The sequence below is a fragment of the Helianthus annuus genome, chromosome 17 (assembly GCF_002127325.2).
Source record: "Helianthus annuus cultivar XRQ/B chromosome 17, HanXRQr2.0-SUNRISE, whole genome shotgun sequence".
Lineage (NCBI taxonomy): Eukaryota > Viridiplantae > Streptophyta > Magnoliopsida > Asterales > Asteraceae > Helianthus > Helianthus annuus.
Window position 1 is genome coordinate 9723634 of NC_035449.2, and position 144179 is coordinate 9867812.

The 144179-nt window shown below is 36.3% G+C and overlaps 10 protein-coding genes and 1 long non-coding RNA gene across 16 annotated transcripts in view; 3 read left to right on the forward strand and 8 right to left on the reverse strand.

Annotated features, from left to right (window-relative positions):
- Positions 1 to 8620: 8620 nt before the first annotated feature.
- LOC110922754 lies at positions 8621 to 9968 on the forward strand. Its single transcript, XR_002583456.2, has 2 exons — positions 8621 to 8996; positions 9349 to 9968. It is a non-coding gene; the product is annotated as an uncharacterized LOC110922754 (long non-coding RNA).
- Positions 9969 to 10963: 995 nt separating this feature from the next.
- On the reverse strand, positions 10964 to 11935 carry LOC110923908 (PRA1 family protein E). Its single transcript, XM_022167962.2, has one exon. The coding sequence runs from the start codon at positions 11903 to 11905 to the stop codon at positions 11198 to 11200; it is 708 nt and encodes a 235-aa protein (XP_022023654.1). The 5' UTR covers positions 11906 to 11935; the 3' UTR covers positions 10964 to 11197.
- Positions 11936 to 12043: 108 nt separating this feature from the next.
- LOC110923907 (beta-amylase 8) lies at positions 12044 to 24524 on the reverse strand. 4 transcript variants are annotated; one of them, XM_022167959.2, is made up of 9 exons: positions 24051 to 24524; positions 22853 to 23056; positions 22687 to 22767; positions 21757 to 21960; positions 21483 to 21677; positions 14689 to 14853; positions 14070 to 14330; positions 12792 to 13224; positions 12044 to 12279 (listed from the first exon to the last, which is right to left on the reverse strand). In XM_022167959.2, the coding sequence occupies exons 1-9, from the start codon at positions 24405 to 24407 to the stop codon at positions 12254 to 12256; spliced, it is 1926 nt and encodes a 641-aa protein (XP_022023651.1). In that variant the 5' UTR covers positions 24408 to 24524; the 3' UTR covers positions 12044 to 12253. The 4 variants fall into 4 exon arrangements, with proteins under 4 accessions (XP_022023651.1, XP_022023652.1, XP_035842552.1 ...); XM_022167960.2 differs by having other exon boundaries at positions 12044 to 12311; positions 24051 to 24478; XM_022167961.2 differs by having other exon boundaries at positions 12110 to 12296; positions 24051 to 24478.
- A 17372-nt stretch (positions 24525 to 41896) lies between these two features.
- Positions 41897 to 48688, forward strand: LOC110921214 (pentatricopeptide repeat-containing protein At5g40400). 2 transcript variants are annotated; one of them, XR_004886127.1, is made up of 3 exons: positions 41897 to 44147; positions 45939 to 46788; positions 48401 to 48688. XR_004886127.1 is itself a non-coding variant. In XM_022165503.2 (2 exons), exon 1 carries the CDS (start codon positions 42314 to 42316, stop codon positions 44138 to 44140), a length of 1827 nt encoding a protein of 608 aa, XP_022021195.1. In that variant the 5' UTR covers positions 41897 to 42313; the 3' UTR covers positions 44141 to 44147; positions 45939 to 46988. The 2 variants fall into 2 exon arrangements, 1 of the variants encoding a protein (XP_022021195.1); XM_022165503.2 differs by lacking the exon at positions 48401 to 48688 and having other exon boundaries at positions 45939 to 46988.
- A 710-nt stretch (positions 48689 to 49398) lies between these two features.
- On the reverse strand, positions 49399 to 52638 carry LOC110921879 (probable serine/threonine-protein kinase PBL15). The gene is made up of 5 exons (XM_022166202.2): positions 51983 to 52638; positions 51741 to 51876; positions 51496 to 51632; positions 51274 to 51397; positions 49399 to 50009 (listed from the first exon to the last, which is right to left on the reverse strand). The coding sequence occupies exons 1-5, from the start codon at positions 52385 to 52387 to the stop codon at positions 49552 to 49554; spliced, it is 1260 nt and encodes a 419-aa protein (XP_022021894.1). The 5' UTR covers positions 52388 to 52638; the 3' UTR covers positions 49399 to 49551.
- An 18783-nt stretch (positions 52639 to 71421) lies between these two features.
- Positions 71422 to 73326, forward strand: LOC110921087 (MOB kinase activator-like 1A). The gene is made up of 7 exons (XM_022165357.2): positions 71422 to 71581; positions 72021 to 72069; positions 72205 to 72313; positions 72406 to 72499; positions 72590 to 72723; positions 72820 to 72983; positions 73078 to 73326. The coding sequence occupies exons 1-7, from the start codon at positions 71559 to 71561 to the stop codon at positions 73147 to 73149; spliced, it is 645 nt and encodes a 214-aa protein (XP_022021049.1). The 5' UTR covers positions 71422 to 71558; the 3' UTR covers positions 73150 to 73326.
- A 1149-nt stretch (positions 73327 to 74475) lies between these two features.
- LOC110920928 (transmembrane protein 45B) lies at positions 74476 to 77736 on the reverse strand. 2 transcript variants are annotated; one of them, XM_022165166.2, is made up of 3 exons: positions 77411 to 77736; positions 76497 to 77037; positions 74476 to 75143 (listed from the first exon to the last, which is right to left on the reverse strand). In XM_022165166.2, the coding sequence occupies exons 2-3, from the start codon at positions 76841 to 76843 to the stop codon at positions 74648 to 74650; spliced, it is 843 nt and encodes a 280-aa protein (XP_022020858.1). In that variant the 5' UTR covers positions 76844 to 77037; positions 77411 to 77736; the 3' UTR covers positions 74476 to 74647. The 2 variants fall into 2 exon arrangements, with proteins under 2 accessions (XP_022020858.1, XP_035842553.1); XM_035986660.1 differs by having other exon boundaries at positions 76497 to 76888; positions 77411 to 77621.
- Positions 77737 to 87415: 9679 nt separating this feature from the next.
- LOC110923565 (UDP-glucosyl transferase 73B2) lies at positions 87416 to 89449 on the reverse strand. The gene has a single exon (XM_022167641.2). It carries the CDS (start codon positions 89418 to 89420, stop codon positions 87552 to 87554), a length of 1869 nt encoding a protein of 622 aa, XP_022023333.2. The 5' UTR covers positions 89421 to 89449; the 3' UTR covers positions 87416 to 87551.
- Positions 89450 to 94005: 4556 nt separating this feature from the next.
- On the reverse strand, positions 94006 to 94773 carry LOC110923678. Its single transcript, XM_022167741.1, has one exon. The coding sequence runs from the start codon at positions 94771 to 94773 to the stop codon at positions 94006 to 94008; it is 768 nt and encodes a 255-aa protein (XP_022023433.1).
- A 35372-nt stretch (positions 94774 to 130145) lies between these two features.
- LOC110923677 lies at positions 130146 to 137054 on the reverse strand. Its single transcript, XM_035986136.1, has 10 exons — positions 136961 to 137054; positions 136577 to 136867; positions 136264 to 136497; positions 135738 to 136004; positions 135177 to 135615; positions 134242 to 135056; positions 133436 to 133489; positions 132057 to 133274; positions 130681 to 131813; positions 130146 to 130544 (listed from the first exon to the last, which is right to left on the reverse strand). Exons 1-10 carry the CDS (start codon positions 137052 to 137054, stop codon positions 130146 to 130148), a joined length of 4944 nt encoding a protein of 1647 aa, XP_035842029.1.
- Positions 137055 to 137941: 887 nt separating this feature from the next.
- The window catches only part of LOC110923695 (replication protein A 70 kDa DNA-binding subunit A-like), a 10653-nt gene continuing 4415 nt past the window's right edge, over positions 137942 to 144179 (reverse strand). Inside the window, exons 2-13 of the mRNA XM_022167755.1 lie at positions 140514 to 140671; positions 140154 to 140421; positions 139944 to 140046; positions 139660 to 139790; positions 139484 to 139568; positions 139240 to 139366; positions 138953 to 139161; positions 138744 to 138867; positions 138578 to 138649; positions 138471 to 138533; positions 138298 to 138366; positions 137942 to 138199 (exon numbers count right to left, since the gene is read on the reverse strand). Of these exons, the coding sequence (XP_022023447.1) occupies positions 137942 to 138199; positions 138298 to 138366; positions 138471 to 138533; positions 138578 to 138649; positions 138744 to 138867; positions 138953 to 139161; positions 139240 to 139366; positions 139484 to 139568; positions 139660 to 139790; positions 139944 to 140046; positions 140154 to 140421; positions 140514 to 140671 (1667 nt within the window). The remainder of the gene's footprint in view (positions 138200 to 138297; positions 138367 to 138470; positions 138534 to 138577; positions 138650 to 138743; positions 138868 to 138952; positions 139162 to 139239; positions 139367 to 139483; positions 139569 to 139659; positions 139791 to 139943; positions 140047 to 140153; positions 140422 to 140513; positions 140672 to 144179) is intronic.

Here is a 144179-nt window from a genome sequence, read left to right on the forward strand (position 1 = left end):
AAAAAAAGATTTTCTCTTTAAACATTTGGGAAATTGTAGTACATGAACCGTGTACAAATTCAAACGCAAATAAATATGAACTACAACATATTTAATAAAACAATCGATTCAAACCAATATCTTCAAAAGATAAAGTCTTCAACTTGATCTTTAACCGCCTCTACTTGTATGGTTCGTTGTGTTTTCAGTCCGTTGTGTAGGCTTCAACGAGGTCTTGAACCACGTCTTCTTGTACAATAATTTTCTACAAAAATAACAAACAAATGTTGACGGTTGTGGTTGAGGCACGTGTTCAACACGCTTCCCTTAAAACAGATTTCGCGCCTCTACTAAAGACGACGCGTCTGTCTCCCAGGGTACAACAACCAAAACAGTTTGTACTGCCGGAGAAGGCCACGCGCCCGAGGTTTCACCGGATAAAAACATAGTGTTAGACCTTTTGGAAATTAAGAATAGAAATGTAGTTGAATCATGTAGAGAAACTTATCTCTATATGTTCCCAACATATGGGTCATCAAGTACTTCTTCTTCAAGGACTCTTCATACAAATCTTTATGTCACCTTCTTCTATTCTTACTCTTGTAGTTTTATATATATATATATATATATATATATATATATATAGTGGTGGGTTCAAATGAGAATAATTTTTTGTAAGAATAAAAAAGAACAAACTTCAACCAATAAGAATGTTTTATTTTACTTTATTTAATTTTTGTATTTAATATGGGTGTAAGGGTATATTGGTAAAATTGGATAGATCATTAATTGTTAGTCTTCCTTTTTAATAGCTAACTAAATTAAATTTGTAACTTATTTTTAAAAAATATATATATATCTTTTCAAAGAAGAAAAAAATTAATTTAAGGTGTAGGATAAATTATGAGGTGTGTAGGATGAATTACGAGTTGTATAGGATAAATTTCAATATGTGTCGGATAAATTTAAAAAACGTGTAGGATAAATTTTGATGTGTCTAGGCAAAATTTTTAGTGTGGAGGATAATAATCTTTATGACTAATTAATTAGTCAAAAAGAATAATAAATGAGATGAGAGAAAACCATTTAATGTTTTACAATTGTACCCTTTGTTCTTTTTCTTCTCAATTTAATTTTCTTCTCAAATGAACCTCCCCCTATATATATATATATATATATATATATATATATATATATAGGTAAAGGATCCTGTAAAAAGGTCCAAAGTGTGAGAAAGGTAAGAAAGAATCTCAACCATTAGATATTTTGATCTAATAGTTGAGATCAATAGGGACCAAATTGCAAATATTTTTGTTAATTTGGACTGAATTGAAATTTATAGGGGCAATTGTGTCTTTTTATCTTCATTTGTAAATCAAATCCCTGCAATTTCTTTCTCTCTCTCATACACACGATCACAATTTCTCTCTCTCTTTTCTTCTTCCATGTTCAATCAATCGGAAGATTATATGTTTTATTTGTATGTCTGGTCTGTCTCCGGTCAATCAAGTGGTAGCGGTGGTGGTCTGTCTCCGGTCAATCAAGCGGCAACGGCGGTGGTCTGTATCCGGTTAATCAAGCGGCAGCGGTGGTGGTCTGTCCGGCGATGATTATCTGTTATATTTGTATGTCTGGTCTGTCTCCGGTGTTGATTATGAAGACAACCGGAGATGGAGGTTGACGGTGAATGTGATGAACGCCGGCCGGAGAATGTCGGAGATGATGGATGGCAGTGGTGGTGGTCGTGCGATCTCTCTCTCTCTACATCGAACGGTGCCGGAAGTGGAGAAGATGATACAGAGGTGTTATATTTCTTTCAGTCATGGTGTTTATTTTCTTTTCTGAATGGTGTTATTTTCTTTTCTGAATTGTGTTATTTTGTTTCTGAATGGTGTTATTTTGTTTCTGAATGGTGTTATTTTCTTTTTCTGAATGGTGTTATATTTATTTACTGAATAGTGTTATATTCTTGTACTGAATGGTGTTATATTGTTTATTGAATGATGTTATTTTTTGTTTACTGGATGTTTTTTTTTTGTTTCTGAATGGTGTTATTTTGTTTTTGAATGGTGTTATTTTGTTTCTGTATGGTGTTATTTTTTGTTTACTGAATGGTGTTATATCTTGTACTGAATGGTGTTATTTTGTGTACTGAATGGTGTTATATTTTTGTTTACTGAATGGTGTTATATTATTTTCGTAAAAACACCATGAATTGAATTATGATTTTTTTTTAAAACACCATGTCATGAACATGGCTCTGATTCTGTGAATGATGCAAAAAAAATTAAAATGAATGATGTTATGGACGGTTATATTCCTTAAATCAAGGATTTTCTCTCTCCAAATCCTTAAATCAAGGATTACCATATTTGAATTTGTTAATGCATTTACAATCTTACCGTTTTCAATTAATTTAGATCTAATGGTTGAGATTCTTTCTTACCTTTCTCACACTTTTGGTCTTTTTTACAATAACTCCAAACCCTATATATATATATATATATATATATATATATATATATATATATAGAGTAGGAGTTGGGTGGAAAGTCTATTTTTCCTAGAAAGTCTAGGAAGGAATAAGATTTGGACATGTGTCATTGAGGGATTTTAAGTAGAAGGGCTATCATGTAATTTCACATTTTAATTTTATTTTTGGAATGTATCTTCATTAACTAAAATTCCATGATTTTCGGAATTTTTATTGTTTTCGAATTCAAATCTGCAAGTCAATGTGTTTATCTGAAACTATCAGCATGTTCTTGGTGATGTGTTTTACCAGTCAGAGAGGTTGAAGTCAGTGTGTTTTAACAATCTGAAGTCAATATATAATCAGGTTGTGTTTAACAGTTATTTTGCATTTTAACACTCTGAATGTGTTTTATGTTGTTGTCTATGTCACATTACATCACATTGTGTTTTTTGATGATTACATTACATCATAATGTGTTTTACAACAGTTTGTTTTTATACTGGAGTTTAACAAATCTGATTGTGTTTTAAGTCAGCAGATTTGCTGGAGGATTCTTGATATTGTGTTTTAACAGCAAGCAGATTCTTGACATTGTGTTTTAACAGCAAGCAGGCCATTTGTGTTTTAACAGCAAGCAGATTCTTGATGCTGTGTTTTAACAGCAAGCAGATTCTTGACGCTGTGTTTTAAGTTTTAACAGCAAGCAGATTCTTGACGCTGTGTTTTAACAGCAAGCAGATTCTTGACGCTGTGTTTTAACAGCAAGCAGATTCTTGACGCTGTGTTTTACATGCCTGCAGATTCTTGACGCTGTGTTTTACATGCCTCACTACAATCATCAATTAAAACAGAAAAAACACAACCAAGTTACAAGCAGATTAAGACCGAAAATGTATATGCACTTCAAGAACTTTAATCACAACACAAGATATGAATACCTAGTGAAGAAAAGGGGTATCAACAAGCCTTCGAACCGAAATCTGAATGCTTTTGGGGTCCTGTTTTGCGTCGCCAACAGCAAGGGGGAGTAGAGATCGCAGGTTTTATTATGTTTAGGGTTGGATTGGAGAGAGAAAGAGAGAAAATCAAATCAATAATGGAGAGAGAGAGGGAAAATCCCATGAAAGTAGGGATTGCAGTTATCTAATTGATTTAAAAAAACGGCCATTTGACAAAACTGCCCATATTCATTTAAAACAATCAGTTAATTAAACTCAAATATTACAAGATTGCCATTGATTTAATCTCAACCCTTAAACACACCAATCGGATGGACCAGATCGCTTCCTAGACTTTCTAGGAAAAAGACACTTTTCGTGCGAACCCTACTCTATATATATATTCATCAAGTTAGGCACATAGCCTACTTTTAATACAAAAGACATGGGTAGATACAAGTCTCACTTAATTAGAGATTTATTAGAGACATAAACTCTAATAAAAACTAATAAGTTGACATAAAAACTCTACTTAAGAGTTTTATGTTACATATGAAGAGTCTAGTACTTAATTAGAGATTTATTAGAGACATAAACTTTAATAAACACTAATAAATTGACATAAAAACTCTACTTAAGAGTTTATGTTCCATATGAATAGTTTAGTAAATAATTATAATTTCGTTAAATTATAATCTCGCTAAATTAATGTCCATTCATAATATCTAAATTTCCAACAATCACCTGTGGGTGCAAAAAGGTTTCATCATTGCCATTTTAGTCCACTGGGTTAACCTCATCCATTATTTCTGTTAACGAGAAGGGCAATTCGGTCATTTTATTTTGTTGAATTGTCCTTCTAGCTAACAGAATTACTTATAAAATGATCGAATTGCCCTTCTTGTTAACACAAAAAATGGATGAAGTTAACCTAGTTGACTAAAATGGCAATGATGAAACCTTTGAACCCACAGATAAAAAATGAAACCTTTGAACTAAACTTACAAAATGACCCAAACCATAAAGACGAAAATGACATTTAACTGTATATCTAATCTAATAGAAAGTATATAATATTAGTTTTAAAAAAAGCATGGATGATGCTTTTGTATTGATTGATGTCCTATTTTACTATTTTGCAAAAAGAAAAAGTTATCTCCCCTTTTATTTGTACCGTCTTTTTCAACTTATAAATATCTAATGCGGGTGGGAAATCTTCATTACTCATTTTTTACCCAAAACATATTTTCTGTGTTTCAAGCTCCATATTGTATTAACACTGAAATTCCTCACCAAAACATAAGATAGTTTCGTATTATATTTTAATTAGTTGTGTGTATGTATGTATATTTGTATATTTTAATTAGTTGTGTGTATGTATATTTGTGTATATCTTAATCATTTATGATGGCATCTAGTAATTGGACTTGAAATGATTCGGATCGAAACTAGTATGGGTCGAAACGGTACGGGTTGAAACGGTGCGGGTCGAAACGGTGATGGCATCTAGTAATTGGACTTGAAATGATTCAAATGAATTTACTTTAATTACTTCACATATAGGAAGGATTTTGAATTCCTTTTGTTAAAGTAATTTGAAAGAATTCATGCCTAATTCTAATTCCAACTCCATCAAATTCTGTGAACCAAACATCTTAAGAGATGGAATTCAAATTCCAATTCTCTTAAATTCTATTGAATTCTTGCGAACCAAACGTCCCCTAAAAATTTGGCCTACTCTATATATTCAAGTGCACGTGCAGCCTCCTTAATTGAATTAAGTGCATCTACAGTTTGAAAATGATCAATGGAGGTCAAATTCTTACAAGTTAAAATCGTTCTAAAGAATATCTAGAATTGAGATTATTATTAGTCAACAACTTAGAATTATTAAAATTCAATAACCCTTTTAAATATTATATATAATCATAAGATACAACTTTCCCTCATCAATATCTTATTAAAGTTAGTTGATTACGAATTTATGATACGATGCCTAAAGTTATTCAATTTGTTTAGAACCACACAATGTATTTTATTTTTGTTATGGCAAAACAATACGAGAATAATTTAGATTCTGCCCATGGTTTATAGTCTAGTGGCATCTTGGTGGTGGGTTAAGGCTTTGGGACTAATAGGTTTTGGGTTCGATTTCTACAAGGGGGTTTTCCCATGTTTATTGAGTTTTCTCCTGAATTAGTGTGGCATTATGCCTAGTGGAGATGGATATGATCAGGTGGTTCCTCTGGTGGCACGATGTTACTCCAGTGGTCCGTCAGTGATTCAAATTTGCCGTTCAAAAAAAAATTAGATTCCCTTTTTAATTTACTTTTAAATTTTTAATGAATCTGTTTTATAAGTTTAATTTACTTTTAAATTTTTAATGAAATGTTTTATAAGTTTATTATGTTACTAACAAATATATTAAAATTTATGATCAAGAGCAGAAAATATCTATATGTCTAACTCGAACTTTTAATCCTTTTAAATTCAAAATCATTTCCTCAAAAAGAAAAATCATGAATATAAAAGTGGATTTGCCGTCAAAAAGGGCGATCTTGTCTGTCTTTTTCTCGATTTATAGGGCCAAAATGTCAAAAGGTACCATCATCACAATGGCTCATTAAACGTTAAATGTTAACCAAAGAAATTTGCTCGTGCATGATGTGAATTCGGTCGATATTATTTTGGTTTATTAGATTAATAGGTATCATATTAGCATTTAGTATAACAACTGAAAGTGAAAATACAAAATTAAAGTCGTAATATGTTCAATGATATTGACACTTGTTTTATATCGATTAAAAACCATAAAATAGATATTAGTTTCGGTTCTGATAAATAATATTGTTATCAGTATTGTTTGGTCGAAACCGATTTGGTTCACCAAGGTACTCTCACTCGTATAACTTATGATACAAAAAATAACTATTTTATGAATACAACTTTGTTTTCAAAGTAAACTCTATTGGTATGTTGAGTAATAAAAACTAGGAATATTGGATTTTAATAGTGCCAACTATTCGTCGTTGGCCGCTAATAGTTCCAATTCAAAAATAACTAGTGACAGTCCCAACTATTAACATATAGGCCTCCAATGGACCCTGACTAATAGAACTCTAATGTCGTCAGTCTCTGGTCGCTATTTTTTGCTAGAAAAATGTTCCTAATAATTATCTATAGCTACAAACACAAGATGGGGAATACTACCAGGTAGTTGCATGGTACTCCCCCATTAATCCAACTAATTTACGATTTTATTTTCGTTTTAAAATTATAATTTTGCCATCAGTTCAAAATTACGTTTTTGCCCCCAGCTAAAATTTACAATTTTACCCTCGGTTTAAAATTACGATTTTGACTCGTTTAAATTTACAGTTTTGCCACTAGTTTTGTTTTTTCCCCGGCTAAATTACGATTTTGCCCTCAATTTAAATTTACATTTTTCCATCGTTTTTGTTTGTTTTCCCAGGCAAATTACGATTTTGCCCCCAATGTAAAATTACAGTCATGCCATCGTTTTAGTTTTTTTTGACAAAATTGTGGTAGTGTTTTGTTTTAATTGGTTGGCTCGGTGTATTTTTATTCGTGTCAGGCGGCTGCTGCCTGGCACACGCTCATTTGTCATGAAAAATTACAATTTTGCCCCAATTTAAAATTATAGTTTTTCCATCGTTTTTGTTTTTTTTTTAAGCAAAAGTATGATAATGTTTTATTTTAATTGGTGGACTTGATGTACATTTTTTAAGAACGTGTTATGAATAGTATGTACAAGTAACCGAAACACAGACGTATAGGTATATGTTATATGAGAGAAATATTCAGCTTAAATCTAGTTAAGGGGATACGGAGTGGGCGGCAAAGGGGATCGGCAAAGGCAGTTTGCTGCGGGGAACATCGTCGCCTACCCCCCTTTGCTGTGCGGTGAAGTTCTCGATTGGTGACAGGTTGCCGAACGGTGAAGGGAGGGAAGGTGTGTGTGGTGGGGTCCATGTCATCTCAACCAATCATACATTTAAAAAAGAAATAGTTTACCAATTCATGAAGTGTTTAACCATTGCCAACACTTTTGAGCATAGTTTAAATACTTTTCATTGAATGACATGACACACTCTCATTGGTTGATTTTGAAGTTTACCACTCTCAAATGACTAACTAATATATACATACACTAGATTATTACCCCGTGTATTACACGGGTTAAAAAAAATATTATTTTACATACCAAATAATAAAACAATATATCTTTAAAAACCTCATTTATTACACGGGTTGAATAAATGTAATTTTATATATTAAATAATAAAAAATATTATATTTTTAAGAACCTCGCGTATTGTAATTTATATACCAAATAATAAAAAAGTTAAATCTTTAAAAACTCTATGTATTACACGAGTTGAATAAATGTAATTTTAGATTAATAGTATATTAAATAAATATAATTTTGGATTAATTGGGTATTAAATAAATATAATTTTGGATAAAGTCTTATATATAAATTTTAAGTAATCAATATATTTGATAAATAATAAAAATACTAATAATAGTAAAAAATCTAATTTATATACTAAATAATAAATATAAAAGAAAGGCGGAAAACCCCCAAAATAGGTGCCTCCAATGAATGACACGTGTCAAATATTGGTTTCTTTAACTATATAGTACAGATATAGATATAGATGTTCACATCATCGGTTGTTTCAATCGATAACATAATTTGTTTTCATATCATGGATCCATAACCAACGCTACAAATGTGACAAACAACACTACAAAAATGGAGGTGGATATGAAATACCGAGTATAAAGTTAACCGAATAAAGTATAAAGAAATTGAACTAAAGTAGAGTATATGGTCTAAATATGGAGTAAAGTGAAACAACAAAGTAAAGTGTGCATGGTCTAAATATGGAAGAGTGAAATAAGTCGTTTTATACTTAAGATTTATGAATATATAAAACTCACTGAAATTAAACTAATAATATTTATCTATAAGATATTAAACTAATAATATTTAATTGAAGGGTTATCTATAACATAATATATTAAACTAAATAATATTTAGTAGGATTATTATCTATAGTTAATTTTAAAAGATTAAACTAAAATAATAATTATCTGTAAGAGATAACCTAATATAATGACAAGTGTCCTAAATCGTTTCTTTTATTATATATAGATATAGATATAGTGTATGGATTCTGCAATCTCAATCTGCGGCAGCTATTGACTTTGATTCCAGGGTCAAACTCTCGGCTACCCTTTCTCACCTCTTTTTACTCTTTCACCCTCCCCATGTGTATCAACACCGCCTTGAATCAGGGCCATTCCCGTCAATTCACCAAACCAGAATCCCGTTCTCCCACCTTTCTTACCCCTAACCCTCAACCACCAGTTGCCGCATCATAAATTCGCCACCGGACCTCCACGTGTCACCCTACCATTGGTTTGTTCACCCTCTAAATAACCTCACAACTCTTCACTGAAAGATAGGCTTCTTCTTCTTCAATTCATCATTCATCAATCATCATCTCTCTCCATCTAGTTCATTTAACTTGCAGATCTGTTGATTTTACAGTTTACACAGATTTTTCTTGCAGGTTTGAGGTGACGGATATCTGTGTTTTGTTACTGCTGTTTCTGATTCGCTTGGTGCAGGTCGGGAACGGTATCGCGGACGTGATCCGTGTAGAGATATCAGGTCCCGCCTTGCATCAAGTGAATCGGAAACCGCTGTGAATGTTTGTGGATGGTGGAGATCTTCAGATTCTTTTGATGTTTTGTATTATTATTGCATATGATGGATGTTTAATTTTGATTTAAAGTTGGTTATTTGTGTTTTATTATGCTAATTTGAATTTGGTTTCGTGATATGATATGTGTTTGTGGATCTTTTTTTACATAATATTTTATTTACTAAATTAATTACGAGAAATTACATAACAATGGCAGATAAACGGGCTAGTGCCGCAGTCCCTTTGAATAGCAAATCCAATTCTACGGCGTCGAGAAATTGTTGTGCACGACCTTCTGCACTCTATCTAGGAAACCGACAACTTCAGGGGCAAGACACACGAAAGTATCGAAGGCAAAGGGAATGAAAACATGTTGATTCTCAGTACAGGTTTTCTCATGCTTAGCGACCCTCCTTGATTCTGATTCTGCCTTCAACACAGCCTGATCAACCACGAAATGGTTTTCCCTGAGTCCAACAAGAGGGACACCTCGGTAAGATCCACACGGCAAACTCACACGCACCTTTATATCCACTTATAGATATTTTACTAATGTCTAGCAGCGGACTAAGGTAGCACCTTACGACACTCCTTATTATCACCGGCCTACAAGCCCTTTGGAACATGTGTTGTAGATACTTGTTGATTTTTTAATTTTAGTAGAAATAGAATTGATGGTGTTTTATGTTGTGAATTGATAAAAAAGGAATTGTGTGCACTATTGATTGCTTGAAATGACAGCAAATGTAACGAAATGTTCCTAAAAGTTATCTTCTTTTAGAAACCAGTATCAGATTGTGCACCTTACCTATTATGTAATAAATGTTTTTATCCCTCTTGAAATTTGTATGCTTTTAATCTGGTTTGAAAGTGATTTGAACTTTGATATTATTAGTATAATAAGTGCTTAAAAGATGGTCTCTTTGACACTCATTTAGATCTCTGAAACATTGGTATGTTAATTGTTTCTCAAACTATAATGTGCTTGCTTGTGTATACATCCTTAGATTCATATGGTAGTCAGTCAGTCATATGATTATTTGTTCATTCATGTTGTTATGACACATATCTGTTGATGGTTTACGGGCTCAGTGGCTCCAGTATAATCCTTGATATTGCAGTGCTGTCAGGTGCTAGTGTTTGAGTCATGTCGGAATTGCCCCTTGTACAATTTCTTGTGTCAAGCTACCATACTTTTTTTTAATAATCGTAAGAATATGTTAAAAGAAAATGTGACACACCGCGCCAGTACCTACTAACTAGTGGGGCCAGGTAAAGTGTAACTTACATTGACAGGTGATCTTCAATGAACTAAGACATAAAACCAGTGGAGGTTGAAATGTTGAATTTTAAAGGGATATTGGATTTAAATAACCCCAACTTTCATCAATTGGCCGATAACACTCCCAACTTTCGATTTGTACACCAGCACTCCCAGCTTTCAACTTATTGTCCAATAACACTCCCTAAGTAACATAACCCTAACACAGTCAGCTGCCACGTCATAAAAAATGCCATGCCAGCTACCACATCAACTGCCACGTCAGCCAATTGGCCACATCAGATGTCACATCAGCAAAAACTAACTGAGTTAGGGTTTAGTTAGTCAGGGAGTGTTATCGGCCAATAAGTTGAAAGTTGGAAGTGCTGGTGTACAAATCAAAAGTTGAAAGTGTTATCAACCTAGCCTATTGGTAAAAGTTTGGATAATTTAAATTCAATATCCCAATTTTAAAATGGAACCACATCTCAAAGGTTACAAGTACCATACTTAAAATTAAGAGCAATTAGACTTGAAATTCAAGCATATAAAATTAAGAGCAATTAGACTTGAAATTCAAGCTTCAAGTTTCAATAAATTTTGCAAATAGACCCAATAATAGCAAAAATATCAAATAAACCAAATGAGAAAAAGGGATCCTCACCAACTATACAGCAAAACTGCAGCCTACAAGATCAATGGAAATTGATTTCAACCTTATGAAAAAACAACACTAATGTCCCTTGTGATCTTCCCACAATTTGCTTTGATTTGATAAATTTAAACCGTCGCTCGTTTATATAAACTACTTGTCACCAACAACCGAAACCAAACCCCCATCGGTAACCTCCGGTTCCTCGAGAAACAAGTCATCCGTGCTCCTGATTCCCGCGTGTATCACCACAACACCCGCCCCAAGGCCTATAGCCACTAGTAGAATCACTCCCACATCGGTGCAAGCCAAGGCAAACACCGTCAACAAACTCAGCGCCATGAGCACAACACGGTCATCAAACACGTAGCCGAGAATCACAACCGGACTACGTGGATCACGGAAGAAGTAAAGGAAAAACCAACCAACGAACACGACCAAAAACGTAATCATCGAAATCGGTTGATAAATAAGACTCAGAAAGAGTATGAGAAGCGTCACCATCGCGTAATTCACCCGAAAGTAGTTAAGATTCTGTTTGATTCGACGTGTAGCGTCGCTGTAGCTTTGCGGCCAAGTAACCGCCTTGTAATCGAAAAGCTCCCGCCATGGTCGACGCCTGGATATAAAGTCCTCCGTGTGGTGCCTGGCGCGTGCAATCAACGCGTTCGGTGTTGACGGTGGCAGTATGTCACCGGTGGCGGTGCTGGTGGGGAGCGTTCCGTAACCGGCGGCTGGATTGCTGGTGGGGAGCGTTCCGTAACCGGCGGGTGGATTGCTGGTGGGGAGCGTTCCATAACCGGCGGGTGGATTGCTGGTGGGGAGCGTTCCATAACCAGCGGCGGTTGAATTCTTCGACATTGTAAGATATGTAACAAAGAAGTGATTTCACACCCTACTTTGGATCTAGATTAACATGTAATCATTGCAAAAGGATCAAGTTTCACCATCAAATTTAGTAAATTCTTACACTTGTTGAAGTAAATTTGGAAATAACCATTGGATCAGTCAATTTTTCCTACAGGAAAGTAGGTGTGATCATTATACAACAAACAAATGTGAGGCTGAGTTTTAAATCAATTCAATTATAACAAAATATAATTTATTTAAAGTTAATACAAAATTTAATTTATATGATCGAATATTTTATACGTTTAAAACGGCTACAAGTTCAGTACTCAGTAGCGTCTTCTCCAACAAAACCGCGCCTCACATTTCTGTCCCCGCTTTTTCTCCTGAAAGAATTAAGTAACTGCATAACGATCGACTACACATCGTAAAAACAAGATTAATATATGTGAAAAAAAAAAGAGTTAAATGCCATTTTAGTCCCTGTGGTTTGGGTCATTTTGCCAGTTTAGTCCAAAGGTTTCATTTTTCACCTGTGGGTCCAAAAAGGTTTCACCATTGCCATTTTAGTCCACTGGGTTAACTTCATCTATTTTTTCTGTTAACGAGAAGACAAATTCGGTCATTTTATATGGCCGAATTGCCCTTCTAGTTAACAGAATTACATATAAAATGACCGAATTGGTCTTCTCATTAACAGAAAAAATGGATGAAGTTAATCCAGTGGACTAAAATGGCAACGGTGAAACCTTTTTGGACCCACAGGTGAAAAATTAAACCTTGGACTAAACTGGCAAAATGACCCAAACCACAGGGACTAAAATAGCATTTAACTCAAAAAAAAAAAAAAAAAAAAAAAAGAATTGAGCATGGGTTAGGGAACACGATAGTACGATACCATGCATGCATCCGATGAAGTGGTTGAGTTCCGAGAAACATGAAGTATTTTCGACCAGAGGTAATGGCGGTTGAAAAGTGAAAAACGCAAAGTGATGATGATCTGGATCATTGATTGGCTTAGCAGTCTCGGCTAACCTCATGAATACTTCTTTATCATAGTAAATTAATGCATTTTGACCAGCTAAAGTCAACCCTTTATCCCAAGCTGAATTCAATACCTGCCAAGTCAACCCTTTCGGGTCAGCAAGTGCGTCATGGTTTCCGTCACTGGAAAGATGCAGCCCCTCGCAGATAAATTTAACGATAACCGAATATTTTTTCAAAATCTCGAAGAGTGCGGAGTAACCGTCTTGATTAGCCGAGTTGTAATATCCAGCTGTCAGCTCGGCTGCATGACTTGTAGATTTATACCACCAATAAACAGATGGAATCTGCCTAGAGAAAATTTTAAATTGTTCACCATATTATTATAAAAAAAAAAAAAAAATTACACCGTTGGTCCTTGTGGTTTTTGCCAAATTTCAATGTAGGGTACTAATAGTTTTTTGTTGCAAAATCAGGTATTAACTTTCTAATTTGTCACAATGTTGAGTACTAAGGTCAAACCTTGTTAACTTTTTTTGTTAAGTCTTAATAAAATGACTAAAATGCCCTTTAATAAATAGAGAGTCTAATTTTAATTAATTATATTTGACTAAAATATTTAAAGTTTTATTTATATTTATATTTTTTATATTTTTCTGTTTTATTTATATTTTTTTATAAAATTATATGGATTTGAAGTTTATTATTTATAAACTTTGAGTTTATATATAATATTATTTAGATTAAGTTAAAAAGTTTATTTTACTAGCATATTATTATATATAAGTTTATAAATAATAAACCTCAAATCCATTTAATTTTATAAAAAATATAAATAAAACAGAAAAATATAAAAATATAAATAAAACTTTACATTATTTTAGTCAAATATAATTAATTAAAAAATAGACTCTCTAGATATTAAAGGGCATTTTAGTAAGACTTAACAAAAAAAGTTAACAAGGTTAGGCCTTAGTACTCAACATTGTGACAAGATTTGGCCTTAGTACTCAACATTGTAACAAATTAGAACATTAATACCTCATTTTGCAACAAAAAACTATTAGTACCCAACATTGAAATTTAGCAGAAACCACAAGGACCAACGGTGTAATTTTTTCATTATAAAAAAATAATAATAATAATCTCAAACAAGCTTTTAATAAACAGAAAATTTAATGAAAATTATTACCTTAACAACTATTGGTATTTCCTCAAATGCTAGGGTTGCAAGAGAGAGGATAACATCGGCATGATCAATTAAAAACCGAGCATACCAATTAAGAAAAAAACGGCCGTAATAGCTGTCGTAATCACCTTGTTCACAAAAGAAACCGGTTTCATGTGGTCTGGAATTATAATTACCAGCATTTTCAGGTCCTTGCGCCCAAAAACTGTAACCGCGTAGATTTGAAGTTTTATGAAGATTCTGTTGCATATATTTATCATAACACTGCAAAAGAAAATGCATCTTTTTAGATAAATGTTAAGTTGAGATTGAAGACATTAATTAGAGTAAATTATGAATTTGGCCCCTGTAGTTATATCACTTTTACCCTTTTAGCCCAAAAAGGAATCTTTTAACATCTGAGCCCCCAACGTCTTTTTTTCCAACCATTTTGGCCCCTAACACTAACCCCATCCATTTACTTTTAGGGGCCAATAGGGTTAGAAAAAAAGACGTTGGGGGCTCAGATGTTAAAAGATTTCTTTTTGGGCTAAAAGGGTAAAAGTGATATAACCACAGGGGGCCAAAATCGTAATTTACTCAATTAATTATTAATATGTATAATAATTAAAATTCATAATACCTGGAACTCACCAATACCCGGATAAATCCACCCCGTTTTTTCTGAAAAAGACGGATATTTCAGCTCCCCCGAGGGTCCTAACCCTATTTCAACACCAGTAATAAGACCTTCGATAAACATATCATCAAATTCTGTTCTAAAGCTTCTCATAACATCATAATATACCTGCCAAAAGAAGATATTAAGATAAGAGTTAACTGCCATTTTCATCCCTGTGGTTTATCCAATTATGCCGGTCCAGGCCAAATTTCAAATTTGTACCATTTATGTCCCTGACATTCTTGAAACATGCCAATTCCGTCCAAAAACTTAACGTCTGCTAAAACCTACTGATTAATGAAGGGTAAAACCGTCATTTTCCTATTTTTATTAATCCTCTTTTTTTAGGAATCTTGGATTTTAATAATCCTAACTATTCGTCGTTGGCCGCCAACAGTCCCAACTTTAAAAATAACCACTGGCAGTCCTAACTTTTAACATATTGGCCTCCAATGGACCCTGACTAACAGAACACTAACGCCGTTAGTCTCCGGTCTCCAGAAAAACGTTTTTTGGCCGGAAAACTCATTTTTGACCGGAAAGTTCAACATTTTTATCCCGAACCTCTTTGTAACCTTATTATGGACCTTTGGGAACCTTTTTCTAGTAATTCTAGTAAAAACCCCAATTATAAAGTCGCTGGAAAACTCCTTTTTCGCCGGAAAACTTCTTTTTTTCGCCGGAAAACTCAACATTTTCGTCCCAAACCTCTTTGTAACCTTAGATCGGACCTTTAGAAACCTTTTTCTGGACATAAACGGTTTTCCGGCGACCGAAGACTAATCGGCGTTAGGGTTCTGATAGTCAGGGTCCATTTGTTGCCAATATGTCAATAGTTGGGACTGCCAGTGGTTTTTTTTTTTTTAAGTTGGGACTGTTGACGGCTGTTAGACTATGTTCTTATTATATTAGACAAACTTATTATTGTAGAGGGTATCTAATTGTAATTAGCAACTCTATATATAGGGCTTTGTTTTCTCTATATTTGAGACATAATAACAGATATCCTTTTCACGTAGTTTGATTTGGTATCAGAGTAAATCAAACCTGCGGCCAAAAAAAAAAAAAAAAAAAAAACCCTACTGCCGCCAAATCAAACCTGCGGCCAAAAACCCTACTACCGCCAAATCAACTCCAGGCAATCAACCCTCTCTGATTACTCATGGCAGCCATTCTCACCTTCAGCAATCAAGAAAAGACTACCCACAACTCTCATAAATTTGCCTTTACCCTAAAGGCAAAAGATCAAATACAAATAATCTTAACATACTAAACATACAAATTGAAGGAAAACCCAAAAAGACAAGGTGGCATTTTTGTAATTACCACCAACTATCAAAGTTACAAACAAAAATACCTAAAAAAACACAATTTTTTTTTTAACATTTTTTATTAAAAAATCGCTACATTTCGTTAGCAAAAAAAAAAAAAAAAAAAATTTTTTTTTTTTTTTTTTTGCTGCTACTAAAAGTAGCGATTTTTTAATAAAAAATGTTAAAAAAAATAAAATAATTTGTGTGTTTTTTTTTATTTTTTTAGATTTTTTAGGTTTTTTGGGGGTTTAGTTTTTAGCATTTTAGCTTGGGTGGGGGGGGGGGGGGGGGGGGTTAGGTTTTTTTTAGGTTTTTGGGGGTGGGGGTTAGGTTTTTTTAGGTTTTTGGGGGTGGGGGGGGGGGGGGTTAGTTTTTTTTTTTAGGTTTTTTGGGGGGTTTAGTTTTTAGCATTTTAGCTTGGGTGGGTGGGGGGGGGGGTTAGGTTTTTTTTAGGTTTTTGGGGGTGGGGGGTTAGGTTTTTTTTTTAGGTTTTTGGGGGGTGGGGGGGGGGTTAGGTTTTTTTTTTAGGTTTTTGGGGGTGGGGGGTTTAGGTTTTTTTTGGGGGTGGGGGGAGTGGTTAGGTTTTTTTAGAGGTATTTGTAGAGTAACTTTGATAGTTATTGATAATTACAAAAATGCCACCTTGTCTTTTTGAGTTTTCCTTCAATTTGTATGTTTAGTATGTTAAGATTATTTGTACAAGAACTTTACCCTATATAACCTACAAATTATGGTTACTGGAGATCAATGATTGAGTCTTTCCTCACTTCTCACAACTTATTTGGCTATGTAGATGGCACTATTCCCTGTCCAGAACAGAAGGTCACCAACGAATCTGCCACAACCGACAACCCAAGTTATCTTCCATGGGTTTCTAATGATGCCCATATTCGTATGCTTCTTATTTCTACTGTTTCTGAGGATTCGTTTCAGCACATCCAGGGCAAAACGTCACGTGAAGTTTGGCTATCCTTAGAACGGGCATATGCCCCTGTCACATCTTCCCATGAATTCACCCTTAAAAATCAGTTACTTCGGATCACCATGAAGGGTGATGAAAAACCCGCTGACTACCTCAGCCGAGCACAGGAGTATGCAACCGCCCTGGCTAATATAGGTGAACCAATGAAAGATAAAGACCTTGTTATGCTCACTCTCGCAGGACTTAGAGAGGAATATAATGGCCTTAAAGCTAACCTTCTCGCTCGTTCTCCTCCAGTTAACTTTAACGAGCTTCACGGACTGTTGAGTGATCATGATTACATGATCACAAGACTCTTGGCCTCGAACCCGCAGGTTCCACAGGCTCTTTTAGCCACGTCTGCACCAGGCCAGCAGCCCCACCCTTATCACAGTTGGGTTATCAACAGCCCAATGTGGACTCGATTCAACAGCAGCTTAATAATCTTCAGTTAATGGCATCTCAGTTGGGTTATCAACTTAGTCCTGCAGCCTCTCCCCAACCACAGGCTTACTTTGCCCCTCGGTCATCCAACAACAGCCGAGGTAATCGTGGTGCGCGTGGTTCATCTCGTGGCAATTCTCGGGCAGCTTCAAATTCTCGCAATCGGGACTCTACAAGCAGCCGTCAATTTGCTTGGGCCTCCACTCAAAACACAGTATATGGTCATTGCAACCGTTGTGGGATAGGTCATCTACCCTCCCAATGTCCTAATCAACCTCGTGCCACAACTCAGGCCAATTATGCAAGTTACTCAGATGCTACCTCTCGATCCAGTTCATGGAAACCCGACACTGGTGCCAATAGTCATGCCACTCCAGATCTATCTAGCATGGACAACTCGGAGGCCTACTTTGGTAAGGATTCTTTACTTGTTGGTAACGGTGACTCTTTACCTATCTTTCACATTGGATCCACCTCTTTTGCCTCCCCTCACAAAACCTTTAAATTATCAAATATCCTCCATGTTCCTAAACTTAAACAAAACCTTTTATCCGTCCAAAAATTTTGTCAAGATAATGATGTTTATTTTGAATTTCACTCCTCTTATTTTGTTGTGAAGGACGAGTCTACACGCACTACCCTCCTAACGGGCCCCAGTGAACAGGGATTGTACTCCATCCGTCTTCCTCAACTCAAGACCTTACCCAAAGTTGCATTCACTGCTGTCAAAGCGTCTTCCAACACTTGGCATCAACGACTGGGACATCCACATGCTCAAGTTTTTCATTCTATTATTTCAAATTGTTCTTTACCTGTTTCGGACAAGTTTTCCAACAATTTATGTTCTTCATGTCAATTAGGCAAATCTTCTAAATTATCATTGTCAGACTCTACGTTTCGTAGTAAAAATGTTTTGGATCTTGTTTATTGCGATGTTTGGGGTCCTTCCCCTACGCCTTCTTGTGACGGTTATCGTTTTTTTTTGTTATGTGTTGATCATCATACGCGATACATGTGGTTTTATCCTTTAGTTCATAAGTTTGATGTTTACACAGTGCTAACAAATTTCATCAAGATGGCTGAACGCCAATTTAACACAAAGTTGAAGTCCATTCAATCCGATTGGGGGGGAGAATTTCGCCCGCTTACTTCTTTTTGCCAAAATCTTGGTATCATTCATCGACGCTCATGCCCACACACAAGCGAACAAAACGGCTTCGTTGAGCGTCGTCATCGTCATGTTGTGGAAACTGGTCTTACCCTCTTGGCCCAGTCCAATCTTCCTCAACGCTTCTGGCACTTTGCATTTGAAACAGCTGTTTACTTAATTAATCGTTTACCTTCTCGTGTCTCCTCCAACAAATCTCCCTTTGAACACATATTTAAACGCAAACCTGATTACTCGTTCCTTCGTGTCTTTGGATGTCAATGTTTTCCCTATCTTCGTCCTCACAATCGACACAAGATTGATTTTCGATCTACCCCGTGTGTCTTCCTTGGATATAGCCCTGTTCACCATGGTTACCGCTGCTTTGACCCATCCACCGAAAGAACATACATTGCTCGCCATGTTCGTTTCAACGAGCATGTTTTTCCATACCATAAACCTACACCTACCCCAACCCCACTACCTTCCGACTCCCCGTATGTATCTATTTTCCCTCAACCTCCACCCGGTTTCACAACCGAGCCTACTCAACCACCACCCCAACCCCCTCAACCAACCCAACCATCTACACCACCGCCATCCGATCCACCATCACCAAACCCCACCATCCCATCCGAGCCTACTCAAACGACACCCCAACCTCCTCAACCAACCCAACCATCTACATCATCGCCATACGATCCACCATCACCAAACCCCACCATCCCACCTCCGGCACCCAGGACTCGTCCTCCTAATCTTCGTCCTAATCCCAAACAACCTGCCCGTTATGATCCCGCTGCTTACACTGCCACCACCCACCCTGCTATACCTACTACACCCACATCCTTTACCGTTGCTAACAAGTCTTTAGAATGGCGCCATGCTATGGCCGACGAATTGGCTGCGCTACATAGAAATGGGACGTGGACACTAGTGCCTCCTGTACCCAATACTAACGTTGTTGATTGTAAGTGGGTTTACAGGTTAAAAACAGATCAGGATGGCAATCTTAGCAGGTACAAGGCCCGTCTTGTTGCAAAGGGCTTTCATCAACAACATGGTGTTGATTATAACGAGACCTTCAGCCCAGTTATCAAACCTGCTACTATTAGAACTGTCTTATCTTTGGCAGTCACAAACAAATGGTCTTTGAGACAACTGGATATTCAAACCGCTTTCTTACATGGTGATCTTAAGGAAACAGTTTACATGCGCCAACCCCCTGATTTTGTTGACCCTACCAGGCCTGATTATGTGTGTTTATTGAACAAATCTTTGTATGGGCTCAAACAAGCCCCCCGTGCATGGTTTACTAAGCTATCTACTGCTCTTCGTCAACTGGGCTTTTATGGGTCCAAAACTGACCCATCGCTGTTTATTCTCAACTCATCGGGCACGCTTGTTTATCTGCTTGTGTATGTTGATGACATTATAATCACTGGCAATAATCAGGGCGCTATCACCAGCATTGTTGAGCGTCTTAACTCTCTCTTTGCTCTTACGAATATGGGTCAGCTACATTATTTTTTGGGAATTGAGGTTATTCATCACCGTGCGGATCTGGTCCTTTCTCAACGGACATATGTGCTTGACATTCTTCAGCGTGCTGGTCTTGCAGATTGTAAACCCGTTTCCTCTCCTATGGCTACTTCTCAAGTGTTGTTACCTGATGATAGTCCTCTGCTTGATGATCCTTCCCGATACAGACAGACTGTCGGGGCTCTTCAATATGCCACTTTGTCTCGTCCCGATATAGCCTTTGCCGTTAACAAAGTTTGTCAGTTTATGCATGCTCCTACCGAGAATCATTGGGCTGCTGTGAAACGAATTTTACGTTATCTAAAAGGCACGGTCAACTATGGTTTATTGTTTCGTCACAACACGGGTTATCAGCTGCAAGCTTTCTCTGACGCTAATTGGACTTCTACTCTTACTGCTTTTTCGGATTCTGACTGGGCTGGTTGCCCAATCGATCGTCGATCCACGGGGGGATATGCTATCTACTTGGGATCCAATCTCATCTCTTGGTCTGCAAAAAAACAACGAACTGTCTCTCGATCTTCAACAGAATCCGAATACAAGGCAATAGCTGATACTGTTGCAGAACTGATTTGGTTAAAGTCTCTCCTTCGTGAACTCGGTTTGGATAGCAAGGCACCCACACTCTGGTGTGACAATCTTGGTGCAACCTACCTTTCTGCCAATCCGGTTTTTCATGCCCGTACGAAGCACGTTGAAGTTGATTATCATTTTGTTCGTGAACAAGTTACTCAAGGAGAGCTAGATATCAAATTCATCTCAACTGATGACCAAATCGCTGATATCTTTACGAAGCCCTTGTCATCACAAAGACTTGAGTTTCTACGGTCCAAGTTGCAAGTCGTTCCCCGCCCTCAACTTGCGGGGGAATGTTAGACTATGTTCTTATTATATTAGACAAACTTATTATTGTAGAGGGTATCTAATTGTAATTAGCAACTCTATATATAGGGCTTTGTTTTCTCTATATTTGAGACATAATAACAGATATCCTTTTCACGTAGTTTGATTACGGCCAACGACGAATAGTTGGGATTATTAAAATCCAATATTCCCTTTTTTTAAACCCTATAATATTCCCTTTTTTTAAACCCTATTAATAGGGTTTAAGAAAAAAGAAAATGACGTTTTTACCCTTCGTTAAATGGCAGGTTTTAACAAACGTTAAGTTTTTGGACGGAACTAGCATGTTTCAAGAATACCAATACCATGGACGGAAATGGTACAAATTTGAAATTTGGCCTGGACCAGCAAAATTGGATAAACCTCGGGGACGAAAATGACACTTAACTCAAAAATTAAGAAAAGGTGGGAAATAACTAAATAAGTGAAAGCGTAATAATCATACCTCAACACCGGTTCTTCCTTTAAGTACTCGTTCTTTATCAATGCCCCATGATAAGCACTCGGTGTTTCTTCTTCCTTCACGGTCAGTAAAGAAAATATCATTATTCTCTTTACCGATATCAAGAACCCATTGGGGGAGGGGAATTGGTATCCCCCCGGAAGCATTCCCTCCGTACTCGTGAAACGCCAGGCCAACCTTTATAATCAAGAAAATAAAACTAATGTTATAAATGTTTAAAATTTAAATCGTATTTGAGTTATTAATACTTTGATACCTGTAGTTTCAGCTCCAATTCGTTGATGATGTTGAATAACTCCCGGTATCCAGACCAACAATATCGTTGCGGACCTTGCGATTCGACGATACCCCACCAACAGTCTACGAATACACCGTCTACGTGTAATGATTTCAGAAGGCGTAGCTCTTTTCTAACAGCTTCACGGTCAATCAACTGGCAGAATTTGTTGATCGACCCAGTCTGCGTCGTTAAATCAGGTATTTCAATAAATTACATCATAAATGTAGCACCGATTATTTGTTTTAGAGTAAAATGCCATTTTCGTCCATGACGTTTGGCTAGTTTTGCAACTTTCGTCCAAAGGTTTGTTTTTTCAGCATGTGGATCCAAAAGGTTTGAAATTTTGCCATTTTCATCCAGCTCGTTAACTCAATCCAATGGATCAATCCAACCAACTGGGGTAGCCCAGTTGGCCACCGACACCCACCTCTTCCCAGAAGTACCGGGTTCGAGTCTTGGGAGTGGCATATGTCGCCCAGGGTAAGAACTCGGCATGGGGAAGTCACCCCGGAGCTAGCTTGGTTGGGTAGTGGCTCCCAGAGTGAGATCACTCCGGCGGTTGGGAGGACCGTGCACTATCACCCCCCCCCCCCCCCCCCGCGGTTAACTCTCCGTTTAGTCGGGGGTATTTTCATCTTTTTTGTTAATTTAAAGGGAAATTCGGTCTTGTGAATACTTGTACATTATGCTAAAGGCTTGTACATAAAGTAAAAAAGACCAAATCGCCTTTAGAAAAATGGATGGAGTTAACGAGCCGGATGAAAATGGCAAGATTTTAAACCTTTTGGATCCACATGCGGAAAAACAAACATTTGGACAGAAGTCGCAAAACTGGCCAAACCTCGGGGACGAAAATGGCATTTTACTCTTTTTTTACGTCAGAAATTGAGACAACGAATCACTTACTCCAAGCATGACATAAACAGGTACATACGCAGTCCCTATGAAGCTAAACTCATGATCAATACTATGCCCTTCTTGCATAAGCTGCCATATGATCAAGTGTCGTGAACCGTAATGTTTCATTAGCTGTTTTTAGAATCAAATGCTCGATGAATTCAACAACACGAACCTGATCGGTCTCTAAACAATCGTGTGAATCGATAGAACCGACACTATATTTCTCTGGGACTACAACAGAGTCGAGAGAAGCAGGTGATGAGCTGTCATCGATTATGAGAACTGACGATGGAAAATCAAGTGATGGTTTCATTGAGTAACTTTTTAATGAATTACTAGACAGTGGACTTTCTACTGATCTTCCGGGATAAACACCCTGTTGATTAATCATATATAAGATGGAACTATAGAAATGGCATAAATGTAATAATGCTTAATTTGAAACAACTAAGTATTGGAATATATATCAGATTAAGGGTTTTTAGTATTGATATATATTTAAATTCATTAAGGAATTGAACTTGTTCACAAACACAAACGAACTGATATCATTTAATTTATTTTTTTTAAAACAACATTCTTAAACCCAAACATTAGCCAAAATCACTTTGTTAAGTACTTGATATAATAATCATAAACATTATTATCCCAAAACAAAATCACAAGTTAGGGGTTGTTTGGCAACTTCTTAATGGTTAAGTGCTAAACAAGTAAGAGGTCTGAACCATTAGGTGTTGAACCAGTAAGAGGTTTGAACCATTAAGAGCCAGTATAATGCTTAACCGTTCAGAGCCAAATGTCTGACCAATTCAGATTAGAGGTCTTAACCATTCAGATTTCAGACTCAATATAATGCTTAACCATTCAGAGGCAAATGTCTTAACCATTCAGACATCTGCTCACGAAACAAACAGTCTGAACCATTAAGAGCCTCATTAAGAGCTAAACAAACAACTCCTTAGACATGATAAGCATAAACATAATTATCCCAAATTAATGTTTCAAAGATCTAAGTTTCTACTAACGACCGGACATTCTAATACACGACCTTTGTTCGTGTGTTCGTTCATTTAATTAATCGACGAAATTCCTTTTTCATGTTTGATAATTTATAAAACGAATAAACTTCCTGCCGAACAGTTCGCTGAACGTTGAGTTCGTTTACAGCCCTAATCATGCCCCACAGGCATGCCAATCGCGTTTAGTTTCTTCTTCTATTTTCATGTTTCCCGTTCGAATAAAGCTTCGATTTTTATTCAAGATTCCAGTTCCTTAATTTAAGTCTAATGGTCCCGTATGCTCAATACTAAAAACCCTAATCTGAGAACCATCAAATGAACATGAATTGAAAGATGAAAAAATGATCTGACCAATTTAGAAGAGGGTTGAGATTGTCGGAAAGTGGTGCCATCAGCCTCAACGATCCAGCCGGCGTCACGAGCAAGGGCGGCGAGTACGTCGTTCATGTCGGCGCGTGCAGGTAACGGGAAGTTGCCGTACTGGCGGAGACCGGCGAGCATACGGCTGGTGATGGCTCGACGGTGGCGTTCACGAAGTTTGGTTCGTTCTTTTTCTTTTTCTCTCTCCTTTCTAGTGGTTCTTGGATTGGTGGTGGTGGTCGGTGTGGTTACGGTGGTGTTTGATATCGCCGCCGCAGCGAAGCCGCGTGGGCGGCGCTGCTGCTGCGGTGGTTGTGAGTGGCTGCCGTCGTGATTGGTGGTGTTCATTTCTACTTCATTTTGTCAACACTGTGGATGCAGAGGCAGTTACATTTAAACCCCAAGAATAGCCATAGATACACCCAGAACATGATTACGTCATTTTACAAACAAATAATTGAAGAGAAAGTTAAAAGGAAAACAAATAATATATTTTATTTATTGGTCTATGAATTTGACGTTCAAAAAAATAAATAAATAAATATTGAAGTGATAGGTGTGGGGTTTTTGCGGGTTCGTGCAAAACCCATATCTAGGGCTGCAAATGAACCAAACGTTTGCCAAATAGTTCGTGAACCGTTCGGCGAGAAGTTCGTTTGTGTTCATTTGTTTAATAAATGAACAAACACGAACAAGAAATTTCGTTCGTTTAGTTAAACAAACAAACATGAACAAATGCCGCGTTTGTTCATTTATGTTCGTGAACGTTCGGTAACGTGTTCGTTTATGTTTGTTTATGTCTGTTTGGGTTCGTTTGTTTGTTGGTTTATTAAGGATATTAAGAATTAATTTTTACTTAACACATCAAAATTAGCACTGATATATTATTTAATAAATAAACTATTTAATATAAATGATAATGTATAAGTCAATTATATCAAACGTGAAACCCTATTAAAATAATTGTCGTTCTCCCGCTCTCATTCCAGTCCCATTAGGGTCTTTACGTCATCATTCTTTGTGCAATATAGGTAAAAATAACTTATTTTCTTTGAAATTCCTACTCCGTTTTGCAACGATCTTCCGATTCCATGTTTAAAGTTGAAAATTCGAGTATGATGCTACTTAGTTTTATCATTCGACTTTAAAGTTTCAGTAAATATTTTAAATAATGTATTTTTAGATGTCATTAACCTCCCCAATCATAAAAAAAATGAGAATTTTTATGCCACATCGATTGCTTTAATCTGGTAGTTTTAGTATTTGTATGTTCCGTGATATTGCAAATTGCAGTCTAAATTGGTTGTACCTAAGAGGTCTCTTGTTTGTTGGTTACTTATTTTTAGGGTTGTAGTACAGTTGGTATATGATTTGCTTTTGCAGAGGTTGTATGTGTTGCAGATAGCGAATTCCAAATATAGTTTACCCGTGTTAGTTTCAAATATAGTTTAGACCGTAGGGTATGGTGGGGCTGGGTTGGGGGCATGGTGCGACACGTGGACTATGGGGCACCCAAGACCAAAAGCCAATTTCAAAGGAGTATGGTGGAGCGTGGGTGGGGTGGCATGGAAAAAAAACAATTTCAAAGGGCTAGTGCTCTTGGCCAATGAGGTTCTGCCATGTCATGTGGGTAACCCCGCCCAGCGCCCGGGCTGAAACCCCCGCCTAAACCCAAGCCCACACGGAGTTGTGACGTGGGCGTTTGTATTCGTTTACGTTCATTAGTGTTCATGAACGTTTGTTTGTGTTCGATTGCGTTCATGAACGTTCGTTTGTGTTCGTTTGCATTCGCATTTGTCTAACACCTAAAATTCACAAACAAACACGAACACGTTCATTTCCTTGACAAACAAACACAAACAAAAAAGCTCGTTGGGTAAGTGTTCGTGAACAGTTCATGAACACCTATTTTCCTTAACAAACAAACACGAACAAGGCCTTGTTCGTGTTTGTTTGGTTCGTTTGCAACCCTACCCATATCTAACCCAATAAACAACTGAATGTACTTGATACTGTATGCAAGTACAAATTGAAATCGACGTGTAGCCAATGACAGTTCGTGAATCGTTGTATAAGGTGATCTCAACTAGCGGTTATGGCAAAGGAGAGAGGAGTTACAGGTGATAACATCTGTCCAATCACATGCCACATATTCATATCCTCCTAAGTCTCAACTAACGGATGACATAGAAGAGACAACAAAGACATCCTGAAAGTGACATGTGGCCAATCAGGGCCCGTGGATGTACTCCCACCTCTATGGACACAAATTGTCAGTACAAAAGGGACTAAACGGATATTCCTAATAACGACGTCTCATCCAATCCCCTCCCATCCTTCTGGCTATAAATACCATACTTCATCAAGGTGAAATCATTCCATTCTCTCGACTATTACTCTTACTTACTCTTTCTTTGTCTAAAGCAATACTTATGCTCACGCTGGAGGGTGGTTACGAGAAGACCCCTCACCTCTCCTTCTCGTAAAGAGTCTCACGATGTTGTTTAGTTTTGCAGATTATTCAAGGTTTAGAGCTTGTGAAGGTCAGATTAACCCATCCCTGGTTGAGCATTTGTCTAATCTAACCGGATTAGATTGATGTTGCTTCATTGGTGCCATCCGTATTTTCACCTAGAACAATCTCGCTTTCTTTCTTTTTTCGATTGTTATCAGTTTTATATCTCCTTTGATCTCTCCTTTCACCTCTGTTTTAACGTCGGCAGGCGTCAAAACCACACCAGGTTGCTCCGACCTCTTCGATGTTAAGTACGAGAGAGTGGATCAAAACCAAGCTAGCACTAACGCCAAAGTCACTAAACCTTCCAATGCCTCCCATATCTCAAACAATATTTTAACTAACATAAGTGTTAGTGAGACAGAGATAGAAAATGCAAATGAAAAGAAGTACTAACATAAGTATTAGTGGTCTGAGAATTTGGTTCAACGGTTAATTGGCCTGTCCTCCCCAGTGAAGACGCATGTTTGATTCTTATTTGGGCCATTTTTTATGGACATCTGGGTGAAGAGATGAATAGGAGCTTTAATTTCGGGTTTGAACCTGACGAGGGGTGAGGTTTTACGGATTCCGCGCATCAGGGGGACGGTCTCATGACAGTCAAGAAGTCTACCTTATACCATGCGTACTCGTTCCTTTTGGGGCATTTTGATACCCGAAAACGCCCAAACAATGCCCGGAAACGGCCCCCAGGGCGTGTTTTTTGAATTTTTTGAGTTTGGCGTTGTTTTTACAACGCTCTTGCCTGTTTGCCTTGTGATTTGTTCGAGATTTTTGACCGTTTGACAACGGTAAATTCATTTAATATTTTTTTTTCAACTTTAAACCCTATATATATCCCACTTTTCCTTCAATTTTTTATAAAACTTTCACCTCTGCTCTCCAATTTTTTTTACAAAGTATCGAGGAAGGAAACGTCGAAAACAAAAAGTTTGTCGCGAAACAAGAATCGAGACAAATGGAGAAAGATATGGAATTTTTGTCTAAACCCATCGACCATCTCACAGGCGACACGTTGATCTTAGCCCCAATGCGTCGAGAGCAAATTCGTCAAAAATACGGACTCTAGCTTTGTTTCATTTTTTTAATTTATTTGTTTTGTTTTTTTTTTAATTCCGACTTTTTTAGAATGTAATGTTTTTTAATTAATGAAATTTAATTAGTCTTAATTAAAAAATTTAATATTGTGTAATGATAATCGGGGTATTATTTGGCGTTGTCACCACTACACCTCTTTGTGAATAACGCCCCTTTGATGACTTGGATTACACGTGGCGCAAAACACCCTAGGGTGGGGCATTATTCATCCCAACGACTACGCATGGTCTTAGATATACCCTAGGTCTTAGGGGTTGTTTGACAACTTCTGAATGGTTAAGTGTTGAACCAGTAAGAGGTCTGAACCATTAAGAGCCAATATAATGCTTAACCATTCAGAGCCAAATGTCTGATTAATTCAGATTAGAGGTCTTAACCATTTAGACTCAATATAATGCTTAACCATTCAGACACAAACGCCTTAGCCATTCAGACATCTGCTCACGAAACAAACCGTCTGAACCATTAAGTGCTGAACTAGTAAGAGGTCTGAACCATTAAGAGCCTCATTTAAGAGGTCTGAACCATTAAGCATAAACATAATTATCGCAAATTAATATTTCAAATATCTAAGTTTCTACGAACCACCGAACATTCTAGTACGCGACCTTTGTTTGTGTGTTCGTTCATTTAATTAATCGAACGAAATTCCTTTTTCATGTTAAATCATTTATTAAACGAACAAACTTTTTGCCGAACGGATTGCTGAACGTTGAGTTCGTTTACAGGCCTATTCACGCCCCAAGGGCATGCCAATCCCCCAAGGACATGCCAATCCCATTTAGTTTCTTCTTCTATTTTCATGTTTCCCATTCGAATAAAGCTTCAATTTTTATTCAAGATTCCAGTTCCTTAACTTAAGGGCATGTTTGGCTAAGTTTTTTGAAACAACTTATTGACTTATTGGCTTTTTGAAAAAGTCAGGATGGAGTGACTTAGGCCATCCGTAGTCATAAAGCCCCTTGTGGGGCGTTATGCGACACGTGTCATGCCACGTCACACGGGGGCTTTATGGGGCGTTATATCACTAGAGCCCGTAGTCATAAAGCCCCTACCCATCATTACCTAATTATTAATTTTCAATTTTATTAATTGATTATAAAAACCCTTAATAATTTTTAATTGGTCAACACTTGAAAAGCAAATCCCATGGCGCCATTACAGAGGTCGCGCCACACCTCAATTTCTCATTCATACCGCCTCTTGTGGCGGTGTTCTTGGGCGTTATGCCCCTTTATACCGCCTCACTACGGAGGCTCTTATTGACTTATTAGGGTGCACGTGGCGTTCTTCGGGGAGTGCTTCGGTGAGCCTAGTCACCGATCGGGAACACCGCCGCCATCCAAGCGGGGACCCGAATAGGTGATAGGTTTCGGCGTGGAGTCACCGCTTGAGTTTGGCACGATTGTCGAAAAAGGACCGTTGTCAAACGGTCAAAATTAAAAAAAATCAATTTTCTTTAATAATATAAATATAAGCCAACCTAAATCAAATTTTTTACCACACTCACCACTCTCAAACTCACACCACCACTCTCAAACTCACAAATCTTTCAAATACAACACAAAATGGATTCCAAATTTTCGTTTCTTTCTACCCTACCCGACTTTCCCGACGATGGAGATGCATCGTCAAGCGATACTAGCTTAATTTTCTTCCAAAATCTCATCCAACAAGCGGAGCTACTAGACACGGCATCGTCTAGTAAAAAAAAGTTGTCCGTCGAGATCGTGAGGGAGGCCATGTCACAACCCCCGATCCCTAATTCCCGGGAACGGGCGGCCGCGAGCCAGTTTCGGTGGTATCACGTTATTGACTTATTATGTTGGCAGCGGAAATTTCATCAGGACCGTAGTTAGGAAATATTTTATCAGAGTAAAACCACCATATTTTATTTTTATAATCATATGGGTAAAACCCAAGATTCTTATTACAACATGTTTATGGGGATAACCCTTATTTTATTGAATTTAAAACATCGTCTTTTTAGGTAACTTTTATAGCCACATTTTTCCAAGCCGTCAGTGCTCTCGAGCTGGCTTTATTCTAATTGGCTTTCACATTGTGTTACCTGAAACGCGTTTTAAAAACATTTTGGCAGCAAGAAATACTGGTGAGTGAATCCCAGTTTAATCAAGAAACATTAGTTCGATTTAAACAGTATTGAGGGCGATTACAATGTTTATATCTACCAAATTACTCATTCAGTACTGTCAATCCTGACTAGTGGGTCATATTACGCATTGGCTAACTCTTCGTCCAATGGTAACGTTACTCACATTTTGTATACAAAACCCCAACATACTGGCAGTAATTGTAGAATTACAAAGACTCAATCACTGCTAAATTGCATTGTAAAAAGGTTAAGGTTTTGTAAAAACTGTTAACAAAAAGGAGATTACTCACAAAAAAAGTTTCCACAAAAAGAGGATTACTCACATTGTTATTTTAGATATTTCCTTTGTGGCTTCCTGGTTATAATCTAGTTGAATAAACAATGCACACGCGTTAGTATAATAACCCATTTTAACATTAGTAATACCCTCCCCGAGACGGCATTCCAACGACTACGTCGGGCAAAACCACGACAGCCGTTACGGAATCCTAGATCAATCGGGCAGAGTATCTAATACGTATCAAGGGGTTATAATACTTACAACGAGGCAGAGCTTCGCTAATTAGGGGGGTATTATACCCGTGTATAATGCCTACACTTTAGAATTGAGATAAAGAAAACGATTGTGAACGAATTTGAATGAAGATCCGATGGCCTGCTTATATAGTGCTTCTTCTGGGTTTTCTCGCGGCCCGCGTAAGGGTAGACCAAAGTCTACGCGGCCCGCGTCAACGCTGGTCAACAGCGTAGGTGATCCGGGTCACTATCTAGCTTTGACATGTGTTGGGCCACGTGGCGGCCCACAGCTGCGCCACCTTTTGGAACTCTCGCGGCCCGCATAAACTTAAACGGGATCATACGCGGCCCGCATGAACTAAAGAATTCAGCGGAGTCCGGTTACATCCTCACACGGCCCGCGTTAAGTTGAGGTGAGGTCCTACGCGTCCCGCCTCAACTTATTATTTCTTGTTTTTTATTTATTTTTAATACTATATTATATTTCGGGCTCGGTTTTCACATACGGGGTGTATTTTAGGAAGTGTAGGGTGTCAGAAAAATATTCGAGAGGGTTGTTATATTTTGGGTATCACTTCTGGGTTATTTAATAAAATATATAGTGCACCCACATCAAGTATAGTAACCCAATTCCACTTTATTCCTACTTCACGAGACAGAACCCCAACGAATTTAGGCAGAGCCTTGACATACGTTACGGGGCCCTACGTCAGTCGGATAGGGTATTGGTGGTCAAAGGTTAAAATACTTAAAACGGGGCATGGCTTTATTATTATGGGGTGAAAAATAAAAATTATAGAATTAAGAGGGAGAGGGGACGAAAGTGTGAGACATGAGCAAATTGAAAGTTCACTATCTATCTCCTCTTTATACTAACTAGATTGTACAACCTGCGCGCGTTGCGGCGCGCTAAATTGTGTTATATAATATAATAACGGTGCATTAAGCGAAAAAAGGAAAACTACAAACCCATTCGGCTCATATTAAAAGTTATTATCATTGTTATCACAAAGTGAAATAGGCTCAGAATGATACATCATCATCGCCGGTAACAACAAAATACGGCTCAGTGCCGCTACGGCTGCAACCGGAGTTACCATGCCAAGTAGCAAGCTAACATCATCGCCGGAAAACACTTTAAATCCACAATAAATCGACATACAGAGTCTATGATTTTCACCACCAACATAAAAAAGCATCGCATGTCATAACTACTGTCAATACTCAATACCACAATCACTAAGATAAAAAGCTACTTTTTCATCAAATATCCTCTTCTCGGATTTTTTCCAACCGTGCTTCACAGCGGGTTTAATCGGCCTTTAATAAAAAGGCAACAACCACCACGAACGTGATATCATGCTTTGAACCGTCAAACTCAATCCAAAAAGATGTACATTAAGCGAAAAAAAAGGAAAACTAAGCACCCATTTAGCACATATTAAAAGTTATTATCATTGTTGTCACAAAGTGAAATAGGCTTAGAGTGATACATCATCATCGCCGGTAACAACAAAATACGGCTCAGTGCCGCTACGGCTGCAATCGGAATTACCACGCCAAGTAGCAAGCTAACATCATCGCCGGAAAACACTTCAAATCCACAATAAATCAACATACACAGTCTATTTTTTTTAGCACCAACATAAAAAAACATGACATTTCATAACTATTGTCAATACCACAATCACTAAGATAAAAAAACTGCATTTTCATCAAACCTTCACAAAAGCCAATACACCATTGGAACTTCAAAGAAGCAAAAGGCAGTAAAGAAGCTAACCACAAATTGACCAAATATCCGCTTCAAGTGCAACAACTAACAACCGTATCATTCAAAATTGCAGAAGCAAAAACTACAAACAAATTGATTTAAAAAACACATCGAACTATATAAATCGACTCGGATCTGAAAAGACCATCATCGTCGTTGAACCCGCTTAGTGCCGCTATGGCAAGCCAACATCATTGTTGGGTTTGAAAATCCTCACAACTAAAGAGGTCTCAAGATGCAATGATCACCCAAATAGGTCACCAAGAACAAAAACATTGTTCATGTCCCAATCGTCGGGAGAGATAACAGAGATTTATAGAGAGAGAAAGAGCGATGGTCGTACGGAGGTTAAGAACCCCCAACAAAACAGAAAACATGATGGTTATCGAGGTGGTGGCGAGACGGTGGTGACCCTCCGGTTACCGCCCCTCACCCTCATCTCTCCCTTTTTCCTTTCTCTCTCTCCTGAGGTAAAAACCCCGAAAAAGAGAGACACCACAACGACGCCATTACCGTGGTGGTGGTTTAACGGTGGTGACAGGTGACCTTCCGGCCACCGCCCGTCTCTCTTCTCTCTGCTAATTTCCCTTTCTCTCTTCAAGCTCTCTCTCTCTCTTGTTGGGCAAAGTGACTGCGGTGGTATTCAGGGTTGTGGAGACACGGTGTCGTCACGGCGGTGGAGAAACGGTGGTGACCCTCTGGTCACCGCCACACCTTCTTTTTCCCCTGTTTTCTCTTTTGAGATGGTTATAAAGGGGTAAGGGCCAGACGATACACCTGTCAAAATTAAAATAGATGAAGTGATGAATCAGCAGGTAATTACTGTTCATTCCCACGGTTTATTATCATATATTAATTAATTCCTTAGCTTCAATTTCACGTTACTATAGTACACGTATACCATGAATACTTACAACTTGCATTCAACAATTATATCAAACTCACACGTGTAGTTTAGGTCTAAATTTTTGTTTTTCCTACAAATTCCACACATGCACACACGTTATTTGTTTTCATAATTTTTAGGTCTTAATTATTTTATTCTTTTCTTTGAGATGTACGTACACTTAACATTTGTTTAGTTTTGAATTATTTTAGTATAATATATTAATTTAACTGCTTTACTAATTTGACGCTTATAACTTTAAAAATATAACGTTTTATAAAATAATAAATATGCCATTAGGACGAGCATATTTTTATCTACATTTTGAACCAAGTTTCATTAAAAACATAGTAGGTTCAAAATTAGTCATTAAACGGTTCCTACGTTTGCCCAAAATATCTCATATTTCCATTGGTCAATTTACCCATGATGCATCCTTTTAATAACATAAGTTTTTATATATATATATTATATAAATAAAAATTTTGGGAATGTTACATCATCCCCACCTTGTTTTAAATCTCGTCCTCGAGATTCCATGAAATATTGAAAAATACTTTTAGTTTGTTATGATCCTAGTTTATTCTGGTCTTTGCTTTAAATTTTGACCAGAACTATTCCCTATGTTGTGAGGTTCTTATATTCTCAAGATTTCTTAATGAAAGTAAATTATTAGCGTAAGTATTTAGATGTGATGTGTCTTCGCACAATTTTTAGTTACAGATTTCCTGATGCGTTAATAATTACAAAGGGAAATGTTATACTATCCATGGCGTCCCAACTTATAGGGTTCCCGTCGTTCGTCTTGTCGCACGAGTTTCGAGACTGATGATCAAACGAAATAGTGTTTGATATTGGAATTATAGACGTATACAGGAGATTCTTAATAAACCAAATTATCATTGACACATTTGTTCGTGATTTATCTCTAATTGTCAATTAATATGATCTTCGGATTTCCTCATACATATACAAATCTATATAATCATATATTTCACATACTGTAATATACACACCATTCATCAGGTCAGTGTATTTAACAGATTCATATTTCCAAAAAACAGGTTAGACATCAAATCATGGTACTATTTAGGGAATTCCATTAACATAACATATACCTCATCTCACCCGGTCTCGCCGGAGAGGTACCCCCATCTCACCCGGACAAGCTGGAGAGTCTACCACACCGTACCCAGTCTTGCCGGAGAGGTAGTTATCACTGAATTTCCCATAAATAGAATTTTCTCAAATAATGATTTCAGAAGTACATCATTTACTATGGCTTGTATCAAGGAATAAGGAAATCAGTATTCTCATTATGGATCATATTCTAGAACCGAGTAGTATAAATAAACAAGAAATAACAGTGGCCAGTTGTTATTGCTTATTTATCATACAGACACTGTTCTAGTTATTATCCTTCCGGAATACTAATAACCATCACACTTTATTTATGCAAGTAATTGGCTTATCTCAAAGTTTTATACTAAGGCATTCTTCTTAGGTTCAAGTCTAAATACTATACTGGTTGTTACCAGTGAATATCAATATCTCAACTTTTTCATTTACGCATAGATATTATTATGGTTATGGTTTTCTTTTGGTTGGAGAATGGAGTTTCAAATATATCATTGTCTCTATTGAGACTATAGCTAATTTCGATGTAATGAGTATGCTTACAGCTAACTTTATTTATGCTTATATATTGTTAGATTCCATCGCAAGGAATATTTTATTGAGACAAGTGGCATTTTTAAAACATAGTAGATTTCATGGTTTATTCTTATAATATCTTCATATTTTCGTATGAATTACCAATGACATTTCTTCTTATATTTATCTCACAGAAGATATTATATTGGGTATACAATCAAGAAATTCTATTGGGTATATGCATATATGTGTATAAAATTTCAAATCTTTAGTTAATATTAAACTTACAGAATATATACACATATATAAAATAATAACTATACATTCGATGGTACCAATCATCAAGTTTATTTCCATAACTTTATTTTATAAAGGTAGTATATTGAAATAATTTTCTGTCAAATATAATATTTTAGAATTAAAAGTTTAGGGAAATAAATTACTCAAAATATAAATTTTCTGGACTCATAGGAACAGTTTCATTTTTTAACTAATGGGTTAAACTATACAAGACTCACTATTTATGTTACCTCAATAATTTCTTCTCAAGTAACTATCTATGTATCTATTCCAATTATCACATTCCTACCCTTTTCCTTTATAAGAATCAAATATTATATATATTTAAGATTGAGAGGCATTATTTAGAAGAATAGGTGTATATGTGACCCATGATATGGTATTTATGGGTTACCAAGAGATATATATCTACTATACCTAAATTACTTTCTGTAATTCATAACGATATAGCGGATATATATATATATATAAGATTAAATATTAATATATAGTATAAACTTAAAACACATAACATAGTAAGTAATACAAAGTTTGACGTTTCTAAAATTGATTCAAAATATATTTGAGTAATATACATGTGTTAGAATATGTATGTATATTCCACACAATAATAATTTATTTAATGATATTACAATATTACAATTGTAATCTGATTTTTTTTATATAAAGTTTTATAACGGACAAACGTACTAAACACACATTTGATTCAAATATTTTTATGTGGGGCATTCATTTCAAATTCTAGTTTGAAAAATGAATGTTTAGGAACATTTTAACGTGTCAGGTAAAATAAATAAATAGCTACTAAATTATTGATTTAAGTAGGATAAGAAAGATGTTTTCACTGTTGCAATATCCTTACTTCTAAAAATTTAATTATCTAATCTTTTACCATAAGTAAATGTGCAAGGATAAAAAATATACAGTATATTATTTTCATATAGTATAGTATACTTATACTTATGAGAAGATAGGATATTCTAGTAAAAAAAGATCTAATAGTCTTGTTACATAAACTTGCGACGGACTTATAACATAAGTGCATACACTATTCTATATACTATATTATACTTATTAAAATTTATTACACCATGATATTTTATTAAAATTTTAGATATAAAATATATCTTTTACTTACTGTACTATCTTATAGTAAAATATACTATTCATATATTATTGTAAAATGTTTTATCATTATACTAATAATATAAAAGGTACGGATGAATTCAAATATTATGAATTATAAGATTATAAGTGTAATATATAAGTAAAAAAAATGTGTTTGACTTACTGTACGAGTCGAATATTTGAAAAATTTTTATATTAGATTTTAGATATCAAATTATTTTCCAACCGAAAACCGTGTAGGATAGATACCCATATGTACTAGTGGATTTCTATATTTTTTTTTTAAAGTTACTATTACAACTAAACCATTTATTCGTTGTATGTGAAAGAATATATCATGTAAGATATATATAGTATGTAAAAAAAAAATTCAATCATATTTAGGTGAATGAATGCCAGCTGACTTGAATACTTTTCTTTATAATTTAGGATACACAATCCTACAACTAATATGACTGGTTATTCTAATATTTTTAATTTTTAGGCATAAGACCTATTCTGGACTTATCTTAATAAAAAAAATGCTTTCATCGTTTAGTTAGGTCTTTTCTACGTAGTCCAATCAACCCAAATCTCTAAAAATTTTAAATTATTTTATTAAATCATGAATACCCATCATATTCATTTAACCATCTATTTTATTACTAAGTATTTTAATAGAAACTTTTACAAGTAATTCCAACATCAGTTATTTCATAAAACTATGAAAGTATGAAGTCTTATGGTCAACCAGTTATAAACCAGAAGGGATAAAATATAGTGGGAAATTGGTACACCTGGGTTTCAAAACTTGCTTTGGTTATATTAAATATAAATAATATTATTAAAACCACAAAATTTTTAAAGCTTTATATCATATATTTCAACATGTATTTTAAGCCAAAGTAAGTGATTGGTTTCAAAAAGAAAGTCATAAATATGACTGCTTTGTTAATAACCAACTTAGTTTGAGGTATATTATAATATTATTTGAGTGGGTGGTATTTATTATCACAGACAAATTTCTAGTATAAATATTTGGGTACAATCATAAAAATAGATTGATTAAAGACGGCAAGCATTGAAACATATATATATATATATGTATATATATATATATGTATTTATTACAAACTACAACTGGAATTCAAAATAAACTAGGGATTATGCATCCGTAACTTATTTTAGTCTATCTATGTTATAGAAGTATTATGCTCAACGTGCCTTTATGTAAAGTTGATTTTATCTCCTGTCTCTACTTAAATTGTTATCTAATAGGCAAAGTTTCTTTTAAAGTTTCTAGCTCATAGGCGGCATGGGTACTGGTACTGGTTTGGCAGTTCAATTATTTAATATAAGTTAGCATTTACTGATGTAGTGGCTAACATATGGAGATTTACCCATTCTCCATCTAATTCATCTTCCCCTAGTAAATTATTGCCTGTTTCCTGAATTTGTGCATTTATTTCCTTATTAATTTTCGCTTCCTTTGGTCGTGACTTCTTTATTTTTTCTCGACTTTTACTAATAATCCTACTTCTCTTCTTAGTGGTAAATGGTTTCTTAGACTGTGTCTTACGAATAAATATTCCTTCCTTAGTATCTGCTGAGTATCCTGAGGGATTTGGTTGAAATGATGTTCCCTTATCTTTTGGTGAATTATCTAATCGACGATAGATGTCTAAAATTCTTTGCTTACCCATACTGTAGACTAACAAATAGGCAAATAATATAAAACACATAATCACATAAGTTATTTCCTAACACAGAATTAAAATTTAAGTGTCAGCAGAACACTTCTTTGGCTTGAACCAATGGCTAGGCTCTGATACCACCTTCTGTCACAACCCCCGATCCCTAATTCCCGGGAATGGGCGGCCGCGAGCCAGTTTCGGTGGTATCACGTTATTGACTTATTATTTTGGCAGCGGAAATTTCATCAGGACCGTAGTTAGGAAATATTTTATCAGAGTAAAACCACCATATTTTATTTTTATAATCATATGGGTAAAACCCAAGATTCTTATTACAACATGTTTATGGGGATAACCCTTATTTTATTGAATTTAAAACATCGTCTTTTTAGGTAACTTTTATAGCCACATTTTTCCAAGCCGTCAGTGCTCTCGAGCTGGCTTTATTCTAATTGGCTTTCACATTGTGTTACCTGAAACGCGTTTTAAAAACATTTTGTCAGCAAGAAATACTGGTGAGTGAATCCCAGTTTAATCAAGAAACATTAGTTCAATTTAAACAGTATTGAGGGCGATTACAATGTTTATATCTACCAAATTACTCATTCAGTACTATCAATCCTGACTGGTGGGTCATATTACGCATTGGCTAACTCTTCGTCCAATGGTAACGTTACTTTTTTGTATACAAAACCCCAACATACTGGCAGTAATTGTAGAATTACAAAGACTCAATCACTGCTAAATTGCATTGTAAAAAGGTTAAGGTTTTGTAAAAACTGTTAACAAAAAGGAGATTACTCACAAAAAAAGTTTACACAAAAAGAGGATTACTCACATTGCTATTCTAGATATTTCCTTTGTGGCTTCCTGGTTATAATCTAGTTGAATAAACAATGCACACACGTTAGTATAATAACCCATTTTAACATTAGTACTACCCTCCCCGAGACGGCATTCCAACGACTACGTCGGGCAAAACCACGACAGCCGTTACGGAATCCTAGATCAATCGGGCAGAGTATCTAATACGTATCCAGAGGTTATAATACTTACAACGAGGCAGAGCTTCGCTAATTAGGGGGGTATTATACCCGTGTATAATGCCTACACTTTAGAATTGAGAGAAAGAAAACGATTGTGAACGAATTTGAATGAAGATCCGATGGCCTGCTTATATAGTGCTTCTTCTGGGTTTTCTCGCGGCCCGCGTAAGGGTAGACCAAAGTCTACGCGGCCCGCGTCAACGCTGGTCAACAGCGTAGGTGATCCGGGTCACTATCTAGCTTTGACATGTGTTGGGCCACGTGGCGGCCCACAGCTACGCCACCTTTTGGAACTCTCGCGGCCCGCATAAACTTAAACGGGATCATACGCGGCCCGCATGAACTAAAGAATTCAGCGGAGTCCGGTTACATCCTCACACGGCCCGCGTTAAGTTGAGGTGAGGTCCTACGCGTCCCGCCTCAACTTATTATTTCTTGTTTTTTATTTATTTTTAATACTATATTATATTTCGGGCTCGGTTTTCACATACGGGGTGTATTTTAGGAAGTGTAGGGTGTCAGAAAAATATTCGAGAGGGTTGTTATATTTTGGGTATCACTTCTGGGTTATTTAATAAAATATATAGTGCACCCACATCAAGTATAGTAACCCAATTCCACTTTATTCCTACGTCACGAGACAGAACCCCAACGAATTTAGGCAGAGTCTTGACATATGTTACGGGGCCCTACGTCAGTCGGACAGGGTATTGGTGGTCAAGGGTTAAAATACTTAAAACAGGGCATGACTTTATTATTATGGGGTGAAAAATAAAAATTATAGAATTAAGAGGGAGAGGGGACGAAAGTGTGAGACATGAGCAAATTGAAAGTTCACTATCTATCTCCTATTTATACTAATTCCTTAGCTTCAATTTCACGTTACTATAGTACACGTATACCATGAATACTTACAACTTGCATTCAACAATTATATCAAACTCACACGTGTAGTTTAGGTCCAAATTTTTGTTTTTCCTACAAATTCCACACATGCACACACGTTATTTGTTTTCATAATTTTTAGGTCTTAATTTTTGTTTTCTTTTCTTTGAGATGTACGTACACTTAACATTTGTTTAGTTTTGAATTATTTTATTATAATATATTAATTTAACTGCTTTACTAATTTGACGCTTATAACTTTAAAAATATAACGTTTTATAAAATAATAAATATGCCATTAGGACGAGCATATTTTTATTTACATTTTGAACCAAGTTTCATTAAAAACAGAGTAGGTTCAAAATTAGTCATTAAACGGTTCCTACGTTTGCCCAAAATATCTCATATTTCCATTGGTCAATTTACCCATGATGCATCCTTTTAATAACATAAGTTTTTATATATATTATATAAATAAAAATTTTGGGAATGTTACAGGCCATGAGACACTCATGGCCTATTATTTTGTTGAAAATCCAAAATTTAATGACGATACTTTTCGTCACAGATTTCGTATTTCCAAGTCTTTGTTCCTAAAAATTGTTAGTGACGTGGAAGCGTATGACGAGTGGTTTAAAGAAGGCTTAGACGGGAGAATGAAGAAAAGTTTCACGCCGTTGCAAAAGGTTACTTCGGCGATTAAACAACTTGCAACCGGTAACCCACCAGACGAGGGGGACGAGTATTTAAATATGTCTGAAAGGACCTCTCGTGAGTGCCTTGAATATTTCTGCGAGACGGTCTGTAAAAGGTATGCCGGTGAATTCCTACGTAGACCAACGAGCCACGACGTTGCGCTATTGTATCAGGCTCATGAGGAGAGGCATCACCTACCTGGTATGTTGGGTAGTCTGGATTGTACACACTCCGTCTGGAGAATGTGCCCCACAGAATTGCGTGGAAAATACATGAGAGGCGATCATCAATACCCGACGGTTATGTTAGAAGCGGTGGCGTCTCAAGATTTGTGGATTTGACATGCTTTTTGTGGCCCGGCGGGTTCACAAAACGACATCAACGTGCTGCAACAATCTCCATTATTTCTTGCTCAACGAAACGGAACGGCGCCAAATTGTCCATTTCAAGTGAACAACCACTTATACAAACGCGGGTATTATCTTACTGATGGGATCTACCCTACCTGGTCCGTGTTTGTGAAGTCTTTTCCATATCCTCACGACCCGAATGAAAAAAAGTTCAAGAGGCAACACGAGGCCGCAAGAAAAGATGTGGAACGGGCGTTTGGTGTGTTAAAGGCGAAGTGGGGAATACTAAATCGTCAAATGCGTTCGAAAACGGTGAGAAAGATAAGGTCCATCGTGTATACGTGCCTTATTTTACACAACATGATTATAAAAGACGACGGAAGGGCGATAACACCGGTACATATTCAAGATCCTCCAGTCGAACCCGTCTTCGATGATACAGCTTATACGGAGCTCATTGACGAAGACACGCATTGGAGACTAAAACACGATCTCGTTGAGCATCTCGGAAGTTTAGATCTGCCTCACCTTGAAGTTGATTCGGACGACGAGTAGTTTGTTTTTATATTTTTCTAGTTTGAATGTAATTTTTATTTTTATAGTTTGAATGTAATTTTTTTTTTCTAGTTTGAATGTATTTTTTTTTTAATTTAATGAAATGTCTTTTATTTAATTTTTATTTTTATTAATATTTTTTTAATTTATAAACATGCATAATTTTACAAAAAAAAAAAGAAAAAAAAAAACCAACTCCCCTAAGAGGGGAGTGCCGCCATAAAAATGGGGTGTTAGGGGAGTTTAAGAGGGGAGTTGAGGTGACACTAGTTGATTGGTTGGGCGTAAGAGAGGGGACTCACCTCTTAGGTGAGTGCCCCTTACACCCTTAGCTTTTCCCCCTCACATACTCACTCATTGCCAAACATCATTTGGAGCTTATAACTTTTCAAAAAACCAATAAGTCAATAAGTTGTTTCAAAAAGTTAGCCAAACATGCCCCTGATTCTAAGGGCATGTGTAGTCATAAAGCCCTTTTAGGGGCGTTATGCGACATGTGGCATGCCACGTCACCCCGGGGCTTTATGGAGCGTTATGCAATTTGAGGCCGTAGTCATAAAGCCCCTGTATAATCATTAAAGGAAAGGTTGAAAAATAAATTGAATTTTTCTTTTTATTAAAACTGACCGTTTGTAACGGTCATATATTCAAAATCGTCCAACATCACGCCGCGAAGATTATCGCGCTTCAAAAAAATTTTCGAGCATAGCGCCCTTGGGGGCGGTGTTTCCGGCGCTATAATGGCGCGATCTCCATTTTGGGCGGTATATCAAGCCCCACTACGTTCAACCTAATGGTCGCGTATGCTCAATACTAAAAACCCTAATCTCATAACCATTAAAATGAACATGGATGAAAGATGAAAAAATGATCTGACCAATTTAGAAGAGGGTTTAGATTGTCGGAAAGTGGTGCCATCAGCCTCAACTGTTGGTCGGAATCAGGTATGCCGACGGAGAATTGGGCGGTTTTGCATTAACGGCCTCTCACCACCCTGCAAAACGAACAGTTGATCGGAATCAGGTATGCAAATCTCCTACTTTACACATTAACATCATCAAACATGAATCGAACTTCCATCATCAATCAACCCCTTCTCAAATCAATTTCACACCCACTTTCCAAACCACCAAACCCCAATCTTTCACCCCTACAAACATTACCCAACTCAAAACCAAACCCACTTTACAATCTTCTCCCCCACACCCAAAACCCCAACAAGATTGTCAACATCATATGCACAAATCTCAAGAACAGAAAAACCACCCTTCTTGACACCCACATGATCCCCCATATAGGCACTCAAGAAATCTCAAGGGTTCTTCTTCGATGCCAGTCTGACCCATTTGCAGCTCTTTCTTTCTTCAATTGGGTCAAAAAAGATTTAACCTTTGGCCCAACTGTTCAAGATTATTGTATCATGTTGCATATATTAGCTTGGTCTCATAAGTTTTCGGCAACAATGAGTCTTTTATCTGAGTTGATTGAGGTTAATAAAACTAAAGATGGGAAAGTTAGTATTTTTGAGAATTTGGTTATGTGTTGTAAAGATTGTAGTTGGGATCCGGTTGTGTTCGATATGCTTCTCAAGGCGTATTTAAAAGCGGGTTTGGTTCGTGACGGGTTTGTTACGTTTAGGAAGATGGTTAAGCTTGGTTTTGTACCGAAAATTGTTTCGGTTAACTTTCTTTTGGATGGGCTTTTGAAGTTGAATCGGGTTGATGAGTGTTGGGGGGTTTATGAAGAGATGGGGAGAATCGGTGTTCGTGGTAACGCGTTTACTTTTAATATATTGACTCATGTCGTATGCAAGAGTGAGGATGTTGATAAGGTGAATACGTTTTTGGAGAAAATGGAAGAAGAAGGATTTGATCCCGATATTGTCACGTACAACACGCTTATAGATAGTTATGTGAGAAAAGGACGGTTGAAAGACGCGCATTATCTTTATAATATCATGTATATAAGACGTGTGACGCCTGATTTAATCACTCATACGTCTTTAATTAACGGGCTTTGTAAAGAAGGTAATGTAAGGGAAGCCCATAAGCTTTTTCATCGCATGGTTCAAATCGGGGTGAACCCGGATGCGTTTTCGTACAATACGTTAATATGCGGTTACGTTAACAAAGGAATGATGCAAGAAGCACGCGCTTTGCTTCATGAAATGATCAAAGAAAAAGTCGCCCCTAATGGTTTCACTTGTTTAGTACTTATAGAAGGATATAAAAAGGAAAACAAGTTGATTTCAGCTGTGAATCTTATCGTAGAGCTTCAAAAATTCAGAATTTCGGTTTCGAAAGATCTCCAAACCGATCTTGTCATTGCTTTGTGCCGAGTAGATAAACCGTTTGCAGCCAAGAGTCTGTTCGAACGCATAGTGCACGACGGGGAAGAGACAAATTTACAAATCTACGACGAACTGATTGTTTCGTTTTGTAGAACAAATTACGTAAACGAGGCTATACAGCTAAAAGACGAGATGTTTTTCAAGAATGTTAAGCCGAGTTTGATCACTTATCGAGCAATCATCGAGTGTTTGTGTAGACTAAATAGAACAACGGAGGGTGAAATTTTTATGAGGGATATGGCTGAATTTGGCATTCACCCCGATGCGACAATTTGCAGATCGTTGGTTTCGGGTCATTGTAAAGAGAAGAATATTAATCAAGCGGAAGTGTTATTGATCCTATTTGCTGAGGAGTTTCAGTTACGTTACAATGAATGCTATAACGAGGTCTTCAAAGTAGTTTGTGAGGAAGGTGATATGAATAAGTCGCTGGAATTCCAGAACAGAATGCAAAGAATTGGGTACACTCCGAACGGTTTGAGTTTCAAGTATGCAATTGATGGATTGTTAAGAACAACGGCCCGCATTCAGTTGGTATAACGAACCTGTATGTTTCCTATGTCCTTTAAATTTATAGGTGTAAAATTCATGAATGAAAATATACAAGATAATTTGCTCATATAGTTTCTATAATTATTAGTTTGAGTAAATTTCTGTTTTCGTCCCTGAGGTTTGTTAATTTTAACTAGTTTAGTCCAAAAATCTAATTTATAACAAATCCAGCCCTAAAGTTTGCATTTCTTAACGCTTTTCATCCCTATGGGTGCTTTTTCATTTAATTCTTAGGGATGAAAAGCGTTAAGAAATGCAAACCTTAGGGATGAAAAACGTTAAGAAATGCAAACCTTAGGGATTGTTTTGTTATAAATTAGATTTTTGGACTAAACTAGTTAAAATGGACAAACCTCAGGGACGAAAACAGAAATTTACTCTATTAGTTTACTCGACCCGACTCAGCCTGTTTTGAGATTAAAGATTATAAAAAGCACATTCAAACTTTAAATATGTAAAATTTTAAAGTAGAATAGGAATCTAAATGAAATTCTTAGAAGATTACTAGAAAAACAATCTTGAATAATGAAACCATACATAAATAAAGGAAAAGAAAAAAAAACAAGAGTAAATTGCCAAAATCCTCCCTGAGGTTTGGTTACGTTTGCTAGTTTCATCCAAAATAACTTTTTTGTACCATATTGCCCTTCACTTTTAGGATTTTTCGCAATTTTCATCCAAACCTAACTTTTTTTTGCTAAAATCGTCCTTAAGGTTTGGGATTTTTTGCCATTTTCATCCAAGGATCTGATAGAAAAAATAACCCAAATTAGACGTTTGGATGAAAATGGCAAAAAGTCTCAAAAGTGAAGGTCTGAAGGACAATATTGTACAAAAAAAGTTGTTTTGGACAAGGTTTAAAAGAATGGAAACGAGTTTCGAGGCGTTTTCCCTTCGCCTCACGAGGCGTAAGCCTCAAGGCGAAACGAGGCGTATGGCCGAGGCGGTATTAATAAATAAATATAAAAATTATATATATTATGAAAATAATAATACTAACTAAGTTCATCATCAGATTCATCAAAATCATCAAAAACACACATAAAAAAGACATGAAATGCTTGAAATTGACACAAAAAGTCAAAAACATCAAAAACAGCTATCAAAATCCCCTGAGGCGCATCTTTCTTAGCGCCTCAGCCCCTCTGAGGCGCATATACATTAAAAACATCATGAGGTGCGCCTTAGACCCGTTTTTTGGCCGTTTCGCCTCCACGCGCGCCTTGAGGCGCACGCCTCAAGCGTTTTTTAAAACCATGGTTTTGTATGAAATTGGCAAACATGCCCAAACCTCATGGAAGATTTTGGTAATTTACTCAAAAAACAATCTGGAATAATGAAACCATCACTAGAGCAATGATTTTTTTTTTTTTTTGACAATTGATAAATTATCAATACTCTCTAGAGAAAATTGATTAAAAATCATTAAATATTTAAACAGATAACCAAACTGTCTTTTGGCAAATATTAATTTGACACTTTGACAGATAATACCAAATTAAGGAAAATTAAAATCAACTGGAAAATATTAAAATTAATTAACAAAAAAACAAGTGAATTTATAGTTTTACCCACATGACTCATATGTTCTTACAATCAAACGGAATCGAATCAAATCAATCTATAAAATTTGGAGGCATAATCTTAAAATTCAAATTGGAGCTCCAAACGGAACGAAATTTATGCCGCTTTTTCAATTGAGCTGTATTCTAGTTCACATATTTCAATTGCCAATATTTATCGATTCTTGGTTTAGCTCAACGTAACCTAGTTTGTCATCATGTAGTTCTCCAAGACTTGAAGCAAGAGCGTTGTGCCAAATCATTCAACATCAATACATGTGTAAAAGATTCTTTGGCCCATGCGGTGAGATCGAGACACAACATGTCGCCAACAATTGGCTTTGTGTTAGTTCTCACTTGCATCACCACTTTCAATGTCTTTCCTACCAGAGGCGCGGATCATGAACTCAAAAACCTACATTGTTTACTTAAGTTTACCTGAAAGCCAAGATTTGTCTAATCCGCACAAGATTGAGAGCATTCACATTCAATCCACTATATTTTCACCCTAAATTACACTAAAAAACACTACATTTTCTCTCTCCTTTTCAATTAAATAATATTTTTTTATACCTTTATCATTATCTTTTCTCTCTCCTCCACTCATAACCACTTTCAAAATATATTAAAAAATTATAGGGGGTGAACAGTGTCCCCCCAAATATACAGATAAACAGTAACATTTTCTCTCTCCTCCACTCACAACCAGTTTTTATACTCTTCATATTTTAAAAACACCACACACATGATTTAGTTATTTGGATGTGAATGCTCTCAGAAGAATGGTATAATTCGTTTTTTTGTCAAAAGTAGCTTCCAAGTCAACCAAGAAAACCAAAGATGGTGTACGCGTATCACCACGTGATTACAGGATTTTCTGCAAAAATGTCGGTATGTAACCCCTCTGGTCACTGTATGCCAGCAATATCTAAGCGGGCATGGATGCAGCTAGTGGAGAAGGTGTGAATGTGATTTCAGTTTCCTTGGTGGTTTCCCCGCCCTTTCATGAAGATGCTATCGCGATAGGTGCCTTTCGTGCCATACTGAAAGGGATCTTCGTAAGCTGTTCAGCAGGTAATTTTGGAACGTTGAATGGATCTTTATCCAATGATGCCTACATTTCGTATCTTTGTAATTAGGCTATACCCTAAAGCAAATCCACATGATCGTTAAAAGGACCGTTAACTGCTCAAAAACCGTACCATTGGAACGCCATTTTCATTCAAGTTCGAATGAAGATCAAGGCTTGTATATATAACATCTGTGTTTTTACATATAAGTAATACGACAGGATACAATACATATCATATTTTATATATAATTTTTATATATAGGGGTGATTCTCAGATGAATCGGATCCTATATATATATATATGTATATATATATATATAGGATTTCCGCGAGAAGTAGGATTTCCGCCGGAGTTTTGAAATTCTTAGAAGATTACAAGAAAAACAATCTTGAATAATGAAACCATACATAAATAAAGGAAAAGAAAAAAAACAAGAGTAAATTGCCAAAATCGTCCATGAGGTTTGGTTACGTTTGCCAGTTTCATCCAAAACAATTTTTTTGTACCATATTGCCCTTCACTTTTAGGATTTTTTGCAATTTTCATCCAAACCTCTAATTTTTTTTTGCCAAAATCGTCCTTAAGGTTTGGGATTTTTTTGCCATTTTCATCCAAATATCTGATATAAAAAATAACCCAAACTAGACGTTTGGATGAAAATGGCAAAAAGTCTCAAAAGTGAAGGACAATATTGTACAAAAAAGTTGTTTTGGACAAGGTTTAAAGGAACGGAAACGAGTTTCGAGGCATTTTCCCTTCGCCCCATGAGGCGTAAGCCTCGAGGCGAAATGAGGCGTACGGCCTAGGCGGTATTAATAAATAAATATAAAAATTATATATATTATGAAAATAATAATACTAACTAAGTTCATCATCAGATTCATCAAAATCATCAAAAACACACATAAAAAAGACATGAAATGCTTGAAATTGACACAAAAAGTCAAAAACATCAAAAACAGCTATCAAAATCCCCTGAGGCGCAGTTTTCTTAGCGCCTCAGCCCCTATGAGGCGCATATACACTAAAAACACCATGAGGCGCGCCTCAGACTCGTTTTTTGGCCGTTTCGCCTCGAGGCGCGCGCGTCAAACGTTTTTTAAAACCATGGTTTTGGATGAAATTGGCAAACATGCCCAAACCTCATGGAAGATTTTGGCAATTTACTCAAAAAAACAATCTTGAATAATGAAACGATCACTAGAGCAATGAATTTTTTTTGATAATTGATAAATTATCAAAACTCTAGAGAAAATTGATTAAATATCATTAAATATTTAAACAGATAACCAAACTGTCTTTTGGCAAATATTAATTTGACACTTTGACAGTTAATACCAAATCAACTGGAAAATATTAAAATTCATCAACAAAAACCAAGTGAATTTATAGTTTTACCCACAAGACTCATATGTTCTTACAGTCAAACGGAATCGAATCAAATCAATCTATAAAAATTGGAGGGATAATCTTGAAATTCAAATTGGAGCTCCAAACAGAACGAAATTTATGCCGCTTTTTCAATTTAGCTGTTTTCTAGTTCACATATTTCAAATGCGAATATTTATCGATTCTTGGCTTAGCTCAATGTAACCTAGTTTTTCATCATGTAGTTCTCCAAGACTTGAAGCAAGAGCGTTGTGCCAAATCAATCAACATCAATACATGTGTAAAAGATTCTTTGGCCCATGCGGTGAGATCGAGACACAACATGTCGCCAACAATTGGCTTTGTGTTAGTTCTCATTTGCATCACCACTTTCAATGTCTTTCCTACCAGAGGCGCGGATCATGAACTCAAAGCCTACATTGTTTACTTAAGTTTACCTGAAAGCCAAGATTTGTCTAATCCGCACAAGATTGAGAGCATTCACATTCAATCCACTATATTTTCACCCTAAATTACACTAAAAAACACTACATTTTCTCTCTCATTCTCAATTAAATAATATTTTTTTATACCTTTATCATTATCTTTTCTCTCTCCTCCACTCACAACCACTTTCAAAATATATTAAAAAATTATAGGGGGTAAACAGTGCCCCCCCCCCCCCCAAATATACAGATAAACAGTAACATTTTCTCTCTCCTCCACTCACAACCAGTTTTTATACTCTTTATATTTTAAAAACACCACACACATGATTTAGTTATTTGGATGTGAATGCTCTGCAAAAATGTCGGTATGTAACCCCTCTGGTCACTGCATGCCAGCGATATCTTAGCGGGCATGGATGCAGCTAGTGGAGAAGGTGTGAATGTGATTTCAGTTTGCTTGGTTATAGCTAGGTTTCCCCGCCCTTTCATGAAGATGCTATCGCGATAGGCGCCTTTCGTGCCATACTGAAAGGGATCTTCGTAAGCTGTTCAGCAGGTAATTTTGGAACGTTGAATGGATCTTTATCCAATGAGCCTGGATTTGTTTTTGACATCCAACCTGATGCCTACATTTCGTATATTTGCAATTAGGCTGTACCATAAAGCAAATCCACATGATCGTTAAAAAAGACCGTTAACTGCTCAAAAACCGTACCAGAGGCTCAACTGAACTATCCTCCTTTTGTGGTATCTCTAAATATACCATTGGAACACCATTTTCATTCAAGTTCGAATGAAGATTAAGGCTTGTATATATATTATATAACATCTGTGTTTTTACATATAAGTAACACGACAGGATACGATACATATCATATTTATATACATATATGTGCTTGTTATTTACATATTCTTCTTCCGCTCTACTCAATCTTCATGTCGGTTAATTACCCTCTTGACCTTACGGTCTTAACAGGAGTCTGTTTCCAGTAAATCCGCCCCCCGTTGATCTCTTTCGCATCTTTTGGCGAATAAACCGCGTTTCGTGAGGTCTTTTGTGAAGCAGGGGGCCATTGTCCACAAGTGATTGCCATGTCTTTGAAATGCTTAACACTTTCAAGGACTTCAATTATTGAAGGCATCTTTGGCCTGTCTTTAGGATTTGGACTCACACAATACAATGCTAAAAGGGCCATCTCCTTGGCCCCTCTAACTGAATATTGACCTCCCAACCTAGGGTCAATTACTGCACGAATTCTTCTGCTGCTAGTCAGGTACGGTTTGGCCCAGTCCACAAGATTCTGCTCGCGTTTTGGCCTGTTTTTATCCATTGCTCTTCTTCCTGTTAACAGTTCTAGCAACACCACTCCAAAACTATAGATGTCACTCTTCGTGGTTAAGTGTCCTGCAATTAACATATCAACAAAATTATGAACTATATATATATATATATAGGGAAAGGGTAACATGAGAATCACCCTGAGTTGAGAGAACCGTGAAAACTAGGCCAAAAAAATGTTTTTTTTTCAAAAAAAAAAAAAAAAACCGTCGGCTGTAAAAATTTACATCAGAGTAAAAAAATTTACGGGTGACGTCATCAGTTTTGTAACAAATTTACATCAGTGTAAAACAAACTTACATGTCGAATAAATGTCGGCTCGACAATTTTTTTTTCCGCAGATGTCTTAGATGTTCATCTACGTTTATGCAAAATTTGGTTGAAAAACTCGCACGAGAAGTAGGATTTCCGTCGGAGTTTTCACAGTTCTCGCAACTCGGGGTGATTCTCAGATGAATCGGATCCTCTATATATATTATATAGAGTTAAATGCCATTTTAGTCCCTGGGGTTTGGGTCATTTTGCCAGTTTAGTCCAAAGGTTTCATTTTTAACCTCTGGGTCCAAAAAGGTTTCACAGTTGCCATTTTAGTCCACTTGGTTAACTTCATCCATTTTTTCTGTTAACGAGAAGGCCAATTTGGTCATTTTGTAAGTAATTCTGTTAACTAAAAGGGCAATTCAGCCATATAAAATGACCGAATTGGCCTTCTCGTTAACAGAAAAAATGGATGAAGTTAACCCAGTGGACTAAAATGGCAACTGTGAAACCTTTTTGGACCCACATGTTAAAAATGAAACCTTTGGACTAAACTGGCAAAATGACTCAAACCACAGGGACTAAAATGACATTTAACTCTATTATATATATTATTTAGAGTAAACTGCCATTTTGGTCCCTGTCGTTTGTTCACTTTAGTCCAAAACTCAAACCTTTTGCATCTGGGTCCCTGTGGTTTTAGTTTTATTGCCATTTTGGTCCAAAAATGAAATCAGGTCATATTTGTCTTATAAAATCCTGCTATTTTATCCTTTTCCTCAGGGGCAAAATGGTCATTTGTTTTTTATAAATAAATACCAGATTTTATAAGACAAATATGACCTGATTTGCCCCTGAGAAAAAAGGACAAAATTGCAAGATTTTATAAGACAAATATGACCTGATTTCATTTTTGGACCAAAATGGCAATAAAACTGAAACCACAGGGACCCAGATGCAAAAGGTTTGAGTTTTGGACTAAAGTGGCAAAAGTGAACAAACCACAGGGGCCAAAATGGCAGTTTACTCTATTATTTATGAACCATATGTTAGTGGTAGGTTGGAAGATTACCAGTGTTGACATATTCAGGGGCAGCATATCCATATGTGCCCATGACTCTTGTGGTGACATGAGTGTTTGACCCTTCTGGACCCATTGTTGCCAGTCCAAAATCAGACAATTTGGCATTAAACTCCTGTCAATATCCGAAAAGTGTAAACGGGTTGTAATTTAAAGAGAAAAACATAATATTTTGTAGCAATTAGATGGATTTAAGAGGTTAGAAACACATACAGAATCAAGTAAGATGTTTGATGTTTTGAAGTCGCGATATATAACAGGGGTCTCGGCACCATGCAAGAACGCAAGACCTTTTGCTGCGCCTATCGCGATTTTTATTCTGATCCCCCATGGTAGACAAACAGAAATTCCTGAAAATCCAATAACTTGCATCATTAGAAATAACCATGAAGGTCGATATAAAAAAAAAAAAAAAAAAAAAAAAAAAAAAAAAAAAAAAAAAAAAAAAAAAACCTTACTTTTGAACAAATGATTTTCCAAGCTTCCACGCGCCATGAATTCATATACGAGAAGTCTATCTTCTTCTTCGCAACAATAGCCGATCAGTTTCACTAAATTCGGGTGCTTAAGTTGACCAAGAAATATCACCTCCGCCTTTATAATTATACTATTTGTTAGATAATCGGACGTTTGTAACTTATTTCAAAATAATTAAGATAAAAAGAAGATATTTTCAATTTTTATTTAAGGACACGCTTACAAGCCACTCGCGATGACCTTGCAGTCCTTCAATATCAAGAAGCTTAACGGCAACGGGTTGAGCCTTCAAACCAGTCCTCATGCACTCATCCACATAGCCCTTATGCACCTTACCAAACCCACCTTCACCCAACAAAAAACCGCTCGAGAAATTCTGAGTCATGGCTCGTAACTCACTCAATTTAAAGTCAATCAAATCCGGCCCAAAAGCCTGCGCTATGTCTTCATTAATGCGCATAGAAGAAGACCTGCTAAGGTCCGAGAAAGACAAGCGTCTAAAAGATGGACATGGTGCTACATTCTTGGAAAACTCTGATCTCGAGGGCCTGCACCGGCTAAAGCTGAATGAAACCTTGCTTTCAGATGAACAACAGTGTGGTTTCCATGGTTTTGGTGAGTCTTTCATGGTTATGGTTGGGAATGGTTAGTAAGAGGGCGAGTAATGGTTGAGTGTAATTAAGTGTTAAGCATTTGGGTTTATCTTGATCATACAAATCTTGAAGGTTAAGTTAAAGGTTAGAGGAAGTGCAACAACTCCACAACCACTCTACTAAAGTTGGATGCTTTGTTGCATTCTTTTTAAGGGTGTGGAGTTTATGCTACTAGATTTGTCATTAAGGTGTTGTCTTCATGCTATAGTGGTCCATTTCTATATGTTTGGACAACTTATGGAGAAAACCCTCTTTGCTAGCCAATGTATTTATATCCTTAAGTTGAAAAGATTTGTTATACACACGCATTCGGTTCATATACATACAGTGGCGGAGCTAGCCCATTAATTCAGGGGTATCCTTTGTATAAAACCGAAAAAAAAACAAAAGGACAAAAAAAAAATACACTATGAATACGGGGTTGAGCAGTAGCCCGTACTACCCCTCTTAATACATTAGTTCCGCCACTGTGTACATATGCCTTAACGTCGTTAGAGTGGAGGTGTTATACTTAATAGTGTAAATCCGACTTCAATATGACACATTTATAAAAAAAATGGTTAGAGTAACACATATCTCACATATAGGAAGAACAAAAAAAAGTATGTGGTATGATGACAATGAATTTTTTATACAACTCAATAAAGTATTTTGGTCAAATAACCTCACAAAAAGATTCACAAATCCTCATATCATATGTTAAAAATAAATTTAATACAGTTTATTTAGTTAATGTGTTTGTTTTTTATTTTTCACTCCAGCTAAAAACTAATCATAATATTAAAAGAAGCTATTTGATAATTTTATAAGTATTGTTGTGAAATAAATTATTAGTGGAAGAAAGTAAATATTACTTGATAAATATTTATCTTTTTGTTTGCAAGTTATCTTTTGAGATACTTTAGGTAATTTATTAGGTGGTGAATTAAAAAAAATAAATCCATTTTCAGGGGATCACTTGTAATTTATTAATATCATATTATGCTTTAGGTAACTAGGTGGTAACTAATCTTTTTAAGGGTGGAGATATAATAGGAAGTTTATTTGGCTAGGAAGGCTAGGAAGTGATCTTGACCATCCATTTACTTAATCAAGGGCTAAGATTAAATCAGGGAAATTGAAAGTAAAAAAAGAGGCGCGTGACTTTTTTCAGGGGCAATCTAGTCAATCCAAGCCAATAGTTTCTCTCTCCTCCAATTCCCCCCATTTTTTAAACGTTAATAACTCTTTCATACGACATTATTTTTTTATAAAAATTGCACCAAAAAAACGAGTGTTTTTTTATCTTTAAAACGAGTATACTATTGCTATATTTTGAAAAAAAAAATTTAAAACCCAGTTGCGTAAAACGCAATAGAAAAAACCCCAGTATCGTAAAACGCAATGAAAAAAAAAACCCTAAAAAATGACATTTTTCTAAAACGCAATGCACAAAAAACACAAAGAAATGACTTTTTTGTAAAACGCAATGGCCAGAAAACACATAAAAATGTGTTTTACCTAAAACGCAATGCACCAAAAACACAAAAAAATGACTTATTTGTAAAACGCAATGGCCAGAATACACTTAAAATGTCTGTTTTCTAAAACGCAATGGACTGAAAACACATAAAAAAGTGTTTTACCTAAAACGCAATGCACCAAAAACACAAAGAAATGTCTTATATGTAAAACGCAATGGCCAGAAAACACTTAAAAATGACTCATTCTAAAACGCAATGGACTGAAAACACCTAAAAAATGTGTTTTACCTAAAACACAATGACTAAAAACACTTAAAAATGTGTTTTTTTCTAAAACGCAATAGCTGTCTGTCACTGTGAACTGTCTGTCACTGTGAACTGTCTTATTTCTAAAACGCAATGGACACATAAAACTGTCTGTCACTGTGAACTGTCTGAATTGTCTACGAATTACTGTCTTCGAAATGAGCCAATTTATGGAAATTTAATTTTTCTGATGCGTTTTTAGTACAGCAATTTAATAGAAAAAAAAAAATTTCCGAAACACTTAAAAATGACTCATTCTAAAACGCAATGGACTGAAAACACCTAAAAAATGTGTTTTACCTAAAACACAATGACTAAAAACACTTAAAAATGTGTTTTTTTCTAAAACGCAATAGCTGTCTGTCACTGTGAACTGTCTGTCACTGTGAACTGTCTTATTTCTAAAACGCAATGGACACATAAAACTGTCTGTCACTGTGAACTGTCTGAATTGTCTACGAATTACTGTCTTCGAAATGAGCCAATTTATGGAAATTTAATTTTTCTGATGCGTTTTTAGTACAGCAATTTAATAGAAAAAAAAAAATTTCCGAAACACTTAAAAATGACTCATTCTAAAACGCAATGGACTGAAAACACCTAAAAAATGTGTTTTACCTAAAACACAATGACTAAAAACACTTAAAAATGTGTTTTTTTCTAAAACGCAATAGCTGTCTGTCACTGTGAACTGTCTGTCACTGTGAACTGTCTTATTTCTAAAACGCAATGGACACATAAAACTGTCTGTCACTGTGAACTGTCTGAATTGTCTACGAATTACTGTCTTCGAAATGAGCCAATTTATGGAAATTTAATTTTTCTGATGCGTTTTTAGTACAGCAATTTAATAGAAAAAAAAAAATTTCCGAAACACTTAAAAATGACTCATTCTAAAACGCAATGGACTGAAAACACCTAAAAAATGTGTTTTACCTAAAACACAATGACTAAAAACACTTAAAAATGTGTTTTTTTCTAAAACGCAATAGCTGTCTGTCACTGTGAACTGTCTGTCACTGTGAACTGTCTTATTTCTAAAACGCAATGGACACATAAAACTGTCTGTCACTGTGAACTGTCTGAATTGTCTACGAATTACTGTCTTCGAAATGAGCCAATTTATGGAAATTTAATTTTTCTGATGCGTTTTTAGTACAGCAATTTAATAGAAAAAAAAAAATTTCCGAAACACTTAAAAATGACTCATTCTAAAACGCAATGGACTGAAAACACCTAAAAAATGTGTTTTACCTAAAACACAATGACTAAAAACACTTAAAAATGTGTTTTTTTCTAAAACGCAATAGCTGTCTGTCACTGTGAACTGTCTGTCACTGTGAACTGTCTTATTTCTAAAACGCAATGGACACATAAAACTGTCTGTCACTGTGAACTGTCTGAATTGTCTACGAATTACTGTCTTCGAAATGAGCCAATTTATGGAAATTTAATTTTTCTGATGCGTTTTTAGTACAGCAATTTAATAGAAAAAAAAAATTTCCGAAACACTTAAAAATGACTCATTCTAAAACGCAATGGACTGAAAACACCTAAAAAATGTGTTTTACCTAAAACACAATGACTAAAAACACTTAAAAATGTGTTTTTTTCTAAAACGCAATAGCTGTCTGTCACTGTGAACTGTCTGTCACTGTGAACTGTCTTATTTCTAAAACGCAATGGACACATAAAACTGTCTGTCACTGTGAACTGTCTGAATTGTCTACGAATTACTGTCTTCGAAATGAGCCAATTTATGGAAATTTAATTTTTCTGATGCGTTTTTAGTACAGCAATTTAATAGAAAAAAAAATTTTCCGAAACACTTAAAAATGACTCATTCTAAAACGCAATGGACTGAAAACACCTAAAAAATGTGTTTTACCTAAAACACAATGACTAAAAACACTTAAAAATGTGTTTTTTTCTAAAACGCAATAGCTGTCTGTCACTGTGAACTGTCTGTCACTGTGAACTGTCTTATTTCTAAAACGCAATGGACACATAAAACTGTCTGTCACTGTGAACTGTCTGAATTGTCTACGAATTACTGTCTTCGAAATGAGCCAATTTATGGAAATTTAATTTTTCTGATGCGTTTTTAGTACAGCAATTTAATAGAAAAAAAAAAATTTCCGAAACACTTAAAAATGACTCATTCTAAAACGCAATGGACTGAAAACACCTAAAAAATGTGTTTTACCTAAACACAATGACTAAAAACACTTAAAAATGTGTTTTATTCTAAAACGCAATAGCTGTCTGTCACTGTGAACTGTCTGTCACTGTGAACTGTCTTATTTCTAAAACGCAATGGACACATAAAACTGTCTGTCACTGTGAACTGTCTGAATTGTCTACGAATTACTGTCTTCGAAATGAGCCAATTTATGGAAATTTAATTTTTCTGATGCGTTTTTAGTACAGCAATTTAATAGAAAAAAAAAATTTCCGAAACACTTAAAAATGACTCATTCTAAAACGCAATGGACTGAAAACACCTAAAAAATGTGTTTTACCTAAAACACAATGACTAAAAACACTTAAAAATGTGTTTTTTTCTAAAACGCAATAGCTGTCTGTCACTGTGAACTGTCTGTCACTGTGAACTGTCTTATTTCTAAAACGCAATGGACACATAAAACTGTCTGTCACTGTGAACTGTCTGAATTGTCTACGAATTACTGTCTTCGAAATGAGCCAATTTATGGAAATTTAATTTTTCTGATGCGTTTTTAGTACAGCAATTTAATAGAAAAAAAAAAATTTCCGAAACACTTAAAAATGACTCATTCTAAAACGCAATGGACTGAAAACACCTAAAAAATGTGTTTTACCTAAAACACAATGACTAAAAACACTTAAAAATGTGTTTTTTTCTAAAACGCAATAGCTGTCTGTCACTGTGAACTGTCTGTCACTGTGAACTGTCTGTCACTGTGAACTGTCTTATTTCTAAAACGCAATGGACACATAAAACTGTCTGTCACTGTGAACTGTCTGAATTGTCTACGAATTACTGTCTTCGAAATGAGCCAATTTATGGAAATTTAATTTTTCTGATGCGTTTTTAGTACAGCAATTTAATAGAAAAAAAAAATTTCCGAAACACTTAAAAATGACTCATTCTAAAACGCAATGGACTGAAAACACCTAAAAAATGTGTTTTACCTAAAACACAATGACTAAAAACACTTAAAAATGTGTTTTTTTCTAAAACGCAATAGCTGTCTGTCACTGTGAACTGTCTGTCACTGTGAACTGTCTTATTTCTAAAACGCAATGGACACATAAAACTGTCTGTCACTGTGAACTGTCTGAATTGTCTACGAATTACTGTCTTCGAAATGAGCCAATTTATGGAAATTTAATTTTTCTGATGCGTTTTTAGTACAGCAATTTAATAGAAAAAAAAAAATTTCCGAAACACTTAAAAATGACTCATTCTAAAACGCAATGGACTGAAAACACCTAAAAAATGTGTTTTACCTAAAACACAATGACTAAAAACACTTAAAAATGTGTTTTTTTCTAAAACGCAATAGCTGTCTGTCACTGTGAACTGTCTGTCACTGTGAACTGTCTTATTTCTAAAACGCAATGGACACATAAAACTGTCTGTCACTGTGAACTGTCTGAATTGTCTACGAATTACTGTCTTCGAAATGAGCCAATTTATGGAAATTTAATTTTTCTGATGCGTTTTTAGTACAGCAATTTAATAGAAAAAAAAAATTTCCGAAACACTTAAAAATGACTCATTCTAAAACGCAATGGACTGAAAACACCTAAAAAATGTGTTTTACCTAAAACACAATGACTAAAAACACTTAAAAATGTGTTTTTTTCTAAAACGCAATAGCTGTCTGTCACTGTGAACTGTCTGTCACTGTGAACTGTCTTATTTCTAAAACGCAATGGACACATAAAACTGTCTGTCACTGTGAACTGTCTGAATTGTCTACGAATTACTGTCTTCGAAATGAGCCAATTTATGGAAATTTAATTTTTCTGATGCGTTTTTAGTACAGCAATTTAATAGAAAAAAAAAATTTCCGAAACACTTAAAAATGACTCATTCTAAAACGCAATGGACTGAAAACACCTAAAAAATGTGTTTTACCTAAAACACAATGACTAAAAACACTTAAAAATGTGTTTTTTTCTAAAACGCAATAGCTGTCTGTCACTGTGAACTGTCTGTCACTGTGAACTGTCTTATTTCTAAAACGCAATGGACACATAAAACTGTCTGTCACTGTGAACTGTCTGAATTGTCTACGAATTACTGTCTTCGAAATGAGCCAATTTATGGAAATTTAATTTTTCTGATGCGTTTTTAGTACAGCAATTTAATAGAAAAAAAAAATTTCCGAAACACTTAAAAATGACTCATTCTAAAACGCAATGGACTGAAAACACCTAAAAAATGTGTTTTACCTAAAACACAATGACTAAAAACACTTAAAAATGTGTTTTTTTCTAAAACGCAATAGCTGTCTGTCACTGTGAACTGTCTGTCACTGTGAACTGTCTGTCACTGTGAACTGTCTTATTTCTAAAACGCAATGGACACATAAAACTGTCTGTCACTGTGAACTGTCTGAATTGTCTACGAATTACTGTCTTCGAAATGAGCCAATTTATGGAAATTTAATTTTTCTGATGCGTTTTTAGTACAGCAATTTAATAGAAAAAAAAAAATTTCCGAAACACTTAAAAATGACTCATTCTAAAACGCAATGGACTGAAAACACCTAAAAAATGTGTTTTACCTAAAACACAATGACTAAAAACACTTAAAAATGTGTTTTTTTCTAAAACGCAATAGCTGTCTGTCACTGTGAACTGTCTGTCACTGTGAACTGTCTTATTTCTAAAACGCAATGGACACATAAAACTGTCTGTCACTGTGAACTGTCTGAATTGTCTACGAATTACTGTCTTCGAAATGAGCCAATTTATGGAAATTTAATTTTTCTGATGCGTTTTTAGTACAGCAATTTAATAGAAAAAAAAAATTTCCGAAACACTTAAAAATGACTCATTCTAAAACGCAATGGACTGAAAACACCTAAAAAATGTGTTTTACCTAAAACACAATGACTAAAAACACTTAAAAATGTGTTTTTTTCTAAAACGCAATAGCTGTCTGTCACTGTGAACTGTCTGTCACTGTGAACTGTCTTATTTCTAAAACGCAATGGACACATAAAACTGTCTGTCACTGTGAACTGTCTGAATTGTCTACGAATTACTGTCTTCGAAATGAGCCAATTTATGGAAATTTAATTTTTCTGATGCGTTTTTAGTACAGCAATTTAATAGAAAAAAAAAATTTCCGAAACACTTAAAAATGACTCATTCTAAAACGCAATGGACTGAAAACACCTAAAAAATGTGTTTTACCTAAAACACAATGACTAAAAACACTTAAAAATGTGTTTTTTTCTAAAACGCAATAGCTGTCTGTCACTGTGAACTGTCTGTCACTGTGAACTGTCTTATTTCTAAAACGCAATGGACACATAAAACTGTCTGTCACTGTGAACTGTCTGAATTGTCTACGAATTACTGTCTTCGAAATGAGCCAATTTATGGAAATTTAATTTTTCTGATGCGTTTTTAGTACAGCAATTTAATAGAAAAAAAAAATTTCCGAAACACTTAAAAATGACTCATTCTAAAACGCAATGGACTGAAAACACCTAAAAAATGTGTTTTACCTAAAACACAATGACTAAAAACACTTAAAAATGTGTTTTTTTCTAAAACGCAATAGCTGTCTGTCACTGTGAACTGTCTGTCACTGTGAACTGTCTTATTTCTAAAACGCAATGGACACATAAAACTGTCTGTCACTGTGAACTGTCTGAATTGTCTACGAATTACTGTCTTCGAAATGAGCCAATTTATGGAAATTTAATTTTTCTGATGCGTTTTTAGTACAGCAATTTAATAGAAAAAAAAAATTTCCGAAACACTTAAAAATGACTCATTCTAAAACGCAATGGACTGAAAACACCTAAAAAATGTGTTTTACCTAAAACACAATGACTAAAAACACTTAAAAATGTGTTTTTTTCTAAAACGCAATAGCTGTCTGTCACTGTGAACTGTCTGTCACTGTGAACTGTCTTATTTCTAAAACGCAATGGACACATAAAACTGTCTGTCACTGTGAACTGTCTGAATTGTCTACGAATTACTGTCTTCGAAATGAGCCAATTTATGGAAATTTAATTTTTCTGATGCGTTTTTAGTACAGCAATTTAATAGAAAAAAAAAATTTCCGAAACACTTAAAAATGACTCATTCTAAAACGCAATGGACTGAAAACACCTAAAAAATGTGTTTTACCTAAAACACAATGACTAAAAACACTTAAAAATGTGTTTTTTTCTAAAACGCAATAGCTGTCTGTCACTGTGAACTGTCTGTCACTGTGAACTGTCTTATTTCTAAAACGCAATGGACACATAAAACTGTCTGTCACTGTGAACTGTCTGAATTGTCTACGAATTACTGTCTTCGAAATGAGCCAATTTATGGAAATTTAATTTTTCTGATGCGTTTTTAGTACAGCAATTTAATAGAAAAAAAAAAATTTCCGAAACACTTAAAAATGACTCATTCTAAAACGCAATGGACTGAAAACACCTAAAAAATGTGTTTTACCTAAAACACAATGACTAAAAACACTTAAAAATGTGTTTTTTTCTAAAACGCAATAGCTGTCTGTCACTGTGAACTGTCTGTCACTGTGAACTGTCTTATTTCTAAAACGCAATGGACACATAAAACTGTCTGTCACTGTGAACTGTCTGAATTGTCTACGAATTACTGTCTTCGAAATGAGCCAATTTATGGAAATTTAATTTTTCTGATGCGTTTTTAGTACAGCAATTTAATAGAAAAAAAAAATTTCCGAAACACTTAAAAATGACTCATTCTAAAACGCAATGGACTGAAAACACCTAAAAAATGTGTTTTACCTAAAACACAATGACTAAAAACACTTAAAAATGTGTTTTTTTCTAAAACGCAATAGCTGTCTGTCACTGTGAACTGTCTGTCACTGTGAACTGTCTTATTTCTAAAACGCAATGGACACATAAAACTGTCTGTCACTGTGAACTGTCTGAATTGTCTACGAATTACTGTCTTCGAAATGAGCCAATTTATGGAAATTTAATTTTTCTGATGCGTTTTTAGTACAGCAATTTAATAGAAAAAAAAAATTTCCGAAACACTTAAAAATGACTCATTCTAAAACGCAATGGACTGAAAACACCTAAAAAATGTGTTTTACCTAAAACACAATGACTAAAAACACTTAAAAATGTGTTTTTTTCTAAAACGCAATAGCTGTCTGTCACTGTGAACTGTCTGTCACTGTGAACTGTCTTATTTCTAAAACGCAATGGACACATAAAACTGTCTGTCACTGTGAACTGTCTGAATTGTCTACGAATTACTGTCTTCGAAATGAGCCAATTTATGGAAATTTAATTTTTCTGATGCGTTTTTAGTACAGCAATTTAATAGAAAAAAAAAAATTTCCGAAACACTTAAAAATGACTCATTCTAAAACGCAATGGACTGAAAACACCTAAAAAATGTGTTTTACCTAAAACACAATGACTAAAAACACTTAAAAATGTGTTTTTTTCTAAAACGCAATAGCTGTCTGTCACTGTGAACTGTCTGTCACTGTGAACTGTCTTATTTCTAAAACGCAATGGACACATAAAACTGTCTGTCACTGTGAACTGTCTGAATTGTCTACGAATTACTGTCTTCGAAATGAGCCAATTTATGGAAATTTAATTTTTCTGATGCGTTTTTAGTACAGCAATTTAATAGAAAAAAAAAATTTCCGAAACACTTAAAAATGACTCATTCTAAAACGCAATGGACTGAAAACACCTAAAAAATGTGTTTTACCTAAAACACAATGACTAAAAACACTTAAAAATGTGTTTTTTTCTAAAACGCAATAGCTGTCTGTCACTGTGAACTGTCTGTCACTGTGAACTGTCTTATTTCTAAAACGCAATGGACACATAAAACTGTCTGTCACTGTGAACTGTCTGAATTGTCTACGAATTACTGTCTTCGAAATGAGCCAATTTATGGAAATTTAATTTTTCTGATGCGTTTTTAGTACAGCAATTTAATAGAAAAAAAAAATTTCCGAAACACTTAAAAATGACTCATTCTAAAACGCAATGGACTGAAAACACCTAAAAAATGTGTTTTACCTAAAACACAATGACTAAAAACACTTAAAAATGTGTTTTTTTCTAAAACGCAATAGCTGTCTGTCACTGTGAACTGTCTGTCACTGTGAACTGTCTTATTTCTAAAACGCAATGGACACATAAAACTGTCTGTCACTGTGAACTGTCTGAATTGTCTACGAATTACTGTCTTCGAAATGAGCCAATTTATGGAAATTTAATTTTTCTGATGCGTTTTTAGTACAGCAATTTAATAGAAAAAAAAAATTTCCGAAACACTTAAAAATGACTCATTCTAAAACGCAATGGACTGAAAACACCTAAAAAATGTGTTTTACCTAAAACACAATGACTAAAAACACTTAAAAATGTGTTTTTTTCTAAAACGCAATAGCTGTCTGTCACTGTGAACTGTCTGTCACTGTGAACTGTCTTATTTCTAAAACGCAATGGACACATAAAACTGTCTGTCACTGTGAACTGTCTGAATTGTCTACGAATTACTGTCTTCGAAATGAGCCAATTTATGGAAATTTAATTTTTCTGATGCGTTTTTAGTACAGCAATTTAATAGAAAAAAAAAATTTCCGAAACACTTAAAAATGACTCATTCTAAAACGCAATGGACTGAAAACACCTAAAAAATGTGTTTTACCTAAAACACAATGACTAAAAACACTTAAAAATGTGTTTTTTTCTAAAACGCAATAGCTGTCTGTCACTGTGAACTGTCTGTCACTGTGAACTGTCTTATTTCTAAAACGCAATGGACACATAAAACTGTCTGTCACTGTGAACTGTCTGAATTGTCTACGAATTACTGTCTTCGAAATGAGCCAATTTATGGAAATTTAATTTTTCTGATGCGTTTTTAGTACAGCAATTTAATAGAAAAAAAAAAATTTCCGAAACACTTAAAAATGACTCATTCTAAAACGCAATGGACTGAAAACACCTAAAAAATGTGTTTTACCTAAAACACAATGACTAAAAACACTTAAAAATGTGTTTTTTTCTAAAACGCAATAGCTGTCTGTCACTGTGAACTGTCTGTCACTGTGAACTGTCTTATTTCTAAAACGCAATGGACACATAAAACTGTCTGTCACTGTGAACTGTCTGAATTGTCTACGAATTACTGTCTTCGAAATGAGCCAATTTATGGAAATTTAATTTTTCTGATGCGTTTTTAGTACAGCAATTTAATAGAAAAAAAAAAATTTCCGAAACACTTAAAAATGACTCATTCTAAAACGCAATGGACTGAAAACACCTAAAAAATGTGTTTTACCTAAAACACAATGACTAAAAACACTTAAAAATGTGTTTTTTTCTAAAACGCAATAGCTGTCTGTCACTGTGAACTGTCTGTCACTGTGAACTGTCTTATTTCTAAAACGCAATGGACACATAAAACTGTCTGTCACTGTGAACTGTCTGAATTGTCTACGAATTACTGTCTTCGAAATGAGCCAATTTATGGAAATTTAATTTTTCTGATGCGTTTTTAGTACAGCAATTTAATAGAAAAAAAAAATTTCCGAAACACTTAAAAATGACTCATTCTAAAACGCAATGGACTGAAAACACCTAAAAAATGTGTTTTACCTAAAACACAATGACTAAAAACACTTAAAAATGTGTTTTTTTCTAAAACGCAATAGCTGTCTGTCACTGTGAACTGTCTGTCACTGTGAACTGTCTTATTTCTAAAACGCAATGGACACATAAAACTGTCTGTCACTGTGAACTGTCTGAATTGTCTACGAATTACTGTCTTCGAAATGAGCCAATTTATGGAAATTTAATTTTTCTGATGCGTTTTTAGTACAGCAATTTAATAGAAAAAAAAAATTTCCGAAACACTTAAAAATGACTCATTCTAAAACGCAATGGACTGAAAACACCTAAAAAATGTGTTTTACCTAAAACACAATGACTAAAAACACTTAAAAATGTGTTTTTTTCTAAAACGCAATAGCTGTCTGTCACTGTGAACTGTCTGTCACTGTGAACTGTCTTATTTCTAAAACGCAATGGACACATAAAACTGTCTGTCACTGTGAACTGTCTGAATTGTCTACGAATTACTGTCTTCGAAATGAGCCAATTTATGGAAATTTAATTTTTCTGATGCGTTTTTAGTACAGCAATTTAATAGAAAAAAAAAATTTCCGAAACACTTAAAAATGACTCATTCTAAAACGCAATGGACTGAAAACACCTAAAAAATGTGTTTTACCTAAAACACAATGACTAAAAACACTTAAAAATGTGTTTTTTTCTAAAACGCAATAGCTGTCTGTCACTGTGAACTGTCTGTCACTGTGAACTGTCTTATTTCTAAAACGCAATGGACACATAAAACTGTCTGTCACTGTGAACTGTCTGAATTGTCTACGAATTACTGTCTTCGAAATGAGCCAATTTATGGAAATTTAATTTTTCTGATGCGTTTTTAGTACAGCAATTTAATAGAAAAAAAAAAATTTCCGAAACACTTAAAAATGACTCATTCTAAAACGCAATAGACTGAAAACACCTAAAAAATGTGTTTTACCTAAAACACAATGACTAAAAACACTTAAAAATGTGTTTTTTTCTAAAACGCAATAGCTGTCTGTCACTGTGAACTGTCTGTCACTGTGAACTGTCTTATTTCTAAAACGCAATGGACACATAAAACTGTCTGTCACTGTGAACTGTCTGAATTGTCTACGAATTACTGTCTTCGAAATGAGCCAATTTATGGAAATTTAATTTTTCTGATGCGTTTTTAGTACAGCAATTTAATAGAAAAAAAAAAATTTCCGAAACACTTAAAAATGACTCATTCTAAAACGCAATGGACTGAAAACACCTAAAAAATGTGTTTTACCTAAAACACAATGACTAAAAACACTTAAAAATGTGTTTTTTTCTAAAACGCAATAGCTGTCTGTCACTGTGAACTGTCTGTCACTGTGAACTGTCTTATTTCTAAAACGCAATGGACACATAAAACTGTCTGTCACTGTGAACTGTCTGAATTGTCTACGAATTACTGTCTTCGAAATGAGCCAATTTATGGAAATTTAATTTTTCTGATGCGTTTTTAGTACAGCAATTTAATAGAAAAAAAAAATTTCCGAAACACTTAAAAATGACTCATTCTAAAACGCAATGGACTGAAAACACCTAAAAAATGTGTTTTACCTAAAACACAATGACTAAAAACACTTAAAAATGTGTTTTTTTTCTAAAACGCAATAGCTGTCTGTCACTGTGAACTGTCTGTCACTGTGAACTGTCTTATTTCTAAAACGCAATGGACACATAAAACTGTCTGTCACTGTGAACTGTCTGAATTGTCTACGAATTACTGTCTTCGAAATGAGCCAATTTATGGAAATTTAATTTTTCTGATGCGTTTTTAGTACAGCAATTTAATAGAAAAAAAAAAATTTCCGAAACACTTAAAAATGACTCATTCTAAAACGCAATGGACTGAAAACACCTAAAAAATGTGTTTTACCTAAAACACAATGACTAAAAACACTTAAAAATGTGTTTTTTTCTAAAACGCAATAGCTGTCTGTCACTGTGAACTGTCTGTCACTGTGAACTGTCTTATTTCTAAAACGCAATGGACACATAAAACTGTCTGTCACTGTGAACTGTCTGAATTGTCTACGAATTACTGTCTTCGAAATGAGCCAATTTATGGAAATTTAATTTTTCTGATGCGTTTTTAGTACAGCAATTTAATAGAAAAAAAAAAATTTCCGAAACACTTAAAAATGACTCATTCTAAAACGCAATGGACTGAAAACACCTAAAAAATGTGTTTTACCTAAAACACAATGACTAAAAACACTTAAAAATGTGTTTTTTTCTAAAACGCAATAGCTGTCTGTCACTGTGAACTGTCTGTCACTGTGAACTGTCTTATTTCTAAAACGCAATGGACACATAAAACTGTCTGTCACTGTGAACTGTCTGAATTGTCTACGAATTACTGTCTTCGAAATGAGCCAATTTATGGAAATTTAATTTTTCTGATGCGTTTTTAGTACAGCAATTTAATAGAAAAAAAAAATTTCCGAAACACTTAAAAATGACTCATTCTAAAACGCAATGGACTGAAAACACCTAAAAAATGTGTTTTACCTAAAACACAATGACTAAAAACACTTAAAAATGTGTTTTTTTCTAAAACGCAATAGCTGTCTGTCACTGTGAACTGTCTGTCACTGTGAACTGTCTTATTTCTAAAACGCAATGGACACATAAAACTGTCTGTCACTGTGAACTGTCTGAATTGTCTACGAATTACTGTCTTCGAAATGAGCCAATTTATGGAAATTTAATTTTTCTGATGCGTTTTTAGTACAGCAATTTAATAGAAAAAAAAAAATTTCCGAAACACTTAAAAATGACTCATTCTAAAACGCAATGGACTGAAAACACCTAAAAAATGTGTTTTACCTAAAACACAATGACTAAAAACACTTAAAAATGTGTTTTTTTCTAAAACGCAATAGCTGTCTGTCACTGTGAACTGTCTGTCACTGTGAACTGTCTTATTTCTAAAACGCAATGGACACATAAAACTGTCTGTCACTGTGAACTGTCTGAATTGTCTACGAATTACTGTCTTCGAAATGAGCCAATTTATGGAAATTTAATTTTTCTGATGCGTTTTTAGTACAGCAATTTAATAGAAAAAAAAAATTTCCGAAACACTTAAAAATGACTCATTCTAAAACGCAATGGACTGAAAACACCTAAAAAATGTGTTTTACCTAAAACACAATGACTAAAAACACTTAAAAATGTGTTTTTTTCTAAAACGCAATAGCTGTCTGTCACTGTGAACTGTCTGTCACTGTGAACTGTCTTATTTCTAAAACGCAATGGACACATAAAACTGTCTGTCACTGTGAACTGTCTGAATTGTCTACGAATTACTGTCTTCGAAATGAGCCAATTTATGGAAATTTAATTTTTCTGATGCGTTTTTAGTACAGCAATTTAATAGAAAAAAAAAATTTCCGAAACACTTAAAAATGACTCATTCTAAAACGCAATGGACTGAAAACACCTAAAAAATGTGTTTTACCTAAAACACAATGACTAAAAACACTTAAAAATGTGTTTTTTTCTAAAACGCAATAGCTGTCTGTCACTGTGAACTGTCTGTCACTGTGAACTGTCTTATTTCTAAAACGCAATGGACACATAAAACTGTCTGTCACTGTGAACTGTCTGAATTGTCTACGAATTACTGTCTTCGAAATGAGCCAATTTATGGAAATTTAATTTTTCTGATGCGTTTTTAGTACAGCAATTTAATAGAAAAAAAAAAATTTCCGAAACACTTAAAAATGACTCATTCTAAAACGCAATGGACTGAAAACACCTAAAAAATGTGTTTTACCTAAAACACAATGACTAAAAACACTTAAAAATGTGTTTTTTTCTAAAACGCAATAGCTGTCTGTCACTGTGAACTGTCTGTCACTGTGAACTGTCTTATTTCTAAAACGCAATGGACACATAAAACTGTCTGTCACTGTGAACTGTCTGAATTGTCTACGAATTACTGTCTTCGAAATGAGCCAATTTATGGAAATTTAATTTTTCTGATGCGTTTTTAGTACAGCAATTTAATAGAAAAAAAAAAATTTCCGAAACACTTAAAAATGACTCATTCTAAAACGCAATGGACTGAAAACACCTAAAAAATGTGTTTTACCTAAAACACAATGACTAAAAACACTTAAAAATGTGTTTTTTTCTAAAACGCAATAGCTGTTTGTCACTGTGAACTGTCTGTCACTGTGAACTGTCTTATTTCTAAAACGCAATGGACACATAAAACTGTCTGTCACTGTGAACTGTCTGAATTGTATACGAATTACTGTCTTCGAAATGAGCCAATTTCTGGAAAATTAATTTTTCTCAACCCCAGCCAGGGGCTCTGCCCCTTGGACCCCGCCAGGGGCTGCCGCCCCTGGGACCCCGCTACCGGGGGCTGCCGCCCCCGGACCCCCGCAAAGATCGTAAAACGCAATGACTAAATAAAAAACCCAGATCATGAAAATGAAATTAAAGAATTTCTTACATGGATCGAAGCCGATTTCTTCATCAATTGACGGAATTTGAATGATAGAAACACTTATCAACGCTCGAATCGAACGAATCGAGTGATTATCTCCAAAATCACCGGAAAAAACGAGATTTTTTTATGAAATTAAACTGGGTTTTCTTCAAAAAAAAAGCTGAAGAACACGTTGATCGGGTTCTGAATCATTGATTTGTGATGAAAATCGCACTATAATGTAGTGATTATTGAGATATAAAGTGAAGAAATAGTTGAAGATGGTGGATTTTGAAAATGATGGGTTTTTGAATTTACTGGGTTTTGAAAAAGGAAGAAGAAAGAGTTGGATTGACTAAAATACCCTTTCTCTTTATTTTAAAATTTGCCACATGTCATAATCCTATGGCTTCCTATCCTTCCTAGAGAAAATTAACTTCCTATTTGATCTTTACCCATCTTTTTAATTCATTTCAACTATTTGCAATTTATTAAAATTATATTGTAATAGTTTATATAATGTATGTGTTGTTGGATACCAACTACATTTCAAGGCTGATTTACAACCACCATAGATGGTGTTTAGCACAATTTTCAAACTTGTGGGGTGCTTTGATATCATAAACTCTTGAATCTCAAAGCATTATAACTTGCAAGTTGCAAGAATCATCCTATAAAAAATATCAACTTTTCTTATTTGAGTGAGGGCCATCAATGACACAATTGGTTAAGAATCCAATGTCACAATTGTTTAACAATTTCGTAATTATGTACTAATATTTATAAATTATAAACGATATATTTAAGTTTCAATTTAAAAATTGTTGCTTCCAAATGAAAATATTTATATACTTTTTACCTACAAAAACCCACTTGTAAATTTTATAACTCTTATAAGTATACCGATCATATACTTTTATGTAATTTGATCAAATTAATTTACTCTTGAATTGCTCTTATAAGTGATTATGAACATGAATCAAATATAATAAACATAAATTGATTATATTCGAAAGAAGATATAAAAGTATTCTTAAAAAAGATCCAAGAATATATGATGTATGCATGGACCTACCAATTCAATCATACTTTTTAGTGAGGTGATAAAACAAGAGAAAAAACAGAAGTACAATATGATGTAGAATTTCATACAATTAAATGATTAATTTATCTTAGACCATGTAATATATGTATTATAACTAAGTTTATATAGAGCTAGTTAATATATGCATTTATTATAACAATGTTTAATTTTTTTAATAGAAATAATTACTACTTCACCCTCTCAATCCACATCATTTTGTATCTTTAAAGAAATTACTCTCCCCTAGTTATTAGCCAAAACTTTAATACTACAATTTTTCTAATATACAATTCGAAACCCCCTCTCCCTCACCCACAAACGTTGGATGAGATGGGCTTAGTTAACATTTAAAATTTAGGGTGGTAGATGTTGAAGCGGGTGGTGTGGGATGGGCTATGTGATAACGAGGGAGAGTCAGGTGGCAGAGAGATGAAAAATTGGCATGGAGAGGAAGAATAAGCAAAGCCTCTATGCAAAATTAAAGAAGCAACACAAAAGGAAATTGCAAGAAGGGGATAAGGAAGCGAGATGAAAGCCGATGCGACACTTTGGGACGAGCGGGAACACAACTCCCACCTTCAGGATCGCCATCGAGATGACCGATATGAATGGAATTATGGGATGCAAGGTATGACTCCCTCTGTCCTTAGAAGCTTGGGAGGAATAAGAACACCATGAGAAAGCGTAGGTACAAAGATAGTAATGGTATGGTATTTAATATATGTTTCAGTGGCTTTTAACTGTTTTTTTTAAATATAGTTTTGATTGGTTTTGCATGTAAGGTGATATGCCTAGCATCATATTATGTTTCCTCATGTATGAATATATGGTTCACCCGTTCTTGAGTTCTTTTAAAGTTATCATTTAATTGACTTGTTATAACACATGAAACAAGACTAATAATACTCATAAATCATACACTAATTATTCAATAACACATGAAACAAGACTAATAATACTCATAAATCATACACTAATTATTCAAACGATATCATGATGATCTCTGTTTTTATTGGTTCAGATAATTAATACAAATAAAATTCAAACGACTACATTGACTTTGAGAAAATCCTAGAACAAATTTTATAAATAAACTCTAAGTAGATTTCATGGACCTAATGTGATATATCCTATTTTGAAGAAAGACAACTTAATACTTATAACCTATATATTGTAAACCATCATGATACCTTAAAATTCCATCATCAATGATTGTGGTATATTTAAAGTTTTAAACTTTATTATAAACCATCATATAAGATCTTGAACACGTGAACAAAACGTCATGAACCATATTGTAACATCATGGAGTATATGGCCACATGGGATTATTAATAATAACAATATAGTAATTGTACTTATGATAAATAATAACAACAATAATGGTGTTTATTAAATATTAGAGCTAAATTCCATTTTAGTCACTATGGTTTGAGTCATTTTCCCAGTTTAGTTTAAAAGTTTGAAATGTTACAATTTTAGTCCAAATAGTTTCAAACGTTGTCATTTTAGTCCACTTGGTTAACTTCATCCATTTTTTTGTTAACAAGAAGGTTAATTCGGTCATTTTAAATCTAATTCTGTTACCTAAAAGGGCAATCGACCATATAAAATGACCGAATTGCCCTTCTTGTTAACAGAAAAAAGTGAATGAAGTTAATCCAGTGGATTAAAATGGCAACGTTTTAAACTATTTGGACTAAAATGACAACATTTCAAACTTTTGAACTAAACTGGTAAAATAACCCAAACCACAAGGACTAAAATGGAATTTAACTCTAAATATTATTACTAATGCAAGATTAGATCTGAAAAACATGATTGAACACTTGTCAATTCACGAAGCTGGCAAAGGGTATTGGATGCGATCGCAGTGCGTGACAACCCTTTTCAACGTTCCCACTAAACTCCCCAATTTTCTCCCCCAATAATCAAAAACAACACAATTTTGTTTTCTGCATAATTATGAGCCTCTTCGGTCTCGGCAGGCAAGACAAACAAATCTTTTAATCTTGCATCTTTATTATTATTAAGGGTTTAATTTGATTTTCTTCAAGTTCTTGGATTGATCGCCTTTACTTTCTTCATCTGGGTACCCTTTGATTATGTTAAAGTTTTGGTTTTTAGATTGAATTCATGAATCTTGAAACTGGGTAGTCATGGGTTTGATCTAAGATGCAGAAAGTTAATACCTTTTTTTGAAATTTGGGGTGTTGGTAACTTTTTATTGAATCTTGATTATGTTAGTATTAAGAAGGGGATCACAAAGTGCTGATTTTCATTGGGATTATTTGGTTGTAGACAGTTTTTTTTTTTTTTTTTTTTTTTTTGGTGTTTGTTAAATTATGAGCAATGATTTAAATTGATCAAATGGGGAGAAACTTTATTTTTAAGTTGCTAAGAAAGATTATTGTGGGAATTTTGCAGGAATCAGAGGACGTTTCGTCCGAAAAAGAGTGCACCTTCAGGGAGTAAGGTTAATTTTTTCAGTTCTTGTGGCTGTGGATTTTGTAAAACTTGATATCTTGTGATTTGAATTGAAATATCAAATTTTGTTCTAAATTGTTTTTTAAAAAAATGCTTTTTTTTTTTTTTTTTTTTTTGTGTATAGGGGGCACAACTAAGGCAGCATATTGATGCCACTTTGGGTAGTGGAAACTTGAGAGAAGCTGTGAGGCTTCCTCCTGGAGAGGATATAAATGAATGGCTTGCTGTCAACAGTTAAAATCTCTTTGATTAATCGTCTGAAAGATAAATTGCGGTCGTTTGACTTTTGAATTCTGACTTTTGACTTTTGGTTTTCGGTTTTCAGCTGTGGATTTCTTCAACCAGGTGAATCTTCTTTATGGAACCTTAACTGAGTTCTGTACGCCAGAGATTTGCCCGACCATGACCGCAGGTCCAAAGTAAGTCTTGCTATTGCACATTTGCACGATTAACGGTTTCTTATATAGAAGATACATGATTCTTGAATTTATGTAAATAAAACTTGACAGATATGAATACCGATGGGCTGATGGTGTGCAAATCAAGAAGCCTATTGAAGTTTCGGCTCCAAAGTACGTAGAGTTCTTGATGGATTGGATTGAGTCACAATTGGATGACGAGTCCATCTTTCCTCAACGACTTGGTAATTAGTTAATTACCATGTCTGTAATGCATCATTTAATAAAGCTTTTTCGAGGCGTTTAGGAAACTGAAATAGTAATTTTCGATTGTCGTGCAGGAGCGCCATTTCCCGCCAATTTTAGGGACGTTGTGAAAACGATATTTAAACGCTTGTTTCGTGTATATGCGCATATCTACCACACGCATTTTCAGAAGATTGTGAGTCTTAAAGAAGAAGCCCATCTAAACACTTGTTTCAAGCATTTCATATTGTTTACATGTGTAAGTTTTTTTTTCGATCATCCACGACGACTTATTTCTTGTCGATTTTCGTCGTTAAAGGTTTATACCGAAACTATAATGTTTTGATGTGCAGGAATTTTCTTTGATTGACAAGAAGGAACTAGCCCCTCTTCATGAGCTTATAGAATCCATTGTCACTTATTGAAATACCTTTGCGTTTTACGTACCCTTAAGTTTGATTATATCGGGGCTGAATAAGGTGTTGTCGTTACAAGTTGTGCTAGACGTTATCTAATGTGTTATTTATCGCGTGTTTGGTTTCATTTTTGTTCGTCTGTCTGTGCATATGTAACAAAATTATAACCGTACCGCCTTGCCTACTTTTATATTTCTAAATATATGCCAAACCACATCATTCATGTACTAAATAATTGAAAGAATATTTCAATTTTTTAGAAGTTTAGAAGTTTTTAACTTAAACAAAAGATTGGAGTTCTTGAGAATTTTAACCAATTTTGATCAACACTAGAGTTTTGTATAAAATTGTATTATAAGAATTCACTAATTGATGTGAATGGATTGAAATTACCATTAGATTGGATGGTTATTTAATGTTTAATGTAAAAGTTATGATTTTCGAAAAAAAAAATGTAAGAGTAAACTGCCATTTTGGTTCCTGTGGTTTGGTCACTTTTGTCACTTTAGTCCAAAACTCAAACTTTTTGCATCTGGGTCCCTGTGGTTTCAGTTTTATTGCCATTTTGGTCCAAAAATGAAATCAGGTCATATTTGTCTTATAAAATCCTGCTATTTTGTCATTTTCCGCAGGTGCAAAATGATAATTTCTTTTTTATAAATAAATACCATATTTTATAAGACAAATATGACCTGATTTGCCCCTGAGGAAAATGAGAAAATTGCAGGATTTTATAAAACAAATATGACCTGGTTTCATTTTTGGACCAAAATGGCAATAAAACTGAAACTACAGGGACCCAGATGCAAAAAGTTTGAATTTTGGACTAAAGTGGCAAAAGTGACCAAACCACAGGGACCAAAATGGCAGTTTACTCAAATGTAATTTTGACAAAGTTTAATCCGAAGTAATTTTTCTGCCATTCTTACGTAAATTTTATATCGTTGATCGATTTCAAAACTAAAAGCCATCTGAAGACTGAAGTAACAATTTGGTGAATTGATTGGCCACGCTGATTACGTAAGAATTCAAATGACTAATTATACATGCTAAATTGTCTTTTTTTTGAACGGCAAAATATCTACATCGACTCATCACACTTCCCCATTGGAAGCTCGGTCCCACTAAGGCCAGACAGTCGTTCATTACAACAAGGCCCACGCTGACACAGAGAGTGACGCGACGTTCAACTGTAGAAAACCCCATAGAGACCTCCAAGCTAGTTGAGTGCCCCCACACGACGTTCAGGGGAAAAACCAGGATGCCTCAACCGTATTACCATGGCATCATTGGCCGCTAAATTGTCTGCAAACTTTCTAATTTGAGAAAAACAAATAGGACCACAAACGAATATTAAAGAAAAAGTTTTTACAAAATATGTGTGCTACACAATTCAACTAACATAAAGGAAAACTACTAAAAAGTATAAACTAAGAAGTTCAAAGTACCTGATCTTATGCAAGTTCTAAACTACCGAAAAAAGTCGAAAACTTTGACACAAAACCCTTTATAACTCCTCGCGAAATCCATCAAGAGGTTTCATATGAATCACTCCAAACTCATCCTTCCCAGATCTTTTATCCGCAAAAATGTACGACCCCACAACACCGGCAAGAACCAAGAACACAAGCCCGAACATCTGCACATTAGCTAGCAACTGCCCATGAACCTCATGGTCATGTGACGAGCATGAAATCTCATTTTCTTCGAGTTTACAGCCAGCTGGCATCGAAGGGCCGTAGAGGGTAAATGCGGTTTGATAGAACCATAGGCCTTGAAGGGTTATGGCGATGCCACTGCAGATGTCAGCAGGGAAGCTTGTGGGCATGAGGGCCCCGGCGACGATTGATATAATGCAAAGGGCCACGAGTAGAACGAGAAGCAGATGGTAGTGACCCTCTAGACCTTGGTGTGTTGTTGAGTGGAAAAAGAATAAAAGATACTCTGCGCAGAATGCTGCGGCGGATATTAAGCATAGCGCGCCTTCGGGTAATGGAAGAAAGCTGAAGTTTGACCAAAAAGTCAAAGTCAAGATTTTATAAAACAGAATTTCAGATATAGATAAGAGTTCTACATTAATCTTTATGAACTTATATGCAAAAAGGAGTTAGTTACGTTTTTCGTCCCCGAGGTTTGTTGAAAATAATCAATCGAGTTAATTACTGTTTTCGTCCCTGTGGTTTGTCAAAAATCACTATTTCAGTCCATTAGTTTAAAAATTGCGATTTCAGTCCCTGTGATTTCACTTTCATAACCATTTCAGTCCCTGTGGTTTCACTTTCGTAACCATTTCAATCCATTATTCTATTAAGTACAGTGACTGAAATGGTTACGAGGTGGACTGAAATGGTTACGAAAGTGAAACCACAGGGACTGAAATCGCAATTTTTAAACTCATGGACTGAAATAGTGATTTTTGATAAACCACAGGGACGAAAACAGTAATTAACTCTAATCAATACAATCCATTAGTTTAAAAATTGCCAAAACAGTACCAATCTTACACTTTTGTAACAATTACAGTCCACCTCCCTTTTTTTAACATAGGGGTGTTTTAGTCTTTTCACCAAAAACTTAACGATAAATTGGATGGGGTTAACAGAGGTGGACTGTAAATGTTACAAAAGTGAAAGTACTGGCACTGTTTTGCCAATTTTTAAACTAATGGACTGTAATCGCTATTTTCAACAAACCACAGGGACGAAAAACGTAACTAACTGCAAAAAATATAAAATATGTAATTACTTATTGTATCAAACATCAAGGGTGTGCATCAGACTTTCACCTTTGAGCATTTCATATACAAATAAATCATTCATTTTTTCGCAGATTTTAAGTAAGATGCTTGAAATCAATGAATTAACATAAAATAAACAAATTTAACAGAAAATTAATAACAAAAAGCAAGGTATGAACAAGGTTTAAAAGAACGGAAACGAGTTTCGAGGCGTTTTCCCTTCGCCTCACGAGGCGTAAGCCTCTAGGCAAAACGAGGCGTAAGGTCGAGGCGGTATTAATAAATAAATATAAAAATTATATATATTATAAAAATAATAATGCTAACTAATTTCATCATCAGATTCATCAAAATCATCAAAAACACACTAAAAAAAGACATGAAACGCTTGAAATTGACACAAAAAGTCAAAAACATCAAAAACAACTAACAAGATCCACTGAGGCGCACCTGAGGCGCAACTTTCTTAGCGCCTCATCCCCTCTGAGGCCCATATACATTAAAAACACCATGAGGCACGCCTCAGACACGTTTTTTAGCCGTTTTGCCTCGAGGGGCGCCTTGAGGTGCACGCCTCAAACGTTTTTTAAAACCATGGGTATGAATGATGAAGACTAACCTGGTTTTTTCAGAGAGCAAAGCAACGATACTGAAAACGAAGAACATCAGAAGCATTCCACCGTGCTCAAAATCATTCATATGATGCGGGTTCAAGACGCCGTTAACAAAGAACTTAAGGTGAGTAGAATACAAAAGCTCTATACACATATCAATAAAAGCTCCAACTGATATCACATAAAGTTCCAAATACTTCAACTTCTCGTTAAAACCCGGAACAGGGTTCCACACTCGTACACGAAACGAGCTCGGATCCCCTGCATACCGGACCACGCTGCACCATATATGCCAAACACCTACCACAAGAAACAGTGTCCCCGGAACCACATGTCCAGCAAAAGATCCCATTTTTTTGTCCCCAAAATTCCACAAACGCGTGATCCTCGAAAAATTCTTCGACAATCGAACAAAAAACTAAGAATTTGAGACGGGTTTATTCGATAATCCAAGAAAAAGATTCGAATTAGGGTGAATCTTGAAATATCAAATACCCTTGTTTATTTCAAGTTCTTCAAACCAATCAATTAAATTAAATTAAATTCCTGTGTTGAAAAAAATGAAAACTTTAGTCAAAAAGAAAACCCATATGCTATTTCTAAGAAATTGAAGAGCAGCTTCTAGTATGTCCATTGAATTGAATTATTAAAAAAGTCAAACTAATACTAGAAGGTCAAAAATGGAAGCTTTATATCATGAAACATACATCTAATAACATCATAAACATGATACAAATCTCACAAAAACAAAACCTAGCTAGGGTAAGCAAGAAATTAACTGTCACCATGCTTATACAGTTATACATCATGATGCTTATGGTCAACGGTCAAAAGTCAAACAACAACCAAAAATCAAAATGAAACATGGGATCAAGAAACAAACAGATCATGAAACTTTGAAAAGAAAATTGGGACTTACAATGATGGACGCTTGTTGAATGATTATAATATGATTGAAAAGATTACGGAAATCAAGAATGGAGAGATGGGTGTGAAAGAAGAATGATTAAGTGATTATTATTGAGGAAGACGGTGGGATCGGGGACAGATGCCTTCTGGGAAAAAAGGAAAAGTGACAAAAAGAAAAATGGAAGATTTTATAACGGCAAGAAAAACTTGAAAAGTTTACAATTATGGGTTCGTAGATTTATTATTTGAGTGATATTTTTACGACCATGAGGTGGTTTTGGGGCCCACGACTTGTGGTTATGCCGGAAAACATGTGCCTCTCGTCTCACCTTAAATGTTTCAACTGCTTTGGTTAGATTCTTGGAGAAGATTACCTTGCAAAATTGACCGGGTTAGGTTATAGGGTGTGGTCATGACCCTCGTGACCACCATGATTCTCCACGTCAACGTTATGTCACCCACCTCTAATCCACAATTCAAAACTGCTACCGATGTGGTCATGGCCAAATCTATTCTATTTAGAAATCATGAATTATCTCCTTGGTTGCACCCCCTCTTAAAAACTAAAAAAAGGCTTACGAACACGAACGGGAAGGATGAAAGCGAGTTGGCACATCTGGTTGGATAACTGTCCACTTATTTATTTTAATTTATTTTTGTCTAAAGAAAAAGGAAAGAAAATTTTGAAAAATAGAAAAGAAGACCATGGTTGCCATGGTTTAATCCATGTGAACCATGGTGAATTAGGCGGGTGTGGTGTAGCCTTCCGTTCATGTTCCTACGTGACGAATTATGTCCCAACCATGATCTCCTCACCGTTTAGCCTTATAGTTTTGTATTTAGGGCACCCGGGACACTGAGCGGGTAGATCTTTGCGGAGTCGAACCGGCGCCAGCGCATCGCCGCAACCCCTGGGAGTAGGCTTGGCAGGTTGGGCTGGCTAGCTTGGGTACCCGCATGAGATGTTGTTTTCGAAAAATTCCCACCGTTAATCCGACAATTTGACCTTTTAAAAAAATTTACACTATATATATATAGGGGGCTGCTAGAATGAGAACCACCTTGAGTTGTAAGAACCGCGAGAACTACACCCCACGGGTGGGCGTTCACCATGATTTTTTTTTTACAACTAGATGTGTGTATTATAAACACAGCCGTAAAAAAAAATTTTAAACGCTGCGGCCGAGGGGGTAGTTTTTTACACCACAAGTTTGGTGTTTTTAATTTTTTTTCTTTTTTCTTTTTTTTTTTCACCAAACTTGTGGTGTAAAAAACTACCACCTCGGCCGCGGCGTTTAAAATTTTTTTTTACGGCTGTGTTTATAATACACACATCTAGTTGTAAAAAAAATCATGGTGAACGCCCACCCGTGGGGTGTAGTTCTCGCAGTTCTTACAACTCGGGGTGGTTTTCATTCTAGCGGCTCCCTATATATATATATTAAACATACATTCTCAAAATCCTTACCAAACATTACGACATTGATGAAGATGACGGTGACGAGGAATATGTCCAAGATACGCAATTTGAGCCTAACTAGGAAGATGTCACACCCTGACTTTTGCGAAAGCGTGATTATTTGTGTGACTTTCTTAATACCATAGCATTCAATCATAACAATGCTATATGATAAAAAACAGTAGATGTTTATCCATAAATTAAGTTTAGGAAATACCACATCACAATTGTCTGAAACGTTGACACCAAATTTAAGTTACAAACCACAACATGTTTAAATGAGTCCACGAAGACTCAACGAAAGAGATTAACTAAACCGAGTTTAGAAACATGTATCCCGTCCAGGAATAGGATACATCTACTAAACCCTTCGACCACGGATGACATCTTTTATTCATGACGCAGCTTGACAACATGCACACACCTGCCATATCCACTTAGTTCCCTGAAATACATGTAATTTGAAAACATCAACAAAAGTTGAGCGAGTTCATGTGTAAGTGTATGAATAAACCTTTAAAGTATGTCTTGTGTGTATGTATGTTCCTGGTATGTAGCAATAAGAAAAAACAGATCACCAATGGTTTGCAAGGCCAAAGATATGTGTGAAAATGGTGCAGGAAAACTCAAACCTAGCAAATTTATACCGGGCCTCCGGCTGGAAGACATAGTCACCCTATGGGCCACCCTGGTCCCCATGGGTGTGGGCTCGCTACACCCAAATAGATCTATCACTCATGTCCCTCGGTCCTACGACGAGGATTAATGGCCTTAAGTGTTATACCCACCTTTCACATGATCTAGCAGTAACCCTCCTTAGCTAACCATACCATGTATAAAACCTTTATAATAATTGTAACATGTATTTCACCCGCGAAGTATAAAATAGTTAAAAGAAAAGGGGGGACATGAACTCACTGTATTGCGTCTTCAGAATCGTAACCCAAATCTCCTCAGCGAACACGACTCCCTACAATGTACTAATGTCTATTAGACGAACGGGCCGTGCCTTGCCTTGCCTTGCCTTGCCTTTGTATTTGTATTTTTTAGTTACATTTCTTATGTTCCCAATATTATTCCAAGTTATAATCACTTGTTAAAATAATAATTATTTTAACTTTAAATTATATTAATTTTGTAATAATTGTTTAAACAATACTTTTGTAACAATACTTCTCAAGTATTTATTTTCGTATTTCCTTCACAAGGATGGGGGTATCTCATACATGTATCTTCGTATTCTAGTATTTGTAGTTCCAAAATAATATATTTTTAAGTCTCACTTAGAAAATATATATGTAAACTCATCTTGTCTAAAAATAATGTATTTCAAGAAAATATATATTTTTTCTCAAAAACCATATATCTTCTAAATATACTAAGGAAATATATTTTTACTTCCAAAAATAATATATTTTCTCCTTGTCGAAAATATGATACAACTTTGTAATATTTACAAAAATCATATTTTTATTTCTTGTATCCAAAATAATATTTACCAAAAATATATTTATAACGGTATTCTCCGAAATATTTTATAAGTTACGTTCTTGTTCGGTTTACCAATATTTAAGTGTGTAACTTATATACGTTTATTCCTTGTGATTTTTGGGTACTATTTTGGATTGTAAATTCTTGATATTTTGTTAAGTTATATTACTTTAAATCCTCAAATAATATAACTATTTGACCAAGTATACAAATAATCACACACAATGTGTTATTAATGTAAATATATATTCTAAATACATATTTATCCATTTTTATTTATAACAACCAACCTCCAATATTTGTATTTTTGTTACAAAAATTATGGCAAAGTTTATATTGAAATCCATGGTTAAGACTCACTTGTAAATACTTGTTTAGAAAATATTTTTCTAAGTGTTTGTATTTTTAGAAAATTTTGTCATAGTTTCCCCTAAAAGTGGAGGTGCCATGCTATTCAAGCATATCATTTTCTTTTCAAAAATCATCATAAATAATCTACAATCAATCTACATTTAAAACAAGGCTTCCTACATAATGATCATGAACTTGAGTTTTCATAAAAACTTGTAGTAACTTGGTAGTGTGTTTAGTAGGTTTAGTTACCCTCCAAAATGTATTTACTTCTTGATAAACTTCATTCTTGAAAGTTTTAGGTGTTTACAACTTGTAAACATATTTTACAAAAACGTTTCTTTATGGATCTTCTTGTTTCTCTAGCGTTTCTACACTTGTTTTACCACCAAAAATAGTGTAGGTTTTAGTAAAAACCAAGATCTTCTAAAAATCATATTTTGAACTTGGTTCTTTTGGAAAACCATTCATCATTCTTAGATCCACAAGATCATTAACTTACTTTGTTTATTATTTTTCAAGAAATCATTTTATCATTCAAGTTCATGCTTGCACATGAGGATGATCGTCTTGTGTTATCACATAATCATCCTCTAACTTGCTAGATCATGTGTTTAATCACAATCTAGCAAGGTCCTTATGATGATCAAAATCAATATCTCTAGAAAACAACAATCAAACATCATTCATACACTAAACAACATAGTTTCATCCATGTTTCATCATATAACAAGCTTATGTTCATGTTTCTTGATTATGTTTCTTTAGTGTTCTTGTGATTAACAACATACTACATCTTTTAACCAACTAAGATAGAAGTAACAAAGGTTATGAGAGTCTTACTACTAGCACTATGGCTAGGGATGAACTCTTGAAGATGAAGGTGATAAAGATGATGGATAAAAGCAAGTAAGAAAGGTCCTTGGTGATCCACAAGCTCCAAGCTCCCTTGAATGAAGTTTAACACCCTTGTGAAGCCTTAGAATGGATGAGAAAAATCGAATGGTGATGGTGGTATGGAGGTGGGTGTTCGGTCGAGATGAGTGGGAGGAGAGGAAGAAGTGAAGGTGTGGTGTAGTGTGTGAAGTGAAGTGTTGATGACGATGGTTACTTATAATCCAATTTTGAGTATTACACATTGGTTCTTATGTCCCTCAAGTACCATGCAATATCTTCCACTAAATCCTAGAGATCATATAAGATCTTGATGAGATTTGAGGAGATCAAGGTGGTGGGGCCACCTTGAACCGTCCCAAGGGGGGGGGGGTAATTAGTTGAGTTTAAATCATAAGTTAGATGTTTGGTTAGAATTCAAAGAGTATTAGGTAGTGTTTAAGTGTATCTTGCATTATATAGTGTGTTATGGTGTTCGGGGATCAAAACAAGCTCAGAAATAATAAAACATGTTTCTAGTATAATTTTGGTGTTTCGGGTAATGTCCAGTTGTTTGGTTAGATACCGGTTCGTTAAAGTGTCAAGTTATTCCGTTTAATGATTTTTAAGTACCCTTTTGTGACACTTTTAATTCCCGACACTTAGGAAAGCATTCAGGACCACTTTGCCATATTTTTGCACATTACTAGCTTGTTAAAAAGCTGAATTTTGCTGAAATGTGCTGAATTCAGCACTTTTAGTGGGTTTTAGGCATTTTCCGACACTTAAACTATCACCTAGTGACGCAGTTTTATGGTCCTTACTTCCCTACCCGCCATACTAGTGTAGTACCTTGTCTCTGGCCCTTACGGGGTCTCAAAACACTGTCTGTCTATGTACTGAACATCGTCAGCATTTTTCTGAGTTATCCGCTAACTGTGCTAACTGTGCTTTGTGCATCATGTATGTCAATAAAGTTTGTATGTGATAATGAGATGACATTATGTAATATGTGATGCACATGTATGTGTGATGTAGTAATCAGAAAGCAGTTAATTGTTATTCAGCACAGTCATTAAGCACTAATCACAATTAATTAATTGTACGGATACCTGGATTTATGAGGGTTGTCACAGAAGAAATGCAAGTTGGAACCGAAGAGCATGTGGAGGAGGATGTGGAAAACACTAAAACCAAGAAAAAGGGAAGATTCTCGAACCGGGGCACCCGAGGAGGAAGAAATGCTGGCTAAAGCATTCATCAATGTATTGGTAGATCGGTTAAAAGGAAACCAACAAAGAAGAGATGGTTTGTGGAAAGCGTTCATTGCGCTTGAGGGTAATGGCGAACGAACGCTCGATCAACTAAACTCAAAATTGGGTGCAATGTTAACTAAATTTAATTGGCTCAACGGCTTTTACATTCGAGTGGTAAAAATTTTAATTTAATTTTTTTATTTCTTTTCACACTTTAACGTTACCATACTATAAATTAGGAACATGTTAGGTGTTCTTTTGAGTTGTACTATGATGTTGGGGAGTTTTCAAAAAAAAAAAAAAAATATTGAGTTTTCACTTTTAATCCAAATACTTTCATTTTAACCTCTTTGGTTTTAGTTTTTTGCTTTTAACCCAAATTTTTCATCTTTTGCAATTTAACCCAACACATATTATTTTCAACTTTGATCCCAGTATTTTTCATCTTTTACGAATTTTTCGTTTTAGGTTTCGTTCTAATTTTGCGAGTGAACGCGCCGCAACCTTTACCATACTATAAATTAGGAACATGTTGGTGCTTTATTGAGTTATACTCTAAGGTTGGAGAGTTTTCCAAAAAAAAAAATGAATTTTCACTTTTAATCCAAATGTTTTCATTTTAACCTCTTTGGTTTTATTTTTTTACTTTTAACCCAAAATTTTCATCTTTTGCAATTTAACTCAACACATTTTTATTTTCAACTTTGATCCCCGTATTTGTCATCTTTTGCAAATTTTTCGTTTTACGTTTCGTTCTAATTTTGCGAGTGAACGCGCCGCAACGTGTGTGTGGGTTTCAACATTTTTCCGTCTATTTTTTCTCGTTTGACAGGACCGTCACAACGCGTCTATTTTTTTCCTGTTTGACAGGTTCTTCGCAACACACGTGGTCTTAGATCGACTTAGTTCTTCTTTTCTATTTTTATGTTTCAGTCTAATTTCTCCGCATTATCATGCCGCAACGGGCATGCGTGATTCAACGATTTTACATATGCTTTTCGTTCGGTGTTATTTTTTCCTTTTTGTTTATTTTGTTTTTACGAGCTTTTCAGTGTTGTTGGTCATTGCTAGTTGTGTAGCATTAGTGCTACTTGGCAACGGTTTATGCCCCCCGCCGCAACGCGGGGGGGGGGGGGGGTTAATACTAGTTTTATTTATTTATATTTGCATTCTTACATTATCATAGTTTTTTAACATATAGGATCACATACGTAAAATTGGGTGCAATGATTTAGTCGTTTTGGAAAAAGGCGCAACAAGATTTTCTAAAAAAACACAAACAAACGTTCAAGCACAGTCTTGCGTGGAACGTTGCTATTGACGCGACAAAATGGTGTCAAATCAACTTGTTGAACGAAGATTCCGGTAAAAGTTCTAGCAAGTGAAAATCCTCGGATTCGACTAACTTCGGACCATCCGATAAGTCGGTGTCGGACTTGAACAACGAAGTTAGCCCAGCACAACCCAAGAGGAGGGTGCAAGTTAGGACTCCGAGTTCATCAAGCCAAAGTACAAGCCAAGTCAGATTGGTAGGCGATGAAATAAGAGCTTACGCCCAAAAGAAGAAAGCGATGTTGCAAGTGTTGGCCGATCCAAGACAAGAAATAATCCTAGCCTCTACGACCTTGATTAACGAACAACGCGAAAGTGTCGCCCGAGCGACGAAAGACAAAGATTTTCAAACATATATTACGCCTCAAGAAAATCTCGCCGTTAAAGTGCAAAAAATCTTTGTAGCCCGCAAATGAGAACTTGCGGACAAATGGGGTTGGCTGACGAGATATTTACCTATTTCTAGGTTGTTTTTATTTTATTTTTTTTATTTATTTTCTGGTTTTTAGTTTAATTTCAATTATGTATTTTTATTTTAATGAAGTTTATTTTTTATATTAACATTTAACTTTATTTAAGTTATAAAAAATAAAAAAAATTAAGTATATGGTATGGGTAGGCGTCGCCACTATCTACTAGCTAAAGGGTACTTTGAGCCAAATTTGACGAGGCGGGTGATGGTTAGTCAGGGCTAGGGTACTTACCCAGTTACCCTTGAGTGCCCCTTCCTCCCTTAGGCACCCGGACGAGTTTGGGATGCGTATTAGTTTAGTATTTCAAGTTTTATTTCTGATTTAGTTTAGTATTTCAAGTTTTATATCTTATTATAAAATCTTGTCTTATGTCATCGGTTTAATACTCATTGGGTATATGCTTGGTAACAGGTTTGCCCGTTAGTTACTTAGTTTATTATATAATACCGATTGCGATTTTCAAATATAAATGTTTTCTTACTATTCTAAGTTTTACATAACGTGTTTTTTAACAACTATAATCAATTGAAAGAATAATGAATTTTAAAAATCTCAACTATTATCCGTTGGCCAACAACGCTCCCAATTTTAAAAATTCTCACCGGCGGTCCAATCTTTTCACATATTGGCCTTCAATGGACCATAACTAACAGAACCATAACGCCGTTAGTCTCCGATCGCCGGAAAAATTTTTTTTGGTCAGAAAAAGGTTCCTAAAGGTCCGATTAATGGTTACAAACAGGTTTGGGATGAAAACTTTGAGTTTTCCGGCTAAAAAGTTGAGTTTTCCGGCCAAAAAGAAGTTTTCCGGCGAAAAATGAGTTTTTCCGGCGACTTTAATAATTGGGGCTTTTTACTAGAAAATGTTCCTAAAGGTGCGTAATAAGGTTACAAAGAGGTTTGAGACGAAAGTTTTGAGTTTTCCGGTCAAAAACGTTTTCTGGCGACCGAAGACTAACGACATTAGCGTTCTGTTAATCAGGGTCCATTGAAAGCCAATATGTGAAAAGATTGGACCACCAGTGGCAATTTTTGAAGTTGTGACCGTTGCCGGCCAATAGACAATAGTTGGGGTTATTAAAATCCATTATTCCTTAATTGAAATATGATAAATTACATACATATCAACAGCAATACAAAAAGTTTGAAGTATCTGAAACTTGTACATTTTTATGATGATATCAATCACAAAAGATAAGCTAATGATGTAAAATATGAATATTATTATCAAATACATATTTCGAAGGAAAAAGAAAGTTCATTTTTCATACAATGAAGGTAGTAGAATGAATCACTACTACACTATGTTAATAGAAGTTAAAAACTAAAACAAAAAAAAAATGTATAGCATACGTTTTGGGTAAACGGGTATATATTTTCAGGTAAATAAGTTGGGTGTTATGTAATTCCATTCTCGTCACTAGTGAAAATTTTAAAATTAATCCTATACCCGGTCTTGTACTTGAATACCCATCATCGGCAGGGGTGCATTTTCATATGGGCCAGGGGACCCAAACTCCCTGTTTTTTCGCTCAGCAGTGTAAATTTTTCCATTTTTCATGATTTTTTTTCTTTAAAACTTTTAGCCCAAAAATCTAAAAAAGAAATAATAACCCACTAACCCATTTAATCAAAAGCTCAATTAACCTAGAAACCCATTTAATTAATATACATGTGTACAATGTACCTCCTAGGAAGGTGTTGTGGAGGTGGAAGGGGGAAAATGATCCTTCTACATTGTATGAAAGTTGATGGGTGAGGTTACGCAAGTTAAGATTAATAATAAAGAAAATAAATGGATTATGCAGGCGTCATTTTTCCTTGGAGTTCTTTGGTCCCACTTAAAGTCAATTATTTTGTTTGGCGCATGGAGATGGGTAAGATCGCTACTAAAGACGTGCTTTTTATCCGGGCGTGGAGTTGGGGAACAACTTGTGTGTTACTTGTGGTTTTGTTGTTAATCATCTTCTGGTTAGTTGTATTGTCACGAGATTGGTTTAGTGGGAAGTGTGTTTTTGGTGTAAAATCCCCATTTCATCCTTTGATCATTGGTTAAGGTTAGGATGGTCTTTGAGGAGATGATAGTTTGCTCTATAATAAGGAAAAAAGTGGTCCAATCGATCTTTTGGTGACTTATTGGTGCCTATGGAGGAGTAGATACGACTAACTTTTCAACAATAAACCCATTTCTGTTGCCAAGACATGGTTGTCTTGTTTGTGGAAGTCGAAGAGGTCTAAAGGTTGTAGCTTAGATTAGAATAGTTGGTGCGTTGTTTTGATCTTGGTGTTGTTTTTGTGTAACGTTGCATTCTTTTGTTTCGTTTCTAGCTTCTTGCTAGTATCTTTTCTTACGATATATCATCGCCACTGTAAAAAAAAAAAAAAAAAAAAAAAAAAAAAAAAACCCTAAAAAAATCCCTGATTTAAAACAGAAATTTTAGCCATTTAATTTTAGTCCATCTTCTAATAAATCAGTAGGCCCTGGCCCAACCAACTTTAAATTAAAACCTGTGAGCCCCAAACAAAATTCCTTTTGACTTTCTGCACTGTCCACCTGTGGGATATGGCAAGAAACAAAAGAAAAAAGAATTTTCTAATCCCTAAATGCAGCTCCCATCTTTAATCTATCAAATTTGATTTTCTGATTGCATTTTCCATCTGTTTTTTATAGATCCAGTAGTTTAATTCCAATATTGTTACAAGAGCTATTGGTAAGCAAACCCCATTCAATATAGACTTATTACTTGTTTCTACTCTCTTTTTGCGTATAAACAAAATCATAAACCAAAAACAATACCTTTATCTTTATTTTTTTAAGTTAACAAACTGAAATACATCATCATCTGTTATGGTAAAATCATAGATGATTCAAGAAAAGCTTACACAAATCACAAATACTATTAATGAACCAAATCATCAATTTGCTTTTTGGCTAATAAACTCCACAAAAGCACCCAAAGCATTCACTGAACTCACTGGAAACCCACTCTCAAACTCCTTACTTAATTTCTTTGCTTCTTCATGCACCTCTTCATTACTCATTAATTTCTCAACTCCACTTGCAATATCATCTTTGTTAATCTTTCTTGGCCTCCCATCTTCACCAACACCGCTCGTAATCACAAACCCGATTTTAAGATGGTTCGCCACCAGTTTCGCATTGTCGAACTGGTCGCCCCTGAGCGGCCACCCCAAGATCGGGACCCCTCGCCCGATCGCCTCTACAGTCGAGTTCCACCCACAATGTGATAGGAACCCGCCTGTAGACGGGTGGCTCAGAATCAACAACTGTGGGGCCCATCCAGTGATGATCAAACCTCTGTCCCCAACTATGGTATCCAAACCTTCAGGATAGTACCCTTCTTCTTCTTCCTCTTCGCTGTCGGTTTGAACCGGCCCTAAGAAGGACTTGGGGATCCCGGATTTACCCGAACCCGGTTGGATCACCCATATGAAAGCCTGGTTTGACTCTTCCAATGCTTTTGCTAGCTCTTTATACCCTTCAATTGAGGGTCCAACTTCACTACCAAATGAGATGTATATCACTGATCCTTTTGGTTTTGATTCCAACCACTGAAACACCTCATCTTCTGTATAATTCGCTTTCCGGTTTGACCGCATATCGTGGTCATGGAGGATCGACCCGGCCGACTTCCAGAACTTTTCCGGAAGCAACGGCCCGATCCCCCAAACCGGGAGCTTCGTTTGTTCACCGATGTAATCGATGAACAAACGATCGAGCCTATCACACGTGTTGATAAGCAAGGCGACCGACCCGACCACCTCATCCACCCAACGCGGCTTCGAATCCGGCCCAGACGGACCACCTCCTCTAGATCCGAACCGGCTCCTACCTCCTGGTGGTCCACCCTGGTGACTATCACCAGGCGGACCACCACCCCTAGATCCGAACCGGTTCATATCTGGTGGTCCGTCACTAAGGGGACCACCTGGCGGCCTGTTGGGTCTCTGAGGTCTACCTCGGGGACCGTTAAATAAATCTGCATAACAGGTCGCCATTTCTTTAGGCAACCCGGGGAGCTCTCGGGTCTCTCCGGGTTTCAAATCCCCGATCTTCGCCTTCCACCGTCCATACGCCATAGCCGAAAAAGCCGCACCGGAGGTAGAAAACGACACCACCGGAATCTGGTAATTCACAAAAAACTCCTTGCAGGAGCTCATCATGACATCAACCACCGCACAAACGGGTCGGGTCTCGGATCTAGTTGACAAAAACGACTTGATCCCTTCACCCATCTGCTTATTCTGTTGCTCAAGTGGGTTCCCTCTAGGCGGGCCGGATCCTGTCTCCGGCGTTGAGAACGGGATCTCGGCGACATGAATAAACGGTGACTGATCGGAGAAAGTTGAAGGGATGGATGAAGAAAGATGTGTAGGAATAATGAGTGTGACATTGAAGTTATGTGAAGATATGTTTCTGCAGAGCTCCATTGATGGGTTGATATGGCCGGTGCCGAAAAATGGGAGTACGAGAATCTCGCCGGAAGATTCCATTGTTGTTGGTGATTCAAGCTTTTGTTTCTTGATCTGAGATTCGTTATCCATGATATGATATTTATAGAAATAAGGGCCGTTAAAGAAGTGAGGTATGAATAGAAATAATGAAGGTGTGGATATGATATTTATGGAGATGATGCTTATGGAGTAAGGGACTGACTTCGAATTAAAGATGAAAAAGGACAACAGAAATAAATGTTTCTTGTTAAAGTTGGTTTGGTTTTCAACGAGTACACGCTTTAAAATAACACGCTTTGTTGCCGACATTTTATTTGTGTTTTATGTGATTATGTTTTGTTATTCATGGTAATTTATGATAACTGTATGAAACCTTTTTTTTAACCGTAAACAAAATCAATCTCGATCATTCTTAAGGTACCTTCTGGATCAAACGGAATACTTCGAAAGTAATCCGAGTTCACCATCAATTTCGGAAAGCATCTCCAAAAAGAAATACAAACCTTCTACCACTTGATCTAAAGATCATTAGCTAATTTGGATACCTATGCTATTTGTGGTTAAGACCGTGTTCTTTACACAAACATGATCTACGTTCAAAGCCATGTATATTGTTGGGGAAATTCGAAATTGCTTGGATAAATCTGAAGTCGTGTAATCACTTTCAGATGAAACAATTGGAGTGGCTACCAATCTTTGATCGGATAAAATCAGAATTGATTCTAGATTTCTGTATGAGAATTTGGTTGAGAGAATTTTGAGGGATTCTCACGAACTGTAAATTCGTCTAGGGTTTTGAAAATTGTTTGAGAGAGCGTATTTGCAGTTTTCCATAACTGGCTGCAGTTTTTGTTTTGAACAAAAACACCTTTAGTCCCTCATGTTTCAAAAGTGTATATTTAGCCTAAAATTTAATTTCTGATGCATTTTCGATAAAGGACTTTCGACCCCAGCCAGGGGCTCTGCCCCTTGGACCCCGCTTCTCTCGGGGCACTGCCCCCGAACCCCCGCCAAGGGGGCGCTGCCCCTTTGGATCCCCCCGTTAGTCCCGATGACATTCAAATAAGCGTGCACTCTTATTTGTATGTCACACGCAATCTCAAATTACACTAAAATATCCAACATACCTCCCCCATTTAGTGTAATCATAGATTAACTAACTTGTTCACAGCAACCAAAACAAACTAATGCATAAATGAAATGTCGTGACGCTTGAATTTCATATTAGTATATTACACATTCCAAATATTCGAATTTAAGGGTGTCACTAAGGATTGAACCCTTAATATCCATAATGAATACATGAAGATAATATACACATTAGTTTACATACATAGATCTAACTTGACACTATCTTTTACTAGCCTATGTCCCTATCCTTCATAAGCATATCAAAGCCAAGTCCAAGCTTCTTGAAGTAGCTAAACTTCATGCTCATATAGGTAGCTCTTTTACTCTTGCACCTGCAAATGCAATTTTTCAAAAGAGCTATTAAGAAGATATACCTCAACCTTCCTTAACTTGCAGATCTAAACACATACCTTTGGGACAATTTAGTGTTGTGTTCCAAACTCTAGATGTTAAGCTTTCCACATTGAATTCTGCACCTAACGTCATATTAGGTGGGAATTGGGTATCTTAACATGAGAGTTCTCAGATGGACTTTAACCCTGATCCCACAGCTGATACTTTCACGAGATCTCTAGTTAACCCTTTGGTTAAATGATCAGCTAAGTTCTGTTGAGTTCTCACATACTCAACCGAAATCACACCATGCATGATGAGCTCACGAACCATGCTGTGTCTCACACCTAAGTGTCTTGACTTGCCATTATACACTTGACTATATGCCTTAGCCAGTGTAGCTTCACTATCACACCTTATAGAAATGGGAGATATTGGTTTTGGCCACAATGGAATCTCATAAATCAAGTTTCTTAGCCACTCAGCTTCCTTACCAGCTGCCGCTAAGGCTACAAACTCAGATTCCATAGTTGAGTCAGTTATGCAAGTCTGTTTCTTTGAAGCCCAAGAAATAGCACCTCCCCCAAGTAGGAATACCCAACCACTTGTGGAAGAATGATCTTCCTTATTGTTTATCCAACTTGCATCTGAATATCCTTCAATCACTGAAGGAAATCCAATGTAAGTCAGACCATAGTCAATGGTTCCTTTCAAGTATTTGAATACTCGACCTAATGCTTGCCAGTGATGAGTACTAGGATTGCTAGTAAATCTACTAAGCTTTCCAAACAGCATACGCTATATCTGGCCTGGTACTGATCATAGCGTACATAAGTGATCCAATTGCTCTTGAGTACTCAAGTGGAGATACTGCGATACCTTTATTAGGTAATAGCTTCAAACTAGGATCAACAGGATTACTTGCGGGAGAACAATCCTTGAAATTAAACTTGTTCAAGATCTTCTCAATATAGTGGGATTGAGAGATTGAAATGCCCCTGTTCTCACGTTTGATTTTAATGCCTAAAATCACCTCAGCCTCCCCCATATCCTTCATAGCAAACTTAGATGATAAGAATTCCTTTGTTCTATCAACTTGATCTTGGTTAGTACCAAAAATCAACATATCATCTACGTACAAACAGATCATGACTCCGTTTCCAGAAGCATCAAACTTGCTATAAACACATTTATCTGCTTGGTTTAAAACAAAACCATTAGACAATACAATCTCATCAAACTTTTGATGCCACTGTTTAGGTGCTTGCTTCAAGCCATAAAGAGATTTAATTAGTTTACACACCTTGTTTTCACTTCCAGGCATAACAAACCCTTCTGGTTGTTTCATGTAAATCTCCTCATCTAATTCACCATTCAAAAATGCAGTTTTCACATCCATTTGGTGAATTTTAAGATTATGTATAGCAGCAAGTGCTAATAATAATCTAATGGTAGATATCCTTGCAACAGGAGCATATGTATCAAAGAAGTCAATACCCTCCTTTTGTCTAAACCCTTGGATTACTAATCTGTCTTTGAACTTATCAATAGTACCATCCACCTTCATCTTCCTCTTGAAGATCCATTTACTTCCCAATGGCTTACAACCAGGAGGTAAATCCACCAATTTCCAAGTGTTATTTTGCAAGATAGAATCCATTTCATCTTGGATGGCTTCTTTCCAAAAGGAAACATCCCTTGAAGCCATTGCTTCACTATATATCTTTGGATCCTCATCGACATTGAAACAATATTGATATTGAAAGTTAATATCAACCCTAGATCCTTCAACTAAGTACAATTGAAAGTCGTCACCATAAGACTTGGCCTTTCTTTCTCTCGAACTCCTTCTTGGTTCAGTGCTAGTTGAAGGCATAATTTCTTTTCCACTAGAAATCTTTAAAGAAGAATTCATATCCTTTGGCCTAGGTATAGATGAGAATCTCTCTTTATCATATTCTACATTTCCACTTCGTGCCTCAATGACCGTATGTACTGACACGTGATCATTGGTTCTATTACATAGAACCTGTGAGCAAATGAATGCCCCGCATATCCAATGAAAATGCATTCTATACCTCTTTCCCCTAAGTTTCTTATCTTAGGATCATTGAGCCTTACCACGGCTCTACAACCCCAAACTCTCAATTTTTGCAACTCGGGTGGCTTTTTATACCAAAGCTCAAAAGGGGTTGTTTTGTTCCTTTTATTAGGAACCCGGTTTAACAAATAGCAAGCCGCCAACATCGCCTCTCCCCAAAACCCATTATTTAGACCCGAATGGGACAACATGATATTAACCATCTCTTTTAGTGTCCTATTCTTCCTTTCCGCCACACCATTTTGTTCCGGTGTGTAAGGGGCTGTGGTATGGTGTATTATTCCAGTTGATTGGAAATACACCGGATCAAAATACTCACCACCTCTATCGGTATGTAGAGTTTTGATCAATTCACTTTGATGAAGCTCTACTTCTTGTTTATAGATTTTAAACTTTTCCAGAGCTTCGTCTTTTGCATGTAACAAGTAAACATAACAAAATCTAGTAGCATCATCTATAAAGGTTACAACATACTTTTTGTTACCTAATGATGGTGTACCATGAAAATCACATAGATCACTATGTATCAAATCTAACAGTTTACTTTGTCTAGTAACATGTTGCATAAAAGGGATTTCTAGTTATTTTATTCAACTTACAGATATGGCATTTTTCATTTGTTAAATTTACTGCCAGAATTAGGCTCATTTTAGACATTTCCATAAGGCGTTTATAGTGTACATGTCCTAAGCTAGCATGCCATAATTCAGATTTAGACGAATTTACACTAGATACAGAATCAATCATACAAACAGAATCATCACTAAACGGCACTTCTAGATTTAACATAATCATACCATTACATAAATAACCAAATCCGATAAAAGAACCATGTCTTGACAAGATATACTTGTCACATTCTAACGCTTATTTGTACCCGCAATTATTTAATACAATACCGGATAACAAGTTTTTCCGAATGCCAGGTACATACAATACATTACTTAAACTTAGAGTTTTTCCAGAAGTAAATACTAGCACTACACTTCCAATTTCGTGGATTGGCTCGGTTGCAACATTTCCCATCTTTAAAACAGATCCATCTTCAATTAATGTAAGGTCCTTGAACCATCTTTGATCCTTACATACGTGACTTGTTGCTCCCGAGTCATACCACCAAGCAAAAGAATCATCCTGCACATAAAATGCTTCAGAAATTAGTGAAACATAATTCACATCCGAATTATAATTAAAGTTTAATTTCTGACCTTGTTGCTTTGGATCCTTAGAGGATCCACTAGTACCAGTTTCGTTCTTGGCTTTACCGACACGACAATCTCTCTTGAAGTGTCCTGGTTTACCACACTTCCAACAGCCTTCATCCTTAGTCTATTTTGAATGTTTCACAGCCTTGTTCTTCTTGTTAGGCCCACTTTGAAACTTCCTTTTGTTGTTTCCCTTGTTAGAATTTTTGAAACTAGGACCACTTTCTTCCACCATGTTAACAGAAGACCCACCAACTTGTTTATCTTTGTTAACATTTTCCATGGCCCGACAAGACTCCTCAATTCGAAAACAACTTCCAAGTTCAACCAGATTCATTTCCTCCTTCTTATGTTTTAAAGTATGTTTAAAATCTTTGCAAGAAGGAGGAAGTTTATCAATGATAGATGGAACAGAAATTGCTTCATCCATCTTTAAACCATGTTGTTCGAATTGACCCAGAATTCTTAGACATTCATTATATTGTTCCATGATGGATCTATCATCAACCATTTTATAATTCATAAAATCACTGACTAAGAATTTCTTACTAGATGTGTCTTCAGCCATGTATTTGGCCTCTAGTAATTCCCACAGTTCTTTTGCAGATTCAACATTTTGATATATATCAAAAAGAGAGTCACACATACCATTCACAATATGCCCACGAAAGATGTAATCATCATTCAGCCACTTTCCACGCTTCCTAGTAAGTTCCAGCGGCTCATTCGTCACTTCCTCAGGCATCGGGGTACTCAGAACGTACACCACTTTCAATGTCGTCAATAGGAAATGCATCTTCTTTTGCCAGCGACGGAAGTCTTGCCCTTCAAACTTGTCCAATTTCACAAATTTGTTCGTCATAGCCTTCGCAGATTCACCACCGCTTGTCATCTTCACTGAATTGTTTGATTTTTGTTGGGGAAATTCGAAATTTCTTGGATAAATCTGAAGTCATGTAATCACTTTCAGATCAAACAATTGGAGTGGCTACCAATCTTTGATCGGATAAAATCAGAATTGATTCTAGATTTCTGTATGAGAATTTGGTTGAGAGAATTTTGAGGGATTCTCACGAACTGTAAATTCGTCTAGGGTTTTAAAAATTGTTTGAGAGAGCGTATTTGCAGTTTTCCATAACTGCCTGCAGTTTTTGTTTTGAACAAAAACACCTTTAGTCCCTCATGTTTCAAAAGTGCATATTTAGCCCGAAATTTAATTTCTGAAGCATTTTCGATAAAGGACTTTCGACCCCCGCCAGGGGCTCTGCCCCTTGGACCCCGCTTCTCTAGGGGGCGCTGCCCCCAAACCCCCGCCAAGGGGGCGCTGCCCCCTTGGATCCCCCGTTAGTCCCGATGACATTCAAATAAGCATGCACTCTTATTTGTATGTCACACGCAATCTCAAAATTACACTAAAATATCCAACATCTTCATTGGCTACGCATCTTCCCAAAGTGCATACTATGCAATTGACGTTACTACAAATCATACTTTTAACTAGAGTAATTACCCTACTTATAGCTAGAGTAATTAAACTATAATGATAATTACTCAAGTTATACAGAATGAGATCAGGAGAGAACGATTTGAAGTGTGAGAACAGTGAGAATGATTTGAAGTGTGAGAACAGTGAGAACGATTTGAAGTGTGAGAACAGTGAGAACGATTTTCAGCCATAGGATCTTTGTGATTTGTGGCTAAGATGATGCGGTGGCATTTTTGTAAATAATGAGAACCTTATAAGTACTAGGAGGGGTAAAATTGGAAGATCCAAACAAGGGTGCACATGATAATCACATGCCATTTTCCCCCAACATATTTAAACGCCAATAACGTTTTTATATGTGATTATTTTTGTAAAAAAATTACACCATAAAACTCAGCGTTTTTTTATCTTTCTAACGAGTATACTATTGATATAATTTTCGAAAAAAATGAGATGAGTTTTATGGCGTTTTTCTGAACTGGGTGTTTTATGGCGTTTTAGATGTTTTAACTAGGTATTTTCATGGCGTTTGTGACACCCCAGGAAAACCAGGAAACCAACGCAACTTAACTAGCTACCTCAGTAACCACGTGCTAAATTTCGGGACGAAATTCTCTTAACAGGGGGAGAATGTGACAACCCTCATAATTCCAATGTATCCGTACGATTAATTAATTGTTAATTAAAGTGCTTGGTGACTGTGCTGTATTACTTAACTGCTTTCTGATTACTGTGTCATACTTACATGTGCTTGTTAACATACTAGTCTTGTGCAGAAAATTTACTAAATAGTCCTGTATGCTTTCCTGAGTGTTGGAAATTAAAAATGTTACAAAAAGATATATAAAGAACACTATACGTAATAACTTAGCACTTTAACGGAACGGTATCCAACCGAACAACCAGACATTACTCGGAACACAAAAATATTGTTAAAAACATTGTTTCACTTTTTCTGAGCTAGTATTGGTCCCCGAACACTTAATCACATTACATAAAGCATGACACACACTAAACACTAGATTTACATCTTACCCTCCACTAACTAAGCTAGTTGCCATCAAAATACAACTTACCCCCCCCTCATTTGTGACCGTCCCCATGAGACCCCATTACAAGATTTTTATAAATCTTGCAAGTCCCCATGTGATTACCTAGGAAATGTGAAGATTATGATTGTACTTGCACTCACCATTAACACTTACACTTAGCACCCCTATCTAATCACTTAGTTATCATTCAACTTTCATTTAACCCCCCCCCCCCAATTCTTGGCTGATTTTCGGCTCACATGGCCCCACACCACAAGAACTCTTAAATCCTTACTTTCCCCATGTAATCTCTTTAGAGATTATAGTTGATTATGTTGGTACTATCTTGGACATAAGGACCATTGGTTAAAAGGGGTTTAGAGTGTTATAAGTTCACTATCATTCTCATCATCATCACCAACACAAGAACACCTCTCTCCCTCTCCATTACTCTCGGCCGAACTACTCTCCCCACACACCACCCATTTTCGATTCTTGTTCAAGTATTCCAAGCATACCTCAAGGTGCACAAAGGTGAATCACGAAGTATGGAACTCACGGATCATCAAGAACCTCTCTAGTTTGCTTTTATCCGCTACATTTTCACCTTGATCTTCCCTAGCTTAAAAGCTAGTAGTAAGCTTCTTTGATCCTTGTTTACTCCATTTTGTTAGTGGTTAATAGTTATATCTTGATGAAAGAATATGAACACTAAAGATCATAAACATAAAACTTGAACATAAGCTTTACATGAGATGAAATAATGCTAGAATGATGTTATTTTGAGTATGTATGATGTTACTTGGTGATTACTAGCAATATGATGATGGATCATCATATGGAACTTGTTAAAGCATGATTTAAAACATGATTTAACAAGTTAGAGGTGATTATGAGCTTGTATGAGATAATCATCTTCTAGTCTACACATGAACTTGAAAGAAAAATGTTTTTTCTTGAAAAATAATAAACCAAGTGAACTAGTGATCTTGTAGATCTAAAACTTGTGAATGATTTTCCTAAATAAACCAAGTTTAAAAGACAGTTTTGAAATATCATGATCCTTACACTATTTTGGAAATAAAGTAAGTATATGGATACTAGTGACACATGAAAATATTGTAAATAAATATTTTTGTAAAATATGTTCACAAGTTGTGAACATCTAAAAATTTCGAGAATGAGATTTTAAATAAAATAAACACACTTTGGAGGGTAACTAAACCCACTAAACACCCCGCTAAGTTACTACGCGTTTTTATGAAAAACCAAGTTCATGTTGTTATGTAAAAGTGCATTGTTTTTGCACTTGACTAGTGTAATGTTGTTTGGTAACTTGTTGTTGATTGATTGAATGATTTCCGAAAAGAAAATGATATGCTAATAAGCATGGATACCTCCATTTACAAAGGAGACTCTAGCGAAATTTTCTAAAATTCCAACACTTAGAAAATATTTTCTAAAACAAGTGTTACAAGTATATTTTTAGCTTTGTTTTCGAAATAAACTTCGCCAAAGGTTTTGTTACAAAATACAAAGTATCGGAGGTTGACTTTTACAAGTAAAATGGATAAATATATATTTAGAATATATATATATTTTATATTAGAACACTTGTGTGGATACTTGTTTATTTTGTGAGATAGTTATATTATTTTAGGGTAAAATAATGTAACTTAACAATATAACTTGACATTTGAATTGTGTGGTATGTGATAGAAATAATGAGTAAATAAACCGTACGTAGGATACGTGTTATGCATGAGAAACTGATTGTTATCCGTACCCTATTAGGACGTGCTTGATTTCTGATGATTAGAGTAACTAATCTAACTGAGCAAACCAAGGTGAGTTCACACACTTTCTAAGGCATGGGATCCCCAGTGGTTGGGAATGGGTTAAAGAATTAAAAGGAACCTACATATCCTCCTTAGGTAGGATATGTGCAGCCATCCTCCATAGGTAGGATGCCAATATTAATCCTGCGTATTCTCCTTGGGTAGAATACGTAAGTTCGTCCTCCTTAGGTAGGACAACAACCTTAAAACTTACTAAACAAAACTCTATCATTAAGTCCCTAAATTTATATCGACTTAATCGCCGAGGCCGATGGCGAGCGGGTCATTAGTTAATAGCGCTATTAGGTTTAACAAACCTCACACCGTGCCGTTCGGACGGGTGTGTACTAATGGACTATGGCAAACTGTCAATGATGATAGACATTGACGTAGGGCACAACTATTGTTCGTCAGTTATCGATATCTTAACGGTCTAGTGGTTCACATGGGGAAGCCCCCACTAAATATGGTTTGGGAAAAGAGAAATTGGTTAAACATATTTTCAACTATGGGGTAACCCTCACGGCAAGTAAGCCAACTAAACAAAAACTATGTTTTTGAAACAACTTAAAACGAACACCCAACCGTGAGCTCACTCAACTATGTTATTGACTCGTTATTACATGCCTTACAGGTCGCTAGATGCTTATGGAGCTTGCACGAGGAGGAGGTCGTTGTGGGATAAGGATTGTTATGTCCCGTGCTTAATGTTTAATCCTTATGAACCTATTAAACTTACGTTTTGAACTTTAAACTTATGAACTATGGAACTTATGTTTTGGACTTACCTTTTATGCTTCCGCTGTTAACTTAAAGTTGGTTACTTTCTTTTGGTCACCAATTGTATTGTGGTTGGTTTTATTTACTTAATTTCGTTGTTCAATATGATTGGTGGCTCGATCCTGGTCATATCACGCCTCCAAGCGGTGATACTCCGCATTGTGGATTTTGGGGGTGTGACAGATTGGTATCAGAGCCATTGGTTTTAGTTAACTTGGTTTTAAAAAGGGAAAAGGTTTTTGACAAAACCAGACTATAACCTGTATAGTGCTCAACGATCCACAACGACGCTTCGCTCCACGTGCAAGACTCGACACAATAGGTGATATGATTTATGTTATTTTGTCGGTTAGATAGTACACACTGTGCATTAATTAATGTGATAATTGCCATTTGAACCTTGTGTGCTTACTCTCTACTGTCGTCCCGCACTTACACACTTTCGCGACACTTTTCTCACTTACGTTGCTTTGTTGTGAAAATCATGAACGGACGCGGAGGACGTATCAACCTAACTCAAGCCCAGTTGACGGCTCTGATCAATGAACGAGTTGCTGAGGCACTCGCAGCAGCTCCAATAGGAGGTATAACCTGCCATATCAACCCATCTTAGGACGTTTAGATCCTACCTTCGCAAACCAACCCTCGTGCTTAACCTTGTCTTTTATTCTCGCGCAACAGGTCAATATGCTCAGCCTCCTGTGTGCACGTTCAAAACATTCATGGATTGCCGACCTAGTACTTTCAGCGGCATAGAAGGAGCTGTAGGCTTTCTTCACTGGTTCGAGAAGCTTGAGTCTGTTTTTGAGATGTGTGAATGCCCTGAGGATCGTAGGGTGAAATTTGCTACTGGAATGCTTGAAGGTGCTGCGTTAACCTGGTGGAAAGCGCAGGTTCAACTGCTAGGGCTAGCGGTTGCTAATGCCACCCCATGGAATGACTTCAAAGAATTGATCAAGGAAGAGTACTGTAGTCGTGACGACATCCACAAGCTAGAGGTGGAATTTTTCAATCTGAAAATGACGGGGTCGGAAATTGAGGCGTATACGAAGAGGTCAAACGAGCTGGCCATCTTGTGCCCTACTATGGTGGACCCTCCCATCAAACGTATTGAGCTGTACCTCAAGGGTCTTGTACCAGAGATTTAGAGTCACATGACCTCAGCTAATCTTGGCACTATTCAACAAATCATCCGGTTGGCTCATCGTCTCACTGATCAGGCAGTTGAGCAGCTACTACTACTGATGCTCCCAGTGATAATAAGCGCAAGTGGGATGGAAATTCGGGAAAGGGTTCTACTTCAGTTCAGTCTCAGCAGCGAAAGATTGATGACCACCAGAGTCCTGGTCAGCAATCTTCTGGTAGTCAAGGACAGGGTGGATACTGAGGGAACCACCCCAAGTGCAACCGTTGCAACAAGCATCATAGCGGGCAGTGCCACAAGGGTCGCTATCTGAGGTGTAACAAGCTGGGTCATGAAGCCAAGGATTGCAGGAGCCCACGTCCTGTAAATCAGAATCACCAACAACAACAACAAGCTCCACAGAACCACCAGCAGCAGCAACAGCAGGGCAACAAAGGATGCTTTCAGTGTGGCGCTGAAGGCCACTTTAAGAGGAACTGCCCCCAACTGAACCAGAATCAGAACAACAACAACCAAGGAAACAGGAACAACAATGGAGGCAACAATGGGGGTAACAATAATGGAAATGGCGCCTGAGGTCGTGCCTTCATGATTTGTCAGGGTGATGCAAGGAACGATCCCAACGTTGTGATGGGTAAGTTTCTTCTGGATGACTTCTTTGTTACTGTTTTATTTGATTCGGGTGCTGATACTAGTTATGTGTCCTTAAAAGTTAGCCAAATGCTTAAGCGCACTCCAACACTTCTGAACACCAAACACACGGTAGAGCTAGCGAACGGTAAAAGTCTTGAAGCCACACACATAGTTAAGGGCTGTAACCTCGTCCTAGCTGGCCAGACCTTCTCTATCGATCTTATTCCTATCGTTCTGGGTAGTTTCGACGTTGTTATTGGGATGGATTGGTTATCTCGTTTGCAAGAAGAAATTCTTTGTAACGAGAAGATTGTCCGCATCCCTCGTTCTGGTAAAGAACCTCTCGTGATTCGTGGCGACAAGAGTGGTGCTGTTGTGGGCATCATCTCTTTCCTTAAGGCCCATAAGTGTTTGCGAAAGGGCCACACTGCTATCCTAGCCCTCGTTTCTGGTACATCCTCGAAGGAAAAGAAGATAGAAGACATTCCTATTGTGCGTGACTTTCCTGAGGTACTTCCTGAGGAATTACCTGGTCTTCCGCTTCATTGTCAAGTTGAATTTCAAATCGAGCTCGCTCCTGGAGCAGCGCCCATAGCTCGAGCACCTTATCGTCTAGCTCCATCAGAACTTGAAGAACTGTCCTCGCAACTACAAGAGCTCTTGGACAAGGGTTTTATTCGCCCTAGCTCTTCGCCTTGGGGAGCTCCAGTGTTATTCGTGAAGAAGAAAGACGGTACCTTCAGAATGTATATCGACTACCGTGAACTCAACAAGGTGACCGTGAAGAATCTTTATCCTCTCCCACGCATTGATGACTTATTCGACCAGTTGCAAGGGTCGAGTTTCTATACCAAGATTGACCTAAGGTCAGGCTACCATCAACTGAGAGTCCGAGACGTGGATGTCCCTAAAACGGCATTTAGGACTCGTTATGGGCACTACGAATTTTTGGTTATGCCTTTCGGATTGACGAATGCACCTGCGGTCTTCATGGACCTCATGAACTGAGTGTGCAAACCTTACCTGGATAAATTTGTCATAGTCTTCATCGATGACATCCTGATCTATTCTATGAGTCAGGAGGAACACGAGCAACACCTGAGGCTTATTCTGGAACTTCTTCGAAAAGAGCAGTTGTATGCCAAGTTTTCGAAATGTGACTTCTGGCTTCGCGAAGTCCACTTTATAGGCCACGTAGTAAACAAGGATGAGATTCACGTGGATCCATCCAAGGTTGACTGAATCAAGAACTGGCCTGCACCCCGTACACCAACAGAAATCCACCAATTCTTGGGTTTGGCTGGATATTACAGAAGGTTTATCAAGGATTTCTCAAAGATTGCGCAACCTCTCACTTCACTGACTCAGAAGGGTGTCACCTATTAATGGGGTAATGCACAGGAGTCCGCATTTCAGCACTTGAAGGATAGACTTTGTAGCGCGCCTATCCTCTCATTGCCTGAGGGCACAGATGATTTTGTGGTTTACTGCGACGCTTCCATCCAAGTACTTGGTTGCGTGTTGATGCAACGTGACAAGGTCATTGCCTACGCATCGCGCCAACTTAAAGTTCACGAAAGGAACTACACTACGCACGACTTGGAGTTGGGAGCAGTTGTTTTCGCACTTAAGATATGGAGACATTACCTGTACGGTACCAAGTGCACCATTTACACCGATCACAGGAGTCTCGAGCATATCTTCAAGCAAAAGGAATTAAACATGCGACAACGCCGATGGGTTGAGCTCTTGAACGATTATGAATGCGCTATCAAGTACCATCCGGGCAAAGCCAATGTTGTGGTCGACGCCCTCAGTCGAAAGGATACTATACCTAAGCGTGTACGTGCGTTACGGCTTACCATTCACTCTAGCCTTCCCGCTCAGATTCGTGATGCTCAGGTCAAAGCATTGAAAGCAGAAAACATCAGGGCTGAGTCCCTATGAGGATCGAGGCAGCGGCTAGAACAAAAGGAAGATGGTGCCTACTATGTAACAGGGCGTATCTGGGTGCCACTATACGGAAACTTACGCGAGCTTGTGATGGATGAAGCGCACAAGTCTCGTTACTCAGTACATCCTGGTTCAGATAAGATGTACCACGACCTAAAGACTACATACTGGTGGCCTAGCATGAAGGCCCGCATAGCAACCTACGTTAGCAAATGTTTGACTTGTGCGAAAGTCAAGACCGAATATCAGAAACCGTCAGGCCTACTTCAACAACCAGAGATCACGAAATGGAAATGGGAGCAGATTTCCATGGATTTCGTTACTGGCCTGCCTAGATCTCAACGCGGAAATGATACCATTTGGGTGATTATGGATCGACTGACCAAGTCTGCACATTTTCTGGCTATCAAGGAAACGTATAAGTTTTCTACTCTAGCAGACGTCTACCTAAAGGAAGTAGTAATAAGGCACGGAGTGCCAACCTCCATCATTTCTGATCGTGACTCACGTTTTACATCTGAGTTGTGGCGAGCTATGCACAAGTCCTTTGGTTCTCGATTAGACATGAGCACGACATATCATCCACAGACGGATGGGCAATCTGAATGCACCATCCAAACCCTTGAAGACATGCTTAGGGCATGTGTAATCGACTTTGGTAATGGCTGGGAAAAACACCTCCCGTTAGTGGAGTTTTCGTATAACAACAGTTACCACACCAGTATCCAGGCCGCTCCGTTCGAGGCATTGTACGGATGGAAGTGTCGATCACCTCTTAGTTGGGCAGAGGTTGGCGACAGTCAAATCACAGGCCCAGAACTTGTAGTAGATACAACCGAGAAGATTGCTCAGATACGACAACGAATGGTGCCAGCTCGTGACCGTCAGAAAAGCTATGCTGATAAACGAAGAAAACCACTCGAGTTCCAGGTTGGGGACCGAGTGCTACTTAAAGTCTCACCTTGGAAAGGTGTAGTTCGTTTTGGCAAACGAGGCAAACTCAACCCACGATATGTTGGACCCTTCGAAATCATTGAGAAAATTGGCAAGGTCGCTTACAAGTTGAACCTACCTGAAGAACTCAGCGGAGTTCACAACGTATTCCACGTGTCAAATCTGAAAAAGTGTCTGTCAGATGAGACTCTCATAGCTCCTCTCAAGGAGCTCACTATTGACGACCGGCTGCGATTCGTAGAGGAACCAGTAGAGATTACTGATCGAGATGTTAAAGTTCTCAAGCATACCAGAATACCCCTTGTTCGAGTTCGTTGGAATTCCCGTCGTGGCCCAGAGTATACCTGGGAACGAGAAGACCAAATGAAACTCAAGTATCCCCAGTTGTTTAAGAAAAGTGCAACCACTACTGAGGCTGAAGCTACTGCAGAATTTCGGGACGAAATTCCAAACTAACAGGGGGATGATGTGACACCCTAGGAAAACCAGGAAACCAACGCAACTTAACTAGCTTCCTCAGTAACCACGTGCTAAATTTCGGGACGAAATTCTCTTAATAGGGAGAGAATGTGACAACCCTCATAATTCCAATGTATCCGTACGATTAATTAACTGTTAATTAAAGTGCTTGGTGACTGTGCTGTATTACTTAACTGCTTTCTGATTACTGTGTCATACTTACATGTGTTTGCTAACATACTAGTCTTGTGCAGAAAATTTACTAAATAGTTCTGTATGCTTTCCTGAGTGTTGGAAATTAAAAATGTTACAAAAAGATATATTAAGAACACTATACGGAATAACTTAGCACTTTAGCGAAACGGTATCCAACCAAACAACCGGACATTACCCGGAACACAAAAATATTGTTAAAAACATTGTTTCACTTTTTCTGAGCTAGTATTGGTCCCCGAACACTTAATCACATTACATAAAGCGTGACACACACTAAACACTAGATTTACATCTTACCCTCCCCTAACTAAGCTAGTTGCCATCAAAATACAACTTAACCCCCCCCCCCCCCCTCATGTTGTGACCGTCCCCATGGGACCCCATTACAAGATTTTTATAAATCTTGCAAGTCCCCATGTGCTAGGAAATGTGAAGATTATGATTGTACTTGCACTCACCATTAACACTTACACTTAGCACCCCTATCTAATCACTTAGTTATCATTCAACTTTCATTTAACCCCCCCCCCCTAATTCTTGGCTGATTTTCGGCTCACATGGCCCCACACCACAAGAACTCTTAAATCCTTACTTTCCCCATGTAATCTCTTTAGAGATTATAGTTGATTATGTTGGTACTATCTTGGACATAAGGACCATTGGTTAAAAGGGGTTTAGAGTGTTATAAGTTCACTATCATTCTCATCATCATCATCACCAACACAAAAACACCTCTCTCCCTCTCCATTAGTCTCGGCCGAACTACTCTCCCCACACAACACCCATTTTCGATTCTTGTTCAAGTATTCCAAGCTTACCTCAAGGTGCACCAAGGTGAATCACGAAGTATGGAACTCACGGATCATCAAGAACCTCTCTAGTTTGCTTTTATCCTCTACATTTTCACCTTGATCTTCCCTAGCTTAAAAGCTAGTGGTAAGCTTCTTTGATCCTTGTTTACTCCATGTTGTTAGTGGTTAATAGTTATATCTTGATGAAAGCATATGAACACTAAAGATCATAAACATAAAACTTGAACATAAGCTTTACATGAGATGAAATAATGCTAGAATGATGTTATTTCGAGTATGCATGATGTTACTTGGTGATTACTAGCAATATGATGATGGATCATCATATGGAACTTGTTAAAGCATGATTAAAAACATGATTTAACAAGTTAGAGGTGATTATGAGCTTGTATGACATAATCGTCTTGTGAATGATTTTCCTAAATAAACCAAGTTTAAAAGACGGTTTTGAAATATCATGATCATTACACTATTTTGGAAATAAAGTAAGTATATGGATACTAGTAACACATGAAAATATTGTAAATAAATATTTTTGTAAAATATGTTCACAAGTTGTGAACATCTAAAAATTCCGAGAATGAGATTTTGAATAAAATAAACACACTTTGGAGGGTAACTAAACCCATTAAACACCCCGCTAAGTTACTACGCGTTTTTATGAAAAAGCAAGTTCATGTTGTTATGTAAAAGTGCATTGTTTTTGCACTTGACTAGTGTAATGTTGTTTGGTAACTTGTTGTTGATTGATTGAATGATTTCCGAAAAGAAAATGATATGCTAATAAGCATGGATACCTCTATTTACAAAGGAGACTCTGGCGAAATTTTCTAAAATTCCAACACTTAGAAAATATTTTCTAAAACAAGTGTTACAAGTATATTTTTAGCTTTGTTTTCGAAATAAACTTCGCCAAAGGTTTTGTTACAAAATACAAAGTATCGGAGGTTTACTTTTACAAGTAAAATGGATAAATATATATTTAGAATATATATATTTTATATTAGAACACTTGTGTGGATACTTGTTTATTTTGTGAGATAGTTATATTATTTTAGGGTAAAATAATGTAACTTAACAATATAACTTGACATTTGAATTGTGTGGTATGTGATAGAAATAATGAGTAAATAAACCGTACGTAGGATACGTGTTATGCATGAGAAACTGATTGTTATCCATACCTTATTAGGACGTGCTTGATTTCTGATTATTAGAGTAACTAATCTAACCGAGCAAACCAAGGTGAGTTCACACACTTTCTAAGGCCTGGGATCCCCGGTGGTTGGGAATGGGTTAAAGAATTAAAACGGAACCTACATATCCTCCTTGGGTAGGATATGTACGGCCATCCTCCATAGGTAGGATGCCAATATTAATCCTGCGTATTCTCCTTGGGTAGAATACGTACGTTCGTCCTCCTTGGGTAGGACAACAATCTTAAAACTTACTAGACAAAACTCTATCATTAAGTCCCTCAATTTATATCGACTTAATCGCCGAGGCCGATGGCGAGCGGGTCATTAGTTAATAGCGCTATTAGGTTTAACAAACCTCACACCGTGCCGTTCGGACGGGTGTGTACTAATGGACTATGGCAAACTGTCAATGATGATAGACATTGACGTAGGGCACAACTATTGTTCGTCAGTTGGTTAAACATATTTTCAACTATGGGGTAACCCCCACGGCAAGTAAGCCAACTAAACAAAAACTATGTTTTTGAAACAACTTAAAACGAACACCCAACCGTGAGCTCACTCAACTATGTTGTTGACTCGTTGTTACATGCCTTACAGGTCGCTAGATGCTTATTGAGCTTGCACGAGGAGGAGGTCGTTGTGGGATATGGATTGTTATGTCCCGTGCTTAATGTTTAATCCTTATGAACCTATTAAACTTACGTTTTGAACTTTAAACTTATGAACTATGAAACTTATGTTTTGGACTTACGTTTTATGCTTCCGTTGTTAACTTAAAGTTGGTTACTTTCTTTTGGTCACCAATTATATTGTGGTTTGTTTTATTTACTTAATTTTGTTTTTCAATATGATTGGTGGCTCGATCCTGGTCATGTCACGCCTCCAAGCGGTGATACTCCGCATTGTGGATTTTGGGGGTGTGACAGCGTTTTTCTGAACTGAGTGTCTTATAGTGTTTTAAACTGAGTTTTTCATGACGTTTTTTCTAAACTGAGTGTTTTATGGCGTTTTAACAGGGTATTTTCATGGCGTTTTTTTTCTGAATTTGGTGTTTTTATGGCGTTTTTTTTAAACACTTAGTTCATGTGTGGGTTTTTTGACAATATTACCCCTTAGTGTAATTTAGCATTATTGCCACATATCAACTCCAAAATCGTTCTCAGCGTTCTCACACTTTTCACCGTTCTCTCTAAATCCTGACCCCTAGTTATACAATGATTGTTATACATATAATTACTTTAGTGATCACGTAATTTCTTTTTGTACGACAAATTTTTTTTATTACCTGCTGTCTATGGTACTTGAACCCAAGACCTCTCTCTCGCAAAGTGTTTAAAGGGTTTGTCTTTGCTAATGGACCACCACCACAAGTAATTACACTACAAGTAATAAGTACTCTAATTATACATAAAATTACTCTTTTTTTTGAACAGTGAGAATCTTTAACTTGTTGTGAGAGAGATCTCACACCTCCTAAACAGAGTGCCCTAACCCCCACTTTAGCCAGGCTATGTTGTCTTAAATGGGTTCACGCTGGTGTCAGAGTTTGGCTAACGGCGTTCCTCGGGAAACCATACCACCCACTACCAGAGGCAGGTTCATGCACCGCCACAAGCGAGAATCTCTCTGGCATAACGCACGGTGGACTAAAACCCGGGGTGGCTCGGGCTCGAATTCTTTACCTAGGGTCTCAGAGAACCAGCCTTCATTGTCTTTATTCACCAAATGTGGCACTAGTGATGATTGAACTTGGGTCTCCAAGAAAAACCCAAGTGTTTCCAACCACTAGACCACAAGTTTACATAAAATTACTCTACAGATCAAGTCATCAATATTACAATTATGCCACCACGTGTTTTCTTCAACTTCCCCACTTCGTACGTTTATTTGATTTGTACCGAATCTCACCCTCTATAAAAAGAAGAAGATGAATTATATATTTGTCTTCCTCTCTTTATTCTTCGTATTATCTCGTATCTACTATATATCTTCATATTAAACTACAAGTATTGTATGTAATAAAACCACAATTCTTAAGATAATATATGTTTTCTGTTTGACATAGATGTATAATAAGATACTTTATTTTTTATAAATTAGCATGTTAAATATCATACATCACGGCTATAAAAGAAAAATCATAATTCAAAATATAGTATATATTTTTTGTTATAGATGTATAATGATATACTTTACTTTTTAATTAGCAAGTATAACATACATAAAGAAAAGGAAAAGAACTTATAAATCCGAATATATTGTTGACTAACTTTGAAGCAAAGCCATTGACGATGAGTCCAAGACTCTAATGTGACAATTCTTTTCTTGGTTTCTTCTCTTCTCATAAAAGCAACCGTTTTCCTTTTTCTTTTTTTATTTTGAATTTTGTCTCATTTTCTTGACTAATTTTGTTAAATGTTATTGATTTATTAGGATGACTAGTGCTAATACCCGCGAATTTCGCGGTGTTGAGAAATGATATGTTTTTTTTAAGAAAAAAATACGATTATACTGATCATAAAGAAACTGTATGCATGAACTTACTATTGAAATTTGAAGTTGATACGATTTGATTTTCTGGTTATAATGGCAATCTGAATTTAAAATAGATAAAATAACAAACGCATTGTACCGGAAACATAAAAAAAGGGTGATCAAAAAGTTGATGTAAGGTAATTGTTTTTTCGGATTTTAAAAAAAAAAGTGAAAGCCTATTACTATAGCACTTATGCTTGCTGGAGTTTCGTAACCAATAACTTGGAATTCGTTTTCGACCAGTTGAAGAAACAATCGTCACCTACGGAAATATGTTCAGCTTCAATTATATCATGCCATCCAACAACACCGTACCTATGTTAGATAAAATATGAAAAAAAATATTAGTAATTCATATACAAATACAGTGAAAGTTAAATAATAAATAAGATAATAAATTGATTGAGAAACCTTATTTGACCATCAATAATGTGTGTACGAAGATTCTTAACCCAAGTATTTCCTTTAACAACTTTGATGTTTACTTCAGAAAACTCATTTAAACCACTTATGTCAGTAATCAATTTGGGAAGGATCTACATTTTGTAAGCACATTAAAAATATGTTAATGTTATTAAATGAAAAAAACTAAAAATAAAAAAAAATAAACATAAAAAAGCATAGTAGAATACCAATTCATTAGATACTGTCATTGCAAAAAAAGGATAGTTAGGATCGTCACTAACTTGTCGATAACCTTCAACATTGGTAATATGTTCATATTCTTGCTCAATCAAAGGAGTGTTGTTTAACAAAACTTGACGACCGTGCTTATTGAATATGGTAATATTAAAATCTTTCACGTCGTTTGTGACAACTCGAACTTTAGACTTACTTTAATGTAACGTTACGTGTCTATGCGATATCTTGAATTAATGAGTGTTGCGTGAACTTTGTGAAAATGTGTAATGTGTTGTGTTTATATTGTATGTATGTATGTACTGAACCGCACAAGGATCGCACAACACACACACCTACACTTGATCGCACAAAGCCGTTGGGCTTTACACCTTGTACGCGGACCAATAGGGCAGCCCATGTAAGGGCCGGCCCACCCCCTCTAAACCGTGTAAACACCTTAGGGACTTGGTCTTTTCTCATTTGTTACACAACACAAGAACACACACCAAGAACCCTAGTCTTTTCTCTCTCTCTCGTTTGCTTGGAACCCGACGGCAAGAGCATCCACTATTCGGATCACCCTCTCTTCTTCTCTAATCCGGTTAGTATTTGATATGTTTGTAATTGTTTGTGTGTGTGTTGATGTTTTCGAATATGTTTGCTTGATGTCCGAGGATTCTTGTTGACATGTTGTTTGTGATAATAGTTAATAATGATTGTGAATCGGCTCACATGGAAGGTTACTATGATTGATTATGTTATTGCATCACGATTAGGATGGTATGGATGTAAACGGCTGAAATATGTTGAACTCGAATGATACACTTAGGTGTTAGGATTGATCCGTATGAATGCCTAGGTGATGTTCTTGTTGATGCTTGTTTCGATTAGGGTTATATGAGTTCATGATAGGTTGGCTTGTTTGATCGATGATATGTTGCTTGAATTGTTGAAAAACTGTTAATTGATTTAATAAAAATGGAAACCGATTTAATTGTGATTAATTGTGTAAAAGATGGAAACTGTGAAGTTGTAACCGAATGCATGATTTCCGGACAATTAAACCGATCGCACAAGACTTCTTGGTGTACAAGAAGTCCAAATCGCACAATATGATCCAATCACACAAGGTGGTCCACTCGCACAAGCTGAACCAGTCGCACAAGGCTGTATGTTGGGCCGAACAGTCCAAGACGTCTATCGCACAAGCTGCATGGGCCGGACAACCTTGGATCGCACAACCCAGCTGAATCGTACAAGATCAGTTGGATCGCACAAAGATTATTTCGTGTTATTTTTGGGCCGTAGGTTATGTTTGGGCTGGGCATTATTGTTGGACTAACCTAATCCGGTCGCACAACATGAACTGGATCGCACAAGATGCTTGTTACTTGTTTTATTTTGGGCCGATTGTTATTGGATCGCTTATGAATATTAATTGGGCCGGATGTTATTGGGCTGAATTAATTATTTACACAATGCTGAATGGATTGTATGATTGTTAAGTGTTGCCATGATCTACGTGCTCATAACGTGTTAATTTATGTGAAACATACGTACAATACTTGAACCCAACCTGACTTGTACGGTAATCCTGTTAGGACGTGATTGACCACTTTTAAATCAAGTAACTTTGGTATAATCTGCCGAGCAAACCAAGGTGAGTTCATTACATTTTCTCAAGCATGCGTCCCGGTGGTTTGGGACAACTGGTAAACATTGGAAGGGAAACTTGGGGTAAACAACTGAAACATGGAAACAATCATTTACCGGAATTGCCTGTAAGGCAATGGGGTAATTAGTTGATAGCGCTATTAGGTTTGGCACCCTCACACCGGGCCGTAAGGACGGGCGTGAACTAATTACTGAGACAACTTGTAACGCGGATATAAGACCTCCTACAGCTTGTCAAGGTTGTTTGATACCTTGACTTTGACCAATGCCTGTAAGGCATTGGGGTTAGGCATTCCCATCATTGACGCTGCATACGGTACAACAAACGAATTAACAACGATATCAGAACCAAACAACGAGTTGATTTAACTAATATCTGGTAACTTCACACGTAAGCAACACCTTGAACTCACCAGCGTAGTCTGACACACTTGTTTGCATGCTTGTAGGTCGTTAACTTTGGAATATGGACTTGCTATCTGGGCGTGCTGGAGTGGTCATGGATCGAAGCTGCTGGATTAATTATAATTGATACATTGGTTTTGAGTTTATTTTGAAACGATTACTAAACGACTTATCGTATGCTTCCGCTACATAACTTTTGGAAATTAATATTGTGTTGACATTTAATCTTGGCGATTAATGACATGTTTTATTCAAATATTTACGATTGGTTCAATGTGATTGGTGGCTCAGACTCTGATGTGTAACACGCCTTGCGGGGTTTCCGTTGGTGGTATTTTGGGGGTGTTACAGTTTGGTATCAGAGCCACTGGTTATAGTGAACTAGGTTTTAAAACGTTTTGTAAAACCAGACTATAACCGAACAACTTCGAAAATCGATCATGACACTCAGCACCAGATTGCAAGGTTCGTTTCTCTCTCACTTTATACATTACTTGCTTAGCAGTTACACACCCACAACGTCTATGAATTGAAACGTTTAACACCATAGTGACTTGATAGTGTGACACTACTCTTCGACTCATGTGAACCATAGACCTGTGATATCAGCTGTTGTGTTATTTGAACGGGGGAAACTTCGAGCGCAAGCTAAGAGGCTCTGAGATGAACATGCAAATCGCCTTATTATTATGGGTGCACACTTAATAATAACGCGGGGTGCATGCAAGTCCCAGTGAGGCTTATCGAGCGTGAGAAGGGTTCTGCCTTACTATGTGTGAACTTGGTAGTACGTAAATATCAGTGTGATACTTGACTCCTATCTCGTTTCGATCTTTAAATCGGTTTATTCCCCGCTATAGAAACATGAGTGGACGAGGACACGGACGTGGCAACATCAACATGACTCAGGCTGAGTTGACTGACCTAATCAATACCCGCGTGGCTGAGGCCCTAGCAGCCTATCAAGCTGGTACGGAATGTACCAAGTACTCTTTACTCTTATACCACGTACACGTCTTTTCATTCCTGTAATGTGTTTCCTCCCGTTATTTAGGTCAACAAGCGCAACCTCAACCCAACCAGCCTGTGTGTACGTTCAAAATGTTTATGGACTGCAAGCCACAGACCTTCACTGGGACTGAAGGGGCTGTGGGACTCCTAAGATGGTTCGAAAAAGCAGAGTCCGTGTTTGCTATCTGTAACTGTCCCGCTGGGGACAGGGTGAAATATGCTGCGGGTACCTTGGCTGATGGTGCCCTAACATGGTGGAACGCCCAAGTGCAGTTATTGGGCATTGAGGCAGCGAATGCCACAACTTGGGAAGATTTTAAAGAACTGATCAGGGAGGAGTACTGTCCTCGGGACGAGGTCCAGAAGTTGGAAAACGAATACTACGACTTGAAAATGGTTGGATCTGAAGTCGAAGCGTATGTGAAGCGATCATATGAACTGGCCGACATGTGCCCAAACTTGTCCCGGCCTATGTCTCGGAGGATTGAGTTATTCATCAAAGGGTTGCCTCCGCGTGTGAAGAGCTTGGTCACTGCAGCCCACCTCAATGATTTGACACAGATCGTTCGTCTGACTCACAAAATTGTGGATCAAGAGGTGGAAAGCGATTCGTTACCCCCGCGTATTTCGGCCACTAAAGCTGCTACACCCACTGCCACTGTGTCCGCTAATGATAAAAAGCGGAAGTGGAGTGATTATGACAAAGCATCCAATGCTGGCCAGACTCAGAAAAGGCCAGACAACAGCAACCGCAACATCAGCCAGTCGTCTTCTGTCAATCAAGGCCAGGGAAGTGGTCAAAGTCAGGGCTCGTATGCCGGGAAGAAACCACAGTGTAATAAGTGTGGCTACCATCATTTCGGGCCATGTAGTCGCACATGTCGCAGGTGTGGTAAAGTGGGCCATGAGGCCAACGATTGTAGGGCTTCACAGCCCAAACACCAGCAGCAACAGAACCAGCAGAATCAGAGACAACAGGGACAACCACCACAGCAGAACCAGGGTTTCAGGAAGGGGTGCTTCCAGTGTGGTGATGAGGGCCACTTTAAGCGGGATTGCCCTCAGTTAAACCAGAACGCCAACGACAACAACCGCCCGAATAACAATGCTGGAAACAACCACAACAACGGCAACAACGGGGGTAATGGTGCTCGGGGCAGAGTGTTTCAGCTTGGAGCAGGGGATGCCAGGAATGACGGCAACGTTGTAACTGGTACGTTTCCTGTTAATGATCGTATTGCTTCTGTATTATTTGATTCGGGTGCCGATTGGAGTTACGTGTCCCTAGAGTTTAGTCAACGATTAGGGATAACCCCAACACCTTTAGAGGTTAAACAGGTAGTAGAACTAGCAGATGGTAAGACGATAGAAGCCTCAAATGTCCTTTTTGGATGCAAACTAGATCTCGTGGGTCAGGTGTTTGACATTGACCTCCTTCCCGTTACGCTCGGTAGTTTTGACATAGTGGTAGGCATGGATTGGTTGGCTAAGCACCAAGCAGAAATTCTATGTAAGGAGAAGATTGTGCGTATTCCACTCCCTGATGGAGAGCCACTGTTAGTTCAAGGACATCGTAGTGGGACGATGGTTGGGATTATCACGGCCATGCGTGCACAACAGTATCTACAAAAGGGGTATCCTGCACTGTTAGCGTTAGTTACCAACGCTCAGTCTGAAGAGAGTAAGATCGAGGATCTACCAGTGGTGCGAGAATTCGCTGATGTGTTCCCAGAGGAGCTACCAGGGTTACCTCCTCACCGTCAAGTAGAATTTCAGATTGATCTTGCACCGGGAGCGGCTCCAATTGCTCGAGCTCCTTACCGGTTAGCACCAGGAGAGTTACAAGAACTGTCTAATCAACTGCAGGAGTTGTTGGACAGGGGCTTTATTCGACCTAGTTCGTCGCCTTGGGGAGCCCCAGTTCTGTTCGTAAAGAAGAAAGACGGGTCATTCCGTATGTGTATCGACTATCGAGAACTCAACAAGGTGACCATTAAGAACCGCTATCCGTTACCACGCATCGACGACTTGTTCGACCAGTTGCAAGGGTCAAGCTTCTATTCAAAGATCGACTTAAGGTCGGGTTATCACCAGGTAAGGGTTAGGGAAGAGGATGTTCCCAAGACAGCCTTTCGAACGCGCTACGGACACTATGAGTTTTTGGTCATGCCGTTTGGATTGACCAATGCACCAGCAGTTTTCATGGATCTCATGAACCGCGTATGCAAGCCATATCTCGACGAGTTTGTTATAGTGTTTATTGACGACATCTTAGTCTATTCCAAGAACAAGGAAGATCACGAGCGTCACCTACGTCTCATCTTGGAACTCTTGAGAAGGGAACAGCTGTATGCAAAGTTTTCTAAGTGCGACTTTTGGATTCGGGAAGTGCATTTCCTTGGGCACGTTGTTAACGAGAAAGGGATACATGTGGACCCTGCGAAGGTGGACGCAGTTAAGAATTGGGCGGCACCAAAGACTCCGTCTGAGGTGCGTCAATTTCTTGGTCTCGCTGGATACTATCGAAGGTTTATTAAAGACTTCTCGAAAATCGCGCAACCTCTCACCTCACTGACATAGAAGAACACGGCGTACTCGTGGGGAACGAAGCAGGAAGAGGCCTTCCAGTTGTTAAAGCAGAAACTTTGCAGTGCACCGATCTTGTCATTACCAGAGGGTACCGAAGATTTTGTGGTATACTGTGACGCGTCAATTCTGGGTCTCGGTTGCGTGTTGATGCAACGCGAGAAGGTAATCGCTTATGCTTCTCGTCAGCTGAAGGTGCACGAGAAGAACTACACGACACACGATTTGGAGCTAGGAGCGGTGGTATTTGCGTTGAAGATTTGGAGGCACTATCTGTACGGTACCAAATGCACCATCTACACCGACCATAGGAGTCTCCAGCGCATCTTCGACCAGAAAGAGTTGAATATGCGACAACGGCGATGGGTGGAGTTATTGAACGATTATGAATGCGCCATCAAGTATCATCCGGGCAAGGCGAACGTTGTAGCTGACGCCCTCAGCAGAAAGGACAATGCACCTAGGCGTGTACGAGCATTGCAACTCACAATCCAGTCCAACCTTCCTTCCCAGATACGATACGCTCAGTTAGAAGCGTTAAAACCAGAGAATGTTCGAGCTGAAGCTTTGCGTGGCTCGAGACAACGACTAGAACAAAAGGGAGACGGCGCTTATTACGTAACTGGACGCATTTGGGTCCCACTCTTTGGCAACTTACGAGAACTTGTAATGGAGGAGGCACACAAATCACGCTACTCTGTACATCCTGGATCAGATAAGATGTACCATGACTTGAAAACTACCTACTGGTGGCCCAGCATGAAGGCTCATATAGCAACCTACGTCAGCAAATGTTTGACTTGTGCTAAAGTCAAAGCAGAACATCAGAAGCCCTCAGGTCTACTGCAGCAACCAGAGATACCCACATGGAAGTGGGAGCAGATCGCTATGGATTTCGTGACAGGACTACCAAGAACTCAGGCTGGGAACGACACTATTTGGGTGATTGTTGATCGCCTCACGAAATCAGCACACTTCCTAGCAATCAAGGAAACAGACAAGTTTTCTCAGCTGGCAGCAGTGTATCTTAAGGAAGTGGTTTCTAGGCATGGAGTGCCAACTTCTATCATTTCGGACCGTGATCCGCGTTTCACTTCAGAGTTATGGCAGTCAATGCATAAATCGTTTGGTTCCCAACTCGACATGAGTACCGCTTATCACCCACAGACGGATGGTCAAAGCGAGCGCACCATCCAGACACTTGAAGATATGCTTCGGGCATGCGTACTCGACTTTGGAAAAGGATGGGAGAAGCACCTACCGTTGATAGAATTCTCCTACAACAACAGCTACCATTCAAGTATTAAGGCAGCTCCGTTCGAAGCACTGTACGGACGGAAATGTCGTTCACCTCTCTGTTGGCATGAGGTGGGGGATAGTCAGATCACAGGACCTGAGTTTGTTCTTGAAGCATCAGAAAGCATCGTGCAGATCAGAAACCGTATGGCCGCAGCTCGCGATCGTCAGAAAAGCTACGCTGACAAGCGTAGTAAACCGCTGGAATTTGAAGTTAATGACCGCGTTATGTTAAAGGTTTCACCCTGGAAGGGTGTGGTACGTTTTGGGAAACGCGGCAAACTAAACCCTCGTTATGTAGGACCATTCAAAATTTTAGAACGGATTGGAAAGGTGGCCTACAGGTTGGAATTACCTGCTGAGTTGGGTAATGTCCATGATGTATTTCACGTATCGCAGCTAAAGAAGTGTTTGGTTGATGAAACACTAGTAGTACCATTTCAAGAGCTGAAGATAGACGACAAATTGCAGTTTGTCGAAGAACCTATTGAAATTATGGATCGGGAAGTTAAAGTTCGTAAGCACAGCCGCATACCGATTGTGAGAGTTCGTTGGAACTCAAGACGGGGTCCAGAGTTCACGTGGGAACGCGAGGACCAGATGAAACTTAAGTATCCACATTTGTTCCCCACAGATCAGGCAGAACCTAGCAAACTTAATGTTGATGCAACTAGTGAATTTCGGGACGAAATTCCCATTCAAGTGGGGGATGATGTGACACCCCAAGAAAACTAGTGATCCATATAGCTTACGTTAGTGAGTGCGTACCAAATTTCGGGACGAAATTTCCAATTAGTTGGGGATAATGTGACAACTCGAACTTTAGACTTACTTTAATGTAACGTTACGTGTCTATGCGATATCTTGAATTAATGAGTGTTGCGTGAACTTTGTGAAAATGTGTAATGTGTTGTGTTTATATTGTATGTATGTATGTACTGAACCGCACAAGGATCGCACAACACACACACCTACACTTGATCGCACAAAGCCGTTGGGCTTTACACCTTGTACGCGGACCAATAGGGCAGCCCATGTAAGGGCCGGCCCACCCCCTCTAAACCGTGTAAACACCTTAGGGACTTGGTCTTTTCTCATTTGTTACACAACACAAGAACACACACCAAGAACCCTAGTCTTTTCTCTCTCTCTCGTTTGCTTGGAACCCGACGGCAAGAGCATCCACTATTCGGATCACCCTCTCTTCTTCTCTAATCCGGTTAGTATTTGATATGTTTGTAATTGTTTGTGTGTGTGTTGATGTTTTCGAATATGTTTGCTTGATGTCCGAGGATTCTTGTTGACATGTTGTTTGTGATAATAGTTAATAATGATTGTGAATCGGCTCACATGGAAGGTTACTATGATTGATTATGTTATTGCATCACGATTAGGATGGTATGGATGTAAACGGCTGAAATATGTTGAACTCGAATGATACACTTAGGTGTTAGGATTGATCCGTATTGTCACACCCCCAAATTACCACCTAGGGTATGTCCCTATTGGAGGTGCAACGATCCAACAAAGAGCCACCAATCATATCAAACACAAACTATAATGTATTGAAATACCCAATTGAAAGAAATGTATCGTTTGAAAAGTTAAACCAAAACCAAAGTATTGAGCGGAAGCATAAATGTATAAGTGTGTAAATGTATCAAAACCAAAACAAAATAACTGCTTATTATGACCACAACCACTCCAGCAGCATCAGACAGCAAGCTCCCAAGTTCCTTCAATAATTACCTACAAGCATGTAGACAAGTGTGTCAGACTACGCTGGTGAGTTCAAGGTTTTGTTAACAAGTTATGTTACCATATGTATGTTAATGCGATTTAATGTTGCGTTACGATGTTGCTCATGTTAGATACCCTAGGGAGTGTGCCCATAAGTATCCGGGGAGTGGGTACCCCTTAACGACCGTTTGCTATGTTGCCTTCGTTAGATACCCTAGGGAGAGTGCCCATATGTATCCGAGGAGTGTGCCTCTAACAACCATAGCCATACCCAGATAATTAGTTCACGCCCGTCCTTACGGCCCGGTGTGAGGTTTCCCACCTAATAGCGCTATCAACTAATCACCCCCATTGCCCTCCAGGCAATAACCAAAACCGATTAAGTTATTTACCCAATGTTTCCCTTCCAAATGTTTACCAGTTGTCCCAAACCACCGGGACGCATGCTTGAGAAAATAGCAATGAACTCACCTTAGATTTGCTCGGTTAGACAAGTTACTCGTTAAATAAGTTCAATACTCACAACCTAGAAGAGTGTTTGGTAAAGATCAGTTTTACAGTTTGTTTACACATAGACCACATCAGTGGTTGTCACGTATGGCATGTATAACAGTTAAGCAGCAATTCAAGCAAGAACAATAATTATTCAACATAAGATCAGTGAACTAAATAATCCATATTACATCAACTGGCCCAATATTAAACTCAATCCAACTCATATTCACATTGCAAGTTCATTACGTCAATCCATTTAAAGTGCGGCCCAAATATCATTTGTTCAGTTAAACCAACCTTTTACCCGATTCGCTAGTTAAAGCCCCAAGTCCAATATACTTATCCGCAGTCCCCGGCCCAATGCGTTAAGCCCAAACCTACCAGTTTACATTATTCCAAATTCCCAACCCACTTAATCATTAGTTCCGGTTACATAGTTTAAATGGAAGCCAAGCCCATTAATCAACCCAATCCTTTTTGTGTAGTTGTTGATGCCATCACTCGGTTAGTTTTAACTTCCTAACCTACTGACCAAATGTACATCACATACCTCACCATTTATGAGCCGCCCATAACTGTTACTATGTATAACCCATCCTTACCCGTAGCCCGCTAATCGGTGAGCGGCCCATCTAAGCAAGGCCCAAAGGTCGTTTAACACTAATGTTTATTTCGGTCTAGGATCATGCATAGCATCACAAGAATTCCATCATACGTATTAAATTTGTTTAATCAAAATTATAGCCAAGAAAGATTACACTAACTGATTTCACATATCATCAGCAAATAATAATTACCTATCCTCTTTACTCATACGAATAAACAATCTCAAATCGAATAGTCAATGCTATTATTCGACCCTAACAATACTGATTCATGTATCATTCATAACTCTAGCATGGATCCTAAGCATAACTCATCATATACGATCATACTGTCATGTTTATCAAATATACAAGTCATGTTGTCGATCACTCATCATACATGAAATCTAAGCATTAACAATTAACAAATATCACACACATAAACTTACTGACCAAGATTCCGGATGTGGAACTGTTGCTACGCGAATGGGGGGGGGGGGGGGGGTTCTGCTCCACAGCCGTGTGTAACCAAGGAAGAGGTAGGGTTGTTATGTTTTAAACTAATCGCACTTTGATTTAGATTACAATACGTATAGGGTGTTGGGCTGGTTAACTAATTAATAAGGATGTTGGGGCCGGTGGGTCATTTAGCCGGTCATGGGCTCAAGCCCAAGTAAACAGTATAAGTAAACAGTATATATGCGATAATATGTGCATTAAGTGGGCTGATCATAACAACATAGTCATGTGGGCTGATAGATTGTTGCCAAGTCGCGTGGGCCGAAGATAAGCCCAAACAACTTATGTGATTTGATTCGTATGGGCCGGACTAGGTTACATGTTTAACCCGTTTAACAAAGCAAAGATCATGAAAGAGAAATAGCGCGGAATCGAGATTACAAACTAACCTCGGAAGTTCGGGTTGTCACATCATCCCCAACTTGAAAGAAATTTCGTCCCGAAATTTGGCAAGTAAGCATTGAGGAGTGAAGTGAGGAAATCAAGATTGCCGCGGATTTTGCTCAGGTGTGACATCATCCCCAACTTGAAGGAAATTTCGTCCCGAAATTTAGCAAACAGTCGCTGAGGAAGCTAGTTTTGTTTAAACGTTTTCGCGGGGTGTCACATCATCCCCAACTTGAAAGAATTTTCGTCCCGAAAATTGATCTAAAACAATGGTTGAAGTGAGTTCCGACGAACTCGATCTATAGATACTTTACAACGCCTGGGGGGCTAATCTTGTGATCAGTGGAAATCATGGTATGGTGGTTAGCGTGTTGTTACATCAGTTGCCGATCAAAGAAACAGGGGATTAATGAGGTTCGTACAAAGAATCGAGCGAAACAGGGGTCCATTAAACATCCGAAGGATTTGGCCAGCAAATTTGTTGTCAAGAAGTAATTTCCAGTAGTGGTGCATGGCGGCATGGCACAACAGGGAGGTTCGTCACATTGCGGTCGCGCGAGTGTATCATTTGTCCAAAACAGAGTTTGGTGGGTAAAGGTTAGTGTTGCAAAACGACATACGCGTGTAACTGGGACTCCGAATTAAGCCATCATGGTATATCGCTGTATCATCGGTACTCTCGGATAGAAGTGATGCTCCGCGTGTTGTAGGGTTGGGTTTCAAAAGCTGAAAAGACGTTTCCCCGATTTTATTTCTCAGGAATTCACAGCTCCCCGCTATGCTAAGGAGGTTGAAGTTGCGAAACCTTCGAAAATCCTATGATGAAGCTGTGATAGTATCCTGCGAATCCAAGGGATTGCTGTATCCCAGAAGGAAATCAGGAATGACACGCCCGGGATTGGTCGAAAGATGCGGACGGTGCAGACATGCCTATCGAGTTGATGACGTAACACAAGTTAAACGAAAGAATGCACACTCACAACGTACCAAAAGAGGGTATTAACGCAGAAAGGAAAAAAATGACAGAAAGAGTAAGCACACAAGGTTTCAATCAACAGTTGCTACGTCCGTTTCCTCGTCCTCTCATGTTTCTATATATGGAAATGAACTAATTTAAGAGTCGAGAACGAGAAAAGTGTTCAGATTTATCACGTTAGGGACGATTAACTACCATGTTCATACACAAACAGGGAAGAACCCCTCTTACACTCGTTAAGCCTCATTGGGATTTGCATGCACCACGCGTTATTATTATGTGTGCACCCATGATAATAAGGCGGTTTGCATGCTCCTCTCGATGCTTCTTAACTTATGTTTGAAGTTTCTCCCACCCCAATCAACACAAACAAGCACTACCAACAAGATTAGAATTTACTAGATGCAAGTGTTATGTTACACTATCAATGTGTCATGATGCCTACCATGTCGTATCTTGCATGCTATAAATATAGTTACGTTTACTAGGCATATAAAGCATAAACTAACGAGGAACGAACCTTGCAGTCTGAAGCTGAGTGTCATGGTCATCGTTTGGATCAATTCGGTTATAGTCTGGTTTTATGATAACATTTTTAAAACCGAGTTCTCTATAACCAGTGGCTCTGATACCAAACTGTCACACCCCCAAATTACCACCTAGGGTATGTCCCTATTGGAGGTGCAACGATCCAACAAAGAGCCACCAATCATATCAAACACAAACTATAATGTATTGAAATACCCAATTGAAAGAAATGTATCGTTTGAAAAGTTAAACCAAAACCAAAGTATTGAGCGGAAGCATAAATGTATAAGTGTGTAAATGTATCAAAACCAAAACAAAATAACTGCTTATTATGACCACAACCACTCCAGCAGCATCAGACAGCAAGCTCCCAAGTTCCTTCAATAATTACCTACAAGCATGTAGACAAGTGTGTCAGACTACGCTGGTGAGTTCAAGGTTTTGTTAACAAGTTATGTTACCATATGTATGTTAATGCGATTTAATGTTGCGTTACGATGTTGCTCATGTTAGATACCCTAGGGAGTGTGCCCATAAGTATCCGGGGAGTGGGTACCCCTTAACGACCGTTTGCTATGTTGCCTTCGTTAGATACCCTAGGGAGAGTGCCCATATGTATCCGAGGAGTGTGCCTCTAACAACCATAGCCATACCCAGATAATTAGTTCACGCCCGTCCTTACGGCCCGGTGTGAGGTTTCCCACCTAATAGCGCTATCAACTAATCACCCCCATTGCCCTCCAGGCAATAACCAAAACCGATTAAGTTATTTACCCAATGTTTCCCTTCCAAATGTTTACCAGTTGTCCCAAACCACCGGGACGCATGCTTGAGAAAATAGCAATGAACTCACCTTAGATTTGCTCGGTTAGACAAGTTACTCGTTAAATAAGTTCAATACTCACAACCTAGAAGAGTGTTTGGTAAAGATCAGTTTTACAGTTTGTTTACACATAGACCACATCAGTGGTTGTCACGTATGGCATGTATAACAATTAAGCAGCAATTCAAGCAAGAACAATAATTATTCAACATAAGATCAGTGAACTAAATAATCCATATTACATCAACTGGCCCAATATTAAACTCAATCCAACTCATATTCACATTGCAAGTTCATTACGTCAATCCATTTAAAGTGCGGCCCAAATATCATTTGTTCAGTTAAACCAACCTTTTACCCGATTCGCTAGTTAAAGCCCCAAGTCCAATATACTTATCCGCAGTCCCCGGCCCAATGCGTTAAGCCCAAACCTACCAGTTTACATTATTCCAAATTCCCAACCCACTTAATCATTAGTTCCGGTTGCATAGTTTAAATGGAAGCCAAGCCCATTAATCAACCCAATCCTTTTTGTGTAGTTGTTGATGCCATCACTCGGTTAGTTTTAACTTCCTAACCTACTGACCAAATGTACATCACATACCTCACCATTTATGAGCCGCCCATAACTGTTACTATGTATAACCCATCCTTACCCGTAGCCCGCTAATCGGTGAGCGGCCCATCTAAGCAAGGCCCAAAGGTCGTTTAACACTAATGTTTATTTCGGTCTAGGATCATGCATAGCATCACAAGAATTCCATCATACGTATTAAATTTGTTTAATCAAAATTATAGCCAAGAAAGATTACACTAACTGATTTCACATATCATCAGCAAATAATAATTACCTATCCTCTTTACTCATACGAATAAACAATCTCAAATCGAATAGTCAATGCTATTATTCGACCCTAACAATACTGATTCATGTATCATTCATAACTCTAGCATGGATCCTAAGCATAACTCATCATATACGATCATACTGTCATGTTTATCAAATATACAAGTCATGTTGTCGATCACTCATCATACATGAAATCTAAGCATTAACAATTAACAAATATCACACACATAAACTTACTGACCAAGATTCCGGATGTGGAACTGTTGCTACGCGAATGGGGGGGGGGTTCTGCTCCACAGCCGTGTGTAACCAAGGAATAGGTAGGGTTGTTATGTTTTAAACTAATCGCACTTTGATTTAGATTACAATACGTATAGGGTGTTGGGCTGGTTAACTAATTAATAAGGATGTTGGGGCCGGTGGGTCATTTAGCCGGTCATGGGCTCAAGCCCAAGTAAACAGTATAAGTAAACAGTATATATGCGATAATATGTGCATTAAGTGGGCTGATCATAACAACATAGTCATGTGGGCTGATAGATTGTTGCCAAGTCGCGTGGGCCGAAGATAAGCCCAAACAACTTATGTGATTTGATTCGTATGGGCCGGACTAGGTTACATGTTTAACCCGTTTAACAAAGCAAAGATCATGAAAGAGAAATAGCGCGGAATCGAGATTACAAACTAACCTCGGAAGTTCGGGTTGTCACATCATCCCCAACTTGAAAGAAATTTCGTCCCGAAATTTGGCAAGTAAGCATTGAGGAGTGAAGTGAGGAAATCAAGATTGCCGCGGATTTTGCTCAGGTGTGACACGTATGAATGCCTAGGTGATGTTCTTGTTGATGCTTGTTTCGATTAGGGTTATATGAGTTCATGATAGGTTGGCTTGTTTGATCGATGATATGTTGCTTGAATTGTTGAAAAACTGTTAATTGATTTAATAAAAATGGAAACCGATTTAATTGTGATTAATTGTGTAAAAGATGGAAACTGTGAAGTTGTAAACGAATGCATGATTTCCGGACAATTAAACCGATCGCACAAGACTTCTTGGTGTACAAGAAGTCCAAATCGCACAATATGATCCAATCACACAAGGTGGTCCACTCGCACAAGCTGAACCAGTCGCACAAGGCTGTATGTTGGGCCGAACAGTCCAAGACGTCTATCGCACAAGCTGCATGGGCCGGACAACCTTGGATCGCAAAACCCAGCTGAATCGTACAAGATCAGTTGGATCGCACAAAGATTATTTCGTGTTATTTTTGGGCCGTAGGTTATGTTTGGGCTGGGCATTATTGTTGGACTAACCTAATCCGGTCGCACAACATGAACTGGATCGCACAAGATGCTTGTTACTTGTTTTATTTTGGGCCGATTGTTATTGGATCGCTTATGAATATTAATTGGGCCGGATGTTATTGGGCTGAATTAATTATTTACACAATGCTGAATGGATTGTATGATTGTTAAGTGTTGCCATGATCTACGTGCTCATAACGTGTTAATTTATGTGAAACATACGTACAATACTTGAACCCAACCTGACTTGTACGGTAATCCTGTTAGGACGTGATTGACCACTTTTAAATCAAGTAACTTTGGTATAATCTGCCGAGCAAACCAAGGTGAGTTCATTACATTTTCTCAAGCATGCGTCCCGGTGGTTTGGGACAACTGGTAAACATTGGAAGGGAAACTTGGGGTAAACAACTGAAACATGGAAACAATCATTTACCGGAATTGCCTGTAAGGCAATGGGGTAATTAGTTGATAGCGCTATTAGGTTTGGCACCCTCACACCGGGCCGTAAGGACGGGCGTGAACTAATTACTGAGACAACTTGTAACGCGGATATAAGACCTCCTACAGCTTGTCAAGGTTGTTTGATACCTTGACTTTGACCAATGCCTGTAAGGCATTGGGGTTAGGCATTCCCATCATTGACGCTGCATACGGTACAACAAACGAATTAACAACGATATCAGAACCAAACAACGAGTTGATTTAACTAATATCTGGTAACTTCACACGTAAGCAACACCTTGAACTCACCAGCGTAGTCTGACACACTTGTTTGCATGCTTGTAGGTCGTTAACTTTGGAATATGGACTTGCTATCTGGGCGTGCTGGAGTGGTCATGGATCGAAGCTGCTGGATTAATTATAATTGATACATTGGTTTTGAGTTTATTTTGAAACGATTACTAAACGACTTATCGTATGCTTCCGCTACATAACTTTTGGAAATTAATATTGTGTTGACATTTAATCTTGGCGATTAATGACATGTTTTATTCAAATATTTACGATTGGTTCAATGTGATTGGTGGCTCAGACTCTGATGTGTAACACGCCTTGCGGGGTTTCCGTTGGTGGTATTTTGGGGGTGTTACATCGTTTATTTTAAAACACAAAATATCGCCAGGATTTAACCTGAGATCTTCAATAAATTTAAACCAACCATCAGCAAAACAATAATTTGGACCAATCTTTCTAATACGGACTTCCCATTTATGATTCTCGGATACGTTAAGTATAACCTTGTTATCCGGTAAATGATAATCAAAATGTTCTGAAAGAAAAGCATCTGGTATAACCTGTAAAGAAATTAATTATTATAAAATTTATGAGTATTATGTTTTACATAAATCGAGAAAAAAAATATAAATCTATAATAAAAGTACGTACCATTGGAGTTTGTAAAGGATTTTGAATAATTTTACAAAACGGTTTCCCCCACTCTTGATTTGGATCATGACAGAAAAGCTTGAACTTAAAAGTACGATCACCAAGATAGTTGAAAATAATAAAGAAATATCCATGGCCAAAGTAATTTAAAACCTCAGGCCATCCATCCGTGAAGTAGAATACATCTTCTATTAATTTGATGCGAACACGCCATGAATGCTTTTCATCAAATTTAAGGCTAACAGTTGAGGATTGTAACTTATTCGTCCATATAAATCTACTCATACATATAGGTATAGCCTGAAAACCAAAAAAAATAAATGTAAAATTTCTTTAGAATAAAATATCAAACATCAAACAATACTAATAAATAGTTTATAAAAACAATAATGAAAGTTATGTACTTGTTGAAGGGATAGTGGATCAAGTAGAGTTATGATGAAATACGGACCATGACAATACATCTTCACCCAAACACGACAGTTGAGAAAGAATACTAACAATCGAATACTAATGGCAACACATAGAATGAAAGAAAAAAATATCAGCATGTATTTATATGAGAAAATTGGAAAGTAAAATTAAAGATACTATAGAATCCAAAATTCTTATAACTATTTATGTAAATAATTATTAAACTCAATATTGTACAAAAGTATAGAAATTAATGTAATTATTGTAAATGTGTAATAAAAATTTGATAGATTTACAAAATATTGCTAGTAATAAAAATTTAACATATTAAAAGGTTTTACGAAATATTAGTACTAATTAGTGAATATATATTTTTGTATAATATTCAAATACATAATGGGTAAAATAAATAACATTAGTTTAATATTATGACATAAATAACGGATATATGCCAAATAATAACATCGATACTTAAATATTAAAAATAAAATAGAAACTATAATCATCACATATCATATCAACTCTGCTGCAACACTCCATCATCTTCAATCAACATTCACTTGGCTCAAGAAACCTAAACCGACGGTGAAGAAGAAATTGGTAAAGTAAGTTTACCTACATATTTTCCGATCATTTTAACGGAAATCTCCTCTTTGATTCACACACTTATTATCATCTGAGTTGAACACCAATTTTCGGTTTGAGTGTTTTCACCGAAGTATTTCCGGCGATTGTTGACGGTTTACACATGAAATTAGGTTTTTCAGTTTTATGAAATTAAATGTTGTGTATCTTATGTATGTCTAAAATAAATTAGATCCTATTGCATGTGTTTGAAAATATATAATTTCTGTTGATAAGATGATTTGGTTGATATATTTTGTGCATCTTATTGTGAAAATTAAAAATTCTTGATTAACATTGTATTTTGTATCATTGATTAGGTTATAACATTAAAAATCTTGATTAACGATGTTATTTATTGTGTACCTTATGTTTATCTAAAACGGATTACATTTTATTGTTTGTCTTTGAAAGTATAAAATTTAGGTTACTATACTTATTTGGTTGATATAGTTTGTGAATGTTATTGTGAAAAAAATTATGGTTAGATGATGAGATAACAGTTGCTTTGTTATTGTTTATATGTATATTGTATATTGTATTATACTATATTGTAAACAAATATATACATCATTGGTTACATGTATATAAAGATGAGTTCCTCATGCATAACTGTGTTAGATGATGATTACTCGATGAAACTGGTATGTTACAATTGTTAGAAAATAAAGTAAATCTAATTTGTGTTAGATAATATCTTTAACATAAATTTAACAACAGGTACTGCCAATTGACTTTGTTAAGAGTGTATACGGTGATTATTGGCAAAGAACTAAAGTAGTGATACATCATGAAAGTGAAAGAAGTTGGACAGTTTATTTGAGAAGTATAAGCGGGGAATCGGTTATAACTGATGGTTGGAAAAATGTCGTAAGGGATCTTCAGTTGAAAAAACAGACATTGTTGCGCTTAAGGATAATGAAAGATAAAGATATTCACATTGATTGTTTCGTCAACAACATATGTGGTGAATCTTTCGTAACAGTAAACCGTCACGGCATTTTAAAGATAATAGTAAGTATACAACTATATTAATCTATTTTTCTTTATAGTTGTAAAATAAATGATATACATATATATTTGAGAGTAAAATGCTACTAAACTTTTCAGGTGATTCCCGAAGCTTATGTTACAAAATGTTACTCTTACACGCCAGTCAACGATTATTATAACATATGTGCAGCAGGTCAGATTTGGAAAGTTGAGACGGACAAAATAAATGATAATTATGTTTTTACGAAAGGTTGTCCGAAACTATTTGATGATCTTGGGATAGAAGATGATGATATAATGTTGTTGATGAAGAAGGACAGCAAAAAATTTGAGATAAAGATTTATCGTCGAGGAGTTGAAGTTGTTTTGAAGAAAAAAGAAGAAAGTGAAGATGAGTCTCTGATGGAGATACCTAAAGACACATACTACAAAACCGTCCAGTTTGTAAGTATTATCAACTTAAACTATAACAGTTTAGTAATAATTACGTCTCTTTTGCTAATATCTTATTGTATAACAGAGCTTCGGTGATGATGATGATGACTCCACAAATGAGATGATTTCTGAGGTAATAACCTTATATTTATGTAGATTAAAACACATTACAATCAGATGTTGTAATTTTATTAACTATGATACACAGATTCATGAAAGTAGTAAAAAACAGGAAGTGATTAAGAACATTGTTGGAAAAGAAAACTCAAAGGTAGAAACAAAGATTTCGAAGACAGAAGAGACAAACAAAGCAAAAAATATGATGTAATTATTTAAAAATTAAAAATAAAGTATTAGTTTCATTAATATATATAGACATATTTAATTAGGCGTCAATGGTTATTGTTATCTAAAGATAGCGGTTATCTTAATAGGTTACGAAGAAAGGAAAACATGTAGAGGCATATTGTCATGCGGAGGTCAGTAAGGAACTGATATGCAGGACAGAATTTGAAATGGAAAAGGTCTCAACAGATGGAGAGATAACTCGGAAACGGATGGTACGTTTATCATAAATAAACAATATGTAGTGATCAACATTTATTATTAACTTAGATTTTATTCTAAATATAATGTATGTGTTCAAAAAAAAGGTAAAGGAAAAAAGAAAGAGGGATGATCATGGATTGAAGATATTGGAGGTTGAAGGAAAAGTTGTTGCAAAAACAACTACTGTTGAGAAAATTGGAAAATATGATTTCACAATGAAAGGAGAAAACCGCATGGTATGTATTTTTTACATAAAAATCATAGACTGAAATATTATAACATGAATATGGCTGAATGAGTTCTTAAATACGGATTTGCATGCAGAGAATGCCTGCTAATGTTGTAAGAGCAGCCGGATTCCGAAATAAATCTCATAAGTTAAATGTGAGGAACATGAAGGGAAAAACAATCAAAATGAATGTTAGGCGCCAAAAGAATGGAAATGCTGTAAGGTATGCAATCGAAGGTTGGCCGATGTTCATGAAGGAGAATGGACTTTGTTTGGGTGATAGACTGCATTTCACATTTGTAAGTTCATCAAATCTCCTGATCTTATCAAATGTGGATGGGGTTAATGCATGTTAACAGGTAATCTAATGATGAAGGTGTTTGTGTAGAACAAATGATGACTGTTTTGTGATCATGTTATTTGGTTTACTCTTTTTTGGACAAAGTTTCTATGGTTATGATGTTTTATTTTGTTAGTAGGTAGTTTATGGTTAAAGACAACTACTATTATATCATCCAACAAAGTACCATAATTTTGAATGTAATTAACAGTTGGTATCGTGCATAAATACTTGTTGGTTATCAATGTTTAAATATATCTATTTATAAACTAACTTGTGTTTGTTTATATGTGGTTAAGATTATTTATATAAATTGTATGTGATATATATTACAAATGAAATGTAAAAAAAAATATAAAGTAAAATGGAAATATAAATTTCGGAGTAAAGGAATAAATAATATGACAGTTGGATATTAATATTAAAATAATGAAACTATAAATCAAAACTATAAATTTGAGAATATCTCTTTGTATACAACATTTGTAGTCTTATTAGTAACGTTCCCCTCAACATCTAATATTAACATCCTTAAACCATCCATGCTTTTGACTCTTGAAACTGCAACATATAGTTGTCCGTGAGTGAAAACAGGCTGCTTTAGAAACAAACCAACCTTAGATAACGACTGTCCCTGACTTTTATTTATCGTCATTGCAAAACACACAGCTATCGGGAATTGCCTTCTTTGAAGCTTGAAAGGTATTCGTTTGTCAGAGGGGGAAAGATTGATCCTTGGTATAAAAGTTCTAGTACCAATATTATTACCAGAAATCACTTTTGCTTCAATAATCCGATCACCAAGTTTTACGACTTGTAATCTTGTACCATTGCACAGACCGTTTTTCTGATCAAGGTTACGTAGCAGCATGATAGGAACACCAACTTTTAAAACCAACTTATGATTCGGCATTCCTGAAACTTTAAGACCATTTAGAACATCGGGGGGGGGGGTAAACATTGTGTCGAATATGGTCAGTTACACTCTCAGATTGGCAGATGGAATCTGAACTTAGATACTCTTTATGATCACCAGGAAACATTGCTAATAAGGTATCATTTATCTCGTGAACAACGTCGTTCTTAGGAGCAAGTATGGCTCTTTCCTGAAAATAATTTGGATCATTGAACGATTCAAGTATCGAAGGATACACAAAGTTGATCAGATTACCAATAGGGTTAGTGGACTCAGTAATCAACAGTTCTTGAGGTATATCAATAACAGCTTCTCCGTCGTTGCGACCACCAAGTTTTCCCTCGCCAATATCCAAAAGCCATTTAGCAAACTCTTTTGTCTTGTCAATATCACCATGATTCATGCCAACAGTGAGCCTCATGTTTTTTGTTAGCGTTAGTAACTTGCATTTATTCCATATATATGACGAACTCAGGGAAGCATTCACGATATCTTGTCTAGAGCCATTAGGAACAACAGGAAGAATCTGTCTAAAGTCACCACCAAATACAATTACCTTTCCTCCAAATGGTAAAGCTTCGCTATTTGAACAATCAGGCATCAATATATCTTTTAAGGTTCTATCCAATGCTTCAAAGGCATGTTTATGAATCATTGGAGCCTCATCCCATATAATAAGTTGTGTTTTTTTTAAAAGACAAGCAAGTTCAGATCCAGGCTTCATGCGGCAAAGAGAATCCTCATTTAGATTCAGAGGGATGGAAAATCGAGAATGGGCTGTTCGACCTCCAGAAAGTAGCAAAGAAGCTATACCGCTTGAAGCAACATTTAAAACAATTTCAGACTTACTTCGAATTGCTGCCGACAATGTCTTCCAAAGAAAGGTCTTACCGGTGCCACCATATCCGTAAACAAAAAAGACACCACCTTTGTTTGTTCTAACAGATTCCATAATCTGATCAAAAACATTATGTTGCTCATCTGTTAAAAGTAGTAACATATTATTCAACTCATCTTCCATGGTATATTGGAAATAAGATAACTCCTCGTTGATCAATCGATTGTTAGACGAAGAAATAGACTCATCATCAGGATAAGGCATATTTGAATAGTTCCTCAGAGATGAATTATTACGAAGTAAGAACTTCTCAATCTCTAACAACGCCAAATTCTTTATTTCTTCGTCAGAATAATTTAAATCTGCAAACAAAATTGAAGATGTATTTAATAATACAATAATTCTTTATTACTGTCGAATATTAAAGTATATTTTGGTAAATATGATATAAATGAAGTTGAAGGGTAAATAACAAAAATTTTTTTGTACAAATGAAGTTCTTTTTATTTCATTCAGATAAAAAAATTATCAACAAAAAATAATTAATTTAATAAATATATTAATTGAATATTAGATAACATGCAAAAATTAAAAAAAAGACATACCATCAACATTCAAATGTTTTTCTTGTCTATATAAAATGTCATCCGATAAATACGTCCATGTTTTCTCCCATACAAAATCAGGTCTAGACAAACTACCAGACATCAGCATTGTTCCAAATAACGTCCGTAGATAAGTAGCACTTCCATACAAATTAGCTTCTTTGATAGCTTCAATGTACTCGTTATCATCATCCAAAAGCCCTAGCGCATAGCATGCGTCCCTGAAAGTTGGATACAAAGTACCATTTACAGTACGAATATCTTCAAAAGATTTTGGTCCCTTTACTTTGTTCAATAATATTCTGAGGTAGTACGCTTCACCAGCTGAAGGAAACACCGAATGAATCCTACCGATTGAAGGATGTCGTTTCCTTATATCCCAACTGCGAGTTCTTAATTTAAAAACAAACTTTGATGGAAACTCAACATAAGTAAGATTACGTGCCTCAGGTAATTTTTCGTTACACTTCATCCAAGATAAGAACATAGTAGAAGCAACAGATGGTTTGTTAAGAACCTCGTCAATGTCATCGTCTGCGCCATATACTACGTTTTGCTGACCAGGTAAATGGAACGGCAATCGAATAACTGCGGGATATCGATAATGAATATCATAGGAAAAGATCCTCCAAACAGATTCGCATGCAGAAATATACCGGCAATCGTAATACTTTTCTATCTCATCGACTACAGGTTCCTGCTCATCCTGATTACCACTTTCAACAACTCTAAGAGTAGTTCTATCTGGGCCTTTGTTAATGTACTTGAACAAATATTTGATAGAACCAACTTGATTGCACCCTTCAACGTTAATATGCGCCTGGTATCTTTTTAACAGCACTTTACTATATGGAACAACATATCTATTGTCTACGTTCACACGTGATTTAACAACAGATAGGCCAGAATCCCTTCTACGATAAACTGGAAATCCTTTTTTATCCAAACATGTTTCGTTAACAAATTTCTTAGGAAACTTCTTGGAACACTTACGATCGATCATGCAAGGACAATTCATATTGAGAGGACCACACGGACCATGAATCATGTAGTCTGCCACAAGTTTATATAACTCTGGATCCTCGGCTATGTCTGGAATTTCGGCAGAAATGATTGGATCTAGTTGGTCAACAGATAGAATCTTGCTGTCAGGATGCATGAATACACATATGTGTGCATGAGGAAGTCCGCATTTTTGAAACTCAACAGTATAGACAACTACAGAGTACAACAACAAAAATATAATAAATTAGAAAAAAAATAAAGTAACTTATATTATCAACATTAAATATAGATTAATAATAATAATAGTAATAAAATATAAAGTAACGTTATTTAAAAACAGTAGTCTTAAAATGTTATCGTATAAATAAACATACCAGAATTAACTCTACCGAGCAACTTGGCTTCTTTCAATTCTTTTGTTATGGAATCTAGTTTCCAACAAATTATACTTTTTTAATATAACCAGAAAACTTGTTAAGTTACATCAAAACAGAAGGTAGACGGGCAACGAGCTGCGCCGCCAACCCTTTCTGAATTGCAAACCCCAACCTCCCGAACACAAACCCCTGCCCCCTTGGGGTCGAACAATTGCTGTGGATAACCCGTTGAACCCTCGTCAAGAAGTTGATGGCTTCTGGCGCTAGGGAGCCAAAAGTATCAAAGGCAAAAGGGATAAAGACATGTTGGTTCTCTGCGCAAGCTTTAGCGTGCTTATCCACTTTCTTTAATTCTGCCTTTCTTGCTGCTAGTCCAGCTACAAACCCGTTTTCCCTTAAACCAACCAAAGGGGAAACCCCCGTGAGGTCTACACAAGCATCTAGTTTTATCTTGAAAATTCGACACAAAATGTCCGGTCTATCTTCAGGCCTTATCGTCGTATCTTTTAAAAACCTTTGCACCTCCGGCCATTTTGGATTACACGTAATAGTGATGAAAAAATCTGGATACCCAAATAGGGATGAGCATATCGGTATCCGATACCGAACCGATACCGATACCGCCTAATACCGATCCCGAATTTCACCTAAACTAGGTACCGATACCGATACCGAAACATGTCGGTTAGGTATCGGTACGGTACGGTATCGGTATTATACCGTATTTTGAGGGTCGGTATCGGTATAATACCGATACCGTACCGATACAGAAAACGCCAAAAAGTGGATACCGATCGGGATACCGATCGGGATCGGGATCGGTACGGGATCGGTATTCGGTGGCATATGCTCATCCCTATACCCAAACCATTTGCACAAAGACATTGCATCTAAGTAATTTTGCATCATATATCGAGAACCGCCAGTAAAGGAAGATGGAATAAAGATACGTGTTCCAATTTTTGACATATCTTTTTTTCCAGCATTACTTGCATTCTGAATATTCTGAACAGTTTCTGACCTCAAATGAGTTTGTTGTCGCCGTATGTAAAACAACCTTTCACTCTCAATCATAGTGTAAGCATCAACAACAAATTGTTGGAAAAGTCTTTTTGCATTATGAATCAAAGAAAACTTATCGACACGATCTTGTAATCTATAAGCAAAGAACTCACGCATAGTACACATTGGACGTTTGCTGTTCGTGTCTGGATTGAGACCTCTATGAAGAATGTCAACCCTGTACATATCTTCTCCGTATGGAAATAGAAGAGGGTATTGTAGAGAAAGATAAGAAGGATGTAATTCACTTATGCGCTCAATCCGACCAGATCTTCTTTTCACTACTATATCACGATTCTCAACAGCTTGAGTCAGATCTCCAATAACTAATGCAACAACTTCAGAAGCTTCAGGAAGGTTATATGTCCTACCATCTTTGGATCTTTTACCAATTAGACAAAGCTTCAAGTCGATGTAAGGGTTTTCATTTAAAAAATTTCTAGCTTGTCGATAAATTTTAACCAAAGCGTTGTTAGTGTCTAACATAAGTGTAAGTTCCTCAATGATCTGAACATCAAAAGCTGACTCAGTTATTGTAAAAGAAGTGTTTGAGCCCCTATAAAATTAACAAAATGTATGGATTAATAGCGATTATATATGTATTACTAACATTAATATCATATAAAATAAATCGACAAATATAGGTAATTATAAAGACTATGAAATTAATACATACCCAACAGCGTTTTGTCGATTAAATATTTCATTATCTGTGTCGTATATATACAACTGGCTGAATTTTGGCTCATTTCCATCTTCAGGTAATAGACTCCCAATAGTATGATAATTTTGACCACTTAATCGAAACACATAAGGTGCATTTCCACGGTTGATAGTTTTGTCAATCCTTCCTCCCATAGATGTAAATGAGAACATAGAATTATAACGCCGAATGTTTTTTAAAAAGAATTTGCTCTTCGCACTGACGCCAACATATAGATCTTTCAAAATTTCAGGAGGCTGCTTAAAATCAGGTAACAAAACTTTACTGTATGAACAGCAAAGGAAATAGTTAGGTTTATTTCGCTTCTGTTCTCCCCTATCCGCCTCTGCTTTCCATAGCTTTGCGCTACACGTTCGACACACGATTATCTGGTCACCATGATCCAAGTAGTCTGTACATTTTTTTATTTCAGTTAAAAGATTAATGTTCTTAAAAATAATAAATCTATGTTGTTAAAAACAATATGAAAATAAATATGTGAAGCAGTAATAAATAAAAGAGGATTAACTTTACCTTTTGAAACACCTTTTAAATGTTGATCAATGATATCAGCAAACTCGTTATCATCATCTGTTGTCAAATCAATAATAGGTATATGTGTTAAGTTTCGTCGTTTTCTTACTAATTTACGCTTTCCTGATGACATTCTTATCAATGGTGAAGGTTCGTCTGATGCTATAACAGTATTTGGTGGAATTGTAGATGATGAAGAAGGTACCATGTCTGATGCTGAGTTGCTTGTAATGTTTCTTGGAATACCACTGGAAGATGCAATGTTTCCTATAAAAATTATTATAACAAATGATATAAAATCATATAATAAAAAACAAACTTAAAAAAAATATATAATTTCGTTAACTATATATTAAAAAGTTTGATAATAATATTGTTAACTAAAAGAAAATTAATGTACATTAATGACATGAATTAGTAAAATTAGATAGAAATAAAGTTGTTATGCTTTTTAAAACACTTGATGATAGAAGAAAAAAAAATCTTATTTCATAATATGATAAAAACAACATTACTCGCGTCTTACCTGAATTGAATTTAGATGAACCGGAAGAGACATTGATACTTGAGAGGACGCTAAAAGATGATCTATTCAACGTAAAAGTAGTGTTCGGACTAATATTCTCTTTATTTGTCGTATAAGAAGTTAATGTCGATTGAGTCTGTGTTGAATTTTTATTCAATCTTTTGCTATTCAAATATATACGTCTAGCCTTCCTTCTTTTTGCAGCCTCATCCTTGTCTACATTACGTATAGAAACTAAAATGACATATACATTAGTTAAATTTATATAAATAGAAATTTTGTAATAAAGTAAGTAATATAGATTTGAAAATACCATTGGAAATATCATGTGAAGGATATGTTGAAAAAGGAAGATTCGTATTATGAATTTCCGAATATGATAAAGCAGAAGAAAAATTGATGTTTATACCACGGCTACAAAATGATCTGTTATACATGGTAGATGTGGATGAACTTAAATTTTCTTTATTATTATGAGTTGAATAATTTAGTGTGGATTGAGTCTGCGATGAGGTTGTATTGAATCTTTTACTGTTGGAATATATTCTTCTAGCTTTTGTTCTTTGAACAGCTTCAGGTTTGTCAGTGTTGCTGCATATATCAACTGAGATGATATATGAATTAGTAAAACAATGAAATGAATTGAAAAGATAATTGAATTAATAATATCTCAAAAAAAATAAATTTAAGAACATACCGTTAGATATATCAGACAAAGGAATTCCTGAAGTCACATTTATGTTACGTAAACCGGGACTTGATGCGGATGAACCTTTACGAATGTGAGACATTTTCTAAAATGCAAAATGTAATTACTTGTCATGTATAGTTGCACATAAGTTAATATTTAATATATAAAGATAGATAAAGTAAATGTATAATGAGGATAGAACACGTACCTTATATCACGTGAAACCGGTAAGTATAATAGAACACTTTTTCATACTTTGTCAAATTAGATGATGATGTTCTTTGTTGTGAGAACAAATGATGTACATATAAATAACAATATATGAGAGTGTATTCAAGTAGTGAAAAGGAAATAACCTTAAATATGGATATAAATTTAATTGATAGTAATTAAGAAATAATGCATTATTGTGTTCCCTAAATTTATGAAAGATGCATTTTAGGTAATTAGACGTTTTTTAAATAACTTATTAGTTGGATCATAAATATATATGGAATGTAGCAAAATTATATATCCGACAGGTATGCTTTCTATAATTATCACACCTTAACATATTTAAATAAAATATTATTAGTAACTAATAGTGGACACCATAAATTCATCTAATATATTTAAAATAATCTTATTTGTTTTTTTTAAAGATTGGAAAATTTCGATATATGTTAACATAATACATGTTCAAGTTACATGATTAGTTATAATAAAAACCACATACAAAATACACATATACTATTAGTCAGTGTTAAATGAAATGTAAAAAAAGACATTAAAAACGAAATAAAAATAACAGGTACATTAAAATCACGATTATTACTCATAACCAAACATCACAACTTTCGAAATTCAAAACATGTATTGTCCGGAAGAAACAAATAAAAACCATAAAACAAAACCACGAATTCAAACAATCAATTGTTTTAGACGACATCAACAAAAACCAACTTCTCAAAAGTCACCAAATATCTTAATGTTATGAAAACTTGAAAACTATTTCTCAACTTTAGGAATTAAGAGGTTCCTCTTCTCTGCACTATTGAAATCCTGAACCTCTCCAGACTTTTGGAGCTTCGTTGCAGATGTGTGAGAATCTTCTTCAACATCATAGACTTGAACCAAGTTTCGCTTCACTTCATCCTTAGCTAACATGGAATCAGGAGTATCAGTAACATCCAATGAAACAGGTGAAACGGTGCTCGCCATGTTAGACACAGGAGTATTGTTTTCGATTCTTTTGGCAGCAGAGTTCTAACAAAAGACAAATTTAACAGGTTACAAACGCATATCATAGTTGAACATATATATAATAAAACAAAGACGAAGAAAATAAAAATTCACACGAATACCTTGAAACCATCAGATGTTTGAGATTCAAATTCTGAAGCATCAATATTGAGAGACATATTCTGAGAAGACTGCATATTTTTTAAAATAAAAATAAACAAACAAAATATAAAGTTCCGGAAAGTAAAATATTTAAAACGTAAATCAATAAAGTAAGAAAATTTATACAACATACACTTATCTGTGAAGAGGATTGCTTCTCTTGAAGTACAGATATAACGTTAGGATCCACAGTCAGCTTCAGTATACCATACTTATGGATGTTATACTTCAAGACGTAACATCTATTTTAAAAGCAGCAGTCTGGCCAACCAATGCGTCTACTTCAGCAGGAATCTTCATGGAATCAGAACGCTGAAAAATAGTATAATTTTAATCATTTATGAAGAAATATGAACTTTTTGTAAATATAAAACATAACCAATATGAATACAAAAATAAAACTTACAAATTCAGGGTTAGCAGTAAGAATATCATCAACAGACTTTCCTAACAACTTCCGTGCTTCACGATCAAACAAAGTAAGTGTAACAGAAGCTGATGGGTCTTGAACTCTAAGTTGAATCTTAAACCTATTGAAAGCATAAGTCCATATTTTAAAACCAAAAAAAATATTATTGATGAAAATTTGAGGGTTCAAAAGGTGTATTGACTTACTTGAGAGAAGAAGTTATAGTTTTAAAAGCACAACGATCAGATACACAGGTAAGAACCTCCTTTGTAACAGCTGAACCTGATTCCTGGGTGTCCTCACTCAGATTAACAACTTTTTTGATCTTCTTGTTACATCTATTACAACCCTCATAGAACCATCCTTCATCTTTGTAAACACCCAGTATATTACCCAGAACAATGACCTTGCAAACCTGCATATTTATATGACAACATAAAAATATATAAAGTAAAATTGTAGGGTAAAGTTTTCAATTATCAAAAAATGATACCGTCTTAAGCGAAAAGACATCACAAATATTTAAAAAATCTTTGCTTTGCAAGATTTCCTCTTCAACAGATTTTGCCATGGAACCAAGGCTCGTGGATTCACAGACTTCAATCGAATTTTCAAACAAACTGTTGAATACAAAAAAAATAATGTATATTTGAATAAGTTATAGATTCATCATAATATTGATAATAATTCAATCGATAAGATAAATAAGAAATAATGTGTAGAATCTTTTTTCATACCGGTTTCTGAACTCATCGACTTCAGGACAATCATGATTGCAAAAAAGACGACTAACCGTGTATGAATTGTTAACATACGCAACCCCTAGAAAAAAACAGTGGAAAGTTAGAAATAAAAAATATATAATATAAGTAAGATTTTAATAAATAAAAGTTACTAAAGAAAGAAAACAAACCATTCCACCACTTGACCTTGCCAAACTGCAATATAATGATTGCATGAATATTTTTTCCTTTGATACTCTCAAAAAACGACAAAACTTTATCACAGTATTGATCCCACAGAGTAAGAAATACCGTCCGACCCCTAAGTAATTAATCAAATTCATAACAAATTGGTATAAATAAAGTTGCATAAGTTTCATTATATAAGTATGGTAAAAATATACAAACATATGTTTCCTATCAATTGTAACAATAATATGTATACTGGATTCTAACAAAATATTTAAATGCTTACTCCAGATCAGATATCTCTATAGTAACCTTAACAGCCTGCTTTCCAGTTGATTTGTTATTAACAGTCTCTTTAGGAAATGATCGAATCAAATAACCAATAACATCTACAACAATACAAAATCGATCAATAAGATGAGGATACAAAATGAAAATAAAAATATTAATGAAAAAAACAATAACATCTTTTGAAAAAATATTATAATATACATACCAACTGTAGAGTTTGAAATAGCATTACTGTTCAAGATGTCTGCAAAACTCAAGAAATCAAAACCATACGTTGATCCACCAATATCTTCACATGGAATAACTTCGGTTGTCCCCTGGAAACATAGCCTATTTTGATTGTCAACATACCTGTACGTAGAGTTATTAAAACCTATAGTTGGATTCCTGATAATCAAACATTTCTTTTCAACTAATGACGGGCGAAATTGTGGTAAAACTCTATTCAAGCATGTTGCCTCCATCTTTGTCCCCTGTATAACGTATGAAAACTATACTTAATAAAGTATAAAATTTAAAAAAAATCATATATATATTGAAAAATTGATCAAAAAAATAAATATACCTCTTCGTCCATTATAATCATGTCAAATGAGTATAATTGACTGGGATTCCTCCTTTCAGGGTGTTCCCAAACCCTGATCACCCTAACCTTGACAGAAAACTGCTCTTGAAAGGCATCAACAGCTCTCAACATAGTAATGTTATGGTTCTCCATTAAATCTATCAGACGGCATAAAACGTATTTCAATATACGAATCAAGATAACTAAAGAAGAATGAAACAAAGTAACACAAACAAAATGCAGAAACATTTTCGAAGGACAGATAGAGTTTAAAAAAATTCTTTTAAATCAAAGATGTTTATCATATGGTTCTATAAGAATTGTAAGATGAAAAATTAGAACGTAACCAAATAAATGCAGTAATATGAATGACACAATGCGGAAATGAATGAAGTTTTGAAATAATATTTATAGTACCAAAATGAAAAGGTATATAAGGAAACAATCAATGATTATAACAAAAAAGATAAATATTGAACAATCAAGAATCAACAATCAGCATCAGCAAACAGCAATCAAGAACCAATCAATAACATCTTGTAAATCAATACCAAAAATATTAAAAATATGAATATGGATAGTATCAATTTGAATATTCTTTAAAAAAATAGATTAAAGAATTATTATTGATAAAATCAATTTGAAACTTCTTCCCTAAAATAAATGAAGATTTTACATGTATCATTAATAACATAAACACAATGTACGGTTATTATATATATTAAAATAATATAGTAATCACCCTTCCTAATAATTACATATTGTTTCTAAAAATAAATAAACCTATTTTACTTATTTTATTCAGCTTATATAGATAAGAGCGAACAGTATGAAGAAGACATATATATGAATCACTTTTCCGATTTACATTTTTTTAATTAATGTATAATCGATTCAGTTAAATAGAACATAAAAAGCAAATAACTATAATTGTGGTTATATATAATAAAATATACAAATGTCAAAAAGAGGTGCAATATACTTACCGATGCTTGTATTTGGATGTCTGATGAGGAACAAAAAAAAGAGAACGCTTCTCAAGTGAACGATTGAAACATTATATTAAAAACAATTTTCCATAGATAATGAAAATAGGGCGGTTAAGGAATTGAAGGGAATATAGAGGAAATATGTGATGAGAAAAAGAAACAATCTGTCGATGAAGCTATCAGTCAGAGAGATTCGAAGGAACTTTTTTTAGGAGTCGTTGACATTGCCGAGGAGTGTAAGAAAATTATATAACTTAACATTTCCTGAGACTCCTTGGCAACATCAACGACGCCTCAATGTTCCAAGCAAAAGACTTTGCCTGATTTATTTATTCAACTGAACGTTTCTTATTAACAAAACAGGTTTGAACGCGAAATATAACTTACTGAATAAGTCACAGGGATATTATAATAAAATACGTTAATAAAAAAGCATATACCTTAATGTATACGTTAATGAAGAAGGCACAGGCATACTATAAACCTACAAAAACAGGTTTGAATGCGAATTAAACATCAGATTTTATATTGAAAATCAACAGTAATGTTAATTATCAAAAAGCAACAGATCTTCAATGAAAAACAGATACAGGATAAAATTAAAATAAAAAAGAACAAAAAATAAACAAATCAAACATATCTTCTATTAAAAACAATATATTTAAATAAATTATGGTGCATACAATACAAATTCAGTCAAAATTAAAAAATTTTTGTCACACCCTCAAAATACCACCTAGGGAGTGTCCCTGATAGGCGTGTGTCGTACCAATAACGAGCCACCAATTACATTGAACGCATACAAGTTATAATTAAAATCCACATTATTAATAAAAAAAAACATCTTCAATAAGTTTAAACGAAAACCAATAAGTTCAGCGGAAGCAAATAGTAAACGAAGTTAAACTGTTTCAAAACCAAAGTATAATATCAAGAAATCAGTCACATAAATCCTTCCTGTCGACCCATGACCACTCCAGCTACTCCAAACAGTAAGTTCCCCAATTCCAAGATACCTAACGACCTGCGAGCATGCAACAAGTGTATCAGACAACGCTGGTGAGTTCATAGTTTTACAAAAACGTTGGTTACCAAGTGTTTAGTTAATCCATTGAATTTAATTCCGAAAGTAATATTGAAAACGATGTTGATAATACCCCAATACAAGACGGCTTCTGATTATTTTGCCCTTTCTCCAATGCTCCTATCAAAGCATTGGTCATGACTAGGTCATTAGTTCAACACCCGTCCTCCCAGGTACGGGGTGAGGTTGCCAAACCTAAGTAGCGCTACTAACTAATACCATGTTACCTTCCCGGTAACCAAACAACACGGAGGGACTTTAAAGGTGATAGGAAGAGTATATTATCCAACATTCCCGTTTTTACCCAAAAGACTTATCCCTCCCAGGAATACCCACTGACTGTCCCAACCACCGGGACGCATGCTCAAGAGATGAACTCACCTTAGGTTTGCTCGGTAGGGTTAATTACTGCCTAATAGTCGGTCAACCACGTCCTATCATTGTTTATCAACATGATTAGTTTGTATTCACGTTGCATTACGTAAGTTATCACACATCATACGAGCAACAAACAAGTACCATACATATCCCTACCGCTTATCAAAACAAGGGCACGAATCACCAAACTTCTCATGTCACCATTTCGTATTACGATATCATACAATCACACAGTTAAGTTTACAAGATATATTACATATCACTTAATAGCATTCGAGTTACAAGTTGCTTGGTTCACAAACACACCCGACTAACAGTTTAATCCATTTAACACGTCACACCACTTAAAATATGACCCACTGGGCCTTGCCAATATAACACACAATGGCCCGAGTGAACTTGACCACCAAATGTTTAGCATTTATAACCCAAACCGTGTTATGTATATACATTATATACTAGATATTTGGGCCCCCGTACAACCCCTTGAATACCCGGCCCACGGTTATTAGTTAACCAAAGGTTTCAGCCTAATGCGTTGTATATTTGCATGGATCTTTAAACAAAACTGATGGACCGAATATGTATCAGATTTGGGTCAGGTTTGAGTGGACCACATCAGGTTAGTGGGTTATTAATACATGACATCAATCTAAGAAAATATTTAAGGGGAACATCATCATCACAATAAATTAACCACATACTGACAACACTAATAAAGTCACATGGCTCTGACATTGCATGATCTTGATTTAAAATTTTATTAGTGAAAAAGCATAATAATGGATCATTATCTTCACATGAACTGCCCCTTTTGAGCCGACATATGCACATAAAGTGACGGCCGAATTAATGGAGGTGACTTTGGGTTTTGTTAATATATTAAATCATCATCACACCACTTATGAGAATATGATAACCATGTATACGGCACCCTATTGGGCCGTTAAGATCAGCGAATGGCCACACTGGGCCGCCCAATCCCACCAATCTCGTTTATACACACAAGGCATCATCTCAATATTAATATTTATGTAAACCGTTACTTCTCATTCTATTGGACCCTTATATCAACTAGCACATGAAGTCAAAGTACGTACACACAAATCATGGCACATGTATACTGACAAAAGCATATTAATTGATTATAGTTCACATGAATCTGACACACCCAAATTCAAGATTCACAATTTTCATCATGCCATATTCCTTCAA

Excerpts from the sequence above, each read along its gene's own strand:
- LOC110920928 (XM_022165166.2), bottom strand. The coding sequence starts at position 76,843 with ATGGGATCTTTTGCTGGACATGTGGTTCCGGGGACACTGTTTCTTGTG. Across the intron at positions 75,144-76,496 it reads TTGCTCTCTGAAAAAACCAG|CTTTCTTCCATTACCCGAAG; the intron begins GTTAGTCTTCAT and ends GTCAAACTTCAG.
- LOC110921087 (XM_022165357.2), top strand. The coding sequence starts at position 71,559 with ATGAGCCTCTTCGGTCTCGGCAG. Across the intron at positions 72,070-72,204 it reads GTGCACCTTCAGGGAGTAAG|GGGGCACAACTAAGGCAGCA; the intron begins GTTAATTTTTTC and ends TTTTGTGTATAG. Across the intron at positions 72,984-73,077 it reads ATTTCATATTGTTTACATGT|GAATTTTCTTTGATTGACAA; the intron begins GTAAGTTTTTTT and ends TTTGATGTGCAG.
- LOC110921214 (XM_022165503.2), top strand. The coding sequence starts at position 42,314 with ATGAATCGAACTTCCATCATCAATCAACCCCTTCTCAAATCAATTTCA.
- LOC110921879 (XM_022166202.2), bottom strand. The coding sequence starts at position 52,387 with ATGAAAGACTCACCAAAACCATGGAAACCACACTGTTGTTCATCTGAA. Across the intron at positions 51,633-51,740 it reads GGAAAATCATTTGTTCAAAA|GAATTTCTGTTTGTCTACCA; the intron begins GTAAGGTTTTTT and ends TTGGATTTTCAG. Across the intron at positions 50,010-51,273 it reads CCCTGAATATGTCAACACTG|GACACTTAACCACGAAGAGT; the intron begins GTAATCTTCCAA and ends TGTTAATTGCAG.
- LOC110923907 (XM_022167959.2), bottom strand. The coding sequence starts at position 24,407 with ATGAACACCACCAATCACGACGGCAGCCACTCACAACCACCGCAGCAG. Across the intron at positions 22,768-22,852 it reads ATTGTTTAGAGACCGATCAG|CTTATGCAAGAAGGGCATAG; the intron begins GTTCGTGTTGTT and ends ATCATATGGCAG. Across the intron at positions 14,854-21,482 it reads AAGGAAGAACCGGTGTTGAG|GTATATTATGATGTTATGAG; the intron begins GTATGATTATTA and ends TTCTTTTGGCAG.
- LOC110923677 (XM_035986136.1), bottom strand. The coding sequence starts at position 137,054 with ATGTCTCACATTCGTAAAGGTTCATCCGCATCAAGTCCCGGTTTACGT. Across the intron at positions 135,057-135,176 it reads AATCGACAAAACGCTGTTGG|GGGCTCAAACACTTCTTTTA; the intron begins GTATGTATTAAT and ends TTAATTTTATAG. Across the intron at positions 130,545-130,680 it reads CCATCTGCCAATCTGAGAGT|AAAAACGGTCTGTGCAATGG; the intron begins GTAACTGACCAT and ends AACCTTGATCAG.
- LOC110923565 (XM_022167641.2), bottom strand. The coding sequence starts at position 89,420 with ATGTCGGCAACAAAGCGTGTTATTTTAAAGCGTGTACTCGTTGAAAAC.
- LOC110923908 (XM_022167962.2), bottom strand. The coding sequence starts at position 11,905 with ATGTCGAAGAATTCAACCGCCGCTGGTTATGGAACGCTCCCCACCAGC.
- LOC110923678 (XM_022167741.1), bottom strand. The coding sequence starts at position 94,773 with ATGACAAGCGGTGGTGAATCTGCGAAGGCTATGACGAACAAATTTGTG.